This window comes from Trachurus trachurus, assembly GCF_905171665.1.
Source record: "Trachurus trachurus genome assembly, chromosome: 12".
NCBI lineage: Eukaryota > Metazoa > Chordata > Actinopteri > Carangiformes > Carangidae > Trachurus > Trachurus trachurus.
Window position 1 is genome coordinate 10177414 of NC_139908.1, and position 144179 is coordinate 10321592.

The following is a 144179-nucleotide window of genomic DNA, read 5'->3' on the forward strand; positions in this document are numbered from 1 at the left end:
CTGAAGGTTTGACAGCAACCTTGATGGTCGGCTGTAATGTGAACCCTCTTTAAGATCTATCCTGTTAGCAGCCTCTAACTGTTATTATGTTCAGGGGTAACAACATGTTTTATGGAGGAATAAGTCATCCTGTTTTATAGTAGCCTGGTGTGTGTGAGGTGTCCTTAGGGTGATGTAGCCTATATTCGCTCTCTTGTTACAATGAAAAAGTGGCTGTGACGACAAAATGATCTGATTGCAAGCAATTTTATTAATTGACTGGAGGTAAATCAATCAGTTGGGGGCAACAAATGAGAACATGTGAGTAATAATAAAGACTTAGGCTGATAATTAAAAAAAAAAATCTCATAGGTTGTTTATGAAACAGGTTATTATATGACTAAGTACATTTCGTTGTCGGGCGACATCTAGTGGCCATGACAGAAACAACGGTCAAAGTGTTTATCAGTGTTTGACTTGTCATAGCAATAAACACAATCTTCTGTTTAGTTTGTTGTTTTCCATTTAAACACAATGTTATTATTGCAACCATGACAACAAAGATCATCTAATGTTAAAAAGTCTCTGACTCTGAACCGCAGCAGCCAGCAACAGACTTTTACAAAATAAAAGCATGCGTTAATGCGTGATAAAATAAATGTCAGCATTGATAGTTTGATGAGTTAACGCAATAATAACACGTTAACTTGCCCAGCCCTAAAAAACAAAACAAAACAAAAAAAACTTTGTGTTTATTACCAACACAAAAGTTGTTGCACATTTTCATATTTTTGGGCACTAGGAGGAAGAAAAATATTTAACACACATGGCTTTTCACCAAGCTATACAGTTGTGATGTGTTAGCAAAGAGTAGCCTATTATTCAGGGAGAAGCTAGAAATGTTAGCATTCATTTGTAGTCATGTTCTTATATTATCCACCTGACAAAGTTTGAGTTTGTTCGTCGTTGCTAGCAGGTAACTAGTAGTAGAAACAGTGGAAAAACTCTGGCTAGCTAGTTCAGTTTGGGGTAAATAGTGTGCAATAGCTTTAACAGAGGGTTTGTGTTTTTCTTTGCAGCCAAATGTGGCCTAAGTTTGTTGATGGGTATCCAATGATGGATCGCCAGCAACTTGTTTCCCGTCTATGACTGGCTTTTATCTCTTTAACCTGGGGTTTTAGGGTCACATACCTCAGCTTCTGCTGTGTACTGGACAGCAGAGTAAATGATTTCAAATTCATGCCCTTTGCCACCTGCAAGAGTCTACAGTTCATTAAGGCATAGTTACATACATTTTGAGGAACCTGTTGCTTCACAAACATATTGGCAGGTCAGCGAGTGCACTGAGGTCGAGGTTTTCCAGGTTTAGTGTACAGACCTGCTTTGCATCCATCATGTATAATATGTCTACACCTGCAGGGATGGGCTACTGGGTGCTTTCTTTGAAGGCCATTATCAGGTGTGTGGGATCCTGTCTGAACGTTTACATTGCTTTGACTTTCCTTGAGTGTCAGAGGAGCAGCTTGGTCACTGACCTTGAGTTGTGTTCATTTCTAGAAAGCAGACACACAAACAAGTTGCTCAACTGAAACACGCGCAACTTTGATTTATCATTTGCCTGTTTGGATCTAAACACCACCTGTTTCTACTACGCAGAAAAACAACAACGACTTAAGGCTAATGATGAAAATACTGATGTTTAAATGACTGCATAATTTAGTATAGCCCACATATTTAGTGGTTAGCATGTTAAGATATTTGTACTATTCTGGTTCATCCTCAGGAGGACATGAAGTTCTCATGGTGGCACTAGATGGGGATTCAAATTATTGTGCAAAAGTTTGTGCCAGCTCTTATAGAGATAGAAATACTTTGTGTTCGGATTCATCCTCTGGGAATCATGAACCTCAGTCAGAACAAAAGCTTGATGGTCACTCATACACCCAATAATCGTAAAAGATTTTGGTTGATTGACCATCACCCCATGATCCACACAGCTGAAAACATCTAGGTCTACCTAAAACTAAACAGTGAAATAATAATCATTTTATTAATGCGACCACACGTACAGAGCCGTGCACGACGACCGGTTGGCATCGGAGTCTATATTAAAGCCAACCCACATCGTGGTCTCTACCAGCCATACATTTGTGGGCTCTCACCAAAACCCAATACTATACTTACCTCTTTGTCTAATAATCTCACACAATATGGAATAAATTCACCAAGACCTTAAATGGAAATATTTTATAAAGTCCAGCTTGGGGGTTAGATAACAACAGCCTTCCATGTAACTCAATGCTAAATATTCTTTCAGTTTGAGGTGAAAAATTTCTGAGGTTTGTTTTGTTTGAGTTTAACCTTGGTCTTAGTTGTAGTCATGGGCTTAATTTATTGTTTACACTATAGTTTCCTTCTGTGTGCTCAGTTTCTGAGAAATAATATTCATTCCCGATCGGTCCCGTCCGGTCGCTGTGGTATCGGAAATTTCATGGGCAGGCCTCGCTTTGGACCTCATGTTTGACAAGATGTGGAGGAATGAATGTTTTCTACAGTATCTATAATGTCAGCTTCATGGCATCCAGGCTGGCATCTCTCTGACTGAAAGTTGCACCTCTGTGCTGACTTGTCATTTTTAAGGTGTGTCGGCTCTCGGATGGATCTGCTTTAACTCGGATCCACAAACATCAGAGCAACACATGAGCGAAGCAGCGGCTGGCGAACAAAGACAGCTTTGTACTACTTGATCATCTCAGTCTGCTCTAACAACAGCACATGCTAATTTTGCCCCGGTGTAACACAAGAAGAGCTTTTTTTTTTTTTTTTTAGAGTATTGTCCATGCAGGAGGGAAAGAAAGAGGAGGAGTGGTGTAATGGGGAAGAGAAACTTGGCCTGTATGAAAAATAAATCTCATAAAGTAGCTGTGAAATATGATCAGTGACATAAGGACATGTGTCCAAGTAAAGCATTTACAGGAGGAGAGGGAACTGATTCAACTTATGGTAAAGCGTAGGTTCATATATTTAGTCTGTCTTAAAACAATACCCACATGCCCATGTGTACACGGAGAGACTTTCTGTCCATACTCTTCATGAAGAGATGTTTTCTTAACATGGTTCCAGTGCAGTGCAGCGGCGTAAAGCAGCCAAGTACATTTACTCACTTCATTTTTCATATTATGATTTTACATAAAACAACACATGATAATCTTATATAAAATACATTAGGACAGATGAAATGTTTATGGTAAGATCCCTCACAAAGAAATAGTGTCTAGTCGTGTCTCCCTTAACGATTATTCACCAAAAAAATACGACAAAATGAACATGTTTATAAATGATTGAACTTTATTTTTTGTCTTCCTTCAGACTTATGTGATGAGCCTCTGGAGGGTCAGACCCCCTGGTTTGGAACCGCTATATATCACTTTATATAAAGTAGTTAAAACCAGCTCCACCTACAGCGGTACATATGTTATGTAAATCATTATATCAACCACAAGAGATGATTTTCTGCAGAACCACCACTTGTTTTTTTACTTTAGATACCTCAAGCACATTTTCCCGATGATACTTTTACTGAAGTAGGATTTTATATTCAGGATTTTATATCCTAATGAGTTATGTTTGCATAAAGGTATTGGTACCTTTATATAAGTAAAGATCTGAGTTCCTTTTCTACCATTGTTTTAATGTAAAGCTAATCAGAGCAGCTTTAGTCCTCTGGCTGCTTCCATACAATGTGACGTCTTTTGATAGGTGGAAAAATACACTTGCAATTTATTCTCAAGTATCTCACTAGTATCTCAAGCAACGCACCCCAAACATGAGCATCTCTAAAGTGATATCTCGCATGCTGAAGGGTTACCTGGACTCATGCAGGACGAGAACATCATGAAAATGTGTTAGGCTATAGGCTTTAGCCACAAAAATGCCTACAAACAATATTATATGAGTTTAATTTCGCACTTGGTTTTGGATTTTTTAATCCGAAACTATATTTCACAATTATTGAACTACCATATCATTGCACACAAGCACAGTAAATTGACCTGACTGACTGATTTGGACATGACAAATGATTGGATTGACTCTGTTGGTGACAGTCTACAGATAAAGTCATATAATGTGTTATATGTTAATATTATGGTCTGAAGTCTTAAGATCCAATAACATCTGCACCTCCTGGATTGAATAAACCTTTATGTTTTTTGTTTTTTTTTAATCTTTATGTGAAGTGTGTCCAGTCTTTGTAGGTGTCAGCAAGTCTTGAGGTTTTTACTCAGCTTAGGTCTTAACGGACTGGTTGTACAGTCCTCATTGTTCCCTGACATTGCTCTATCTTTGGACATGAGAAACTCTTTAATTGTCCATGTGAATGTTGTTTGAAAACTGACCTGATTGTCTCCTTTAAACCAGAGCAGAGAGGAAAAAGCTGGTAGGCACAGCGAACACCTGCAGCCACAGAGACAAATGAACCCTGTGCTCCGTCCTTGGACGTCTGTGAATGACCAACCATCAACCATGAAAATCTGCCGGGCCTGTCCAAACCATCTTCTCTTTGATCTCACCGACTCATCAATATCCGTCCTATACGAGCGCAGGCGAACTCACCGAGCTCTCCTCCTTCCTCCCTCCACACACACACACACTCCGGTCCATCACACCCCGGGGAATCGGCCACTGAAGGGAGGACTCATGTCCACAGGTCAGAGGTCAGACATGTGCTCACACACACACACACACACACACACAGCTATCCAACATATGAGCTACAGCAACAAAGGGTCGTTTAAACCTGCAGAGTGAAAAGGAAGAGTTATAAGTTAAATGCAAATGTAGGAAACACACTCGAGGGTCGAGGCGGGGAGGAAATAATCCGTGTCACAAAAGAGGTGCTAGTTGAATTTCTACGAGATGGCAAAGGATTAGTCGGCTATTTTTATCCCTTACCCACAAGGGCAGAGGGAGATAGTGGTTGTAGAATAGCGTGATAATGCTATTACCATCCCATCTCATCCCTGGCCGTCACATGACCAGCAGCAAAGAGTGGTACGTTAAAGATCCTGCTGGAGCTGCCGGGGGTAAAAGTACATTTAGTACTATACCTGGGTGTACTTTTGTACTTAAATGCTCCTTCAGACCTCTATAGTGCTGGACTTTTAACTCTGTCATTCTCATATTTCGTGTTGTTTGATTTGTTTCTCTATACAGTGTGTTTCATATGACTTTGTTGTGTTTTTACTCATTTAATTTACTTTTTAATCCCTTTACCATCCTTTATTGTGCATGCATGGGTATGCTCTTATTGCTTTTATATGGCATCTACTCTAATTGGCCTTATTCATATTTACCTTATCCTCTGTCTTCTTGTTTGTTTATCGTCCTTTGCACGTCTTGACATTGTTCAAAGGTTCTTGCTTTTAAAGGTGCAATAAATCAACATTACTTTTATGTGTTGTAATGCCCTTTGTGCAGCTCAACTTGTGTTTAATAAATAACATTAGTTTTCACAGTGTCAGATCTTTTACATTAGGCCCTAAAAGCTCCTCTCCTGCACTGTGGAAGTGATGGAGGACGAAGTCCACCGTCCTCGCTCTGTGCTGAAATGCATTCTGCAGGTCAGCTGGAGCCAAAATCAAGTTCCAGCCCTTTGAGTCAGACAGATCAAGATGGTATTTTTTTGAGACTGCCGGCCGGCCGGGCCTCGTATTGGCCTCAGCTGACTTCCAGGATGTACTTTTAACGAGAACAAGGACTGTAAATTCTGTCCTCCATCACTGACTCTGGAGAAAGGAAGAGGTCAGGGCCGGCGTGGAGTCGACGAGAGGGTTAGTGCCACGACCGGCTCCTCATGTCAGACTCTCTCCCCCGTTATGCACACGGTGGCACATTTCAACCTGACCTGGACACAGGAGCACACAGAGCTCACGGAGTCGGATCACCTGTTTTAGATTTGCAGCAGCTCGGGCCGAGCTCGGCTCATAATGTAACATTAACTCTCCTTCCTGTTCCATATGAAAATTTAAGCATAATCCCAGAAGTGCAGTAAAAAACAGTGCACTGGCCAAACGCAGCTCCTGGTCACACACATGGCAGTGGCAGATCATTTACCCCCGAAACCACCACAGTGAGGTAAAGTCTTTGGTTTGAACAGTTCCTTTTTACAAGCTCTGACTGCTCCAGTGGCGACCTGAGGAGGACAGTGAGGCGGATACAGCTAAAAAAAAAAAAAAAAGAGAGAAAGTGGTTAGGCCATCTCTGGTTTTCATCTCAGCATTAAGGGAATAGTTTTGGGGGAAAAAACACTTATTTGCTTTTTTAAGTCTAAGAGAGGTCCAAAGTATGAAGATATTGTCAGACGGTGCCCGGGCCACAGGAGACACCGATACTAAACCGGTCTTTATTAAGGTTTAAACTCTGCGAAGAACGTGGCTCATTAAAGTCACAGTGCAGTCACTATTTCTTATTCATTTCAAGCTGGATGATGATTTAATCAGATGTTGGTTATTTTTGTGCTTCCGCAGCAAATGAGGAGTCATGTGCTTATTCAGCCTCTTCAGGAGAGTTACTGTAGGTAGGAAGACTGACACTGACACACGCTCTTATCTGTCTATTGAATATGAATCCACAACCAGCAGCTGGTTAGCTTAGCTTTAGCATTAAGACTGGAGAAAAGGGGAAACAACTAAAGGTAAAGAAATATATCGCACATTTACTAATGTTTTACAACTCACTTGATCTACTGTAGTAAAAATTGTGGGTATGAAATGGGATGTCCTCATATTTGAGTTGCACTAGGTTGTTCATTAATGCCCTTTTTCATAACGTTGTCCATTGACTGAGCTGACGAAGAGCCAAACACTCGAAACGTTGTCCTTGTCTTTTCATCATGTAATCCTCTAATAAATTACTTAACATTTTGGGAGAATACAGTGTGGCGAGTTTGCTCCTTTTTCATAATGTTGCCATCCTGTTGCTCTTTTATTTATTTTTTTTAATTTCTGTGTTTTGGCGCATCGCCTTAACATAGACATTGATGACAGAGAAATTCAGACAGTGGATGCAGGAGCACTTTATGTCTGACAGTGAAGCTAACGGAAATTTGTATTGCTCATCATGATATGATTTGAAAGTTATTGTTGATGAATTCTAGTCGATGATAATATAAAACAGACAACTTCAGTTTTAAGAGGGGCAGGCAAAGTTTTTCTTTTGCATAAATAACCAATGTTTTATATAAAAAGTTATTGCAGTCTTTGCTTTCTTTTAAGTCCATGTGCGCATGTCCATGTAAGTCATTCCTTTATAATTATTTAGAATAAATAATCAGATTGATGATTGAACAAGTGTAGCCTACCTAATAAAGTCAGTGAGTTAAAACAAAAAATACAACCGAGTCAGATGCTTCTGTCTTTTTAACAAATGTAATTTATTTTAAGTCTAACGCTCACATTTAAGCTCTAGACAACAGAAACGACTGCTATAAAAAAGTTAACAGCATTACATAGAATCGAATCACGACTTGAACCGTCACCATGACCACCGTCTTAATCCTGATGAGTAACTGAGCGCGCGCTGCGTGCAGCTGTTGCAGGGGAAGAAGCCTTTCCATCACAGATTACAGGGATGGTATGCGCTCAGGTCAGCTTCCTCAATCCAGATGTTGGAGCCAGGAGACTGTTCGACAAAAGCTGCGTTTTTTTTTTTTTTTTGTTGTTTCTTTTTTCTTTTTTTGAAGTGGTGGAAAAGCGGACAGGCGGGATGCTGTATGACCAGTTCTTCTTCTATCACGTGGCTTGGGCAGGACCTGACCTCCGACCCCGCGACCTCACCTCTTGGCCTTCTTCTCCTTCATGATCTTCTTGCTCTCCTCTCTCCTCCGTTTATTGACGGGGTTGCGCGGGTCGTAGATCTCAAACGTGTCCTCGTCCTGCATGTTGGCATCCTTGACTTTTCTGGTTTGCTCATCAAACTGCAGAACATGGCCCATCCTAAATCAGACGGAGAGAAGGGTGGAGAGAGTTCAAAGAACCGCGGCAGTCAGAGCATCCACTAAATCACATGCTGTGCACAACTTTTATCTAGAGAGGGGACTGCTCTCTTTCAGCCTCGAGTCTGATTACATTATTATTACCCTCTAAAACCGGGACAAACTGGGATTTGAAGAGACCACTTCTGTAATTCTGCAACTGACAAATATAGTAAAAATGACAAACTTCATCTCTATGGTTTCAAAAAAATGATGAGAATGATGAAGCTGAAGATGGAAACAAAACATTACAAATGAGAAGAACAGGCAGAAAACGACAGACAGTAAAATAACCCTAACCCGCAGAGATGAAAACACAACATTAAACATTGTAGGGGACTGGGTAAATGTTGTATACTGTGGGTACTGGGAATGTTATGGAGAGATTTAGAGCTGAAAGCTAAGACGGAGCCCAAAGACTGATGCATTTTAAGGAAGCAGTAATTATCAACACAAAATTCAAATTTATTCTAGATAATAAAATGAATTTCTCCTGTGTCTTGAGTTTGAGTTTTTCCACATGTAACAACATAAACTTTAATTAAGTTTTTTAACGATCTGCCATCAGTTCAAGCAGCGACCTCCTCTCTGCTTTGCAGGTGCCACTGTGTTTGTTTTGTTTAGCTTTCATGCTGTGATTTCAGAGACACTTGTAATACCTGCCTGCAAATTATTCATAATGCTAATGGAAAAGAAATTATTATGTTATGAGTGTTTGAATGCCACACAGTGGAACAACCTGTAAACACAACATCTGACATCACTTTGCAAAGATGTTATGACGCACGTGTTCGCAAAACAGCTGCTCATTTACACACCCAGCAGACGTGGAGAAACATCAGCATTCACTCATGTCGTGTTTCTGTTTAATAACCAACATAAATCCAATATCCCCTCTTCTTTTTGGTCTCAACCAGTGTGTAAAACTAAAAATAAATTAAATAAGCTAAAAGAGGCTAAAATACTACAGAACTGTATCTTTAAAGGGATAGTTAAACATTTTGGCGAATTGGCCCATTGCCATAATCTCTATAGTCTTAGCAGCCAGCCAGCACCTTTAATTGTCAGTGCAAGTTATTTGTAGAACGGCAGAGCAGAGCCGCGAGCTGCTCAGAGCTACGCTACGGAGGCTAATGGGATTTCTTGGTTTCCCTCATCAAACTCATCAAATACACAATCCAACAACTCTAAAACGCTCTGGTGGACAAGTTGTGACCTGCACATTCACCACGCTATGAGATAATAACGGATCGTTACAAGACAGAGTTGTTTTCGAGGTAAATGCAGAGACTGCTTGCCGAAAAACTGCCCCCGATGAAAACGCGCATCAGCGGTTTTGCATGGATTTACCTCTAAAACAACTCTGTCTCGTATCATTCTGTTATTATCTCATAGCGTGGTGAATGTGCAGGTCACAACTTGTCCACCAGAGCGTTTTGGAGTTGTTGGATTGTGTATTTGATGAGTTTGATGAGGGAAACCAAGAAATCCTATTAGCAGCAAAATAGCTTGCACTGATAAATAAAGGTAACAATTACGAACCTACTGCTATGACTATAGGGATTATGGCAATGGGCCAATTTGCCAAAATGTTGAACTGTCCCTTTAACTGTACAACACAGTCATATGATGCATAAAAATATCGATCACTGGAGCTTTAAATCACTCATGACAGGCTGCAAAGATGGAGGTTGGGAAAAGAAAAAAAAAACATACACAGCTTGTCCTTTTGGACTGAACCCTAAATATTTCCAAAATATTGTGTATTGCTGTCAGTGGGGAGCCAATATACGGGCCGTGTTAAGCCCGGGTCACACCGAGTGTTTTGAACTCAGGTTTTAAGCCCTGTTGGAATTTAAAGACACGACACGGGGGCGTCCAGACAAAATGGTCAAAACATGATTTTGAGTCTGGTTTGGGGGAATAAAACGTCTTTATTAATACTGGACCTCATACTGTAGCAAAAAAAGAGAGAATGATTTCTCTCACTATAAATGAGATATAGTATTATAGGAGAGACATTTTAGCAGTTAAAAAACTCTGAGTGAAAGCCTCAGTCCCCAGAGAACAGACGGTCATGTGTCTTTCATTTCCCCAGTCACTTTCTGTTCCCCCAAAGAGAGATTAAAGAATCAGGACATTCCTCACAGGAGATATCAGTGTCAGGCACTTCACAGATACAACACACTTTCTCCCACTGACAGGATTTCTTCAGCTGCTGCATCAACGGCTCTCTGATAATCGAAACAACAATCAATTGCAAGACTAAATCAATTGCAAGGAGGATCCTTTTTTTTTTTTAACAACTGGAGGCTTTTGTCTCATACGTCCAAGCGCTGCTGAGTGGAAAAATCAAGAATCTGAAATAAGTGAAAGATGTTGGATTCTGTTGTGGACAGGAAAAAAACGTTTTGGCCCTGATAGCAGCGTGGCGGCTCTGGGGATGGCAAAGTCCCTCAGTCTGTTTTTCTGTCTGTCCGTCCACCGCTTCCCTCCTCCAGGCTCAAATACCTTAACAACCGTGTGATGGAATACCATGATAATTTGTACAGACATTCATGTTCCCCCGAGGATGAATCACAATGAGTTTGTTGATCCCCTGTTGATTTTTTTTTTCTTTTTTCTCCAGTGCTACTTTGAGGTTGACATTTATGGTTTCAGAGTGAAATGCCTCAAAAACTATTGGATGGATCGTTGTGAAATTTGATACAGACATTCATGTCCCTGTCAGGATTGAGCTGTAACGGTCCTGACTCTTGACTGAGCTCCGTCATCAAGTCACGATGTCAGTTTGTCTGATACTTGTGTGAGTTTCCAAAACCGACAATCTGACAACAACAAAGGGTTAGGAGTTTAGGAGTTTCCTATTATTATAAACATTATATTTTACTCTAATATAATACCTGTGGTTATATGGTGATGCAAATTGACTGTTTTAATTACACTGTACTTGTAAAAGCTCAACTGGAGACCACAGTAGAGTTGCAACACATCAGTTTCATGCTTTGTACTGAAATTATGAAAAATGTAATCATCACTAAAGTAAATTAAAGTGAATTAAATTCTTGTTTGTTTCATTACACGACAACGGTTTGCTTTCTCCAACCGACTGCAACACTATGATGGTCTTCAAGAGAGGCCTCCACCTTTATCTTCACATAAACACATTTGAATCCTGTGGTTAAAAAACACATCACACTTGTTTTTTCCCCTCTATAACCTGGACCTTAGTCTTGTTTTAATACATTAAGTTAAAGGTGAGACTTTTTTTTTAATTTAACCCCCCTCCTGTTGTCCTTCTGGGTCAAATTGACCCAATCTGTTCCCTTCCTCCATCCTTCCTCCTTTCCTTCCCTTTTTCCTTTCCTTCTTTCCTTCCTTCCCTTTGTCCTAATTTCTTCTTCCTTCCTCTTTTGATACAATTGACCTGATCTGTTCCCTCCTTCCAACTTTATTTCCATCCTTTTCCCCTTCCTTCTTTCCTCCCTTCTTGCTTCTTCCTCCCTTGAACAAATGTTTCCTCCCTCCCTCCATCTTTCTTTCTTTCTTTCCTTTTTCCCTTTCTTCTTTCCACAATCCTTTTCCCCTCCCTTCCTTCTTTCCCTTCATCCTTACTTCTTCCTTCCTTTTTGACCCAATTGACCCAATCTGTTCCCTCCCTCTTTCTATCTCTCCTTCCTTTTCCCCTTCCTCTTTCCTCCCATCTCCCAACCAAAAACCACAGAAGAACCGAAGGAAAGTTCTCCAAAGACGCTGGAACAACCTTCTGCCAAGTAGGCTACCTGAAGTCCTGAGGACGAGTGGAGCTGATGACGTGAAGGCGAAGGATGGATACGGCAAATAGGAGTTTGATTCATAAATAATAAAAGAGACGTTTCGTTTAGTAGCTGAAACTTTTGCACACAGGACTGGACGTTAGTTCAGTTGGATCTCGAGTGAAAGTCTTTAAAACCTTCCCGTTATCACTGATCAGCAGCTCTTTCTTATCAGCTGGACAGAATAAATGCAACCGTGTGCTGCATTAGTGTGTGTGTGTGTGTGTGTGTGTGTGTGTGTGTGTGCGTGTGTGCGCAGACTGTAGCACCGGTGTGTTTCTAACTGGCTGCACTAAATACACAAACTTCACTTTCACTATTGTACATTTCAAAGTTAATATGTTGCGTTTGATGCATGCAGGAAGTGTCTACTCCTGAGTGGACTGTTAGTATGTGTGTGTGTGTGTGTGTGTGTGTGTGTGTGTGTGTGTGAGGTCGGCACTCTCTCCCGTGTTCATTTGAAATCGGCAGGAGTTGTGACAGCTCATCTAAAATGTCATGGCTAAGACTCTGGCGGACCCTGAGGACTCCTGCTGTGTGAGCGCGGGGCCGCCTCTATATAATTCGTCTAGCAGTCTCGGTGATGACAGTCGGCCGGCCGTCGTACAGCTCCGAGAGACGTGATGTGGAAAAACTCGGTCCTCCTTATCAAAACCACCACCACCGCCGCCGTCGCTGCTGCTGCTGCTGCTGCTGCTGCAGGGCGAGACGAGGCTGCAGGAGCTGAGCTGCTCCTCTGTTTATTAATTCATTTATTTGCACTGAAGCGGTGGTGGGGTGGAGATTAACCCTCCTGCTGTGCTGTCCTTCTGGGTCAAGGAAGGAAAGAAGGAAGTTAGGAAGGAAGAAAGTTAGGAAGGAAGGAAAGAAAGGAAAGAAAGCTTTCTTGGTGTTCTGTGTTCCTCTATTCTGAATGAGGAGATGTAAGTCTGTGTTTTCAATGTTGTCCCCCTGTTGTCCATGTGGCTACTGGGCGGCGGTGTGTGTGCGTTGCCTCTGTGCGTCCATGTGTTGTTCTATGTCTTGGGTTTCTCCTGTATTTTACTGTGATCTGTATTTTTCTGTAAACTGTATTTTATTGTGATTGTATTGTGAGTTTTATGTTGGGACTACAGATGGAAATTAGCCCTAGTGGCTAAATCTGGTACAACCATCTCTTCTATGTTCTGGATTAATGGTATTGTACATTGTCCCGTAATAATAAACTAAACTAAACTAAACCTTTTAGATTCTCTGCTCCGAGTACATGGAACAGTTTGCAGTCAGAGCTCAAACTCCAAAGTCTGGTCTCTCTGAATGTATTCAAGTCCATGATAAATTCCATCACATCCAGGCTTCAGGAGTGCAAATGTTTTAATTGAGTGCAAATGTTTGACTAATCTTGTAAATTATTTTAACTAATTTTAAAAATTCAATTTTGTTTTTTGTTTTGTTTGTTCGTTTGTTTTATGTTTTTAATTAATGTGACTGTTGAAACTATGTGCTGTCATTCTTGGCCAGGTCTCTCTTGCAAAAGAGATCTTGGATCTCAATGGGACAAACCTGGTTAAATAAAGGTTATAATAATAATAAAAGACAAAGGGATAGAAGGAAGGAAGGAAGGAAGGAAGGATGAAGGGAAAGAAGGAAGGACAAAGGTTAGAGTAAAGAAGGAAGGGAAAAGGGAAGGAAAGAAAGATGTAGGGAGGGAACAGACCAGGTCAACTGGATCAAAAGAGGAGGGAAGAAGACGTGAGGACGAAAGGAAGGAAGGAAGGAAGGAAGTTAGGAAGAAAGGGAGGAAGGAAGGAAGAACAAAGGGATAGAAGGAAGGAAGGACGAAGGGAAAGAAAGAAGGAAGGAAGGCAGGAAGGACAAAGGGAAAGAAGGAAGGACAAAGGTTGGAGGAAAGAAGGAAGGGAAAAAGGAAGGAAAGATAGATGGAGGGAGGGAGCAGATTGGGTCAAAAAAGAAGGAAGAAGTAAGGACAAAGGGAAGGAAGGAAGGAAGGAAAGAAGTAAGGGGAAAAGGATTGTGGAAAGAAGGAAGGGAGAAAGAAAGGAAGGAAAGAAGGAAGAGATGGAGGAAGTGAACAGATTGGGTCAGTTTGACCCAGAAGGACAACAGGAGGGTTAAGGAGTTCAGGAGGGGATGGATGGATGGATGGATGGATGGATGGATGGATGGATGGATGGATGGATGGATGGATGGATGGATGGATGGATGGATGGATGGATGGATGGATGGATGGATGGATGGATGGATGGATGGATGGATGGATGGATGGATGGATGGATGGAGCAGCAGCAGCAACAGCATCAACTCGGCAGTGTTGGCGGCAGCAGCAGCGGCGGCGGCGGGTCTTTGCGTTGAGAGTGTGAGGTTGTGTGTAGTGTGTTAGCAGAGACCGAGAAGAGGAGGAGGAGGAGGAGGAGGAGGAGGAGAAGAAGGGGGCTGCTGCTGCTGCTGAAGAGAGAGGGAGAGAGTCAGAATGTGTAGACACAGACACAGATGGAATAGTTTACCTCCTCTGGCCCAGACTTGACTTCTAATGTCTGACCTGTTGTAACCCACATTCTGTTCACAGCGCTCCTAGAGTGGCACAGACTTCCCACTGGTGTTTTTCTAGGACTGCTATGCTACTGCCCCTCCCTCACTCCCTCCCTCCCTCCCTCCTCGCCACCATACCTGGCGGGGGAGGAGAGGAGGGCACAGTGAGGTGTCTACGGCCTCCAAACACCAGCCAAGGAAGGCCTCTCTCTCTCTCTCTCTCTCTCTCAAATTCATTAGGGCGCCCCTCCCTCCCTCCCTCCACACACACACACAGACACACAGACTTACACTTCAAGGGGGCTTCTCGACTCGAGACTAATAGCAACTACAGATTTTGTTATTCTAAAATCTCGCGCACACACACACACACACACACACACACACACACACACACACACACACACACACACACACACACACACACACACACACACACACACACACAGACACTTTGCTCAAATTCAAACACATGGTATTCATTTCAAACCCTCACTCTGTGTAGTTAGACTTTGAGATCTTTGGTGAAAAACAGAATATGAGAGGAAAACACAGCGTCAGGGCTGATTTCCTGATGGCCAATCTGGTGGCTGCGGGTTGAAAATCCCAACTTGACACATGCGCACACACACACACACACACATTCACAATATGCGCACAACTTGAACTTTCACACACATCTATCGGAGCCCGAAGCGAGGTCTGTGGATCCGAGACAAAAAGGTCAACACAGCTTCATCCATCCCAGCGCAGAGGAGGAGAGGAGGAGAGGAGAGAGGCCGACCGACCGCTCACTGTCTCATTTGCGCTGCTCGTACTGTTCAAATAATAATAATAATAATAATAATAATAATAAAAAAAAGCTTCTTTCACAATCTCTTACAGTCCAGTGTGTCAATAGAATAACACAACGTAAACCAGCAGAGGCTAATGAAAAAGGCCTTTCTGTGCCAACTTGTCATGCTTGCAGTTCTCCGTCCATAAAACAATGCGTTTGCCAAAAGTGCTTCTTGAACTCTCCAGGAGCAGTCGGGGCTCTGGTGTGCTCACATGCTGCTACTAATATATGAATTATTTTATTAGCCATTTTATTCTAGTCTTTGCTGATCCAGTATTCTTTCTACTCTGAGGCAGAAGAATTTATACGTTGTAGGTTTATCATAAAATAAACATTTAAAAAAAAAAACTAAAAAAAAACAGGCTGCAGTTCAGGTCGTATAAGATCAAAGGAGCTGTGGTTGTGAGTTTTGTTAACGCTACATGGCAAGCGTTAGCATTAGGAGCTCTTTTATTTGCCAGTCCTGTGAAAAGTTTTAATTGTTGTAGCATTTATAAGACTAGATGTTATAATACGTCCTCTGAACTGTGCTACTTGTTGCTACAGTGACTCGGTATCGGAAAATGACGTGAAAGCCGACGCTAGCCAGTTAGCATGCTAGCTTCAGTTCAAGGAAAACAGGAAATAGAAATAAAAACAAAACAAATGAGAGCCTTTCCACCTATGGAAACAGGCCTTTTTTATAAGATAGTAAACTTGCAATATTTCCTCTGGATTGGTAGGTAAAGCTGCAAGCTGATGTAGCAGTAGCAAATCTTACAAATAGCACTTTTAGCAGCTACACTACTGTATGTCAGATAAAAAAGACAAAAACTGGACCCTACACTTCCCATAATGCAACTCCCCCACAGACCTAGTTTTTAACAGACACACAGCTGTTTATTAGCTACATCTTGCTAAAATAAGTGTAACAGTCGTCTCTGAAAGTGAAATAAGTGAAAGTTATCAGCATCAGTTTGTGTATAAACTGAACAAATATGATAATTTTGACATTTACTCGACTAATATATGCAGTTTTACACAGAACAAAGCACGACTCTGTTACTCTGTGACCGTTTCGACAACAGTTTCTGGAAGACAGCTTCAGAGAAAAAGTCAGAAAAAGTTATAAAATCTGACCGACGGCTTCACTTTAACATAATAAAAAGCCAGCGTGTTGTGTGTGTGTGCGTTGTGTGTGTGTGTGTGTGTGTGTGTTGTATTGCTTCAGCTACCAAACCCAACAAGCCACCGGTTAAGCAAAACATTGGCAAGCATTGACTGGACTGAAAGTATTTACAGTAGAAATGACTCTCATTGTGCTGCCATGTCCATTCAGAGTCAAGATTTCTAGAAACAGTTTTAACTACAGACTGACAGGGAGCGTTTTGGAGGCAGATACAGATGAATATGTGGGAGCTGAAAACATCTGATAACACATAATATATCATTATTAATGTATTTAACCAAAATAGACAGAAGATTTAATGCTTATTTCTTGTTTCTTATGATCTCTTATGAGTAATATCCTTGTTGTGGTGTGAATAACTGTATTGAAAATATTGTAATTGGTGTTTAAATTAGGTGAATGATCCTTTTCTCTTACTTATTGTCATGGTTGGACTCTTTATCATCAGACACACTTGACAATGACTCCACTGTGACAGATGAAGCCAACAAAATGTTTAAAAAAAAAAAGGGGCTAAAATCGACTGATTTAGCTGAAACGATATCGGGCTCACTGACCATCCTTTGTCGTCGTCCTCTGCCAGCTCCTCCACGTCGTCCTCCTCCTCTGGAGCCTCGGTGATGGCTGACGACAGCTTGGACTTGAAGCGATTGAGGAGGGCCATCGTCTATTTAGGCAGAAAAAAAAGAAAGAAAGAAAGAAAGAAAGAAAGAAAGAAAGAAAGAAAGAAGATCGGACGTCATTGGAACAAGCAGCGTATAATTAACTGTGACAGCATCTCCAATCAGCCTGTTGAAATGAGTTCAGTCAATAATGACCTCGGGTCGCGTCCTTACCTGTTCTTCTCTGCTCGAGCCTTTCTTCAGCTTCTTTTTCCTCATGTCCTCGTACTTCTTTCGTCCCTCCAGGTACTCGGTCACCGCCTCGTTGGTCGGCTTTTTATCATCCTCTGGAGAGACAAGAGAGACATCACTGCTGATCAATATTAACTCTTCATTTACTTCATATAAATACTAGAGAGCTCAGAGCTATGCTGTCAGGCCTGGTAGGTATATTGTCAAGGGTTTGTAAATGGTGTTTATTGACAATTAAAAGACAAAATTTGAGGATATTAACATTATAAGACAATCTGCCTGTGGTAATAAAAAGTTATGCATCCTTAAAGTGATTGTATTTTGAAATATTTCATTGTAAAAAGGTAAAACTATTCAGAAAAACTTTGTTCTTAAATACATTATTTCAGCATGATTACTGTTACTGTTATTTTTACTATTGATGACTTATTTTTGAATTCCAGAGGTGCCATATTTTATTAGATGTGCAGTTTTTGTTACCTACCGAATTAAAAGTAAGGCTTCTTTCCACAAGCACGCAGCCTTTCACAATACAAGTGACTTAGAAACAACAACATGAAAACATCTTGTGTGATGTAACGGGAGAAGAAATACCACCGTTTCATATCTTCTGTGACATTCGACAAATGGTTCCCCCCCCCAAAAAATGGGCCAAACATGATCAGAGGGAAAAGATAAAAGGAAGTGAAGCTTGTCAAGATGTGACAGTTGCTGCCGTACATGATCTGAGAACATGATAATAGGAAAGGTGAAAAGATGAGGCGGCACAGGGGCAGTCCTCTCATCTCGGATTGACATGCTCTGCGTGAATCCATACTTCTGCCAACCTTCACAAAGATGTAGTGGCCTGAAGCCCCAGCCTAGTAACCCGTCACTTTATCTTACTCAGAGATGACCTACATTACGGCGGCTGCTACCTTTTACCCAAACCTTATGTAACCGATCGCTCCCCAAGACCCCCTTTAATCCTGAGCGGAGACAGGACACACAAGCACATGTGAACCCGCTTTTGGAAAAACAGTGAAACTGCTCTTAATGAAATATCAGCAGGAGTTGGAGGTGAGATAATACAAACATATGTTCATGATTTTTCTTATTTTTTGGGAGAAATAAGCGGATATTATGGAAGAAGAACTGCAATAATTAGATAATCAATAGAAAAACTGATCAATTGAAGACTTAATCCAACTATTTTGTCTATTTTGAACAAAAACTGCAACTTTTCTTCACTTTACTTTGCAAAAACTGCAAAAACTACCCCTTTTCTGTTTCATATCAATTCATTTTTGCTGTATTGCCATTTCAAAATATACATTACCTCAAGGTCAACACCTTATTTTGTTGGTATGGAGGGAAACCGAACAGCTCCCATGAGGAACAAGAACTTGGCGATCTTATTTATATCTGAATAAAAACTTTCTGTTCAAGGTTTCTGCCTCTTAAAAGTACATTTTTTCTGTTTCCACTGTCGCCAAGTGCTTCCTCACAGAGGGAATTGTTTGGCCTCAGCAATCAATGTTATACAGAGTGTGTTGTAGACTTGCTCTATTGAGCTTTGACTCGACTTGGAAGTGTTTTATTATAATATTTGGACAAAATTTCACCTCTCAAATATATGTTCTTCATAATCTGCGATAGTAAACGCAATATATTTCAATTAATTGGGAAAACAATCAGCAGGAAGTGATAACTAGAGAATGCATTTCCTGAAGGAAATACGGGTGAATGCTGAAAGCTGGAAGCTGAATGAGTTGAATAAATTGTTGAAACTATGCTGAATTAAGTTAAGAAACTGCTGAAGAAATCTTGTAATCTTTCATCTTTAGTATGAAATGGTTTGAAATTACTTGAATTGTTGAAGATCAGTATGAAGAAATTGAAAGTCTGAAGTCTACTCAGATTTACTTAAAACTGACAGTTTGAAAATATTTTTGAACCATTACTAATGTAGATTAAACAATATCTGAATAGTAAAAGTAGAAGATGAAAGATGGAGGATGTATGAAATGGGTGCTAATTAGCCTACTTGAATTAGTGAAGAATAGTATGAATGAATTGAAAGGTTCAAGTGCACTCAGATTTATTTAAAACAGTTTGAAAACATTTTTTGAACCATATAGATGAAACAATATCTGAAGTGTAAAAGTAGAATAATATAGAAGTAGTTACAATCCGTTAAAGGGCAGAATAACTAAAAATAACTACAACATATCTGAAGGGTAAAAGTTAAACATGTTAATAAAAAGTTTGAGGAAAATGTAGAAATCCTGCATATTTATAGTTTAACAGTTCTTATTTATATCTGAATAAAAACTTTCTGTTCAAGGTTTCTGCCTCTTAAAAGTACATTTCTTCTGTTTCCACTGTCGCCAAGTGCTTCCTCACAGAGGGAATTGTTTGGCCTCAGCAATCAATGTTATACAGAGTGTGTTGTAGACTTGCTCTATTGAGCTTTGACTCGACTTGGAAGTGTTTTATTATAATATTTGGACACAATTTCACCTCTCAAATATATGTTCTTCATAATCTGCGATAGTAAACGCAATATTTTTCAATTAATTGGGAAAACAATCAGCAGGATTAAGTGATAATAAAGTTTTATGCGTGGGCCGAAGGCTGGAGTGAGGTCTAATGCAGCAGACTGGTGTTAGACATGAAGAGGTCTGACCTGTGTGTTATTAAACGCAGACAGACAGAGAGCAGTTTTACAGTCACAGGACAGAAACAGTGAGCACAGTCTGCTGGCTGCTGCAGCACCGCCGTCTTTCCACAACAAAATGTGATGTCACACTCGCCTGCTGCCCCCCCTCCCTCCCTTCCCCTCTTTGGGGGGTTGGAGGGTGAGGCGGGGTCAGCGTCACCTTAGCCAGCCACCTCCGACTGGACTCTCTGACACATTCAGGCCGCTCAAAATAAATGATGTAAGAGAGAAAACAACTGGAGTTCAACTGCTTGTTATTTAGCCAGAGCAGAGTGCGATGTTATGAGTTTCTGTTAATGTGTGTTTATTTACACAGCCCCTTTATCATTAGCTCACGCTGCGAACAGATAAAGTGCTGAACAAGATCGACTAATAAAGACTAAATTACAGAAGAAACATAACGACATAAAACACAAGGTGGGGGGGGGGGGGGGCGAGGAAAATAAATCCTAAGACACAGAAAAGCCTGTTGGAGAGACATAACAAACCTGAACTGACCCGCGGTCACGCAGCCAGCGGAGAAAAAACTAGACACTGGACAAAAATAAAACTTAAAATAAAACAGGATTAGACAGAAAAACATAATATTAAATAATTAAAACATTAAAAAACAGGTCATGTGTCACTATGTTACATAAACGTGAATTAATCTTTTATTATTGCAACAGTGCTGTGGTGTTGAATAAATTAACCTCACAATAATAAAAGCACAGACACTTAGATATTAAAAGATTAGTTTGACATTTTACTGTGTTTATTTTACATTCTTGCTGATTATTTGATGAAATGATAAGACACCAGTTACGCCTCACCTCGCCTTCAGACGGGCAACAGGGGGAACCGGTTACCCAGTCTGTCTACAAGTAAACAAAAACATCAACATCCTGTTTATTCATACTTTTATATAAAACCTTATTTAAACCTGCAGGAACCAGGAACATTTCGAGGAACTATGAGAATTTCAACCACAGGAACTAGGGTCTAATTTTAGATCTACCCCCTAAAGACAGTCCATGGTTGGAGGGTAATACTTTCCAAAGGTTCAGGAACTTAAGAGGATGTGGCCTTAAAGGGATAGTTCAACATTTTGGCAAATTGGCCCAATGGCGGAGCAGAGCCGCGAGCTGCTCGGAGCTATGACTTATGGGATTTCTTGGTTTCCTTCATCAAACTCATCAAATACACAATCCAACAACTCCCAAACGCTCTGGTGGACAAGTTGTGACCTGCACATTCACCACGCTATGAGATAATAACAGAACGTTACGAGACAGAGTTGTTTTAGAGGTAAATTCATGCAAAACAGCTGATGCATTTGCCTCTAAAACAACTCTGTCTCATAACGTCCCGTTATTATTTCATAGCGTGGTGAATGTGCAGGTCACAACTTGTCCACAATAACGTTTTGGAGTTGTTGGATTGTGTATTTGATGATTTTGATGAAGGAAACCAAGAAATCCCATGAGCCTCCGTAGCGTAGCTCTGAGCAGCTCGCGGCTCTGCTCCGCCGTTCTAAAAACAGCTTGCACCGACAATTAAAGGTAACGAACCTACTGCTATGACTATAGGGATTATGGCAATGGGCTAATTTACCAAAATGTTGAACTATGCCTTTAAAGTTAAACACACCTCAACCTAACAAGACTTTTGATTAAATCTTAAGAAAAGCTATTTCAACAGAGAAATTTAAATATTAAATGTTGAGTTATTTATGGTTCTTCCAGTGGGAGAGGAAATCTACTGTAATATTTGACAGAAGTCACAGTTTCTCGTCAAGAAAAAAAAAAAGTTGTTTTTTGTATCTTGGGGAAAAATACGGAAAGGAACGTAACTGAGCGATGGAGAGCTGCAGCTCCGCGGGGCGTTCAGGCCGCCTGTCATTTAACAAAACCAGGCAATTACTCTTGTTTCTTTCTCTGGGCTTTTCTTTTTTTCTTTTCTGTGAATACTCCAAATACTGAGAAGATTTCATAACACAGTCCTGGAAATCTAAAAAAAGGCGCCTCACTTTCCACATTCAGCGTCATCCCCTCTGCTGCTCGTAAGGGGCAAACCTTTTTCTTCTTTTTTTTTGATTTATGAGACCAACAAGTGATCTCCCTCCATCTCTTCTCCCTCCTCAGTCACCTCTCCTCTCCTGCTCGGCCTCCCTGCTGCAGCCTGTGACATGCTGCATGCTGACTGATGACGCCCCGAGGTCCTTACACGAGGAACACACATCAACTTCTCCAGCTGTTGTCGCTAACTACTATCTTTGGGGTTTGATGGCCCTTTCTAACTACATTCCTGCCCTCTCCTGTCACCTGGGCTCAGGAGAGCTACAAATCAAGCTGCTGATGTTGTAGCAACCGACGGCTGTTGTGGACGACAGAACGCCTCCTCCTCCTCCTCCTCCTCCTCTGTGCTCTGTTAAACAATCAACAAATTTTTCGATGGAGAAGCCGAGGCAGCACAGCGGGATCATCAATCATAAACACACCGAAAAAATGCTGTCAGTCAGTCAGAGCTTCAAGGTCAACGCCGACGACGATCCATCTTCAGTTACGCAGCAGAAAACGACTGTTTACATAAGAAAATATCTCAAGTGTCCGAGTGAAAATAATAAGTAAGTAACTCGCTCAAAATCTGTCAAACGCTGCATTGAATGGACAAAATAACACACTGGAGTTAAATCGCAGGTAATTGGCGTTTCGGGAAAAAAAAAGAAACCCACCATGCTGCAGCATTTCCTCTAAAAACCAACAACATGACTGACACCAGTGTAATCAAACATCCGCAGCACAGCACACAGGCATAACCTGTATAATATCTAAATGGGTTAAAGACTGTTTGCCACATAATTTAAGGGTGGGTATTGAATGGACAGTGGTTTCAGAATGGCCCCCCTCTTATTTTTGGCTCTGGTGCTCGGCGGCCATGCCAAGAAAGGAGAAAACCAGACTTTGCAGGAACATGCAGTAATTTATGTGATGAAAAGTGAAGTGATGACTGTTGAAAAAATAATTCAAGAAAAAAAAATTAATAAATGGTAAATTCAGAAGAGACGATTTGATTTTCAGTCCAAAATCAAGCTCAGAGTTATGCAGATATCAGAGGCTGCTGCTGCTGGAGGAGGATGAGGTTTCGGTTTTGTATTACAAGTGCAGAAATATCACATCAGTGTGGTTACAAATCCAAACTACAGCCTTTTGTCTTCTGTGTTTATTTTATCCATGTGCTGTGCTGGGTACAATATAGATGACAACTGTCAATTATTTCCTTGATTAATTGATGAGCAGTCCGATTTAAAAAAACATTTTCCGAAGTTTTGTTAGGTTCCAGTTTGCAACGACGTAAAAACTGAAACAAAATCCTCAACTTGAAGCTAAATTTGGGCTTTTTTGCTCTGCTCTCATTATCAGAATAGTTGCTGATGAATCATTTTCTTTTCAGTTACAGGTGTGTGCTACTGTAGGGTTAACGTTCAATATTATGGAAATATCATGACATTTCCTGCCAAAGTGATATTTTTCATGCTACTAAAAATAAAATTCTAATGAAAATATGTATAATAATCTCATATCGCTAAATGATGTATTGCATATCGTGATATTTGGCCTCATGGACCCTGTGACATCGCTAGTGGGTGTGGCTACAGGTGCAACAAAGTGTAAAAGGTCACACATTAGCTGCAGTTGTGCCTTATGTGCTTTAAAATAGCATCTTATACGCTGTGTGTAAACTTTATTTGGCCTTTTAAGCAACACACCGGCCCACCTGTGTGACGCTGCGTGGCCTTGGCGAAGCCTCTTCACCGTGCTTTGATCTGCACTGGACTCATTTGTCACACAACCTTGACAAATTATCCGCCGGTTGAAAAACTCAAAGTCTCCTGATTCTCTCTCTGTGCAAAGCATTTCAGGATCCACATATCACGGCAACAGCTGTTGACACAGAGTTGGTTCAGACTTGTGGCTGTGGCTCCAAACTGTTTTCCACACAAAATGTTCTATTAGAGGCTTTGGATTCCTCCTTTTTTTATTATTTAAATCTCTGTAGCTCTGGTTCAGTATCTCTTTTACTCAGTCTGACTTTGTGGTTGTAAAGTTTTAGGAGTTACCTTTCACAGAGGAGCAGAGTTTTGACTGTAATCAAAAAGGGTTGGAGAACAGTAACCTATCTATTTATTTTGGGTGTATTATTTCCAGAAATGTGCCTGTTGAGGTGTTAAAGTGAACTTTTATTTAAATTTGAAGAAAAATGTGTTTGAAGATTTAAGGTGCTGCTACACCGCTATTGTCCAGTGTATTCACTTATCTTATTTATATATGTTTGAATATTTTATGTGAAGGTTTTAAGATCTTGTATTGAATCTTTTAGAGCCGAAAAACTGGATGATTACTGACTTTGGCAACGGTTCGATATTCAATTAACTGATTTAGTAACTTTGAGGAAAAATGCCCAACAGAACATCCTCTGGTTCCAGATTTGCCATAAACCGAATATCTTTGGTCTGAAACTGTTCCATGAAACGAACCATTCAACAGTTCAGATATATCAACGAGGGGCTCTGGCAGCGTCCTCTGACATTTATGAAACCAAATCGGCGATATATTTGTCAAAAATTAACACAGCTGTTCGCTCTTTTATCTCGAACCAACGTCACGTCTGTTCCCACTGAACCCGCACTGACCAATTAAAGAGGCATGTGAGAGAAAGGAGACCGGGGTTTGACCTTCACAAGGGGGTCAGAGCCGAACCGGGGGGCGATGATTTAAGCTTCGGGGGGGGGGGGGACAACAGTGTCAATGCGATCCTTAATGTGTCTGTGCAGAGATAAAACGAGCCCTCGCCACAGTCTTCTTCTGTGGCTGAGCTGCGCCTGGAGATTTATAGCGACCGAGACGACATCCGTCTCCCCTGCGGAGGCCGTTGGCCCGTGACATCTGAGAATTACATCTAATGGAATTAACTTTTGCTTCCAACACGGACGTGTAATAATGAGGAACTCTTTGGAGAAACTCCTGCGTCTGGCCGAGCTGCATCAGAGGCACAAAACAAAAAAGTTTCCCTGGCAGAGTCTCAATACCTTGTAAGATAATGGAGGAGCTTAGGCCAGTTGCCACTTGGTTTAACAATGTGTGGCTGTTAGTACCTCAACAGTTGAGTTTATAACTGGGTCTGGTGTTTGTGGACGCAGCTTAACTCTATGCAGATATCACTAAGGGCAACACATTAAGTCCGAGACACCAACAGACTCTTGGTTAATCTTGGTATTAAAGAAAGCACAATGTCGCGATTGTGTTCCGTTTGCTCTTTCACCTAAACTCACCACTAAAATCTTGAATCAATCGTCAACAAGTCCTGAGTGGGCTCAGTGTCTGCGTTCAAAAAACATAAAACCATCAGTGTTTGTGGAGACAAAAACATTGTTTGAGCAACAAAATCCCATCATGGTCTCCAGTACATTTTGGCTGGTGGTAATCCCACAGTTAGGGTTGGTCCCTGCAGACACCCACCACCCCCCCCACTCACTCTTACCTCCCCTGCATACTATTGTGTTTTGTTGCACAACAATACATACACAACCTCAGGCTAACCTCTACGCCTAAGTGGGTTTTTGTAATTTTCAGAAATGTGTTTCAGCATCAGCAAAAATCCAAAGATTGACAGCGTCATGACAGACCGGAGTGTGGTGGAGACCCGAGGAGGTTTTTATTTTATTTTATTTTTATTTTTTTTCCTACAGGATCGCACTGGCCAAGCCTGAAAACTAACAAACACACAAAGGGTTTGATGTGCAACTATGGCGGCCACTCAACAATTTTTACCCATGCAATTTTCCCCAAGCTGTAACACAAAAATGCAGACCCTTGGGGGGGTTGGAGAGGGGGGGGATAGACGTCTGCAACTAATTGACAAAATCAGAGGGTTGCCTGTCTTAAGTGTCCATTAGCAGGGAATGTAGCGCAGACCACCTTCTTAGAGACTTAGTTCACACTTAGAGCTGTGTGGTGAAAAAAAATCCTCATTCACTAAGAAGAATCTAGCTGTGGTAAAAGACTTAGTACACAGTATATTATCTAAACACAGTATAATGGGTGATAAAAGCTGCTCAACATACCCTCCTTGACTTCATCCACTGCAGGTTTTGAACTTTCTTCTTTCCTCTGCTTTATTGCCTGTAGGTCCTTCTTCAGCTGCCGTGCCTCTTTCCGTAATTCATCACTGCGAATGGAGAAATCAGGTTTAAAGCGTTTAAACTCAACATCTATGACCGTTATAAAGAATTACACCTGTAACAGACGAGAGCGATGACAGAGAGCGAGTTTCCCGGATAAAAACGTCAATCGTATGTCAAATGTACGATAAATGGTTAAAACTGACTTCTGGCTCCGGTGGCTCCTGCTGTAAAATAAGTGCATACATCATTTGAAAACATTGCTTCGATACCCTGTGTGTTGCTGGTCTTTACAAACAAACATTAACTGTTCTCAAAATTTAATGTTCATGGCCAATTATGCGAGCGTATAAAACAGACATAAAATACTCTGCATGTGTCAGAAAGAAGAATGTACATTAAAAGCTTGTGTTACTCCAATAAATTTGATGGAGCCTTAATAAAATAATTGTTCCCCCCCTCCGGGCTCCTGGAAAGCACTAGACGAGGTGCTGAGACTGAACAGACTCAAGTCAGAAAAATGTTAATGTGTTTCTTGTTTGGGGATGAGTAATTGTCACTCCGGTGTCAGAAAAAAGAGAAATGACTCCGACAGAGGTAGTAATTTCAAACCTATTAAAATGCTGTCACTCAGTATTGGTAATGAGTATAATCACTTCAACACTGTTTTTTTTCACACTTTTGCACTCATATTCTTAAAAAGTCTTACACAACACATAAGTGTTGTGTAAGACTTGAGTTAGGAAGTGAGTTAAATGCATCTTGGATATAAATCCTTAATCCTTTATAGCACAAGTGTGGGATAAGGATATTGGTCAACAAGTTGGGAACAGGTATAAAATGTTGGCAGAAGCCATGAGTCAAGTCTCAAATCAAGACCAAAGTTCAAAGAGACAAGTCTCAGGTCAAGGCCCAAGTCAAGGCCCAAGTCAAGGACAAGAAGTCTAATCAAGACCAGTAAGTCCCAAAACAAGACCTAAGTGAATATCACAAGATCCAACCTTGAGTCCCAAACCAGTCATGGGCAGGCTTCATATCAAGTTCCCAGTCAAACACAACAAATAACAAATCAAGTTTTAGTTCTTAACACAACAAAGTCAAGAACAAGTAGTCCCAAATCACGACTAGTGAGCCCGATCTGTTAGTGAATACCAAGTGGTGAATACCAACAGAACTTTGAGTCCCAAATCAGTAAACGGTAGGTCAGAGAAGCACAACGAATGTCAAATCAAGTCTCAGGTCTTGACACAACAAAGTGAAGAACAATAAGTCTCCAATCAAGTCCCAAGTTAAGACCTAACTCAAGGCTAACAACTTCAGTCCCAAAAAACCTGTTCAGGCAAGTCTAATGTCAAGTTCTCTGTCTAGCTAAAGACCAGTGACCAAGTTAAAACCAACAAGACCAAAGTCAAGTCCCCAATACAATGAAGGGAAGTCCCAAGTCAAGACCGGCAACTCCCAAATTAAGTCCAAAGTCAAGACCTGAGTGAAGAGCAACAAGTCACAGGTCAAGCCTGAAACCTTTGGGTCCTTTGTGTCCTATACAAGAGACATTCTGACTTTAAATATCTCATGATTCATTATTTATTAAAGGCAGAACAGTTCCAGATCTTTTTGAGTCTTCAGACCAGATCGGATCATCGGATTCAATACTCAAGTCTCAAGTTCCTGTCAGGTGACTCAGGTCCACTCCTCCGCAGAGCAGAGCACAACATAACACTTTGGATGGAAGTCATGGGATATTATTACAGGTAATTGTGTGCAGTTAACTTCATAAACGTCCTGTGATACATGAGAAATACAACCGCCAAATGCTGTTAGTGGCAGAAGTAATGAAAAACTTTATGTTTCCTTCCCCCCCAAGTGGCACTACATTAAATGTTACGGGCACTTCTTATGTCCTGCACCCCTTATAAACCCTTTAACTGGATGACAGAGGAAAGCCAAGGCACATCTTTGCTTCCTTGATTCAAGGTAGTATCCCTTTTTGGCCAGTGGCCCGCAGCCCAGCTCATGCAAGGCTAAATGCTGGAAGTCTGAACGCAGGCCAGCCTTGCTGATTATTGTTCCCTTTCACATGATTGAGACCCGTGCCAGTTTGCAGGGCAGATACTGTATGTTATGTTAGAAAATGATAATATTTTTGTACTGCCTGACAGCTCTGTTTTTGTCCCATTCTCTTACGAAGCCACAAAGCACAGGTAAGCTGCACAGTCTGGGCCCCTGGCCTAGAAACATGTGAGGCATCTCCAGACCAAACAATGGCTGCCTTTGTTTCTTACATCTGCTTCTCTGGACTGACATTCATTTATATCCATTTCTTTCCTTTTATCTGGAACTTTCATTCTTGTGTTTGCAGCTTTCCAACAGTCACGTTATCTTTTGTTTAATTCTCCTGTGCAGTGGCAGTGGCGGCGGCGGCAGCAAAGCATCGAGGTATCAAACTGAGTGATATTTTAACTGTAAGTGCCTTTACAAATATTAACAGCTGCAGCTGACTTGATGTCATGTCTCTTCCTCGTTAGCTTCCCCGCTGCTCCTGAGGATACACATGAGGAATCAGTCAGACATGCAGTTGTTAGTCCTCTCCTTTCCTGAAGAAAAAATGTTGCAGCTGAATCCAGACTGAGTTGCCAAGAGCAAAACTGGCTGGCAGGGTCAGACTTGGCCTGTGTGAGGAAGTCTCCTGCTCAGCTCTGTCTAGAAGCAATGACAACAAACCTCTTTTCTGAGACACATTTTTACATACAGTATGTTAATGAGAGTCAGATGTGACAAACCAAAGGCGGGCAACCAAGTGTAACAACACGAAGGCTACAAAATGCCATTCACAATATCACACAAATAGATGAGGTAAACCTCCGATAACCCTGAGAGAACGAATAAATAAATTATAAAGCACTTTTCATGCGAAGGGCGCAGCGCAAACTGCTTCACAATTCAGCTGCAAAGCCAAAAACACTAAAAACAGAGCTTTAAAAACAACACATACACAGAGAGGAAGGGAGAAAATGAGCGTTACTATTTATAAAAACACATTAAGAACGTTTCCTTAGCGAGATTAAAACAGACAGCTGCTACTTAAATGCATTCGCTTTTGAGTTGTTGTTTAAAACTGTCCACTGAGTCAGCAAGTTTAATATTTAAAGCAGAGTTTTCCATATTTTTGGGGGCGTAAGTGGCTAAAAGCAGCATCCTCGAAGGTTTTTGTGGCGACCTTGGGAATAGTTAAAGGAGCAGCTGTGGAGGATCTTAGGGTTCGTGGAGGATCGCAGAGCGATAGGGAGTCTGTGATATAAGACGGGGACGAGGTCATTTAGTGCTTTAAGAACTGGAGAGCTTTGAAATCAAGTCCGAAGATATACAGGGAGTGAATGGAGGCTGCATAAACAGGAGTTATATGAGCTTTAATGATAAAGGCCTTGTAGATGCATTCTGGGTAGTTTGTAGTTTTGCAATGGTAGACAGGAAAACAGTGGACACTCACCTTTGCTGTATCTCGCAAATTAGACCAGACTGTTTTGGTCAAAGGATGAAAAAAATGGGGTGCACCCAATTCATCGTTATCTACCGACTTTCATTAAGAATACACGAATGGCAGATATAAAATCAATGCTTCTGATCATCACCAATCACCTTCGAAAGAGCCACTGTGTGTTGTGAAGAGTGGTCCAACGTTCAACATGGCGCCATACCATCAAGACAAAACCCTTCAGGTGTTTGAGACTGAAATAAAGTTCTCCCATCTGCCATTGATGCCAAAGATGAAGATGATCTCACTCGTGGTAAATCGGTCTTGGTATGGTCTCTTGTTAAACTGGGCTGTATAATTGTTGTCAGAATCTAAATTGGTGTCTGTTTAATGGTTTTAAAGCTTTACTCAGAAAAGGGTGAATTACAGCTGCAGTGGTTATTACTGAGACACGAGGGGTCGGAGTTGGTTATTCTGAGTTGCAGCCTTTAAATGATCCATTCCAGGGGATTGGTGGACACTCTTGAAAAGGTCAATGTGACCAGGGTCAGTCAGGGCAGCAGGCAGATGCTTTCATATACTTTTGCATTGTTCATCCTCAGTAGTTGGAGGCTCCCGCTGTGTTTTCCAGTGTGTGAGTCACCGACCACTTGTCTTGAGGCTCTTGCTTGAACACAGTCCAGCGTCGTTCCTCCAGGACTGAGAGAGGAGAGGGGTGGGTGACGGTACGACGTATGCATCTATTCTGCAGCGAGGGAGAGGAACGCTTTGGACTGAGTGATCATTTTCTACCTGCCTTGACACGCTGCCATTCACAAAACAAGATACGTCTCCGAGGCAACAGCCAAACAATCGGCTCCACAACCCCGCCGCTGCCAATGAACAGAGAGAGGCCAGAAAGGGCAGGAAAAGCCCCAACAACACCTGTTAAGACACACCTTGGGGCTCAGCAAATTCCTCTCAAGACCCTCGGATCACAACACTACAAATTATTTTCTTTCTCCACACTTGGACTTGGACTGGATGAATCACATTTTGTTCAAATAATCCCAGCGTGTATTCACATTTATTCAGGCAGTGGCTATTTTTAATAGAGTCTTATTCATGCTGGATTTTTTCAAGGCCAATGCCGAAAATATATATTTTTAATTTTCTCAATTGTAATAACAACATCTTAGCCCATTATACATTTTAAATCTGAGCACACAATATAAAGAAATATTCTATAAGGACCTATTGTTATGTGGATATTGATGATATGCACCAAGCAGCTGAGAAATAAACCACTTGGTGCTCTCTGGTGGTCAAACTCTGTAATGGTGACACTGTTTCTAAACAAACAAAAACCTTAAACATCTATATTTTTGTCATATTATGGGACAACATATACATAATGGTGTTCTGTGTAAAGCTAAACTCAACAAACCATAAGACAGACGACTGCTCCATTTTTTTTTATGACATTTACAAACGGGAGTCGACAACTCATGAGCTCCTCCAAAGTCCAAACTCAGCCTCTTTTCAACGTGGTGGTTTATACAGTGAAGACTTATAAATCAGAATCACAATTTTAATTCTTGCGCAGAAATGTGTCGTTGATAAATATTTACACAGAACTGCTGGGAGAAGACTTTTGCGTACAGAGACTGAACTGAACCGACTACACGGCATAATTATTTCCATCGTTTGTCATTCTGCACTGCATGGTTACTACAGGTGACATAACACATTTCTCCATGCAGGCACACTGTTGAGACAGAAGCAAAGGAATACCTACATTTATATGTATGAAGCACTCATTCTATGTATATTTCTGCATTATTTTACATTTTTGCTGCTTTTATTATTAAACAGACTACAGTCGTGTCATATTACAACAACTTCCCGTTTAGATAATTGATTTTCACACGCATTTTTCCTCTCAAAAACATTCCCTTCTGTCCACAATACTATCTAGAGGTAAGTAAAAAGGAAGTGATAGATGGTACAACTCTATCCAGGTGCAGTTAACGTGTATTATATGCAATATTATATGTATACAGTACAGGTGAAAAGCAACATCTGAAGGACTGGAGGACGGACAGAAGAGGAGGATTTGGAAGAGTTTGTGGAGTACACCCTCTGCCTGTGCCTCTCTATCTGCCTTCATCCACTCATTTATGCATCCATCCATGGCCTCTCCATCTGCCAGCAGGAGAGGAGGCTCTGCTGGTCATTTAAACAAATGTGCAGCCACTCAGCTGTTATCATTAGCTGCCAGATAAACAGACTGAAGTGAATCCCTTTTTTTTCTATGTGTGTGTGTGTGTGTGTGTGACTCCCTACCAGTCCCTGTGGTCCAGGTCTACCTTGAAGGGGGAGGGGGGCTGCCAGCTACTGTCACTCTTTCAGAAAATTAAAAAAGAAAAAGTGAAACCTGGAAAAGCTGTGGATGATTAACTTTTCATAAAGAAAGCATATGAAGTGATTGGCAGCAGACCAAGAGCTCTCTCATGAGTCAGAACCTTGCATTTAATACTCCAGTGTCTGGCAGGAGTCTGAGGCTGACACAGGAATTCGACAAAACCTTAAAAATAGTACAGTGATGACTGTATGGTTCATCAAAAATTCAGTCGTTTTCCAAAATGCACAAGCAGGCGTAGAGTTGCCTTTTTTGGATTTGTCTGTATTCTAATTTTCCAGCCTTCAAGTCACCTAAAGAAATGTAGTTACTGATAAAAACCAAACAGTTTGGACTTAGAGTAAACCCCACAGGAAGGTGGTGAAAATTCAAACGTGTGTTTATAAGTACGATTTAACACATCTCAGAGCTCGGGGTAAGTAAACTTCAAGGATGGTGATGGCAGCAGCAGCAGCAACAGCAGCAGCAGCTTCTCCCTGCTATGGTGGACTCAGACCAGTCTAACGACTGAGCAAGTGATGTGGATGAATGTGCTAGAATAACAAGATGGCTGGGTGAGCTCCCCTCAGGGGGCACTCCATGGCTTGGTCAAAAGCCAAGGAGAACTGTGAGCTGCAGTGGAGGAATCCAACCTCAACACAGGAATTTGCATGACTTTGCAGAGTGATCTAGACCAACACATTACCCACGCAGTGGACCAAGGTTCCTCTTTTAGAGCTCCTCATCTGCCTCCTTCTCGGAGACTAGATGCTGTGCTCTTCTGTTAATTAGTCATAATGAAAGACAGTAGGATATTAAGTTTCTCCTCTTCTTTATAGCGGTGACGTTCACTTGTACATTTGCCTTGTAAATATTTTCGCTTTGTTTGAGAGCAGAAGACGGAGCAAACATGCACATTGTCGAATGTTGACTTTGATCGCCGTCCAAGTGTTCTGCTGCTTTTTTATTCATTTTCAACCCTCACATCCTAGACATGCATTTCTGTCTGGAACTCTTTCCAGCGAGCGAAGTGCCCCATATGGGGCAGACATGCTACAGTGGGCCAGAGATGTGTAAACCTGGAGGTTCCAAAACATACACAATCCCGCTGCCAAGAACTGGATTATCTCAAGCAGTTTTCTACACAAAGGCAGCGCCAAATGCTTTTTTGATCTTCGCAACCTTTGCCTGAGAACGCGTTGGGTTGTGACCGATGACAAGAGACAGGTGCAGCCAATTAATACACGATGAAACGGCAGCGGTGGGGGGGAAACGGCCACTTGGTCGGGATAATTAGTGTCTGATGTCCCATTTAAGTTACACTGTCCACAAGGGCTGAAGGAAGAGGAAGAGGAGGAAGATGAAGACTGCGGCTGTAACGATTAGTCGATAAATCAATCCGCAACTACTTTGATCATCGATTTGAGTCCTTTTTACCTGAAGCTTCCTCACAGTGTCACCGGGAACCGGTCATCAAACACAACAGAGCACCTGAAGACGTCTTTTTAGTCTTCATGGGAACTATAATGAACATTTTTCACAAGTTCAACTGTAAATCAGATCAATTCATAATTATTGTTGTTAGTTGATTGATAAAACACACTCTGGTTGAGCAGAGCGCCCGAGGGGAGGATCTGATTAGTCAGAGCTCTGCTATCTAAAAGTTTACGACAGCTCCATAACACATCTAAATATAATACAGAGCAGCAACAACAGTATGACATTATTAAACCCGCCACGGTTATCACGTGGATGACGTGATAACCGTGGCGGCACGTCGTCGTCGTCTTCTTCTTCTTTTAAACAACTCCATTAAAATCTTTCCACTTGTATTATTAAAAGTCTGCTGCCATGTGCCGTATACACCGTTTATAAGTGTGCGATAACAAGTGATCTAAATAGCAGGAAGAGCAGCTCTGTCATTGTCTTCAGCCCTGCACTAACTGAAAAGCGATTACCAGAGACAGCAGAGGGAGCCAGGCTCTGCTGGCAGAAGCAGCTCACACTGTGTCCCACAGCCATATGGAAGCGTTTTGCTTCCCCAGTCATGCCCCGTCGGGTTTAACAAAAGTGGCGACTACCACATACACTGCTTTTGGGACTTCATTCAGTACTGTCTCTTATAAAGCAAACCCCCCCCCACACACACACACACACACACACACCCCACCACCCCTCCTCCCCCTCCCTCCCTCCCTCTCCCTAAAGGGGCCTACTTCAAACATAGCGAAAAAGGCAGATTTGATCAATAGCAACATAAAAGAAGTGTCAAACTGTGAGCATAAAAGCTTAAACCAGAATTACCAAACAACAGCAGACGTCGCAGCGAGGCCGAGACAAACTCAGTGTGAAGAGGATCTGTTCCGATCCAGTTGTGACTGATCTTTAAAGTCTGAAAAATTTGCTCGGTCCACTATTTTTGGCACCGCGGCCGGTGGACGTGAACAAGTCCAAGCATTTTGCAATCATGGAATATTGCAGTGGAATATCATCTGGCTGCTGGAGAGCAACATAAGATAGTTTTGACCTGATGTAAAAACTATTTTGGTTTCAAGGAGACTCCTAATTTCAAGGTTGTCTCAGCAGCCTTGACTTTGAGGAAGAAAGATACAGTCAGCACTGTAACTTTACTTCCCCCCCGCCCCCCCATCCGACTAGAGGCCTGAGTGCACTGCAGACACTGAAGCACTGTCCTTCACACACACATTACACACTGTACGTCTGCAGTGTGGGGAGGAATTAAAAAAGGGAGAGGACAAACAACAAAAGCTCCGCATTAGTGGAGTTAATCGCACAGAGCCGGGGGAAAGAGAAGAGAGAGAGAGAGTGGCTGCTTTTAACGGCCTTGCTTGTGCTTTTTTTTCCCAGGTGACTAGATACCAGTTGGTGTTCCTCCTTGTGCACAGAGCAGCTCAAAGCCCAAAGCAAAGCAACGGTGGGAGAGCAGAGCTCACCCTGCAACAATGCCCCCTTTGTCCCGGACTAACACTGTACCTACCAGCCTGCTCTTTGATTCGCTGCCAAGACAAACCACTGTGTTGGGTTACAGTTCTTGTAGCAAAACAATCTGCGCTTGTGTTTAATATACTACAGTCTGCCTGCATTGGGCTGGCTGTCAGTCAGGTCACACACACACACACACACACACTCACACACACTCACACAACTGACTCGGGGCCCGCTCCTTATCCCATTAGCACTAATGAGAGAAGGGTATGTTGATTATGTGTGTTGAGGGCTACCTGTTAAGAGGATATGGAGGAGAGATAACCGGCCAAACTCGGCAGCATCAAAGAGAGATGAAAGATAAATCGCTCGCTCCCTCGTTCTCCTCGGGGTCATTTTCGTTTTCGAGTGTCATCTCACACTCACACACACACACACACAGACACACACACACACACTCACACCGTCACCTTCCACTCTCACCTTCATTTCACTCACACTGCTGGCTCAGACAGAGGCGCTGTTTGCTTCTACTGCAGCACAGTAAGTAATTTGCGTCGAGTGCCAACATTCCTGTTTCAAATAGCAGGTCCACTGATGTTGGTCCAGTGAGCTACAACTGAGATATGTGTGCGTTTGTGTGTGTGTGTGTGTGTGTGTGAATGTATGTGTAGAAGCAGAGCTGAAGAGCAATAGATGCAGCAGCGATAGTGTGTGAGTTTACATCCACCTGTTTTTAACGCACATTTTTTAAAGTGCACATCAAAGAACTGCGGTGAAATCAAGTGCTCGGCTCAGGTGGAAAATAATGAGTACATTAAAGGGATAGTTCAACATTTTGGCAAATTGGCCCATTGGCATAATCCCTATACTTTTAGGAGTAGGTTCGTTACCTTTAATTGTCGGTGCAAGCTATTTTTAGAACGGCAGAGCAGAGCCGCGAGCTGCTCAGAGCTACGCTACGGAGGCTCATGGGATTTCATGGTTATCTCTTTTTTATCCAGCACCCATCCCAACCGGGCCTGCCTGATGTGCGTGACTCCTTCACAGTCTATTTCGTGGTTTTCCTCATCAAACTCATCAAATACACAATCCAACAACTCCAAAACGCTCTGGTGGACAAGTTGTGACCTGCACATTCACCACGCTATGAGATAATAACAGAACGATACAAGACAGAGTTGTTTTCTAGGTAAATTCATGTAAAACCGCTGATGCGCGTTCCCGTCGGGGGCAGTTTTTCAGCAAGCAGTCTCTGCATTTACCTCGAAAACAACTCTGTCTATAACGTTCTGTTCATTATCTCATAGCGTGGTGAATGTGCAGATCACAACTTGTCCACTAAAGTGTTTTGGAGTTGTTGGATTGTGTATTTGATGAGTTTGATGAGGGAAACCAAGAAATTCCATTAGCCTCCGTAGCGTAGCTCTGAGCAGCTCACGGCTCTGCTTTGCCGTTCTAAACCTATCTTGCACTGACAATTAAAGGTAACGAACCTACTGCTATGACTATAGGGATTATGGCAATGGGCCAATTTGCCAAAATGTTGAACTATCCCTTTAATAGAGGCAAAATGTGAAATAAGAGCAGCATTGAGGATCTTTTACAATCAAGCGGCAACAATAAAGTACAGAAAGCTGCACTTCTTCAAGTGGCCACTAGAACTCGACTTTATAACAGATTCAATACAACACGCAGGTCGGTATCACAAGAGGATGTGACAGAAAAGGTGAGCGATAGGTCGCCATAAACAGCCATGCACCCAAATCACGGCTCGACACAAGCTCCACCTGGTGGAGTCAGGTTACTGCCAAGATGGCGACAGCAGAGCAGCCCGCTCTGAGCTTCAACTGAAACCTATAGGTGATGTCACAGAGGCTACATCCATCTGTATTTACAGTCTATAATCATGATATACCCAAAGACGTCTGTGACCTACATATCTACTGACTGTGATGCTCCGTCATATTTATTTTTATTTCCACTTCCACGCCATTTCATTGACTCATATTTAGTGGATAGAAAACACAAAATGATTTAGACTTTGCACTACAGCTGGATGAAAACCCACATACAGACACGTGACTTCAATAGGCGGCAAAGACTGGAGCTACATTCAAGAGCATCACACTTGTGAAAACACACTCTAACAATTTCAATGTGACTATAATAAAAAAACAAAGTGCAATGGGAATTTTTATGGATAATTTGTTGTTGACAATCTACCTGCTCTCACATGATATGTTTATCACTATGTTTTGATATTTGAAAGATCAAATTGAACCGAGTAATTGAGTCATCAAGAAGAAGATAATCGGTAGATTCACCGACGAAGATTATAATTATTGGTTGCCCTTGCTACGGGAACTTATTTTCAGTGAAAGGATTAAAAGATCTGCAGGCTTAAATTAACTTTTCTCTATTCATCTTAAGTCACAGAAACGTCCCTTATATATTAGGTGAACATGTAATAATGAATGTATTAATCAATCCACAACCAATTTATGGAAATATATATTTCTATAGGTTTAAGAATTTGACTGAATCTGAAAATTGTACAGTTTAATTAAATAGCTCAGTGTGCCACCTTTGAGTGATGCGCATGTTTTAAATTAGACCTATTTTGAAAAAGGGGAAATACAGTTTGAGTTTGTTGGTGTTGACGGTCCAGTCACGACCTCATCAAAGAAACCCGCAGACAAAACACGGCTGTTGTGGACGGATTTGCTGCTGCTACAGAGGCAGTAATTAATACATGTTAATGATTGTTTTTAGTGAGTCTAGGCCTCCGGGGGCGTCTGAACATTATATGATCACTCATTTCATTCTCACCTCTGAGGCTTGTTGATGTCGCTCTGAAACGTCACCATTAAATCAGTGAGAAGCTGAAAATCAACTATACATTAAAAATCTTCTCTCATTTTCAGGCAAAAACATAAATATTCTCTGATGTCAGGTTCTCAAATGAGAGGATTTGCTGCTTTTCTTATTTCATGAGATATCAAACTGGATTTTTGGTCATTTTTTTTTAGATTTACTAGAGACTCAGTTTATCATAAAGATAAAAGTTTGCACAGCCTATTCTCACTTCAACAGGAGAGCAAATCTCCAGCAGTGTCTCTGTATCACACAGGATAACAGCGCCCCCACCTGGTTTTTAAGCCACATTACAACAAGTACAGCAACAACAAGGAGGTAGTGACCAACGTGATAACCAGGTTGACTATTTGCTAGACTAAATTATTATTCCTACCCGAAGCCTCAGAGAGACTCAGGCCGAGAGTTAGGACACCGTCGTACCTGCGGCTGCTCTTCTTCCCTCGCTCTTCGTCGCTGGGCTCTGCTGCTTTCTCTTTCAACTTCTTCAGCTTGTTACTGATGATCTCTCTCATCCTCTCTCTCTCCTCCGAGTCGTAGTCGTCATCCCCATCATCATCACCGTCTTCGACATCATCGTCGGCCTCGTCATCGCCTGGCTGGAGGAGCGCAGTGAAACTCACAGTCAGATAAAAGCGACAAGGGAACAAAAGAGATTTTTCATGGTGGTTATTGTCAGACTTACGTCAGCTGTGTCTGCAGACTTCTTCTTCTTCTTCCTTTTAAAGTAAAACAGACGTGGGTTAATGTTGAGAAGGACAAATTCAATTATTTTTAAAACATTAAATAGTTTTTTATGTATTACATACTTATTAACCGCTGGAACAGAGCTCAGCCTTGGGTCGTCTTTCAGGAGGTCGTGGCTGCTTTTGCTTTTTCCCTTGAACGTCTGAAGAAACAAAACACACATCAATGGTGAGCATTTTGTTTTTTCATGTTTTGTAATATTTTTCAAATTAATTGCATACTCCAATTTATGAAAAAACATATTTTATTTAAACAGAAAATAATCCAAGGTCTGTACACTTCACCAGCTCCCTATTCTGAAGGACTTAGGTGCAGCATATACAGCACAATTACTCATATTTATGTGATGTATTTTGGCAAACATGTTTGATTAACATGTATGATTTTGAATTTGTTGGTTTGTTTTTATGTTTGTTGAGTAATCCAGTACCTGGCTGACTTGAGCCGCCATCTCCTCTTCCTCCTCAGCTTCCTCCCCAAATGACAACAGACTGAAATTCCTACAAAAATAAATCAAAACATTGTTGTTATTGAAGCAACTAAATTTGGCCACACAGTAAAGTAAAATTAGGTTTAAAAACAGGAAATTATGTTCATCTTGAATTATTGAGAAGCTCAAAGAATTCAATTTGTTACTAGATTAATGGCCAATTAATTTCAACATCAACTCAGTTAAGAGGTATTTTAAAGTTCACCGTTGCTTGCTGTCAGAACATACCAGCTGATGCTTTAGCTGGTTGTTGATTATAATGTTTCTGACATTCACACATTTATATTTATATTAAAAAAAACAACGAAGTTCCAGCAGGTTCAGAATAAAGATTTTGTTCCAATCAGAAAGACAAATGAAATCTGAGTGCTCACTTTGTGGCTTTTGACTGAGATTTCTTCCCCTCCTCTTTGTCCTTGTCCTTCTTAGATTTCTTTGTCTCCCGAGGTATAATGTCATCAAAAGGAGAATGAAGCACCTGGAGAAGACAAAATTATAGTAATTTGTTTTTTTCAGGTCAGTGTTTAAATCACAGGCAATAAAAAAGAACAAGTTGTCAAGTGGAAAAATAAGAAGAGCAACAAGAAAATACCTCAGCGGTTCTGATTTTATGGGGATTCAGGGGCCTTTCATCATGATCACATTCAACTTCTGCTAATCTGAGCATGTTGTAAACTGTGTCTCCTGTGACCTGCATTAGGAGAATAAAAAAAGGTCAGTACAACAACAGTTTTAGAAAGCTATTGAAGCTGGGAACAGAGTTTAGTTTGATGATGATACAAATCTCTCCTTGTTCTTCAGATTTACCTTGGCGAATATGGTGTGTTTATTGTTGAGCTCGTCTGCACGTGCCAATGTGAAGAAAAACTGACTGCCATTGTCATGTGGCCCAGCGTTCGCCATGGCAACCAAACCTCTTCGATTGAAGCGCAATCTGGAGTGAAATTCATCCTGAAAGATTTCCACAAAAGAAAAAAGAAAAGACAAAAATAGGTACAGGTATTCATTCCCCTGTAAGAGAGCCGATTTTGCACCTCAGCCTCCTTCTCCTGGCTTTTGATTGATCATCAATATGTCCTGAGTGGTTGATATTTACGGCTCTGTGTGACATTTAAGTAGAGAAGCGGTCTGACCTTGAACGGCCGGCCGTAGATGGACTCTCCGCCTTCCCCTGTTCCTGTGGGATCTCCACCTTGAATAATGAACTCAGGCACCACCCTGTGGAACATTGTGCCATCATAGTAACCTGTAGGACAGAAATATCATTGGAAAGAAAATCACTGTCATGTCACAGGGATGTAAAAAAGAAAAAAGAAAAAAGATAGCCATTACACTAATACAAGATACATTTTTACACCACAATTTTCCTTTAATAACAGAATAATGGTGGTCAGAGAATTGTGCTGAGTTTTTAGGTTATAATGTTCTAATGTAATTTCAATGAAGAATATATTTGGTAATTTATTATTTTTTTTAATCATTTAAATTTTAGATGCACCACAAAATCAATAAATGACACTACTCCATATCTAACACAGCATCATTAACATTATCTCAACATGGTTGCAGAGATTACTTTGCACATTTTTTTCCAGATATATCTAAAGCATAAGAGCCGACTGAATGATTCACTTTTGTGTAGTTTTGCAGTGTCTTATAAAATACAGAAAGTACGCAAATGGATTTGTAGTGATTTCTTTTCTCACCTTCCATGCACAGCTGCACAAAGTTCCTGCAGGCTTTAGGAGCCTCCTTGGACCACAGCTCGATGTCAATATCGCCTGCTGAGGTCTTCAACAGGACCTGAGAGGAGATCATAGAGTGGGATATTTCAATAGGTTATCATAATCACACTTCTAGGTATTGATCTATCGCCCGGAAGATCATAAACTGCTCCACAACACTAACATTTATCTATAACAAATAATAGCGTTAGCTGTAAGTTACAATGTCATGCTGCTGCATTTCAATTGTTAACAGCAAGGAGCAAGAAGCTACTGTACGTTTTGGACTCTGAAATCAAAATATAACGTTATATGAAAGGCTTTTCATGAAAATGCGCATAAATGAAATATGTGAAAGTTAAAATTGCAGAAAGTCGCGCTCACCTTTCCATTTGTTGGAGGCTCTTGAATGTAAATGTTGCTCATTTTGACACCACGGCTGTGATTTTCGTTACACAGAGAAAATGTCGGCTTTTAAACTGACACTAAAAAACAAAAACTGGTGGATAATACGCGTTAAATTAGCTCGGTTTACAACTGACACATTTTCATAGTTTTCTGTCTACAGCCATATTGGCATGGAGAGGGAGGTTGTTGTTTATTTGTGATAACGCGGGGTGTTGCAAATAAAAACATTGTGTCCTTTTTCATTCTTTAAAATAGTCAACATTTAGAGCAGTCGCTTTGTTTTTTATCAAGTGTAACAAATTATTTGTTTACAATAGTATTGGTTTGAAAATCTGACACACAAATAAAAAGCCAAAAAATATCGCGAACTCCCCTAAAGTTGACTTTTGGTTTGATCCGAGTGCTCCATGGTAACCAACCCCCAGAAACAGAGAAATTATTTGTTCCGCCAAGTTAGCCACACTGTGATTTAAAAAGTATTTTAAAATCATTAAATGGTGAAAATAAATAAATAATGGTAAATAATTTGTATTGTTATGAATTATGGCTGGTTGTTAAGGAAGAAATCGGTAAACTGGTAAGCGATAATTCAGAAGTCGAGGACCCGGGCGGAAATGACGTAGCCGGGAAGGGACAGCGCTGCACTGCTGAAAACAGGCAGCAATGGCGGAGCGCGAAAACAATGTGGACTTAAAACGAAAAGCAGAAGAAAACCAGGATGGAGGTGGAGAAGAAGAGGAGGATGAATGGGTCGGACCTATGCCGAGCGAAGCCACAACGGTCAAGAAAAGAAAAGGTCTGTTTCTGGTCGCTAATTACGTCGCTACATCTCATTAATGTGCTGCTCCCGCTAAACGATGCTAAGTGATGCTAACCGCTAACTTCTGGATGTTTATGTTTTGTTTTTCCCTCAGTGTTGGAATATGAGCGTGTTTACCTGGACAACCTCCCTTCAGCTGCTATGTACGAAAGGAGCTACATGCACAGAGACGTTATCACACACCTGGTTTGCTCCAAGTAAGTGATTCTTCTCTAAAGTTGAACATTAGCTTGGTGCTAGAAGAGATATCAGGTATAGATAATCAGATTTCCTGAGTAAAATATAGTGTTATGACATATGAATCCAGTATTTTGTGTCATGGGGCACTGAAAAGCATTGTATCTGTTATTGTAGTTAGATATTATAAAAGTGAACACACATTGTCATCACTGAAGACATTCTACATGCAGATCCCTAAAGCAAAGATTCAAATCAGAAAAATAAAAGAAATACTAATCATAATATGAGGAACAATATCATAAATTTACCTCAAATGACTCTAAAATTTCCCTCCCTTTCCAGGACAGACTTTGTCCTCACAGCCAGCCAGGACGGCCATGTCAAGTTCTGGAAGAAGAAAGAGGATGAGGGCATTGAGTTTGTCAAACACTTCCGAAGTCATCTCGGTACGAACTGAATCAGTCACAATCTCTTTTTGACTATCAACACAGACTGTGTTTATACACTGTTTGTACTGTGTACTCATGTTTTATATTAAAACTGCTCTTATATTTTTTGCAGGTGTGATAGAATGCATTGCAGTCAGTGCTGAGGGAGCTCTTTTCTGCTCTGTGGGTGATGATCAGGCCATGAAAGTATTTGATGTCGTCAACTTTGACATGATCAACATGCTGAAGTTGGGGTGAGTCAAATTATGGAAGTATAAAGTATATTTTGGGTGTATTTTGTAAACATGAAGGGAGGAAAAAGATGCAACAATGTGACCTTTCTCTCTCTCCTGCCTGTGTAGCTTTCATCCAGGACAGTGCGAGTGGATCTATAATCCAGGGGACGCCATTTCTACGGTGGCCTGCTCGGAAAAATCCACAGGGAAGATCTTTGTTTATGACGGGAGAGGGGACAACGATCCCCTCCACGTCTTCGACAAAATGCACTCCTCGCCACTGTCCCAAATCCGCCTCAATCCCAGATATAGAGTCATCGTTTCAGCTGACAAAGCGGGAATGCTGGAATACTGGATGGGCCTCCCAAGTGAATTCAAGTTTCCCAGACACGTGGATTGGGAATACAAAACAGACACAGACTTGTATGAATTTGCAAAACACAAAACCTACCCAACCAGCCTGGCATTTTCCTCTGATGGGAAGAAAATGGCCACCATTGCTTCTGACAGGAAAGTCAGGATCTTCCGTTTCCTAACTGGAAAACTGATGAGAGTGTTTGATGAATCATTAACGGTGAGTTCTCACATACTTTCGTCTCGGATCGTTCCCAAAATGGCAAATTTCACATGCTAATCATGCCTACTTTGTGTTGTTAGATGTTCACTGAGCTGCAGCAGATGAGGCAGCAGCTTCCCGACATGGAGTTTGGGAGGCGAATGGCTGTGGAGAGAGAGTTGGAGAAGGTGGATGGCATCCGGCTGACAAATATCATCTTTGATGAGACCGGCCACTTTGTGCTCTACGGTACCATGCTGGGCATCAAGGTCATCAATGTGGAAACCAACAGGTACGAAGGTGGAGAGGGCTAGTTGGCAGATAATGTCCTGAATGATAGTCACTGATATTTCATATGTGGCATTTAATTTTTTTAAGTAGCACCACTATCGTTTTGGAATACATTCACTATAAATCACAAGTGTGAGAGTACATGAAATGGATGATCGAATCTGTGCTGTTGCTGTAAATAAAGATTAAAGAGGAACTATGCAGGATTTTTGGCTTAATTATGCTACATTTTTACCTTAATTAAACAGCTTTGGACGTAATTTTGATGGTTAAATAAATGAAATGACATGTAACTTTCCCAGCTCTTGTCTCTGCGCACCACAACACAAAGCGCCCCATAACCCGGAATTTCTTGTTTATGACGGGTTAAACTACACATTTGTACACTTCGTAACATCGTATATGATATATAACATTATGTACCGATCTATTGATTGATTTCTCACCAGCTTTGTTGTAAACAAATGCACATGGCCGAGAGGAGGGTTAGCAAAACAGCGGAAAAGCGACCAGACTTACATAGTTCCCCTTTAAATGACCACTTCAGAATTACAGGTCTCATTCACAGCAGCTTTTATTTATATAGTAAATTCTTCTGGATCTTGTTCCCCAGATGTGTGCGGATCCTCGGGAAGCTGGAGAACATTCGTGTGGTCCAGCTGAGTTTGTTCCAGGGGGTGGCAAAAGCGATGCAGGTGGCGGCCCCGACCGTGGAGATGAAGGCGTCTGACAACCCCGCCTTAGAGAACGTAGAGCCCGACCCCACCATATTCTGCACCGCGTTTAAGAAGAACCGCTTCTACATGGTGAGACCACATGACATTCAGCTTGAAGACGATAAAGCTGCAGTTTTTCTCCGGTAGTGTCTCCGTTAATGCATCTGTTCTCCTCACTCCAGTTCTCAAAGAGAGAACCAGAGGACACGAAGAGCGCAGACTCGGACAGAGACATCTTCAACGAGAAGCCTTCGAAGGAGGAGGTGATGGCAGCGACGCAGGCCGAGGGCCCCAAGAGAGTGTCCGACAGCGCCATCATCCACACCACCATGGGAGATATCCACATCAAACTCTTCCCTGTGGAGTGAGTTTCCAGCACGGACACGTTGGCTTTGTTCACGTTTGGCTACGTCCTGTTTCTGTTTCACAAGATAATAAACAGAACTTTTCTCTTTTGTGTTTAGATGCCCCAAAACTGTGGAGAACTTCTGCGTTCACAGCAGGAACGGCTACTACAACAGCCACATCTTCCACAGAGTGATCAAGGTAAGGTTTCTGATCTTTCCATCAGATACAGTGGGAAAACAAGTATTAAAAGCATCAACATTTTTCTAATAGAGCTATTGACATGACATTTTCACCTCACCAGATGTTGGCGACAACCCAAGTAATGCACACATACAAAGAAATCCTAACATTTGTGTAATGTGTAATAAAGTGAAATGACACAGTATTGAACAAATGAATAAAAGGAGGGGCAAAAAGGTTCGGAGAGCCAAGAAAGCAGCTGGAGTCTGTCAGTATTTAGAGAATAATCCTGTCCCCTATCAGTGCAAAGTAATATCAGCTAGTTTAGTCCAAATTGACCCCTTTTGAAAAGGTTTCTCATCACCAAGGTGTCACACAAGAGGCATCTTATGATGGGGAAAAGCAAAGACCTTCTCAAGACCTTCAGAAACTTATTTTGCAGAACATACTGATGGCATCTGTAAGAGATTTGTCTGAATGCACCGTTTTATCCGTTAGTGCCGTTATCTGGAACTAAGAAGAACATAATTTCAGCATAAATTGGCCACGACCAGGTGCTGACAGAGTCAAAAGAAAACTAAGAAGAGTTGTCCAAGAGCCAAGGATCACTGACGGAGCTTCACAGAGACCTGGAATCAGCAGATATAGTCGTAAAAGTTGCACTGAACCGCCATGCCCTCTATGCATGCTGCTCACCATGCAAGTCTATTGACGTGTTCAGTACTTAGTATTTTCCCCGCTGTATGTGATGCTGCTTTCTCCCGCTGAGTCTAAGTCTTTGTGTCTCTGTGGTGCGCAGGGCTTCATGATTCAGACTGGAGACCCCACGGGGACAGGCATGGGGGGAGAGAGCATCTGGGGAGGAGAGTTCGAGGACGAGTTCCACGCCACGCTGAGACACGACCGCCCGTACACGCTCAGTATGGCCAACGGCGGCCCCGGCACCAACGGCTCGCAGTTCTTCGTCACCGTTGTTCCCACTGTAAGTCGCCTCATCAGCATTTCACAACACTGAACTGAACTCCACTACAGCCACTCGTCAGAGATGCACTTCATTAAAGGGTTAGTTCGGGTCTTTTGATATGAATCTATATGGCATCCCCATCACCAGTTACGTGCTGTGACGGTGACTTTTCCCGGACTGCGTCCCGTGAGCGGAGTTCCGGTCTGGTTTCGGTGCTGACGAATGTAGTCCGGCTAGTTGGCTGGGGTCACGAAAATAAAGCGTTTTTCTTCTCAAAACAATATGCATTCAAAAGAGTGATACATTTGCATCACAAAACCGTTGTCCACGAAAAAGTCTGACCTCGCAATCGCTTGGCGCTATTTTCTCTCCCTCCGTATCACTGCGCGCTGCCGCCTGTAGACGGCTGTGCGCATTTCTATCAGCTGTTTCACTGAGTTTACTGCTCGGATAGTTCACATAAACATATCTGATTATGACACAAGTGATGAAGCCATCCCTTGTTTTAGCACAGAGCCAAAGGGAGAGCTTTATGAACCTGATGTGATGCTGAACTTCGTCAGATGGAGTTAAAACGAGCAGACAGAGAGAGGAGGGACAGGGAAGTGACAAGCTGAAGTTAGACCACAGCTGTAGCTGTGACAAGACAGGGTGACTGGGTGATGATGCAGCGCAGTCCGTGATGGAAGATCAGCCCGACAAATGTACACACACTATCAGACAATCAGGACGATTATTTTTTTCTTGCCGTTATAGCGAGCCTCCACACCAGCTACGTCCACTGTGCTCTGGCTCAGCTGACCGGTGTTCAGATAGTAGTTAGATCTTCACATGTTGAACTCTTTTAAACAAAGTGCAGCCAAACACCAGGCTAAAGAGAGAGAACTGAGGCTCCTCTGACCGCTGCAGGTGAGCCGCAGGTGAGCTGCACGTCAGCTGGCTGGAGCGCCGTTCTTCTTTTTTTTTCCAGCAGCACCGTCCGGTGCAGGTGATGCACGCTGTCTGTCTGTGTATGTTTGTCGGGCTGATCTTCCACCATGAACTGCGCTGCAACCATCACCCACCTCTTTTATATAGGTCTACCTAACACAGTCTATGGCTCTAACACCATCTGACGAAGTTCAGCATCACATCAGGTTCATAAAGCTCTCCCTTTGGCTCTGTGCTAAAACAAGGGATGGCTTCATCACTTGTGTCATAATCAGATATGTTTATGTGAACTATCCGAGCAGTAAACTCAGTGAAACAGCTGATAGAAATGCGCACAGCCGTCTACAGGCGGCAGCGCGCAGTGATACGGAGGGAGAGAAAATAGCGCTAAGCGATTGCGAGGTCAGACTTTTTCGTGGACAACGGTTTTGTGATGCAAATGTATCACTCTTTTGAACGCATATTGTTTTGAGAAGAAAAACGCTTTATTTTCGTGACCCCAGCCAACTAGCCGGACTACATTCGCCAGCACCGAAACCAGGCCGGAACTCCGCTCACGGGACGCAGTCCGGGAAAAGTCACTGTCACAGCACGTAACTGGTGATGGGGATGCCATATAGATTCATATCAAAAGACCCGAACTAACCCTTTAATGTGCTGCAGTTTTAGATATTATGTAAAAGTTAGAGAGATGATCAGACCAGTTCAGACATTTCCAAATCTGAAGATGCAGCAAGGTAATAATTGACTGGGATACAATTGACCCTTCGCCAACTCCTCCCACAAACGGCTATTGTCCAATCCTACGTTAGCAACCGTAACTATAGGCCTGGCAAGCTTTCCGCAGTGAGTCATTACGTTTGCTTTTGTGGACACATTTTGAGACTAGGACGAAAAACATTTGTTTGTAGAGAAGGATGTTGTTGCTGCTGCTGCTACTATGGCGGTGGCGGCGGCGGCAGCAGCAATATAAAGATGTTCAGATACGAGCGGACTTTTTTTTCGACTTGAGCAAGTGTAAATGTGGGGATAACCATATGTTCACCTCCGAAATGACAGCTGTACTTTTAGGGCTTTTACCTGGGCTTTTAGGCGAGGGATCCTCCAGGCAGGGACTGCTTTCACTGACTGATACAGCGGTGGGAGAAAAAAAACAGCAGCGAAAGCTGTATGTGGTTCACAATCGCCCAAAAACTTGCAGTTTGACAACGTTTCATGACCAGTGAGATGACCTAAGTCCTCGTTGGTTGATAGACGGTAAAATTACCGGTCCTTACTGCTGCTCTGTACATTGTCCAGTCGTGTCGTTGAACAGATGTTTTATCCTCCTGCGCGAGTCACGTCACTGAAAACTATGAATGATCTTTGTGACTTCTTCTCTCTATTATCTCAGAACAGTTTATCCAGAAATTTGCTGATATTTCCTTTGAAATCGATACCAAATACTGCCAGGAGCATGGCTGGGAGTGAAAGCTTGCCCGCCGTAGCAACAGTAACCAAGGGTGGCGGGGCTTACGCCAAGGGTCAATTGTCACTTGAAGGAAAAGTTCAACATTTTGAATTTTTGCCAACAGGGTTAGGGTTAACATAAACAGAAAAATTTATTCTCGCAGCCTTAATCCTGCATCCTGACATTAAATGTTCATCTGTTATTTCTGGTATTTGCCAATTCACATCAGAAAGTTATTATCTGAGTCGTTTAACATTTTAAAGTCATATATCGTCTCCTCCTGTAAAACAGTTTCAAACATTTGATGACTCATGTTGTCGTTGAGGGTGTTCCTTATTTTGTGGCAAATTAAACAGGGTATCCGCGCGGTCTTGAAAAGTATTAAATGGTGATAAATCAATTTTGGGAAAATTAAGACTTAAAAAGTATTAAAAAGTCTTTTCACGACTTTATAAAGTCTTAAATTTTGAAGGTATTTTTTCTAAATTAGCTGTCCAAGAGTTTGAGTCCTAAAAAACATTGTGAAAGTGTGTGAATTTATTCATTTTATGCAATGTGTTTGTTTTTTTGCCTTTGATTTATTATCCCAGCCTATTTTGAATTATGTTGTATCATAGTGGTCTACAGTCTTTATCACAAACTAGAACTGTTAAGTTGAAAGTGTCGCTGATGTAAATGGTTACAGCTTGAAGTGGCGGTGAGGTAATATTGAGAAGGTCTTGAAAAAGTCTTAAAAAGGTATTAAAATTAACTTCAAGATTCCTGTATATACCCTGTTAAAACAGTTTCTTGTATTTTTACATCCCTAGTTCAAACTATAAATCCTGAGCCTGTCTCTGCCCTGCTAGCGTAACTGCTACCTTCGGGCTCTTGGTTCAGATATATATGGTCTCACTCTAAGATGATTCATTGTTTTCATCGTCCTTCTCCATTTCATTCCCGCCTGACTCATCACTGAGCAGCGGTCGCTATGTTCAGGTGGTGGAGAGACGACGTCCTCCAAACTCTGATCCAGGGGTGGAAAGTAACAAGTTACATTTACTCAAGTTACTGTAATTAAGTAGCTTTTTTGTGTACTTGTACTTTTTTGAGTAATTTTTAAAATCAGTACTTTTACTTTTACTTGAGTACATATTGTTGGAAGAAATTTACTTAGTTACATTTTAAATAGCTTAAGTTACAAAGTAAAAAATATATAACTCTGTGTGGGTTGTCTAAAGTAGCTACGCGGCTGCCGCCTCTCTCTCTCTCTCTCTCTCCCTCCCTCTCTCTTTCTGTCCCTTCACAGACGCACACAGCAGCAGCAGGTACACACCTCTCCCCCCTCACCGCTACGTGAGTTAGTGCATAACAGGGCTCGTCGCTATTGTCGTCTTAATATTAGCCATTAGCCACAGTTAGCGGTTAAAAGCTGACGTTAATGATTAAAGACAACGTTATCAGGCATGTCCATCTATTCGGCATCGTTTATGGTGACCCTGCCAGACACACCGGGGCTGAAGGCCGGACCGGCGGTCCGTTGAGTTAAATGTAGGAGCCCAGTCAGATCCATGGCCATGCTCAAAGGAACAGACAAGCAGCCCACTGCTTCAGAGTAGGGGTTGCACGACTTCAGATTTTTTAAAGTCGACTCTAATGTTATGAAAGTCGAGTCGACGTCGACTAGTCGCTGATGACGTCATTCATATTTTTCCCATCATAACTAAAATCACAGGAGGAGGGAAATGCTTTGCAACAATCTGTATTCACTGACTGACAGCTCATGCACAGAAATGAGTCCACAGAACAGCAGCTTTATAAACAACAAGCTGTAAATCAGTTAGTTTTTTTTGTAACATACACTCCTATAGCCTACAAGTGCAAAAGATAATACTGTAGCTACTGTCCGTTAAACAATTAGGGAGGAAAACGACACACAGGCCTCGTCACCATCACAGTCCTGCTCACTCACAGTTTCACTCAGTTTTTTTTTTCTGGTTGGTTGTTGCTGTTGTTGGTTGTTGTTGTTGTGCGCGACGTAAAGCTGTCGATATGAGCGGAGGTTTTTTTTTTTTTTTTTAATTGCCGGCAGCCCGACACACTGGCCGCGGAAGCGGAGCGCCTCACAGGCGCTTGGCTGGTGTCAGGCAGCAGCTTCTCCTGCTCTCTCTCTCCGCGCCGGTCAAACATCGACCCGTCTGTAGGCTGCTCGGTTTTCCACACACACACAGGTCTGTCTCTAGCGCTGTATGGATGTGTGTCTTGTGTGCAGACGCAACTGACAAATATTTATAGACGGACAAGCAAACTAATCATCATTTATTTTATTTTGAAAATTGACCGGATTCTCTCGCCTTTTCTGTGCCCGACTTCCTGTCTGGTACTCGCTCGTTCTATCCAGCTTGACGGCGCTCGTTCTATCCAGCTTTCATTCAGCGCACTCAGCTGTTGTTTAAAGCCGCTACTCTTGTAGCCTACTGTTACATGATCAGCGACTAGTCGACGTCAAACTCAAAACGTCATTGTGGAGCAGTAAAGTCGACTAGTCGATTAGTCGACTAGTCGATTAGTCGACTAGTCTGTGCAACCCCTACTTCAGAGCAGTTACAGTAAAGAGGCAAGAGAGAGAGAACCTACAGTAAACCCCCCCCCCCCCTCCTCCCCCTCCTTGAGAGCAGACAGGAAAGACAGTAAAAAAAACAGGTGTGTGTGAGTGAAAGAGGGAGAGAGAGATTTTTCTTTTCTTTTTTTATCCGTATTGAAAATGGTATTGAGTATCGAATATTTTCCTTAATATCGATATTGAGTTGAAAATGTTAGTATCATGATCATGATCGTGACAACCTTAGTGCCAGTAACTGTAACTGTCCATCTGATTGGCTCTGGACAACTGCAGTGTCAGAAGGTCAGAATCAAGTTGGTGCCACAGGAGCTAAAAGATGGTGGAGACCAGTGTATCGATGGAGAAGGGACAAATTTGGAACACAGAGACATGCACGGAGAATGTTAGGCCAATCTCTGGCCATTATAGCCCCCCCCCCCCCCCCCCCCCCCCCAAAAAAAAAAAAAAGTAACTAAGTAACTTTTACTCTGAGTAAATTTTAAATGAACTACTTTTTACTTTTACTTGAGTAGATTTTTACACCAGTACTTTTACTTTTACTTGAGTAAAATTTCATCAAGGTAACTGTACTTTTACTTGAGTAGATTTTTTTGGTACTCTTTCCACCCCTGCTCTGATCAAGGCAGCAGATAAAGCTGCCAAACTCTTATTATTCTTATAAACCCTTTATTGTTTTATTGGTTTATTACGGATCCCCATTAGCTGAAGCCAAATCAGTCTGTTAGTCTTCCTGTGGTCCATATACAAAAACACACATACATAATTACATATCACCGTTCAAGTAGAAATATACAATCTAATAGCCAGAAATCAACACACCAAAGACAAAAGAAAGGAAAAGAAAAAAGAGAAAAACAAAAGGCCTGTCTCTTTGTCTACAGCTGTAACTGATACTGTGACAATATATTGCTTTAACAGAGGATGCGTTACTTCACTTCCTCTGTTTAATGTTTTCAGTTGCTTCATGTTGCTGCTGTTTTTCTCCTCTGCAGCCTTGGCTCGACAACAAGCACACTGTGTTTGGCCGGTGTACGAAGGGCATGGAGGTGGTCCAGAGGATCTCCAATGTCAAAGTGAACCCCAAGACGGACAAACCGTACGAAGACATCAGCATCATCAACATCACCATCAAGTGATTGTACGTCCTCGTGTCCTTGTATAGCGATGTATTTTTTTTTTACCACACCGAATTATTAAAAGCAAAACTTTTGCGTAAGAAGCATTTGTCTTATTTAAAAAAAAAAAAACCTTCTGCACAGCAACAGAAATCCAATGTCAAAGAAAGAAAACGCTGCCAATCCAGACAATTAAGGTCAATTAGTTTATTTTACAGCATCACAATATGAATAATTTACAAAAGCCATTTATCAAGTCCACCGGTAACAAAGGTTTCAAACGCACATTGTGCTTCTACGTTTCAAAAACAAATGAAAATGTTCTCACAAACTAAGTGGAAAGGCTTCTTTTTTTCTCACACGTGCATTTTTTTAATTTTTTTAATTTGTATTTTTATACATAGGTACAAGTCGTAAACATTACATAGCAATGAATAAAGATTAAATGAAACTCAAACGATGGTTCCTCGAGAGTAAGACAAGTGTCAGTGTTAGGTTTAATGTTTCACATTACGTTACTTGAAGGCTGTAGATTAAAGGTGTACCATCTCGTAAATAACTCCAGACAGATAAACAGGACTAGTGTGTGATGTGTTAAATAGGAATATTTCCACAAAGACTTTTTTTTTCAATTTTTTTTTACTTTCTCAGTGAGTTTTAACCAAGAAACAGCAGATTGTTCATTTTTACTTCCAAATGAAAGCTGGTAGTGAGGCAGCAGACGAGTGCAGTTCACAAATCCTGCGCGCAACACGCTCCACAAAAACGGAGGCAGAATCGGTGCAATAAAAACAGATTTTTTTTTCCTTTTCTTTTTGTTTTACCTCCTCCTCCCTCACACAGAAACGTCCTCGTTCCCGCTCATAAATAAATTCAGTAAACAGTTTGTTCTGTAACAGTAAACACTACATTCAAACCCCCCAAAAAACAAAACAAAAAAAAACTACTGGTGCGCCATTTCAAGACCAGCTGTGGCATTAAATAGGTTGATACACTCAAAAAAAACTTGAACACACACAAGTTAAAGAGCCCCATGAAACATCAGCTGCTATTGCTTACGTTAGATGACAAGGCCAAGTGAGACGATCTGAACATTTCACCGTCACTGGAAGTCCTCTGGGTCTTTGTTTTTGTTAATTACAACTAGTCAACGTCCCATCCCACCTGCATACACAGCTGGGATTAAAGGGATAGTTCAACATTTTGGCAAATTGGCCCATTGCCATAATCCCTATAGTTTTAGGAGTAGGTTCGTTACCTTTAATTGTCGGTGCAAGCTATTTTTAGAACGGTGGAGCAGAGCCGTGAGCTGCTCAGAGCTACGCTACGGAGGCTCATGGGATTTCTTGGTTTCACTCATCAAATACACAATCCAACAACTCCGAAACGCTCTGGTGGACAAGTTGTGACCTGCACATTCACCACGCTATGAGATAATAACGAAACGTTATGAGACAGAGTTGTTTTAGAGGCAAATTCATGCAAAACGGCTGATGCGCGTTCCCGTCTGGGGCAGTTTTTCAGCAAACAGTCTCTGCCTCTAAAACAACTCCGTCTTGTAACGTTCCGTTATCTCATAGCGTGATGAATGTGCAGGTCACAACTTGTCCACCAGAGCGTTTTGGAGTTGTTGGATTGTGTATTTGATGAGTTTGATGAGGGAAACCAAGAAATCCCATGAGCCTCCGTAGCGTAGCTCTGAGCAGCTCGCCACTCTGCTCCGCCGTTCTAAAAATAGCTTGCACCGACAATTAAAGGTAACGAACATACTCCTAACACTACAGGGATTATGGCAATGGGCCAATTTGCCAAAATGTTGAACTATCCCTTTAACTGAAAGAGCTCTGTGGTTATTCAGGATGAACTAAGTTAACGGTTTATAAATGATGCTATTGTTACGATACAGACTACTCTGCATATAGCTGATATTACTTTTAGTCACCTGTGCTGGGTAATAAAGAGACAGGAAACACAGATACAGTTCACTCTGCCAGGGCACAAGGAGCGTTGGTAACATCTGACGGGACCTACGTCGACTAAGTTATAGATACCAGAGAAACAGCGTCGTCTCAGTAAAGGTTAGGATGAAGAAACAACTAAAGTTAGACTGTGGAAGCTGCCTTGGAAAAATGAAGCAGGATGGGTGTTTGTTCGCAGTAGGACAGACGTTAGAGATAAGTTATTGTTTTCCATGTTCCCATTAAATGAGCCTAAGAGTATTTACATGTGTGTTTCCTCTGCACGAAGGAGGGAGAAGGACGAGGAGCGGAGGCTTAAAGCCGCTGTGTTGTCTTAAATTTTAATGCGTGGAAGTCAGAGGAGAACCGGTGAAGAGAGCTCAGAGGCTGAGGAGGGTGAGGGGGAGGGGGAGGGGGGTGGGGCAGTGGGGGAGGGATTAGAGGGGAGGGAGTTTTTTTTTTAGGCCACGTCCAGGACGCCAGCAGCCACCAGCTGTCTGGAGAGCCAGTCCAGCCCCTCGTGGAGGCCCATCCCGCTGCGGGCGTCGCAGCCCTGGATGTGCCAGCTCCGCCCGCAGCACAGCTTGTGCAGGCTCAGCAGCTCCGTCATCTCCTCCACAGAGACGGCGCCGGGGACGTCCTGTGGAAAAGAGACAACAAACATTTTTTTAAAAAGTGTCTCAGAAAAAAGGGAAAACGTCTAAACCAAGGATGTCAAACATGCAGGATGAATTTGCCAAGAGTGAAAATTACATAGAAGCCAGAAGAACAATAATATTGTTCAACTTACAAGTATTTTTCTCAAGAAATTTTAAGTTTGTTCATAACATGTTTTGTAAAAGGAGGGTTCATTTGCACTAAATCAAAGGGAATATTTAGAGTTCTTGTTATTTATAGGTTATTATATTATTATTTCTGGCCTACTTGAGATCAAATTGCGCTCCATGTGGCCCCTGAAATAAAATGAGTTTGACACCCCTGGTCTAAACTGTCCCATGATGCTTTGTGTTATGTTGTGAGGGTTTCTACACATTTGAAATTTCAAAATTTCCATACTTTTTACTTATCAGTAAAAAAAATCAATTAAATTGTGACATTGAGTACCGGTAATTAGATGTGTAGGCTATCATGTAAATAAATTATGCAATAAATCACTTGTTTTCATTATTCTGAATTTGTGTGCCATTATGTCACCACATGATTCCCAGGAGATTGTAGCTAGGTACAATAGCGCATACAAAATAATTAACCCAAACAACTTCAGATGGGACCAAACCTAGATAAGTATTAAAGCAGAAGTGAGTGGTCCGGTCGTTTTCGCTAATGCTGTGTTCCAGGCAGGCTTTTGAAATCGTAAATTACAGCTTCAAGTCACAACTTACGACTTTGTAGCGTTCCAGGCAACCCACTCGTGTTTTTCCGACCTGTTTTACCGGTGAAAGTCACTATAACGGCCACTCGTAACTTCCGACCGGTGAACTCGTACCAGATCGAACTGGTACCACTTCACGGTCGGAAAAATACGAGTTTCCTTGAACGCACCATAACAGTCCTCGTCCCTACGTCACCACATTCACGGCGTTCCTTGGCTGCACACACAGCCCTGCATGCCGTTCTCTCTCCTCATTGGATAAAAACTGTAGGATACGATAAATGTTTTCTCTTCGGCTCAGAGCAGAGCAGAGGGACTGAGAGACCCGTGTTTCAGTCCAAACACTCTATGTAAGTGATTGCTGTCGGAAGATATAACTATTTAAGACTTATATTAACACAAATATATCACTCACTTCTGCTTTAAGATAAATATATTTCCATACAGTAGTTTCCATTTTCCATACTTTTCTAGACCTGGAAATGTATAAAAAAGTAATTCCATATTTTTCCATACTTGCTTAGGAACCCTGTGTTGTGTTGTGTTCCTGTTTGTTGTGTTGTGTACCTGTTTGTTTGCAAAGATGAGCAGCAGGGCATCTCTCAGCTCCTTCTCCGTCAGTAGTTTGGCCAGCTCACTGTGAGCCTCCATGAGTCTGTCTCTGTGGCAGCTGTCGATCACAAACACCACCGCTACACACACACACACACACACACACACACACAATGGCCCTCATTTATCAAACTTGCGCAGGATCTGGTGTAGATTCTGGTGTAAATATCAGTGTATGCCAAGTGTCACGTGTGATTTACTAAAAGTGTGTACGCTGCTGATTTCGGCGTAGAACCGGCGTGGTGGTGATAAATCCGGCGGCTGAAAACGAGCGTAATTTAATTGTCACGCCCCGATATATTCCTGCTTTAGAGGCGTCGCCCTGCCCCTTTTACGACATGGAGACACGGAAGACGGCCAAGAAGAGGGACTTTACCGACATTACCGCGTTGAACAGGGAGAGGGCGGCAACATTAAATATCTGGACATTGATAGATTGATAGTTTTTGTGATTGATAAGCGACATCCCGGTGGATGGAGGCTGCAGGCGCACGTGTCACCGACCACGTCAGGACACCCAGCGATCTCATGAAATGCTGCTGCAGTTTACTAAACACAAGTGACTGAGGAGAAATCATAGGCATACTGCTGCGAACGCGACTTTATGACCATCAGCACCGCTGGCATGGTTCGGCTGATGGAGGGATGTGAAACACCGGCCCGATCTCCCGCTGACAGGGAAAAAAAAAAACACTCCGCCGTGCTGCACCTGGACAAGTAGCGGACCCCCCCCCCCCCCGCCGGCTCCGGTGTCCGGCAGAGAGAGACGCTGAGGAGCCGTCCGGTCATGCTCTGGTGCAGGAGATGTTGGAAGTTTGTGTGTGTGATCTACAGTAACAGGTCTGTCTGTCATTCACTGTTTCTGTTTACACAGCTGATTACATCTGTCACGTCGTGGTTTTTAACTCATCTCAGTTGCTCAAAATAAAAGTCGAGTTAAATTTTCAACACGGACTTGGTTGTAGCGTTTCTTTTTTTTTTTGCTACTTTTTATCTTTTTATCAATATAAACAACAACAACATGTGGGCCACATCGCTGCGTTATTAGACTATGGTTTAATAATCATTCTGACACAGCAGCACTCCTTCCTGCATGTTCTACGCTGGTTCCAAATGTGCGTACACCTGGTCAGAGCTTGCGTGAGATTTGTGCGTACCGTACGCTCATGCTCAGATTAACTCTTTCGCGACCACACTAATTCAGCACATCCGCTCAGGACCACATGTTTTTGGCTATTTGTTTACCTTTTATCTCACGTCGAACCAAACTCTGTACGTCACCTAGAAACAAACGGTCTTCACGTGATTGAAGAGTGACTTTACAACGTGCTCTACGAAAAAACGGCGAGTTTTTCCGCCGTTTCGTTTGTGAGGATGAAGTAGAAGAAGAGAGCTGGGTTTCTCCTAAAACGGAGCTCCCGCTCTAGTTTCAGAGAAAAACGCACTTTTGTGTCAAGTGGCAATCTGCTCATTTTACCGCTACTCTGCAGTGTGGCATGTCTCCCAAATCATTTCTACGGCTAAATAAATATATTTGTAGGCATATCTGGGGGGTGTGGCAGCGTGGAGAGCAGCGGTGCAGCGGTGCGGGTCTCTGGCCGCAGCGCAGCAGCTCCGGGACACTGCTGTGTGACTGGCCGGCGATGGGTGCTCTGGGGCGGGGGGCGGCCGGTCACAGCCCCCGCTGCAGAGCGCCCGCTCTGCTGCACAGCGCCGTGAAAACAGCCGTGATAACGGGCTTTCAGATCCGAGTCTCCAAACCAGAAACGTTTGTAACAGCACCGGAAAAACTCGCCACATTTGTCGTCGGTCGCTTTTGTCAAAAGAGGGTTTGGAAAGTCGCCAGATTCAGCGAGAAAGTCGCAACACTGTAGCCGACAGCCGCACAGCGCTGCACGCTGTCCCCAGAGCAGCATTCAAGGAGAACGATTACTCAAACAAAACCAAGATCACACAGTTTATAAAAAATATTATGTTTTGATTTTAGTTTAAAACAGTTTTACATATCAGAGGACTACCATATTCACACACAGGGTACCTCAGAGTGTATATTATCGTAATCTGTAAAAAAAACGGTTTTGACGAGTTTGCTCGTCAATGGTCGTGAACGTTCGGCAGGCTGTGACGAGTTTACTCGTCAATGGTCGCGAAAGAGTTAATAAATGCCGATCCTTGCGGTGAATTTGGTGTACACCCATTTTTTTGGTGTACGCAAGTTTCATAAATGAGGGCCATTAGGAGGAGTCCATCTTTATAACCTGACTTTGCTGATCTTCTTTCTCCTTCTCTAGCACCACCAACAGGTCAAAGCTTTCACTCATCTTATGAAACATCCCATAATCTACTGGACTCAGTGACTCATGACCTAATGTCATACTGCATCAACATATAACAAACTTTTAATGTTAATAAAACAAAATTTTTTTAAGCGTGATCTAAATTCATCACAAGTATTCAAGTTATCACAGCATTTAATTAAATTCTGAGGCAGAAAATAAGTGAATATAAGAATGTAGAGTCAACTACCTCTGCTTCTTTACACAGTGGCAGTGACGATGAGATGAGTGAGAGGCTTTAGTCACCAAAACCTCATTTATACCAAACCAGACCTTCCTGTTTGTCCAGACACTCAGCTCTAACCACGGCCGTTCATCCACATTTCTTTACTAACAAACAAGCGAATATTGCTCAACATAACGAGCCAGACAGGAGTTTTCTCATTTTTTAATTTGTTGTGTAACTCACATGCTGCAATATATTAATAAATAAATAAATAAATAAATAAATAAATAAATGGTTTCGCTTCACTGAGCTCAGATGTTCCGGCACGATGAGTGTTTTCTGTCTCGAGGCCAAATTTCTTCCTTTATTTCTTAATTTATTTCTTTATTTCTTCATTTATTTCTTTATTTCTTTAAAAACATGTTTGATTTCAAGAATCTAGACTAATCAGAAACACACATGGAAATGTGTCGAAACAGACAAACTGTTCAAATGACTCGACCACAGGGATCACACATTTAGAAAATATTAAAAAAACACAGTGTTTTATTAAAGTGTGTAAAGTGCAGTCGGTACCTTGAGTGTTCAGGTAGTAGTGTTTCCAGAGCGGCCTGAGCTTATGTTTTCCACCAACATCCCAGATGGTGAATTTTAAGTTCTTATATTCAACTGTCTCCACATTGAAACCTAGAAAAAAAAAATTAAAAGCACATTTATTTGACACAATAATGATTTATAAATAAAATATCTATAGATGTTTGACCTGATCTTCATTATGTTGTAAATGCACGTACCAATAGTGGGGATGGGCTGCATGAACTCGTCTTGTTTCAGCTTGAAGAGGATGGTGGTCTTCCCCGCTCCGTCGAGCCCCAGGGTCACGACACGGATCTCCATCTTTGGACCGATGTGAACCCGGTTGTCCTGACGACACAATATAAAACTCAAGCCCTTCAACATTAGACATGATTTCACTGGCAGATAGATCAATGCAAATGCCCCGAGTGTGTGTGTGTGTGTGTGTGTGTGTGTGTGTGTGTGTGTGTGTGCGTACCTTGGTGAAGGTGACGGGGATGCCGGCGTCCAGCTGGATGTGATCTGCCAGCTCAGTGAACTGATGCTGCTGCTTCTGTAGCGTCTCCAGCAAACAGCTGATCTCCTGCTTCGCCAGCACGACCCTGCAGTCGTCCTACAGCCGAGGAGACAGAGGACAACCGTCAGTGTGAGAGAGAGAAAAACTGGAGGCATAATCCTTGAGTGGGCAAAAAAAATGTGCCGTTGTTTTTCACTGACGTGTGTTTTTTTGACGCCTCCTACCTGCTGAAGTGTCTTCTCGCAGTGCAGGCAGGCGGTGGACACCTGAGACAGCAGGATGGTCATGTCCTCCTGCTGCTGCCTCAGCCAGATCAGCCTCTCCCTCACGTGGGCGTCCACCACGCTCAGCGCCATCTCCTCCTGCCGACACAGAGTCTCGTGGAGGTCTGCGAAATACGCCCGGACACAGGAGCGCGCGCTCTCCGCTGTGCCGGGGACCTGACGGAGAGACGGTGACAGAGAGATGTGGAGAGGACGTTAAAACATGTGGTGGAAAATTGCTATGATGGGTATTCTCCTTGTAATAAGTGGTAACATAGTCTTTGAAGTAGTTGTAGTAAGACCATGTAGCAATCCTGTTAACTCCATTAGTGGAGACATTTGTGTATTGGCCATAATAAACCTGGGGGCAGAAGAAGGACACTAGGATGACCCATGTACAACCTTGTTTACTAACTGATCTAGGTTGTAAATTCCTATAGGGAAACCAACAACTGGGGTAGCCATTTGTTGAGTAACACATCTGTTGGATTGTTTTATTGTCTGGGAAGGCTAGAAGTGCCTGTAGTAATGAAGTAACCAGAGTCATAAAGTGGGGTATAAGAAGGGACTGCAATCTCTGTTCTTGGGGCACTACTCTGAACTGCTACCTGCCATGTAGTTCTGTGTTCTGTTCCCTTCTCCCCTTCTCTGTGGAGAATGGAGAATAAACTTGGGTGCATGCTACCTCTCCTGTCTTGTTCTTTGACTCGCCACCGGCAGGACCAATATTTCCACGACAAACACACAATCATTCATGTTTTTAGGAAGAGGTTGCTGTGCTTGTGTCACATCTCACGTGTTCAGTGTGCGCCATGCCAACTCCGTCCTCCACTATTTGCTCTCCTCCCTCTATCTGCTGCACGATGCCGACCAGCTTCCTCGAGTACTCGGACACCTCGTCTGTGAAGCTGCGGATGCAGTGGGCCATGTCCAGAATGGACGCACGGATCTGATTCGCCTCAGTCTCTAGAACCGCGTGCTGAAAAGAGAGGTGATGGTCAGAGGAGAACAGGGCTGGTTGTGGTATAACTTATGTGAGAATATTTCAAACATATTTTAATATCCACACTTATTTTCTAAAATGAACTGAATTATGAGTGAGGTCAATGGGGTTGGTTTGCACTTGGCACAATGTAAAAATGAATGTCTGAAGCAACCAATATAAATTAAATTGAAGATTTAATTCTAAGAAGAAAGAGAAATAATCCAATTTAAAGGGATAGTTCAACATTTTGGCAAACTGGCCCATTGACATACTGTAATCCCTATAGTCATAGCATGCGTTCTAGAAACAGCTTGCACCGACAAATGAAGGTAACAAACCTACTCCTAAAACTAATAGGGATTATGGCAATGGGCCAATTTGCCAAAATGTTGAACTATCCCTTTAAGAGTATTGCGTGTATATGTAACAGTTAAAACAGGGGGTTTAAGGCCATGAACGAGATAAGATGTACACAGAACATCAATCAGCAGTAAATTATTTGAGCATCTGAAAATATTCACTGAACATTAAATGTATTCTCATTGCATTTTTATTTCTCCCCATCTCACTGTGTCTTGGATTTGGTGTGGGATGAGTGGGGGTTATTTACATTAAGCCTAATCAGAATCACTGGAAATACAAGTGCTAACCAACCACAACTCACCTTTGTGAGAATATGATATTGCCCAGTTAACATCACTCATCAAAGTCTTTCAAATTCAGTATCAAATTGTAGCCGACTCCTATTTCTATAAACTGGAAGTAACACATTTACAATATCTCTATTCAAAACAATTTTATAACACTTTTGGTGCTAAAACACTGATATTTTGCCCTCATTACTGTGTCTTTAACTTACCTTATGTCCCTGGTGCTTGCCGTACTCCTTGCACACGCAGCACATGAGCGGCCCAGTCTGACAGGCCTCCTCCAGGCAGACGAACTCGATGGCGTGGACCTGATGCTGCAGGCACAGCGTCTTCTCGTGGGGCTTCTCGGCCAGCGGCACGCGGCGGTGTTTGGCCAGCGTGCGGGTGGAGTGGGTGAGCTGGGAGCACTCGGCACACAGGTGGGTGGCACACACGGTGCAGTACATGGAGGCCGTGTGGCTCTCGTCCTCGTCGCAGCGGATTATGCACTGGTTGAAAAGAAAGAGTGACGGATGATGAAAGAGGGTCACAGAGCTGTCGGAGCCCGTTAGTGAAAGAGTGAAACAGCGGCGGCGGTTTTTCCCTTACTTCTCCCATGCCTTTCAGAGCGTCCTCCGCCATTCCCGACTGGTTGGTCGCTCCATTCTGGAGTCGCTCCAAGAGTTCGAGCAGAGCAAAGTTTTTCTTCAGACCCCAAACTCCAGAGTCGCCTAAACAGATGTAGGACAATTAAAGATTTCTATCCTCAATCCAAAGATGCTGAGGACAATGTAATGTAATAACACCACATGCAACTAGGGATGTCACGATTATAGATTTTCTAGGTACGATTATTGTCTGAAAGATAAACACGGTATTACGATTATCACTATTATTATGCATCAATACATTTCACAACACTATGAATGTGTAAAATCAAATATAGTCAAAATATAATTACATTACTAATCTCTTAATATAGGACCAGCTATTAATTCCCCGGGGAAAGTGTTTGAAATATTTAAGTCATTAATTGTCATCTATACCAAATGTTTAAGTTTATTTTAATCAGTTTTTTAAACAAATGACACACTAACATTTAGTGTTATGTTAGATAAATGGACCAGCATCTGTGCATCTTACTTTACTTTGGTGCACATCTGCCGATATGGTTCCGATATATTCTTTTTTGGAAAGTGACGGTATTTAGGAAACTTTACGATCAATTAATTGTGGCGTTTAATACCGCGATTAATTGTGAAAACAAGTAACCGTGACATCCCTACATGCAACGGTGTCAAAAATGAGCAGAAATTGGTCACATGATCAAACCATTGATTATAAGCCTCACTTTTATTTGGGTTACCTGACATTTTCCAGCTCAGTTCTCTTTTGACTCAGAGCAGAAATCATGCAGAGAGCTTCAGTGATGCATGAAAAGTTGGCTCTCACTGGCTTTGACTGTCAAATATTGTTTTCATCAAGCCTGTATGATCTCTTTCTTTTTTTAAGTACCAACTTTCCATTAGTGTTTACATTTTCTCTGCAGCTGAAACAAGAGAAACCTGCATAATCCTGAATGTGCGTCGAACTTTCTCTAGGAATTAGTCACACACACACAAAAAACTTGAACTAGACTTCTCTTTGCACAACACTATTAAAAACAATTGGTACATTCATGAATGAATGGCCTTAAAAAAAAAAAAGTTGACCTTTCAAGGCAGGAAGTGCATAGTTTTACAAGTTACTGTAGCAACAGAAATCCCCTCTTTCTCCTCCTCTCTCTCCTCACTCACCCAGCTCAGTGACCTGTCTGTCAAAGGGGCAGCGGACCGCTCGGCCGTGCAGGGGCAACCGGGTGAGGCAGTCATGGCACACTGTGTGACCGCACAGCAAGAGACGAGGGACCTTGTCCCCTTGGAGAGAGAAGACGTCCTCACACACTCCACACTCCAGCACCTGCAAAAAAATGGACACACATATACACACACAGCTAGGATCAACACCAGAAAATCTTATTGCAAATGCATCGAAAATTAATAGGTCCAGACTAACTTTGTTGTACTAGAAGCACAGTGGCCCCTAACTTAAAATTTCAGGAATGCAAGCAGAAAATTTAGGGGCGAACACTGTAAATTGACTTGCAATTAAAGCAAATATTCACATTTCCTTTTCACTCATGATCCTCACACATTGGCCTGTCACCTGTAATGACAGATACTAGATACTTTAAGTCGCCCCTTCCACATTTTACCAGTGTTAAAACAAAAAAACAGTAAATTTACTAGTTGCACACGCAAGTAGATAAAAAATGTACTAGTCTGGAGCCCTTGCAGTGGTACAGATTTCACTAATCTGACAAGTGAAGTAACCCAGAGAAAAATGATGAATCAAAAGTGTTAAGCTGGTTCACTGCGATCTTGGCGTTTACAAATCTAAGACCTTGACTCATCTTGTTTCAGGTGACTAACCCTCTTTGGCTTGTGCACCATCTTTGATGTATTTTTCTTTGATTAGCATGTCACAATTTTCAGAGAAGCAGGCTCAAACTTGCAGACACACACACCGAAGAGGAGCTGCAGTGAAGTGAACCACCACTGCTTGTGCAGAGAGACGCCAGCTAACTAACGATGGTAATCCTCTGGCACTGCTGCCTGCTAGCATGCTGCAGGCACTGAAACACTCGCCTTTGCCTCTTATTATTTTGTTGCACAAATGAGATTTATTGTGAAATGCGTGAGCAGTAGGGGGCTAATCTTCTTATGACACAGTTTCCATTTTTACATACGCAGCTCTGATCGAATATGGATGACAAGTTTGGCATCAAGGGCTAGCGACGCCAACGCAGCAGCATTCACCCAAAAAATCTGGAGCCACGAAGGCAGCAGCACCAGCCCTGCGTGCTCTGCTCACCACAACAAAAACACACACACAACAAGCACAACAGCCGCTGGGAACATCATCATCTAGCTGCGGATCGAAGTGACAACATTGCTCACCTTAACCGTGTTTCCATTAGCTCCCCTGCCGTGTCGGATGCAGGGCTCCATCGTCGCTACGGCGCCCTGCTTGTTTATTCCTGCTGCAGCAGCGGCGGCCATTCTTCGTCGACGGCGAAGACGAACGAGCAGGTGCGAGAGGAGAATCCCCACATGCACTTCCGGTTTGGCTCTTTAGACGCGGTTAGCATACTATACTATACAGTGCGGTGGTTTTTCGACTACCTTCGCTCGTAGGAATACAATGAAAGTCATTATAATGTCATGAATTTGTCGCGTGTTTCAGTAGGTTGCTATGATACTGATAGGGTGCCAGAAATGTCGATAAAAAAGCGACTATTTCAACTGCGTTCCTCTTTTTCTTAATGCGCATGCGCAGTCGAGTCATGCCAGGTGTTTCGCCCATAGACTGTAAAAGAGGTTTCGCCCCAGGAAGATTTGGCTGAGAGCTAAACACCCAAATTAACAAAATCAAGCGTCATTAACCACTGACTTATTTGTCAGAACCATTATTAAAAATAAATAAATAAATAAATAAATAAATAAATAAATCATGAAACATGAAACATGTAGAGGGGGTACCTGCCCCATGTTTTTTAAATACTGTACAACTTGTGTTTTCTTGTTTCTATTTCAGTATAGGGGACTGTCAATGGAAATAAGCCTTTTAGCTAGAATTGAGTACATTTACATTTTATGTTTAAAATGTTTATCAATGGACATTGTCCCTCTCCAAATAAAATAATAGTGTAGTAATTTAATATATTCTACAGCTAAAATGGCTTATAGCTTGTACAAAGGCCACACTAGGCTACTAAATTTATATATATCTTTTTATATTTACTTTTGTTTGTTTAATATTGTAGCTACAGGCCTACATCATGTAAGTCGAACATTTTTTTTTCAACTGACTACAATTCCCATAATGCGGCACGGCCTGCCCCCTGATAATGACGTATTCTTGGCGCGCCTCGCCTGACTCAAGCAGAAGGTTTGATTTCAGCTCATCGCTGCTATTTTAATGGTAGTTGTTTATTTTACTGTGTTATGTTTTAATTTCATTAACCAGCTTTTTGGTCGCTTAATCAACTCCGGTGTCTGTTGCTCGTATGTTTGCCTAACATTTGCAGAGAGGAGGAAATCATTTGTGTTTTCCCTCCTGAGCGGGCACCTCTCTGGTTTCAACAATCCAGCTTTGTTTATGTATATTTTATCGTTTCATTGCATCATATTTAATCTTATTTATTCCTACCGTTCACCTGCTCCTCTCAGGTATCTGTAACCGATGGCTCAACAACCACAACAGACGATCCCCTCCGCCCCAGACTCCCCTGCGCTGGTGGTCACCTCCAACGTGCAGAAATATGCAATAAAAAAGAAGAAAGTGCTCAGTGCTGAAGAAATGGAGCTGTTTGAACTGACCCAGGCTGCAGGCATCACTGTAGACCAGGAGGTCTTCAAGTAAGCAAACTGTCAGCCGTTAGAAACCAGACTGTATATGTCTACATGGAGGTATATAAATAGGAGGAAACACTATTTTCTGCCTCTCTCTCATGCACACACTCCTCCTCCCTTTTTGTCCTCACAGGATCATCGTGGACCTGCTGAAGATGAATGTGGCTCCTCAAGCCGTCTTCCAGACTCTGAAGGCGATGTGTGCAGGTCAGAGAGTGGCTGAAAGCGCCGGCGCTGAGTCTTCAACTGCCTCCCACACCGCCAGCGTCACCACCACCACAGCACCGGCAGAGCCCAGAGGTTAGTGTACTGTCTGGAGACAGAAAGACGTGAGTGACGAGGTTACAGAAAACACTCACATAGACTGAAGCTGGAGGAAGTTATACCCTGATCCATGATCGTATATCACAGTCCTGCAGGAATATCTCCCGGCCTGTGGACATGTTAGTCACAGATCTGCTCATAACAAGGGGCGATTGTTGAATATGCAAAGTTACACAATCATAGCTATTGATTAATGTGGAAAAAAACTAAAACAATCCCATACAGTATTTGCATACCAAACTAACATGAATATTATTGTTGTTATTCGCACCTGTGCTTTTGTCAAACGTTGTGTTTATGTGATATTGTGAAGGATTATTTCCTTGGAGAAGCAGAAAACAGTGTTTCCTCTTCTTTATAACTCCATATTCACATATACAGTCTTGTTTCTAATGGATGCCAGTTTGCTCACTTGAAAACCACAAAGTGTTGATAGAACGACTGTAAATGCACCACCACTGGCTCTATCGACACTAATACAACTGCATAAACTTATTTCATAGGAGCTCTATATCTATATATCTACATATTATAACTTATTTCACTTGCTAATATGTAAGAAATACAAACATAGCTCATGTCAACACTGTTTTATTGGTGTTGAATCATAGCTTGGAGTAACAATATGATAATAATAATGTGTGAATATTAATACAGTACCAAGTCAGAATAATGGGAAGTTTTCCTGTGTCTTTCCTTCTGCATGAGTGCGTGCAGCAAAAAGGTGACGGCTTTTTATAGCCATGACATTTCAGTGACGACGCAAAACGACGATGATTCACAAGGGTCTTAAATCTCAATTTACTGCTCGTTACAGAGCAAACTGCTGAGTGTCTGTTATATGGGGGGCGTTGGGTAGTAAATGAGTGAATGAGGGAGCCAAAATGTCTGAAGACCTTCCCCCATGGCAGACATTTTGACTTATCAGCATCCTCCAGTCTCCACACGTGTGTGACCTGTAACATTTTCACTAGGGAAGAACTTGACTTTTTGACCTTTACAGCTGCTAAAAGCTCAATTTACAGCTGGGAATATTTGTTTTTCTTTAACTCAACTTCTCAGTCTTCCTCTTCCTTCCTCTGCACTGTAGAGCTTCTTGTCCTGCACCCTGCATCACCTAAATCCCTCTCACTAACTAAACGCCCTCCTCAGTTCACACCATAGAGAACGTATGGAGGGTGAACTGAAGACGAAGGCCGTACAAAGTACAAAGTCCGCTCCGCCCGCTGATCTTCACTGTGTGTGTACTTCACGGCGTTTTCTGGGTTTTTTCTGTCTGTTGTCGCCCATGAATCCTCTTCTTTCTGTCGTTCTTTGTTTCCTGAAGAAGAGGACTCTTTGGTCTCTGGAAAGAGCCCTAAACCTGCTGCAGCTGCCCCCTCAGCATCTGGCCCCAGAGCCACAAGGGTCAACACTAAGATTGTGGTCTACGGCCCCCAAGACTCTAGCTCTCCTCACTCTCAAGGTCCCCTCCGCTGCACTCGGTCCCTCTCCTCCATCTGTCCTCTTGCTTGCCCCCTCCCCTCCTTTTTTATTTTTTATTAACACAAGTGTTATGTTTGTTTGCTTGCAATATGACACAGGACTGTGCCAAAACTACATGCTGTGCTTTCTCCATTTCATGACTACACTGAGTGTATGCATGTGTTTGTCTGTGTGTACATGCATGAGTGTGTGGAGTAGAAGAGTAGAACCCGTGTTTGATTTTTTTTATTTTTTTTTTGCCTAAAATGGTAACAATGATTAGTGGGTAGTGTTTAAAACCAGTAAGAAGAGAAAGCTTGATTTAATTTCATTTTATTTTTAATGAATTATTTAGAAACTCAAAAACGAATTTCTACTACATCGTCGATGTTGTGGTTTCACCTCCCTCGTGAAAAATGCTGCACTGAAACAAAGTAAAATGTAGAATTCAGTGCGTTATTCTGTATTTAGATGTGATTGAGAAAAATATTATTAAAAATGCCTGATTTTCAGTGAAACAAGGACTTTGAACACATTAAAGCAGAAGTGAGTGATATATTTGTGTTAATATAAGTCTTAAATAGTTATATCTTCCGACAGCAATCACTTACATAGAGTGTTTGGACTGAAACACGGGTCTCTCAGTCCCTCTGCTCTGCTCTGAGCCGAAGAGAAAACATTTATCGTATCCTACAGTTTTTATCCAATGAGGAGAGAGAACGGCATGCAGGGCTGTGTGTGCAGCCAAGGGACGCCGTGAATGTGGTGACGTAGCGACGAGGACTGTTATGGTGCGTTCAAGGAAACTCGTATTTTTCCGACCGTGAAGTGGTACCAGTTCGATCTGGTACGAGTTCACCGGTCGGAAGTTACGAGTGGCCGTTATAGTGACTTTCACCGGTAAAACAGGTCGGAAAAACACGAGTGGGTTGCCTGGAACGCTACAAAGTCGTAAGTTGTGACTTGAAGCTGTAATTTACGATTTCAAAAGCCTGCCTGGAACGCAGCATTAGCGAAAACGACCGGACCACTCACTTCTGCTTTAATAAATGTGATTATTTCCTCGTGGTGAAGGAACCTAACATGACTAACACACAGGATTCCTCAGCCCCTGAAATAAGATGATGAAAACCACAATAAAGTGCTTTAATTTGAGTAGAATTATGCTAATATAGAAAACATCCCAGTTAACTCACAGTGTTTTTTACTCTCAATAATTCAAAAGGCACTTTAAACTTGGCTACTAAATACATGTTGGGCTGGGCAGCTGTGGTGAGAGTTGCCTTTAGTTTAAGGGTGGGGTAGTCGGTCAGTGTAAGAGAAGACAAGACTCAAAGAATCAGAGATATCAGAGGACATTAGTGTGACTAATTTACAGCCGGGTACTTTCTATGAAATTAAGAACTCCTGGTTTAATCAATGCTGGGGTAAACAGCAGTTTTTTTTGATCAATAATCAGTATTTAGCTTTAAAGGGATAGTTCAACATTTTGGCAAATTGGCCCATTGCCATAATCCCTATAGTTTTAGGAGTAGGTTCGTTACCTTAAATTGTTGGTGCAAGCTATTTTTAGAACAGCGGAGCAGAGCCGCGAGCTGCTCAGAGCTACGCAACAGAGGCTAATGGGATTTCCCTCATCAAATACACAATCCAACAACTCCAAAACGCTGTGGTGGACAAGTTGTGACCTGCACATTCACCACGCTATGAGATAATAATGGAACGTTACGAGATGGAGTTTGAGGTAAATTCATGCAAAACTGCTGATGCGTGTTCCCGTCGGGGGCAGTATTTCGGCGAGCAGTCTCTGCATTTGCTCTGTAGCTCTGAGCAGCTTGCGGCTCTGCTCCGCCGTTCTAAAAATAGCTTGCACCGACAATTAAATGTAACGAGCCTACTCCTAAAACTATAGGGATTATGGCAATTGGGAATTGAACTATCCCTTTAATTTTGACCCAAAATATGAAATGATAAAACTCCCAGAGATTTCCACTCCCCCCTCGTAGCAGTGTACTGTAGTTCCTGGTGGTGTTAGTAGTAAATAGTAGTAGTTAGAACCGATCCAGCTGGACATTAGATAACATAGATGATAGAAGTGTCAGAGTATGCAGATGTTTAAAGCACTTTCTGGTCACTTTATGGTTCTTGCCAGAAGTCGAGCCATAGTCAAGCATGCAGTGTAAATACGAAGCTCTGTTGCAACCACAGTTAAAGAGAAGGTAAGAAATCTGGATCCATCTATCTCCTCTCATCCATGTCATGTGATATGCATTTTTCTTCATCATTCATTTTCATTTTACCTTGTCATCATTGCTTTTTAAATTTTTTGCTGTTGCCTTGTTGCCTGAAACATGTGGAGCTACCGTCATAACAGCTCATCATCTGTCTTTATCGCTGTGTTTTCTTACTCTTTTCGTTGACAGTGCGCAGTAAAGCTGGAGCGGGCCACAGCGAGAAGAGCAGGGAGTCGTCCAGCCAGCGGGTGCAGCGACAGTCCAGCGCCACCAGAGGGCAGAAGACCAAGAGCTCGGGCAGCAGCAGCTCCTCTTCACAGATCAACTCCACATAAAGACTCAGGCTTGATGTGAGCCCAGATGTAAATATGTATGTTTCCAATTTATCTGTAAGTTTCACTGTGTAGCCTGTTTAAAGGGTGGTTTCACCCAAATTACAAAACGTTGTCCAAATTAACCTGGATAACGAAAGCTGCCGGAGTAGATGGATACCACGGATATTACGAGGCTTTTGCTTATTTTTTTAAATTTGGGTAAACCCACCCTTTGAGCTTCTAACAATATCAGAAAGTCTCCTTGTTCTTGTTCTGGTTGATTTAGGGGATAAAGCCTTTCATCTCGTTGCCATGTAACACTGACTAAACTTATAGAAAAAGTTTGTTTTTTTTACGAAAACTGAAAATGTCTGTATTCAGTGTGCAACTTTTTATATTATGATTAATGTGTAATAAACCCAATTACAGTGTAAATATACCCCCTAAATCTGTCTTTTTATCTCGACTTCATTAGGGATGCACTGATCCTATACTTAATAATTATTTCCTCTCCTACAAATACAAATTCTGGTAACATTATAGATTCACAATTCGACTCTGAAATGAGCTCATTATAAGTTTTGGTATTGCAATAATTCAATATTAACATTAGCATCAGCTGTTTACTTACCGGTCTTACCGGGAACTTCAACCATGATTGAGTTTACAACACAAGAGAAGTTATAACACTTCCTCTGAGCAGAGCGACAGTGACTTGGTATCTGAAAATTAAAAGCAAGTAAGTAAAAACATACAAGTGAATAATTATTAGTAACATTAAGAAAAATACTCCATTACCCTTGACAATGTGAAGGGAGGGTGCTTATAGTGATGATCTGGACCGTGACTTTACCATTTTGCTTCACTTGCAGCTTTTATCATGTCAATCCAGGTGTCATTTTCAGATAAAAAGCTCTGTATATGCTCCGTCTGCCCAGTCGTTGAGTCCGCAGCTGGATTGTTGTTCGTTTCCTTCTGTAGGTTTAAGGTGTGCACCACAATTGGCCTCCTCACGAACTCCTACTACACCCTTGAGTTTAGCTCGGACTTGAGCTGTACACAAAGAAACTTACCCTATTCAGCAGATGAATATATAAACGGCCTTCTGGCATTCAATACTACACCAGCAGTGGAGACCATATGTCTCTTATACTTTACTTATTTGACCTTCGCTGTGCAGAGTTTTGTAGACTTAGACCATTTTCCCAGAGTAGGGGAGTAACAATAAGTGCAAAGTGCATTTTTTAGTTGGAAATCAATGGGATTATTTTAATCTAATGTAAATATTGGTGCATTTTCTGCTATTCTATGACTTGCTCTGAGAGTCTTAACTCAGCCGCAGCACAATAATGTTCAAGACTCTATAGCAGCAAAAGGCAAAGAGAAGATTGGCTTGGTTCCCTCTTTACTTTGCTGGTTGGCAACAGTTACCTGCACCGATCTCAATACAGCATTGGTGTGTCTTTTCCTCTTTGTCTGGCACTGAATGAGTACAGCTGTTAAGTCTTTCTCCTCTTGAATGGCTGATCATTTTCTCAAAACCGTCAGGAATGCTGGCTACTCTGATTGAGATGGAGTTGCAAGTCACTTTTTGAAGAATGCCCACTGCTATTGATCTTACTGAAACTGTCACGGTCTTATTGATTCCCTCCTCTTGTGCCATGATACTGAGAAGGAATAGATACGCACTCATCAGGCACTTTATTAAGAACCTACTAATACAGTGTTTGGCCTCCGCTCGCTCTCAAACGGTATTGGTAGTTCACTTAAGCACAGATTCCACAAGGTGTTGTAGAATCGTTGATAAGATGACTACATCACATTGACCTTGTTCTACCAAAACCTGAATGGTGTTCTACTGATTCAGATCTGTGGTGTTAATGAGACTAGTTTGAGACGGCTCCTGCTTTGTGATGTGGAGCATTCAAACCAAGATTGATTGGTATTAAGAGGTTATTATACCATCAACACCCAGGGCCGGCCCTGTACATCTGGGGGCCCTAAGCAGGATAAAATTGGGGGCCCTGCCTCACAGTGTATTTATGTACCATCAAATATTCATAAAACCAGCTACCGTATGCAACCCTTGCATATTTTATTGTACCTCTATCAACATGATGGCGAGCAGATATTTTATTACTAATTAGAGTCACTGAAACACTTAAAGCTGTCTAATTGCACTTGTCATTTTTTCTTCTACTTTGTTTTTGTCTGAATGTTAATGTTAATATTGTGAATGGCAATAGGTGGCTACAAACCTGCAGTATTAAATCACTATTTTTGATGTAGCAGACAGATAAAAGATTCTACAAAAGATTACAGTTTGAACAGATTTATTTTCGATCTGTACAGCTAAATTCTAGAACCCTTAAAACAAACTTCAGTTGAGAAGAAGATAGAGGATGTTGGTTGGTCAGCATCATCATCAGCAGTAACCATTGCTGTGGAGAAGATTAGTAGAATTTTTTTAGCCACTTGTGTACACACAATTTAATTTTCCAACAGAGATAAACATATTGTGGCAACAAACATGAAACATACCAACTGTATGACTGGAACCAGCCACAGGGGAATGAGGATGTGGCAACATGACATAGCCTAACAGCATATCTAATCAGCCATTAATAAATGGGTGATTGATCCTTTATCCCCTCACAGGAAAACAGCTGTTATCTTTTCACTGTAAACAGACCTTAATATCAGCCAGGACATGTTAACTGCAGCAGGCTGGTACATGTAGCAGCTAGCCAGCTAAGTGAGCTAACACAAGCACCGACATGTTTTTCGGCTAAACGTTCATCTGGTAAACATAACATTAATTTGCCTTACCTTGTCCTTGTTTTTTTTCATCCTCGACCTTCTTCTTTTTCCTATTTTCCGCACCTGACGGATATATCCTTTTGGACATCGTCGCTGTTCAAAAGCTAATCACCTCCTCGCAAATCGCGATCTCAGTGAGTGAGGGAGGGAGGGGGCCAGGGGGGAGAGGGGGGGAAGGGGTGGTGCGCGCTCGTTACCGGACAACGGCCACAGTCTGCGTTACGTTTACGTATGCGTGTCACGGTCATTGTTGCCAGTTGGGTCAAGAGTTACAGAGACGGTTAGACAAATGATTGAGCAAAGTTTGGGGGCCCCCTAGTGGCTGCGGGGCCCTAAGCAGCACCACCAGCAGCAGCAAACTGGATGATTGACACAAGACTTGTTGGGTACATGGATCCAAATTCAGCAGAAATCCAGGTCCATCAGACCACCAGGCAAGGGACTGGTTCTCAAACCTTTTTAGATCAAGGACCCCTAAACTGACACAAATTAGACCACAGAGACCCCCCATTGGACAAACAATTGAAACAAACCAGAAATACACACATATTTGTTCTTAGACTGAGTACCATTACTATTTTTAATCAATGTATGTTCAAATTGGGGCCAATGGTGTAAAAATTTGGGAAAATTTGGAGAAAGTTCTTAGCCTGACAAGCCAGACTATATCATTAAAATGTACAGTATAGTCTGGCAACGACCGGTAGACCTCGGCTCAATCCAGGGGGCGGAATGAAGCCTGTCTTTCAAACTGCCTCTGCACGCAATAGGGTAGCGCTACGACCAATCAGAGCAAAGATCAGGATGTCGTTGGTAGATAAAAGTTTTCCCATATCCCATCGGCAAAACACCAAATACATCCTTCTTCGAAATGAATGACTTCAGTGCAGTTTCTTGCTCAACTTTTAAAGAAAATGACAAGTTTAATTCTTTCAAAGTTGATGCCAACGCCGATTCAAACGATTCCTTTGCCAAAGCCATCTTGTCATGTATTTCACCGTCGCAAGTATGTCGTCATCACGTTCAGCCCGCCCAACGACTCTCTAAACAGATAGAGCGCTGTGATTGGTGAACACAAACGGTGTTTGAGACTCAAAAAGTTCCTATGGCTCGTTTCTAGACTGACGTGCGTCTATAGGCTAGAAAGTTCTGGAAAAAAATGTAATATTTCTGGAAAAAATAAAGTGGTAACATTTCAAGAAAAAGTTGAACCACTTCAAGGACCCCAGGGGGTCCCCGGACCCCACGTTGAGAACCACTGTTCTAGTCCACTGTTGGCGTTTCTCTGTTTTCTGCAGCCTCGGGTTGATGTTCTGGTTAGACAGGAAGTAGAACCTCATATGGTCTTCTACCCTTGTATCTCATCCACCTTCGGGTTGGGCACTGAAGCTTGTAACGAGTGGTTATCTATAGTTTGTCTGTCTTTATTATTTAGTTCTTGCTCCATTCTGAGTAAAAACCTCAATGAACAGCTTCGTTGTCCCACATCTTTTCCCTCATTAGCTGAACCACCTGAATCTGCAGGTTGCTGTCTGATGCATTGCTCTGCTGCCTCGTGATTGGCTGTTTGGACAGTTGCAGGTGCACAGGTGTTCCTATACTGAAGTGCTTTGTTGTGAGTGGATTTTCTTAACATTTTTTGGACTTGGTGTCCTCTGTCGTTCTGATTTGTTTTACGTACTTCCAACACATGGGGGCAGTAGAAGCACACTGCGATCAAGGTTGTCACCCAGAGTGCCTGGGTCTTTTTTCATCCTTTTTTTTTTTTTTTTTTTTAAATCAGAGGGGTATTGTGAATGAAAGTGAATCTTATAGGCGTGCATTTAGTTTTTTTCTTTTTTTTTTTACTGTGTATATGTGAGACAAAGCATCCATTCATCCGCAAAGTGATGGTATACCTCAGATACCTCAGAGGTGATGCAGAGAGAGAAAGAGAGGGGAGATGCTGAGTGAGTGTGTGTGTGTGTGTTAGTGTTAGTGTGTGTGTGTCTGTGAGGCAGGCTGCAGGGCTTTATGTAGCTGCAGGTCTTTTATGTGGCCGTTTGTCCTGTTTATATGTTCCTGCCTCTCCTCTCCTCTCCTGTGCGCTCTGCATTGATGGCAGCGTGCCTGTAATTGATGGCACCATATTGCTGTGGTGTAGCAGGTTTAATGGGGCTTGACAGAGCAAGGGAAAGCAGCATGCAACCCAGGGAGGGAACTTAACCCTTTGCACACACACACACACACATACATACACACCACCCTCCATCCGTGTCCCTTCCTTCCCCACCAGCCTGTTCCCCTGGTCTCTACAACTACACCCCTCCCTCCCTTTCTCCCTACCTCCCTCCCTCCCTGCTCCCCCCCTTGCACATCAGTGCATGCAACCTCAAATGAGAATCCAAATAGGCCCTCTGTGATTAGCTTGTTTACGATTCCTACTGTTATCAGTGGTCATGGTAATGGCATTTTGGTTCATGATCAAGGAAAAGCTCAGACACCCCTCTGACTCCACTTCCGAAAATAAATACTCGCCAGCTGTTGGTGCTCTCCACTGTTTCGCTCGGAGGAGGCTAAATGTGTTTGACAAAGGTAAACGGATGGGAATTTATTTCTTCAAACTTGCTGCCAGACTGCACTTCCTGGTGCCGCCTATAGGGGCCAGTGTGGATCCAGGATTTTTTTTTTCTAAACCACACATGGCCTTCCCTTACCTTGAATTTTCCATAGGCATCCTCCACTCCAGCTTTTTGCCTTTTTTTTTTTTTTTTTTTTTTTTTGGGATGTGTTTATTTTGTGATGGGGGAATTTCATAGCTAGACTCCTCCATTAAATAGGGAGCCTTATCCCTCACTCCGATGCAGCACCAGCCCGCACACATGTGAATTTGTGCGCGCGCATGCATGTGCTATAGTACTACTACTACACACTATATGCACCATTAATCAACAGAGACGATGAAAACGATGCTATTGTGCGCGAGGCAAGGCGAAGAGCACAGCACGTTGAAGAATGAGCCAGTCAGAGCTGTTGGCAAATCATTAATGTAAGGTGTTGGTCTCAACCAAGTTCTCACATTCCTCTCTGAGCAAGCTGTTCCCAGGTGACAAAAAACTGGGGAGAGACACTATTTTAAGAGCTGATATCACACCTCTCTTCTTTTTTTCTTTTTACCCCCATCACTTATATTCCCTCCTGAATCTCTTTCTCTGTGAGAGCTCTTGGTTGGGGCGTGTGTGTATGTGTGTGTGTGGAGAAATATCATCCTGTTTTCTTTCTCTTCTCTCCGTCTTCTCCTCTTTCTCTCGGGTATTATCCTTTCCTCTGAACTCTTGGTCCACATTTCTCTCTAAATTTATAGGCCACTTTCTTTCTCTCCCCCCCTCCATCCTATCCTCACCCCCTCATCCTCATCCTCCTCCCTTCTCCTCACTTGTTGTCTCTCTACATTCACTCCCTCCTCTAACCCCGTCACTCCCCATCATCACACCCTCCCTCCTTCCCTCCCCCTCTCCCCTGTATCCCTCTCTCCCTCTCTCCCTCCGCCGCCGCCACCGCCGTCGCCCTCCTTTGCCAGGGCTGGCTGCAGATTGGCTATTTCCTGCACGCGCCCAGTAGAGCCCTTATCAGAGGTAGAGTGCTGATTGTTGGTCTGTCTCTCAGGCTGACTGACAGTTCGGGCTGCGCTGCTGAAATGCCTGATTTGGTCAATGTTTGTCTGTGGGGCCTTATCTCCACACCTTATATTAACTGCCTTGACAGTATGTGTAGGCAGTCTCTCTCCATCTTGTTGCACCCCACCTCCTCCTCCTCTTCTCCTCTCCCCTCGCTGCCCCCTCCATCGCCACCTCCTCCTCCTCCCATCCTCTGTCTCTATCTCCATTCACTCTCTCTGCTGCTCCAACACTATAGCAGCTAAACATTTTCCTGCTGATCCTCCTCTTCCATCACTCGTCCTCCTCTCTCTTGGAAGCTGGATCAGCATCTCCAACGCCATAAATGTCACTTTATTTCATATTTGTTATTTCTTCTCCAAAACAAAATGCACTTTACACTTTTTTTTTTTTTTTTAAAGGGTGAGTTCACCCACGTTACAAACACATTGTCAGTGATATACTCGTGGAGATATTTTTAGCTTTATCTAAAGTTTTGACGTCAATGCAGCGGAAGTACATTGAATATCATTTTTGTTTGTCAAAGCATTGTCAAGAAGATTTTAAAAAATGTTTTACCAGGAGCAGGTGTTTTTACAGAAATAATGGCTTTAAATAATCCAAACAGCTCAGTGTAAACAGTTTTAATTGTAGGAGAGAGTCCTTGCATGTTTTTTCTTTTTTTCTTTTTTTAAAGCTGAGATCGAGGCTGAAGTCAGCATTTTACAAACCCTGAGGTCATGATTTGAAATTTGCCCCCTGCAAAGAAAAATATAAAAAGGTTTTAATTGCTTGAATTTTCTATTTAGTGTTGCTCCGATTAGTTTTGTGTTTTATATAGAGCAGGTCAGTCAGGGAAATGTATCTGGAAATCACCAAGTGCTCATAAATACAGCTGCTTTGTCTCTGTGGGGTTTTTTGTGTTAATCAGTGAAATGCAGGAAACTTCCAAGGAAATTATTAAGACTGTACAATTCTCTGAATGCACTGATGTGAGATGAGAAAAGATGAAACAATGATGATGCAGATGCAGCTGAAAGCTCAGGAGAAGACAGTAAGTGGACCTTGAGTCACACTTAAAGCCTTATACAGTTTTTATTTCATAAATAAAAGGCCTGTTTGAAAGAAATTAAATGAATAGCTACCAAAATACTAAATCCTGTCTATTTATTTATTTGCTTGGTTATTTTGTTGGCCTGTAAACCTTGATATTCCTGGAAAGACATGACCTCCATGTCACAGGTTTAACTGTGAGCAGATTCTTGTTTTTGTTTGTTGAGGAAGGTTGGATACCAAAACTATGTGTCTGTGCTGTTGCTTAAAAACTTCTTACTTTTTGTTACTTTTCGGTGAAGTAACGCATGTAAAATCTCAGCATCACAATGACGCAAACCAAAGAAAAGAAGACGTTTGCAGAATGACAATGAACTCAGCCGCAAACAATCGGACGCTAAGTAGTGTATAGTCTTTTAGCTACAACTTGAACAACTTGCTGATTTTTAAAAATATTTTTCTCATCATCAACAGATCCAAAGACCAAAAGCAGCAACGAATTGATCCTATATTGACGAGTATTGGCAGTGTATCCACAGCAGCTTGATGCATTATTCCTCTGAGCCGTGGAGCTCGATTGTTGTCAAAGCACACAAACACGTCACACTGATACACTCAGTGACATGTTCCTTCATTACCATGAACACACACACACACACACACACACACACACACACACACACACACACACACACACACACACACACACACACACACACACACACACACACACACACACACACACACACACAATCCTGCTGCAGAAAACACTCAAGCACCAAAATGTGGATTGATAGTCCTCGATAAATGCACTTTGACTATTTTCAGCAACTGTCTGAGGAGATTATTAACTTTTTCAATATATATATTATATATTTCAAGTGTATATACAGTAACTGTGTATACTTTTCATCAGTTTAATGTTGTGCTGCTGTTACAGCTGCAGAAATGAGAAGTATTGATAATTAGTTTGTTGACTATAAAGGAAATACAGACTATTTCCTGCCCTTTGATACTGAGTGCAATGTTGTGCAGGTGTGAAGTTATAGTTATATCAGTAGTTGCATCACTGCTGTAGAAACCTGTGTGTTGATGTGTGACAGTGTCTGCAGGGGAGTTTATTGCTGTTTGAGGAAAAGCATGAATCTGACTCAGCATGATTGTCCACAGTCACAGACACCAACTCTACTGTACAAAGAGTTAATCTGCACATACAAACGGTGAAGAAGCAGAAACCAAAAGCTCTTCCTGCTTTTTTTTTTTTTTTTTTGTTAAGTAGCTCTAATCGACAGAGACTGAGGAGGTAAACATGGCCTCTTAAGCGTTATTTATTAATTCACTTGGTTTGCAAGAGGCTGTTCATTCCGTCTGTTAATGGCAGCTGTGGGAACGAATAGAGTTCACACTCACTTGGACCCCTATTGTGTGGCAGGCTGTCAGGTTACACACACACACAGACACACACACACACCATACACATACATATAAATAGTCCTACACAAAAGGAGACACTCTGCACAGCTGCCTGCGAGTTGTGTCTTTTTAGATGAATTGTTTTCAGAAATCGGTGCAGTTGAGTTTTTCTGTGGAGAGGAGCCTCAGAGCTGCTGTGTCCTCTCCCTCTGAAAGGTGCAACAACACTGTGAGGCTGTTTAACTGAGTGACTCACATCAACTATCAGGTTGTCTTTCACACATGTGCACACACAAAAACACACAGGACCTCTGCTGCAGGTCTGACTGACCTCTGCACCTCGGCCGCTGCTAAAAGAGAAAATCATTAAAACATTAATTCTTTAATATTCAGAGATATATGTCAATGTTTTGATAGTTCTGCTTTCTTTTAGTTGAATGATCTGCAGATGAATGAAGTTTTGTTTGTGCTGAAAAATAAAAGCCTGCAGCAACAATTTAAACAGTTTTTTATTAGATTTAACAATGAAAAACAACATACCATATTAGCATTGATGCGTTAATTAATGAGTTGTTTATTGTTTAACACATTTACAAAGAAATAAAAAGCTAGTTTCAGCTTCTCAGATGTAAGAAGAATCTGTTGCTTCTCTCAGTGTTTGGTTGTTGTGAGTTGGTTATTTTTAGGTTTTTCAGTTGCTGATTGGAGAAATAATAAGGAGTTTGAAGCCGTCGCCAATGCAGCGCCAGAGTGCAACTAAGTGCGTTCACTCAAGTGTCTCTACTACTCATGTCTAATTTCTACATACTTGTACTGTAGTGAAGGTATTTCCATTTCATGCCACTGGGCCAGCTGAGGTGCTCATGCTCTAATCAGAAGGTCGGTGGTTCGATCCTCAGCTCGTCCAGTTCAAAGTGTCACTGGTGAAGATGCTGAACTTAGATATTATCTGATGTTCAATCGTAGTGTGAGTGAATATATGAATCTGACATGAGCACAGCTACTTTTATTTATTTATTTATTTATAGACGTAACCTTTTTTTTAAAAGGTTAATGCACTGTTGCAGTCGAATATTGTTATTGATATACTCTTCCCATGTAGCTGGACTCATAATAATCCTAATAATGAGCACAGCTACATGAGAACAGTCCATTTGCCTGAGTATAGACTTCAGCTGTGGAGTTATTGTCCTTTTTTTTTTGCTACTTGAGTTACAAGTTACATTACAAATTCAGATTTTACATTAAAATGATGCATAATCATTTTAACTACCCGTTACTTGACAAACTATGGCCAACTATCATAGAGATGCTACTTACACATTAGTACAGTTGGTGCACTTTACGATTTTAAATAACTATTTGCTCATAAATTTGTACGTTTCAACCTCTGTATCTCTTGCTGATGTTTTTTTTTATATATATCTATGTCCAGGATGTCACCCTCTGACTTTCTGAACTTCTAATGCCATTTACAATTTCAATTCAATTTCTTACTCAGTGAATTTAAAATGTAACCGTCACAAGCTTTATCTTCCACATGTTAGAAACAAAAACCCTAACACATGACGTATAATTTACAGAATATGTAAGAAACTCCAAATCTTACCTGTGTGACTTTTATTTCCTGTCACATGGTGCACCACTTCCTGTCTGTGTCCGCGGCCCTGACTCGTCACAGAGGAGAACGATGATGATGATGATGATGATGATGATGATGATGAAGTCCATTTGAAGTGTGTTGTTACTTCAGGCAGAAAAAGTGTGAGCGGCGCTAAAAGAAGTAACAATCACGGCGCTGTGGTTTATGAGCTGCTAATTGTCGTCAAAAAGAATAAACAGGGAAGGAAAAAAAGAGTTTAATCATTTCCCAATTAAGACACTTCCAAAGGTGTTTTGTGTGCATGTTGCATTGGTTTTAATTAAGGCTGAGACAGAGGTTACTAGTCTATCTTTGTCTCAGTCGTATTCTGCGATTTTTCTATTCTGTGTATTTCAACTGTGAAGATTTTAATTGCCTTTAATTATGCGTATTTAATTAATACACCTTCAGTTTGCAGTTTACGAACTTTTAAACCCATTGAGTTTGAATTGTTTTTTTTGTTTTTTTGTTTTTTTTGCAAATTGAAGAACAAACAGCAAATAAAAGCCATGTACATTTCCTTTTTTTATACACAAGTGTTTGTTTTAAATGTTTGTTGACTTAGAACAACTTCCTTGTTTTGTTTCTTTAATCTTATTTTTCCTATATTTTTTTTAAAGGCTGGGTCCACGATACTTCAACCTTGTATGTGCATCAGCTCATAAAATAGCCTGATCTTGCACTGGTGTGTGAATGCATGCATCAGCTCCTCGAGGTGTGTGTGCATGGCTGCAGATAAAGAAGCCAGTGGTCATGCAGGACAGTATCTCCCTCAGGTATCCATTATATGTCAGTGGTGTTATGTCATGTCACTGGCTCACTGACACAATACCAGCCTCGGTATTTTGCATGTGTAAAGACAAGATTATGTACATTTTTTTTTGTCACATGCATCTACCCTGGCTTGTCTGTGTGTGCGTGCGTGTGCGTGCGTGCATGCATGTGTGTGCAGGGTTATAGTGTATAGTGTCCTGTGCATGTGTTGGCCGTGCACCTCCTGCAGACTGCTGTCTGCTTGCCCATTGTGTTGGCTCCTCAAACACTGGCTCACTGGAAATATGCCAGCAGCTACCCCCATTGTACCCTCTGTGAAAAGACTGAAAGGAGCTCTCTCTCTCTCAGACACACACACACACACACGCACATTCACTTGTCTATCAAACCGCATGGCAAAAAGCCGTACAATTACCCTATAACATGATGAATATTTACATACATTCCCGATCCCGTTAAGGTTAATGCCGTTTTCATTCAGCCCTTTTTGTGCCTCAGTGATCTGAACACGTCCTCCACGGAGCACCTGAATTTGAAAGTTTGCAATTAATTTGAGACTTGACAGTTTATTAATGAAGGCGGTGGCATCCCGGTGTCTCTGCGTCTCTATAGGCTGCAGGACGAGGAGCGTCGCTGGCTGCCTGGCTGGCTGGCTGCAGCGTTGTGGTTTTTTGCATCAGGCCTGGAGCCTCTGGTACAAGTCGTCCTCTGATCTGATTCTTGCTACTATGTCTTTAAAAAAAAAAAAAAAAAATCCCAAACACTCAGAGTCATGTTCAGCCAAATGATACAGAGAGGGAAAAAAAAAAACTCACTTACCTCCTGTGTCATTCAGTGGTGCAGGTCTCCTCCAGGTGTGAGGATTTCTGCCTGTGCTCCAGTACAAATAAGGAGAAAGGAATTTCATTTGTGTCTCTCGAAAAAAAAATAATCTAAAAACTGTGTCTGTCCAGGTTTGGAGGCTAAAGAGCTTCATGGAAATAGTTGACAGTGAATCATGCGAATGAGATAAAACAAAATTTCCAGAATGAAAAGATGTTGAACTTTATAGAAAATGTTGTTTTTGACTTTTCCACAGTTGCACCTCCATCAGTCCTCCTTCATTGCATTGTATTGTAAACTCTACATGTTCATACATATATATATATATCTCTGCACAGATGAGGTAATGTTTGTATTTTGGGTGAACTAATCCTTCAAGTTGTGTGTGTGTGTGTGTGTGTGTGTGTGTGTGTGTGTGCATTTATAGTTGTGTGTTTGTGCTGAGAGCTCAGGCTGATGTGGCAGCCCAAAGTGTGAAAATGACCAAATCTCAGATGTGACTTCATCTCTTTGTCTCCTCCTCTCTGTTCTCTCTATCTTTATATTTCCCCCTCTCCTCCCGTCTCCTCTGACTTTCCTTCCTTCCTTCTTCTTTCTTTCTTTTTTTTTAAAACCTCCTTCCCTCCTCTCTCTTGCAGCCCGCCAGCTCCCTCTCCTCTCCTCTCCTCTCCTCTCCTCTCCTCTCCTCTCCCTCCCTCCCTCCTCACTCCATACACCTCCCTCCCCTCCCCTCCTCTCCCTCCCACTCCCTCTCTCCCTCTCGCTTTTCCCCTGGCAGGCTAGTGATTGACACTTACAAATTACCCGGCGGCAGTGGCATTGTGTGTGACCCCTCTCTCTCATCTCCAGCCCGCTGCCGTTTTGTCATCTAATTACTGTGAATCCCCGGCCTGCTCCCCACTGCTGCATTTTTAATATGCCTGCCTCCACCCCCCCCACCCCCCCCAACACCACCACCACCACCACCCCTCCCTCCTCACTATCTCACTCACACTCATACAATCCCCTCCCTCCCTCCGTCCATTCACCTGCAGCCTACTTTACCTGCTTTCTCTGTCCGATACTTGGAGTGCAACCATCGTCTCTATATCCTCCTGTGCAGCCTCCGAGTGTTTTCTCTCCACCGCCTCCATTATCACACCATCACCTCTCCGTGCTCTCCTCCTCCTCCTCCTCTCCTCCTCCTCCTCTCCGTGGAGTGTCACTCCATCCCACACGCCGACCAATCCCGTGTCAATCTCTCTCTGTTTGCGTTCCAGTTTTTCCAGCGGTGTCATTAAAGTGTTTGGTAAACACATTGTTTGGTTCACATGATCAATACGTGCTAATGAGTGCGCGGTGGCTTCTGAGCTGTTGTGGCACTTCTAAGTTTTTTTTCTTTTCTCTCTTTTTTTTTTTTACCTCCATAATTATGTAATGTTTTCATCTCTACACATTATCTAGCAAACTGTAGTTGATTATTTAGATGTGCAATGCAAAACATCTCCACTGTTCTTCGTTTCTGTCTTTGTAGAATACATACAACTATAGGAAGAAAAGAAAAACACGCTGCGTTTCGTTCTAATTAATTTCGGCACAGTGTACAGTTTCTAATTAGGCATGATTAATGTCTGTTTGCAAGTGTTTGCTTCTCACAAAAAGATATAATAAATTTGAATCTGTTGTGTGAAAGAGTGCAGAATATCAGAGCGAGCGTACGACATCATGTCATTGAGTTTTTTCGGTTTAAAAAAGGAGAAGTTGTTGAAAATTTCCATGTAGAATAATATAATATAAGTAAGTGAACTGAATATAATGTAAAGGCACTGATTAAGGTTTTTATTTTTAATGCAAACACATTGAGAACCTACACTGGAAGTTTAATAATTTCAGCATGACAAGGTGCAAATGTCCACACATGCGAAACACCCACAGTTTCCCATCATAGCTGGGCCTTGCATAGAGTTTCTACCTGTTTCTTTGTGTGTATATATGTGTGTGTGTATTTGTGCGCGTGCATGTGTGTGAGTGCTGTGTCCATGGCTCAGCTGCCCACAGCCAGACTGAGCTCCCCCGCCGATCCCCATCTTCCAGCTAGAAATCAGCAGAGCATGGCAGACTGCTGCTACAGCACCGCTCCAGAGGAAGGAGGGAAGTGAGAGAAAGAGAGAGAGAGCAGAGGGAGATAAAGATGAATAGAAAAAAAGAGGAGAGGGAGGGTTGAAGAGCAAGAATTCATTTCAGTGTTTTTTGTTTTTTTTTTGTCTTTGGTTGCATAGCTCTGCAGATCAGAAAGTTTTATTTAGAGTCCAGGCCGATATGACAGATGCCTCTCGGTGCAGCTGGAGTCGACGTGGAGGCAGCCAGGGCCGGGCGCCGGGCGGGGGCCGGGCGGGGGCCGACCTGCCCTTCCACCTTCTGATGTAGCTCCAGGGCGTGGTAGGATTTAGCATGGCCTCATTACCTTGTCATGAGTTTGGAGAAATATGGGCCTCCTGAGAGAGGTTCAGGGACGTGGACTGATGAAAAGAGAAAAGGAAGGGTGGCTGACAGCAGTGGCACGGAGAACGCAAAGTAGAGAGAAGGGAGGGGGAATAAAAATACAGGGGACGGAGGAGGTGGGATGGATGGATGAATGAAAGAAGGAGGGAGGGAGGGAGGAAAAAGAGTGGTAAGAGAAGGAGGGTAATTGAGAGAGAAAGGGAGGAGAGATGTTGGCAGAGCTGGAGAAATAGAGAGAAGGTGGGGAGGGATGGAGTATGGCGGGGAGTGGCGAAACTAATGGTCCTGCCTGGAGAGATAGTAGTCAATCAATCATCTTTAAACAAAAGCAGCAGGCCCAGGGGAATATTTAAGAAGTGCTTATTTAATTAAAAGTCCCTTTGCTCATATTTATGGGCCATCCTTCCTTCAAATATTAACCTTGCAGGTCCTGGGAGGCCTCGAGCCGGACGGCCCCGGCCTGGACGGGGCAGCAGAGGAAATACGGTGATCCCAGATATCCATCTCTTTACCCCGACATGTGTATCAATTACACGACACAGAGTGAGCAGATACATCTCAGAGGAAGTACTTAAACACTTAAATAAAGTAAAAAAAATAGAAATTATGGCAAAGTATAAATAAGTAAAATTTCAGCAATTAACTTATATGAATATTGATGCATTAACATTTAAGCAGAATCTGAATGTTGTTGCTTAAATGAGACTATTTGTGCAATCAAGTAGCTACATTTGCTCATATTTGAGGTACTTGTACTTTAATTGGTTATTTTATACTCTGTACTTTTACTCTGCTAAACACAGCGCGTTAACAAGACTATTACATTCATTTGACAGCTGCTGTAATTTTCAGAATAGAGTTATTATATGTAAAAATAAACTATATGATGAGCTTGTTAAATACAGGTGAATTACTATGATTTAGCTACACAATATTATATAGTGTAAGTTTATAAAAAGCTCCACGTCAATCTGCTGCAGTGACAAGCTGTTTGTCATTAATGTTGTAGCCTACTACTACTAATAATAATCCAATCATATGTTACCTGTGGTACAAGTCTTTTTTCTGTGTAATTAGTGTTTATACATTTGATACTCTACAGCTAATACTCGTTTGACTTTAGCACTTCTTCTACTGCTGCTTCAGATCTTAACAGTGCATTAATTAGTTATTATTGGGGCGCAAGCTTACAGTAATTTTTTTAATTAATGGTTGATCTATTAACTAATTCTTCAGTTTCCAAGATGTAAAAAAAAAAAAAAAATTGTGACATCCTGATTTTTTTTCCAACAGCCAGCCAGGCCCCGAAGATAAACCTATTTTTGTATGTATAAATATGCAAGAGCAGATGTTGCAGATGTTGTCTTCTGTGCAGTATGAGCGTAACGTTTCTGAGTGAAGGATGAAAACTGGATATAACCAAAGACAGTTTAGAAACAAGACGCTCCACGATGAGTCAGTTTCCTGTCTCTGTGGTCACGTAAGGTTTTGTGAATACCACCGTCCCTTTTATTAGGAGACCAGCAGCCGCAACAGGTCTTCAGTCTAGAGCTGCAACAATTAATCGATTAATCGCACAGTGATCGATTATTAAATTAATCGTCAACTATTTTGATAATCGAATAATTGGTTCGGCTAGTGTTTTTAACCCTGTGACGTCTCCTCCACCACGCCGACTTTAGGAGACAGGAAGTGAAGCTGTAACATTTCATATCGTTGGAGCATCTTGTAGTGAGTCATCCTGTCAGAGAAGTAGAGGATCTTTGATTCACACTTAAAGTTGATGCTCTGGTCCTGGTCCCGGTTCTGGTTCTGGTTCTGGTTCCAACTATGTTCACAGTCCTGGTTCTGGGTCTGATGATTCGGTCCTTGTCCCAGTTCAGGTCCTTATCCTGGTTCCAGTTCCAGTTCTGGTTTTCATTCTTGTCCTGGGTTCTGCTTCTGGTTCTGGTCCTTGTCCTGATCCCTCTCCAGTCCTGGGTCCAGTCTCATTTCCAGTTCTGGTGGTTGTAATAAGTCGTCTCGTCGTAGAGAGGATCTTTGCCGGGGCTGAGGCTCAGGTGCAGATTGTTTTGTCCAGGTTTCCATGACTCCTGATCTGTTTCTCTCTCTCCTCATCATTAAGAAAAAAAGTCAAAATTCTCTGATTTCAGCTTCTTAAAATGTGAATATTTCTGGTTTCTTTGTTCCTTTATGACAATAAACTGAATCTTTCTTTGGTTTGTGGAAAGAACAAGACATTTGAGGACGTCATCTTGTTGTTTGGGAAACACTGATTGACATTTTTCAACATTTTTTTACATTTTATTGGCCAAACAACTCATCGATTCATTGTTTGAATAATTGACAGATTAATCGATAATGAAAATAATAATTTGTCAGTTAGTTGTAGCCCTACTTGAGTCTATTGACTTAAATGGGAGAAGTGAACGTGAGCACAGATTATGGTAAACTCTTTCGCCCCATAGTCACCAAAGTAAATATTGGAGTCATTTTTTTACAAGCCACATCCCTACTGAACATTTTGACACAAAAATGTCAAATCTCAGAGGGACAAATCAACTTCGCAAAGGAATATGACTCTATGAAATATTTTGTGTTATGAAAAAATATAAATGGCTCACTTTCTTCTACCGACAACTTTTATCCATCCACACACATTGACAACACGAGGTGGGGGTACACTTAGGAGACAGGAAGTGCAGCTATACCATTTCATATCATTGGGGCAACTTGTAATGAGCTATCTTGTCATCGCAGAGTATCTTTGGTTATAACCCTCCATGGTCTCTCTCCCTGCTTAGCAGCTCCAACAATGTAAAGATAATTCAGCCAGTTGGTAAAAAAAAGAAAAGAAAGAAAGAGAGAAAGAAAGAAAGAAAGAGAGAAAGGTGTAAATGTACCTGAAGTCAATTTAAACATGTGGCACGTCGCCGTGTTTCTCCTGTGTTCTCACTTCCAGCTCGAATCGTGTTTCCTCTGTTCCTGATGTTGGGAGCTGACATCAAGCGAAGGGACGGGACTCTTCTTCTTCCACCACAACGTCGTCTTCGTCTCCTCCGACATCACAGTTCACACACACACATTTACACACATCTTCCAGACTGCGGGGACTATCAACACTTCACAGTGTTCTCAGTTTCTAATGAGAATGAGATCACAGGTAATGTTCACTTAAGACCTTCAAAAACACTCCACTTTACATTGCTGTTTTATGAACTGATGCTCACTTTGTGGAAGCACCTCACAATGTTAAAGCACCTCTGAGTGTTTGTTCATTATGTTTGGTGATAATTGCGCACAATTCCCGTATGGCCGTGGTTGCGTACTTGAATGTTTGGTGTTTTTTTTGTTTTTTTTCATTATTGCCTTGAACTTATTTACTGTATTCTTCAGTTTGAAACATTTCAACACCATCACACAGGAATGGGAGTAAAAGTATTGTATTTTTCCACTTGTAAAGTTCATAGAGAATGGGTTTTATTTAACTTAACTTGTATATCTATGTGAGAAAGCTCTAAAGACCCAGTGCACCTGACCAGCATGAAACATTGAACTTACATTTGTCAGGTGGCCAAAAACGTGACTGTTGATGTAGATGTTACATATTTACCGGAAAAGCATAAAGTTTTAGTTTGCAACCAGGTGCAAACAGCATTTAGTGGAATAAGAGTCTGATACTTCCTTCATATAGTTTCTTTATTTGTCTTGTTGAGACAAAAAAAAAAGGTCAGATTGCCAGAAAAAAATCCTCCAAATGTCACCATCAATGTTGTGTTAATTCATGCATTACAAAAAACAGTTCAAAGTTCAGTTCAGTAATGCAGCTTAAAATATCAAAGCGTTGCTACCTAAAGTGTAATAAAAGTATCTATAATAAAATAGCATGTATCCAAAGATAACCAGATTAACCAGAGTGCAGGAAAGGAAAAGAAAAAAAGGGAAAGCCAGCTGAAGACCTGCAGCTTTTAGGTCAAGTCAATTTTATTGATATTGCCTAATATTAGAAATCACAAATTTGCCTCAAGCGTCTTTACATAAAGGATAACACCCGGTTTAAATCCTTTAAAATGACGTTAAAGTCATTAAGCCTTTGTTTGTTAAATGGCGTAAACATCTAAGTGGCTGTGAGTTATTCTGGGGAAACTGCAGCTCATTGTAATAATAATAACACTGCTGCTGCTGCAAATAATGTCCTCAGTGAATTGTACAGAATCACAGTTAAAATCTCAATCAAGTGGGAGATAAAAATCCCAGTTTACTAAAGATTTAATGAGAAACTCATGATGAGTTTAGAAAATGTACACACAGTGTTATGATGCTTTGTATCTGCGATGATGAAAACTTGGAAACTTGTGGAAAAATATGTGTAAAACTCAAATACATGAACATCTTTCTCTTTCTCTTCTTCTGACTGCTTCATATAGGTGAAGTTATCTCACCGGATGAGACAACCGAAGCTCCATAAAGGTTAGTGGAAACACCTACACCTCAAAATCAATGATCAATCCCTCTGTAGCTAATGTATGTGTAATATTAGTAACACGTTTCCGATGAGGGAGCTTTGAAGCTGTAAGAAATGCACAGCGGGTCCTGTGTTTGCTTTGATTGACAGGCCCCTGGAGGGACCATGCTCTATAACATAAAACTGGACAAACATAATAAACACAAAAGGAACAATAACAGCCTCTTACTGTCGGCGGCCTCGGCTGCTAAACTGGACAAACATGCAGTATACAGTCACTTAAGTGTCCATTGAAATAAATACAAATGTTCCTTTTACAATAACCTAAAAAAACAGCCTTTTACTGCCTGTGGCCTCGGCTGCTGAAATAAAATGAACATTGGACATTTGGGGGGGGGGGGGGAGCCGTATTGGAGGCCACGTATTTATACCTCTCTGTTTATGCACAGGTGTATCTTATATGTTGTTTGTTTATAGCTCAGATGAAAAAAAAGTCTTCATCTTATTAAAACATAAAGACAACAGTCCATGCAATTATGAATTAATTAGTAGGCTATGTCAAGATACTTGTCAAGATACTTGATACAGAAAACAATGAACACTTGAATCTCTATTATCTACTGTAGTTGTGTGTGTGTGTTTTTTTTTTAAATATCTTCCTCCAAAGTAGCTATTCACCCGTTCATTTTTCCTCCATCTCCATGTTTCTCCTCTCACCTCCCACTCACCTGTCTACCCCGCCCACCCTCACACCTGTGTCCAGCTCCTTTAGCTCTTAGTTACTAATCCACCTTGAACTAAACATTTACTCACCTTTTCTCTTCTTTACTATTGTTTTTATCATTCTCAGTTTTGTTCTGTGTATATTTACTTTCTGTTTTTGTACCTGTTGCCTGAGTCTTGGCTTTAGTCATAACAGATATTTATTTATGATAAACAAAAACATTGATTTACCGACTTTTTTCATTCTCATAACAGTATTTTCCTACATATTCATTCCTCTATTTGCCAGTTAGAAAATGTTACTTTCATTTTCATTTATTTCACATATAAATGTAAAAAATATATGCCCCATTCTCCAGTGATAGGCTACACTGTGCTGTGGCTTCCTTAACAGGCCAAATGTGAATTAGTGTGGCAACAAAGAGGCAATTATTATGAAAATAAATGTTCCTCAGCATGAAAGGTAACGCATTTAATACAGTTACATATACTCTGTGTTTTGTTTTGTTTGTGTTTGCCTTGCATTATGTATGTGAAGAGGAGAAGAAGAAGAAGAGAGAGGGGGGACGTTCAAGTGGGTATAGCACTGGAAAAATATCTAAAGGATAAAGTGCAAAGAGAGAAATAGGAGAGAGGGATGGAGGAAAAGGAGTTGGGGTGGTGGTGGTGGTGGGGGTGTTTATGTGTGTTTGTGAGAGAGGGGACAGACAAACAGACCTGAGACAGACCGAGGAGGAGGAGAGCAAGAGAGAAAAAGAGAGGGAGAGAGAAAAGAGAGAGAGAGGTTATTGCTGGAAAGCGTGAAGACAATAATGCAAACTGACACTTTAGAAATGAGATGCCGGTTGCCTTGGCAACAGGCCCTGGGCTAGGGGCTACCGCGAAAGGGGTGAGGGATGGGCGAGGGTGAGCGAGCGCGGGTGAGAGGGGGCTGCAGAGAGGGGGCCGAGATAGTGAGTAAATTATGTTTGATTAGAAGCGCAATCATTTGAAAAGAGCAGAGAAAAGCCTGTGGTGACGCATCCAGAGGACAGGAATGTGTGTGTGTGTGTGTGTGTGTGTGTGTGTGTGCATGTGTGTGCAGGCAGCAGGGGAGAAGCTCTATAGGAAGCTGCTGCAAATGGACAGATGTGGCTCTCAAGTGTTTCCACCGGTGGTGTTTACCTTTTTTTTTTTTTTTTTTTTTTTAAGAAGCAGCAGAGCTCGTACCAGACAAGCACACAGGAAAAAAAACAAAACAACTAAAAACAAACACCGTGCTGCTCTGCTCTGCTCTCCCCCCGCCGTGTGCTCGCAGCGAGGCGTCCGCGTGCTGCCCACTGTGTCACGTCTCCATCGATAGCTATTAGCTCAGATCACACAGTAGATTGTTTATACACGTAGGAAGTGCACTGACAAAATCATGTGCACATGTGGTAGGATGATTATTATGAGTTATTATTCAGTTTGGTGACTCTGCCTTTAAGCCCCCTACTCAGAGTTTATTGAAGTAAAGGCCTATATACATTTCATACAGAGCTTTCAACACACTGTAATGTGGCATAAGGACATTGTAAATATGTATTTCTTAAAGAATTATAATGTTTGCATCACTTTTCTATTCTTATAGCTGTCAGTAAAGTCAATATTTGTCATCTATTAGTCTCTAAGTTGTTGACATAGACATAAATATACATATATAAGGCTTTATGTGCTTAAGTACAAGTGTTTATATTCTGTATAATGTATCATAATGGACAGTTAATGTATAAAGTCTTGCTCAAACTTTAGAGAAGGATAATGCTGTTTATATTATTTTGCACTTTTACAACTACAGTTTTGTGAAGACAGTGTCAGTAATGAAACAACTGGACGCTGTGGTTTTTTCAGCAATTGTCACTCAAACAGAAGTTTTGCTCGGGACAGATTTGATACAGTACGTCACATCACATCACATCACATTGTCAACAGTGGCACAGAGGAGTAAGATGTATCAGGCTTTGGATTAAAACAGAAAACTCTGTTCTTTTGGTCTTTTTTCCATTAACCTGCTAGATGAACAATTTGAAATTGCAAACTTAAAAACTAGTGCTGTAAAAAAACAAGGGAATTAAAACAAAGAGAAATGTCACAGAAATCAGACCATTTGCAAATTTCAGCCTTCAGGAAATCTGTTAATTCGGAATAATATTGCAAGATGAGGAAACCAGGCTTAATTCACATATAAGAAACATCCACGGTTGTGTTTTGTTGACACTAAATTGCTAGTGTTTTGTGCTATACTGATACTGTTGGACTTTTAATTTGATTTAATACAGCATCTCCTCTCTGGTCTGAGTTACACAGTGTACGTCCTGCACTCGGGTGCACAGCCTCCTTCCTGCACATCAGCAAACCACTAATGTTATTACTCCATCTTTATATATGTTCATTGTAAACATCCACACAATGCTGCGCATGTGATATGTGGCCCTGTGCGTGGGACATTTGTAATTTCGACAGTGTGTGCTACTTTTGAAGCAGCGCAGCGATGCTGTTGTCATCGTTTTTCAGCTTTATGCAACACAAGTCAAGTAAAATGAGCAGCGGGGTCGATTCAGCTCTCTAACCTTTCATGAAAGATGAATATTATGGCTCTTTACTGTCCCGTCACGTTAGCCGTTAGCCGTCTATGCAAAATAGGAATTTACAGCAGAGCATTTGTCTTGAATGTACCCTGCACTATTATTATAACACACATCAGTGGACACATGATTGCAAGAGCGATGCATACATAAAGCAGCAGTGAGAAATGTTGGAAACATCAGCCAAAGAGTGAAACTTGTTGCTAAATAGGAGATAGTCTGAGTGTGAAGTTTCGCTCTGAGTGCAGGTGATGGGAGATGTGAAGAGATCAGAAAACAGAGACTTCTAGCTGTTAGATTTTTACATGATCCATCTGAAATAAAATGTTGGAACAAAAGAAAAAGTTTAGCTGATTTAAAGGTGATAGCTACAAGTTTAATTCCTCCCGGCCAGTAAGTGTTGCACACACACTTGCCTGCTCTCTCTCCAACCTTCAGTTTTCCTGGTTGCCAGGTACGCCGATAGGGAGCGGCTAGTAGCTAAAGATAAGCTAATGCTAACCATATTTAAGCAGCAACTCTGGTGTTGACAGCGGACTGGAAACAAATCATTTCACACTAACTCACCTGCAGGCGAACCCGACAAACCTGCAGCATCACGCCTGCACCGGAAACGTTACAGTACCGGCTTGACCGTTAGTTAGCATTAGCATTAACACGATCTGGCACCCGCTGAGCTCCGCATCACGTGACATCAACATACTAATGCTGTTGGCGCAGAGATCATTTCACGCCGACGTTGCCAACGTAACCAGATGTAAAATATATTTTAGACCCGTCAAAATTTATAAAACAATTATTTATATAGGCTACTATAAAAAAAAATCTGTAAAATTAATACTTTTATTCTGCACCCATCAAGACATTCTGTGGATGTAGCCGGATGTAGCCAATTATTTTTGATAAATTTGATGAAAAAGTTGTAGCTATAACCTTTAAACCTGCATAACTTTTGTTTTTTAAATAGGGTCACAAGAGGAGGAGGATCAAATATATGAAGCCGTCTTGATCATTGTAGCCAAGTAGCCTATTTGACTTTACAGTAGAGATGGGAAATGCTGCACTATTTTTTTTCTTTTAACATGAATTATTTCATTCTCAACACCTTCATCAGGCTTGTTTCCAGCTGTAGCAGGCAGATGTTGTCAGAGAAACACCCACAGATCTCTACCTGTCCACCGTCAGGCAGCAGGTGCAGACACAGTTGGACAAACATATAAGTGAAACGTTTAGCAGCTAAAGAGTCGGATATTCCCCTCAGGAGCAGTTAGAGAGCGATCCAGAGCTAAAAGTGAGAGTGAACATCGGGGCTGATCCTCATCAGGTGGACTAATGAATGCTAACGCTGCTATGTTAGCTGCTACATTACAGATGCCTTAACGAGCCACTGGTTGCTCGCGAGTATCAACTTTTGGAGGTGATAAAATTGCAGAGCTGTGATTCACAGTTTGGGTTTTTCCAGGCCTGTTCTCATTATTTGAGCAACTGTCCCAGGAAAATAAATATATAGTCTTTCTTAGGACATTTCTATCTAGAATTTCATGGTTTCAAATGAAACTCAATGTGTTTTATTCTGCAGCTGTTCTGGTTTCTTCCTGGTTATATCAAATCCTGTGTTTATATATGAACATAATTATTAAAATGGCCAGTGGGCAAACCTTAACTTTAATTTAACTCATAGGAGATAAAGTTAATTGGTGACCCAGCAATTGTCAGAATGTGCATCCACATGTATGACCACCACTGTGCGGTTCAGAAAGAATTCACAGTGGTGTGGTGAAATTGGCGAAAAGATTTTAAAAAGAAAAGAAAAAAAAGGAGGACAAGGTGGCAACCCAAGTTAGAGCAGCTTTAATGAAGACGTTAAACAGTTCTCTGCTTCCCGAGTCCTGTGTCTCCCTGCAGCTATAAAGCCACGCTGCACTGTACCGCTGCCGAAATACCGTCTGACCTCTACAGCAACAGTCTGAGTTCAATTTTAACTCTACCTCCAGCTCCTCTCAGATCCTGCAGAGCTGCATGTAGGAAAACAAACAATTACCCAAGATGCTGCTGCTGCTGCTGCTGCTGCTGCAAACACTGATCGCAGTGTGTGCACATGTGAAATGTATCTCAACATGTGACGGGCACACTGCACACTGCACACACCGCACTGCACCGTCACACACCAGCAAGTAATTGATGTGTGTGAACATTTTTCGCAGGGGCCTGCACCGTAAGACGAGTAATTATGCACCAGTCCAGGAGGCCGCCATCATTACGCACCTGGTCCATTTAGAGCGGCGGCTGGTAGCGTGTTAGCATTGCGTTGTTTACACCACAATCAACAAATCTAACTACAGGGGGACAAAGGAAGGACAAAACAAAGCCGTTTAGATAAACACTGAGAGCCGTGTGACACTTTAAGTCTGTGCAACATGTTACAGAGTCTCTCTTTCACCTGTTTTTTTTTCTTGTAGCAAGGACGTGCAGTTCAGAGGCAATGACAAATTTTAGCCTGTGGTGGAGAGAGAGAGCGCGCGCGTATAACACCGTCAGATCTCCCTAACCTTTGATTTGCTGCATCGAAACCTTTTTAAAATCACATTCAAAGTGCAGTTAAAGGAGAGCGGCTGCCACTTCAATTAAAATGTGCAAAAATAAACGGCTACAGAAGTAAATCTGAGGCAAACTTAAGAAAAAAAAAACAACTGAAATTCCGATTTTTTTTTTTTTTTAAAGCACCGACATCACATTTTGCATACGTTTGAAAGTAAATATTATCCTAATCATGTGTACAAAGTTTGTAATGAATTGTGTGTTGCCTCTCCACCACCAGCACGCATGCCGCATAGTAGTACACATATGTACACACACACACACACACACACACACATGCACACACATGCACAGAGGCTGCAGAATTGAATGCGATAGGGAAGTGAAAAATGATTAACCCGGGGTCAGCTCTCAGCCTCAATCTCGGCAGCGCTCAAAGAACATCCTCGCCTGATTTACACTCGTCATGTTCCACAGCACACATTTGCATATATTTATTAAATTCACCACGCGTTGGAGAATAAAATATAACAGGGTGGAGGGAGAAAGAGGAGGTGGATGGGGGTGTGGGGGGTGTGGGAGCGTGAGGAAAAGGAGTGGAGGAGGGGGAACAAGGGAGGGGGTTATTTAAAGGAGGCGTGTTTCTGATAGATTTGCCTTTCATTCATATTCATTTGCTTTCTGTTTCCCTCTATCTCTGTGTTTTGTTCATTAGCATGGAGGTCAGCGCAGGCATCAGATGTGACTGCTCGACGCTTTAGGGAAAACATTGCTGTTGGTCAGCCCATTGAATTGACCTTGTTATCACGGTGACAGACTGTGTTATTTATCAGGTAGTTAGATAACGGCGGCGTGGAGGACGGTGATAGTCTACCACATGAAAATGAGGCTCGATACGGCATCTACAGTGACAAACACAGGCCCCGGGCTGTTTTCACATGTGCTCACTAAAAAAAAAAACACACACACACACACAAAAAAAAAACTGTTATCTGTAAGTGTGCCAAAAAGTGAAGCGAAATAGAGAGAGAGAATGAGCTGTCTTTGAGGTGAACTGAGAAATATTTTTCTGTTCACCTCAGCTCTAATGATATCTCTATTTTTCGTGTTTATTTTTAGCAGGGAGGTCTGAAGCTCAGCCAGCTGAAATATTTTCTAAACTATTGGATGGATTGTTATGAAACCCAGATATTCATGGGCACCAGTAGTAGTAGTATTAATACTAATGAGTTCTTTTTTTTATTTTTTTATCTGTGAGATATTTTGGTTGTAATTAAAAGGTGCCAACAACAACAACAACAACAACTTCTGGATGCAGAGCCAGACTTCTCTTGTAGCTCCGTCACTGTCTTTAAAGATAATCTGGTTTATGACCACGTAGCTGCAAAGCTAATTACTCTCCATTCAACCTCACTACTTTGTGTTTATTACTAATTGGCAAACGTCAGCATGTTAATACGCAGAACAAAGATGGTGAGCGCGCTGCACATTATAGAGATCATGACATCATATTCGAATTAATCTCTGTTCCACAAATGTCTGGAATCCCCCATTTCATCATTATTAATAAATAATGAAATGTATTTCTGAGGTTTACTTATCATACATGGTATAGGTGCCTTTAGATATTGAGATCTTTGTCATTTTAACAAAGTTTGGCAATGATTATTTTGTGAGCACAAAGGAAGAAAAAAAAAAAGGACATGTGGAAAAACTAAAGGCATGACTCGGTTTTGTCCATATCCGGAAACTTACAGGCTCTTCTGCTGCTGCTGCTGCTGCTGCTGTCTAAAATTTGTAGTGCTACTCCTCTTTGAACACCGTTACCACAGCCGTGACCTTCAGTCTGGGAAAACTAAGGGCTTATGGGAAATGCTGTTCCCTTGCAGACCTCTAAAAACAGATACTATAGGCTATTGAATACACAATATTAGATAAAAAAAATAAAAACATCTAAACTTATGTAGCAAGACACTGAACTGAAACCAGTAGTTACATGAACCCATGAACTTTGGCTTAACCTTGGTACACATTAGCGTTGTCATTGTCATTGTGAGTGTGTGAGCTGTAGTCTTTTCAGTTTTGTTTTTTGTTTGGCTGGATCTTAACCCTGTGAAAACAAACATCAATGACTGACTGAGTGATAAGGTTACGCCATTGGTCGGTTGGCTTAGTACTGGAGTTTCCCATTGGTCAAATTCATCTGGTGAAAAGAAGCAAAGTTTCCCAGCGACAAATAACTTTTAGGACAAACGGGTTTACCTAAACAGTCAGCGTTTCTATGTTGACCAAGTGGCAGCTAATTAGCAGCAAGTAATTAGCTAATTAACTAACTAGCTAATGAGACTCTTAAAGGGAGAGAGAGAATTGCTTTTGGTTATAAAAGAGTCTCATATTAATGTGGATTAATCTGCGTTACCCACACTTGTTAATGGCTCCATTTTCGATATATATATCGTTTTGTCTTTATAGTTATTTTGATATTATTATTTAGTGGTCAGCTCGCCCAGCATTTCCTAGTTTCGGTTTCCCAGATGCTGCCCGGCGGGTCATGGGAATAATCCTATCCAATCCATTTTATTTATAAAGCTCATTTAAATAAACACAAAGGTTTCCAAAGTGCTGTACAGTAAAATAAAAACCATAAAACATACTAAAAAGGCAAAAATACTAAAGATAAAAAACACAATAAAACATAGTAAATAAATAAAGAAACTCCACACCCCAGGTAAAATATCTGTGCACATAAAATCAACAACCTACGTAGCGTGAAAAGCCAAAGAAACGCAGCTGAATCGCCGTTTATGGTCGGAACTATGACGGTATCTGATCGTCTTCGAATGATCTTAGTCTTTAGGTTATACATGTGCAAATTTTATAAGACAATGTCGTCATTAAAATTTGACCACGAGAAAGTGACCGATTCCCACCGTGTAGCCTTAACGCGCTGCATTTCAGTGACTGTTTCAGACTCGTTGTGTTGCGTCTGATAGCAGGAACAGAGAAATGTGTAAATGAGATCATCTTTATTGAGAATTAAGCTATATTAAAATATTGTATGTGTGAAACAAACAGATAAAGGGCTCTTAAAGTTCTGACCTTGTCTTGTTGCGCCTTCATAAGTAGTTGGCTTTTCACTGAAATTAAAACACTCACAGATAATCGTGCTGATAAACAGTCTCATTAAATTTAGACCTCGGAGGTTGGTTTTTAAAACACTTGCAAACAAGATGTTTTTCATATTATGTAGAAATAAGTTGACTCATTTAATTAGTGAAACTCTTCCGCCCACTCCCCCCACACACAAACCGTGGTGTGGTGATTAGCATCAACTTAAAAAAAAAAAAAAAAAAAAAAAAAATGCAATTTAATTTTCAGCCGTCCGTTGTTCAAGAGGCTTCGACACAAAACGTGCTGATTAATCACTGTGAGTTTATGTTAAAAAGTAGAAACTGGCCAAGTGTGAAAACATCCCTAAACCTCCCCCATCCTGCAACACCCCCCCCCCCCCCCCCCCCCCCCTCCTCCCTTTCTCTCTCCCACATGCTCTCGATCCCATTTTATCCCCCCTCACACCAACTGATGTGAGCAGTCGTGGCAGGTGAGATCAATAGGGCTGAAACCTGTCCAGAGCTTTAATCCATCAGTGGTGAGCTGGGAGAAGAGACAGGGCAAGGAAGCCATCACTCACACACACACACCCCACCTCCCCCTGCCTCAGCCTGCTAAATGGGCATCTGGAGAATATTGTCAATCAGCAAAAGTTCCCTTTATCCACTCAGATGTGTCTGAGAGCGACAGTTTATGATGCTTTTCTGACAATTTCTATTCAAACTGTGTCTATTTAATGAAATGGATCCCTGTGACGGTAGCTACGTGCCGTATCTGCAGAAACCAAAACATGTTAATATATTAATTAGTTTGCTATGATATGTCACTCAGTTTGTTGTTATCCATAATAATGTGCAATGTAATTTAAAATCTGAAAATCTAAGCAGGTTTTTCCTTTGTCAATCATATGTGTTTGTCTTTTTGTCTTCCCAGAATATGTGCTAAACATTTGCTTAAAGATGTTAATAGCTCAGTAGTATAATAGCATCAATCATCTTGATCATTATTATGCATATTACAATACAAAGTGCATTTCTTTCTATTGTATTTGCAGCGCCAGAAAAGCAGGAGCCAAGACTTGTTGGATCCCCTCAGGTTTAAATGGAGCAGGATCAGATGTTCAGTTGTGCTGCTTCAGGTCAAGGTAAGAGATGTAGGAATGCATTATGTCTATGACAGATCCCCACAAGTGCAATAAGACAATAGGTTTGTGTTTGTGTGATGTGTGTGTATCTATTTATGCATATCTATGTATATAAGTGTGTATACATATACGTATATCTAAATGGAACAAACACTGGAACAGACAAATGACAAAAAACAAAAACAAAACATCAGCTAAACATTTTCTTCAAGATGTTTCATACTGTATTATCTATATGCACCACATTTAAAAAAAAAAAAAGAATCTTTCCTCTTTTCCTTGAAAAACATTATATTTTATGTCTGCTTTTCAGTATCATATGCATACCGCAGCACTTTTATACTTTATTTTTATGGCTGCTATACTTAGGTTAGGTCTGTCAGCTTTGTGGGGACAAAAACAGTTTAAAATGGCCGTTTTTGTTTTAGTGTTGGAGCAAGAATCAGGTCTAGGTCAGGGTCAGGTATTCAGTTTTGATGCTGCAGGTCAAGGTAAGAGGTTTAAGAATGCATTATGTCCATGACAGGCCTCCTAAAATATAATAAGACCAGGGATTTTGTGTGTTCATGTGATGTATGTGTATCTGTGTGTGTGTTGGTCTGTATATATGATATATAGGTGTATAACTGAACAAACACACCACGCTGGAAAAGACAAACGTTTCACATATGCTTTCTGTTTTATCTATAATGCACCACATTATTTTAAATCTCTTTTACTCTTTTACTTGGAAATCATTTTGTTATCTCCGCCTTTTCAGTATCATATGCATATTGCAGTATAGGGGCCACGCTACTGTAGGTTAGGTCTGTCAGCTTTGTGGGGATTAAACAGCTGGACCCTCAGGTTAAGATTGTCTGTGTGAAGGTTAAGACTTGGTTTTAGTGCGAGAGCTAGAATCAGGTTTAGGTCAGGGTCAGGTGTTCAGCTGTGATGCCTCAAGTCAAGGTAAGAGGTTTAGGAATACATTACGTCTATGACATAAGTCCTCATAAATGTAGTAAAACAAGGGATTTTTGTGATCTGTATGTACTTATATTATATATGTGTATCTGTATATATATATATATATATATAATATATGTTTACATATATGCGTGTGAACAGAGCAAACAGACCACACTGAAACAGACAAATAGCAAAAACAAAACATTGGATAAACTCCACAGCTCCGGTGGGCCGGCTGCCAGACAGCCTGCCTCCCTGGAAGGCCCCTGTCTGATACGTAGTAAAACAATTGGCAAGAGGGATGTGAATCTCTCTCTCTCTTTCTCTCTCTCTCTCTTCCTCTCTCGTACACACACTCACACACTCACACAGAGACACACTCGCGCAGTGAGAGGCAGCGATGGCAGAGGACCAGCAAGCCTCTGCCAGTGGGCGTAGTGGGACTATACTGGGCATGCTGGGACCAGCCTCAGGAGTTAAGACTCGCTGAACTACAGCTGCAACCAACCCAGGCGTCGCCAGCGCCGGAGAGTGGCCACGGGACACACTGCTACAGATACACAGGAAGACATACGCTCTCCACCATCACACACACACACACAAAGGCGTCTGCCTGGTCCCGTGCCATGTGTCTCAGCTGTGCCAGCACTGCCGCCACCCCCCCCCCCCCCCCCCTCCCTCTCCTCCTCCTCCTCCCCCCTTCAGGCCTGGACCTCCCGCATATGCCACCCTCCCCCTTCTCCCTCCTCCTCCTCCTCCTCCTCTGCTCCTCCCTGCCGGTAGCCTTTGTGGGCTAATTAGCGGTGAAATTGGTGAATTGCAGGCTCGGGCACACAAACACACCCACACATACACCCACACACACACACACACACACACACACACACACACACACACACACACACTGACATACACTCACACATGCACACACATACAGTCGGTGAATTGCAGGCTCAGGCGCAGCAGTGCAGACACTTCAGCATAGCCAAGCGCCACTTCAGCCCTGAAAAGCCTCTGAAATGGGGCACACAACACAAAGACAGGAGTGGAGAGGAGAAGGAGAAGAAGAAGAAGGAGGAAATAGGGGGAAGAGAAGGAGAGAGAGAAAGAGAAGTGTAAGTGGAGACAGAAGAATATATTGGCTTCGGCTTCCCTCCTTGCACTCGAACACACCGCCACTGTATATATACTTTAAAAAAAGAGAAAAACTTCTCTATCTCTTTCCCCCTGTCTGTCGTATCATCAGTCTGCAGGCTCAGTGTGTGTGTGTGTGTGTGTGTGTGTGTGTGTGTTGGAGAGGTTACCTGACACTCACCTGTGTGTCATCATCAAGGAGTCAGTGAGTGTCTCTCTTTTCTTTTGATGGAGTGAGAGTGAAAGAGAGCTCACCAGTCTCTAATGATTTCTGTGATGGACGACACTCATTCCATCATCCCTCCATCCCACCCACACCCCATAAATTACCTCTCATATTAACAGGCTGTATTAAAACCATGCAACGTGTTAGAGCTCTCATTTAAAATTAATAAGTGGTAATTATGGAGGGAGGGAATCTGATGTGGAAATAGGGACGGCAAAAAAAAAAGAAAAGAAAGTAAGAGTCCATTGCTGGAGTTGTAATAAAAAAGACAGAAATTAAAAGATTAGGAATCACAGTATCACTTCTCATTCTGCTTTTAAACATAGAAAACAGTGAAGTAAACAATAGTTTGATCCCACAGATGTGTTTGATTGAATGTGTGATGAGACAACGTGGCTCAGAGTGAGTAGACGACAAACAAATTTTTAACGACAAAAGACTCCACATCCTTTTCCCCACACAGTCCTTCCTGCCTTTTTGTTATTATTATTTTTTACACCCATCAGCCTTAAATACTCAGACAAGGCTCGGAGGATTAACTTTGCCCAATTTCTGTTGGTAATAGCAACAATGTACAGTACCTACTGAGAAGTCCAGCAGTGGAAAGTCATGCCGGCTTGTAAAACAAATCTCGAGGTCAGACTATTACCATATATTAGGAAGGGAAAACGAAGAGTGAGCAGTAAAATGACCTGTTGTAAAGAGACTTCAATAGATGGTTGTTTTGTTTACATGATGTTCAACAGCCTTGACCTTAAAGGAATAGTTCAACATTTTGGCAAATTGGCCCATTGCCATAATCCCTATAGTCATAGCAGTAGGTTTGTTACCTTTAATTGTCGGTGCAAGCTATTTTTAGAACGGCGGAGCAGAGCCATGAGCTGCTCAGAGCTACGCTACGGAGGGCGGAGGCTAATGCGATTTCTTGGTTTTCCTCATCAAACTCATCAAATACACAATCCAATAACTCCAAAACGCTCTGGTGGACAAGTTGTGACATTCACATTCACCACACTATGAGATAATAACGAAACGTTACGAGACAGAGTTGTTTCCGAGGGAAATTCATGCAAAACCGCTGATGCGCGTTCCCGTCGGGGGCAGTTTTTCGGCAAGCAGTCTCTGCATTTACCTCTAAAACAACTCTGTCTTGTAACGTTACGTTATTATCTCGTAGCGTGGTGAATGTGCAGGTCACAACTTGTCCATGAGAGCGTTTTGGAGTTGTTGGAGTGTGTATTTGATGAGTTTGATGAGGGAAACCAAGAAATCCCATTCTAAAAATAGCTTGCACCGACAATTAAAGGTAACAAACCTACTCCTAAACCTATAGGGATTATGGCAATGGGCCCATTTGCCAAAATGTTGTACTATCCCTTTAAAGGGACAGTTTAGGTTAACACGCCCAAATCTAAATATGTTTCCAGAAAGGCCCGAATAATGAGATGGATCCGAATATTTTTCATATCTGGATATTATAGTCCTCTCTATATTAAAAATAAATCAAGGAAACCCCATTTTTTTTGCAGCACATCCTCATCTGAGACACATTACAGTAGCTACACATCATTGAACTTAATGTGTTGATACTGGAGACCTTGATACTGTGGAGTTTGTCTTGGTGTCTTAGCGTAGTCCAACCTCCATCCGACAGCGTGTCTCATCTATCACTGTCCCACACTGATGGAGCAGGCATTAATTAATAGTTAATTAATAGCAGTGAAAGGGCTGGTGTCTGAGGAAACCTACACATTGGAATAAAGCTCAGAAGTCGTAACCTATTTTTTAAAAATAATAAATGAGAAGGTAGAAAATAGATTATAGGTTATGCTTTGAAAACCTCTGCTTTGCCAAAATTTACATAACTTCCTTTATTTGAATAATTTGATTTCATCCTTTCTCATCTAGAAACAATAAATGATGCAAAAAAAAAAAGCAAAATATCAACGTCTAGTAGACATCAAGCCCACTTAGCATTTAAATCTGAATACAGATACTGAGACAGGCAATCTCTGCACATCCCGACATTATGGTGTGTTATTTATCGGTAGTCAGTGTAGTTTAGTGAAGCAGCACAGGAGTAGTGAGCTACTCTGGACTGGATGGAGGGGGGGGGGGTCATCTGTTCCAGCCACTTTAAAAACAGCTAATATCAGTCTAAGTGTGCACTTTATTTTGAATATGTTCACAAGCACATCTCTGGTTCGGTGAATCAGCTGTTTGAGTCAGACTGAGCTGAGCGTAGTGATACAGTGTGAGTCGTTCGCTGGTTAAGACAATGTAGTGCCAGAGAGAGAGAGAAAAAAAAAGAAGAAGAGGGATGTTTGATGGAAGATAAAGTGGTGGAAATATTCAAAATAAAGTGAACACTTAACCTGATATGAGCATTTTTCTGTTGGTACTTCTGTGGACAAGTGGCGAAAATGTGTTTTTGCGAATGACCCCCCCGTCCACAGCAGCACCACCACATCATCGTTTAACTTCTGTGGAGCTGCTTTGTGCAAATATACTCTGTATGAATCTAATACGTTGATATGTTGAAATGAAATCCGGCAGCGTCAGGCTTCTTCGCAAGTCGACTTTGACAGTTTGGATTAATGCGGTTGTGCGATGTTATGATCTGTATGGTTAGTTACCAGCTTGAGTTTGACTTTTAATTAGAAACATAATAATGAGTTATGACCAGTTCAGCATCAGTGTTCTTATATATACTGTATTAAAAAAAAAGAAAACTGCTCTTTGTTATTCAGACGGTTTTGTGTTTTGACAGCCCTTTAAGTCATCGGGGCCGTCACCTCTGAATAAAAGCAGCAGAGCAGTGAAGTCTGAACTGTCCTCCTCATCCGTCTTTGGCCCCTACCGGCCCCCGGGGACACATTAGTCTCTTAATGCTTTGTCATCACCACAGGTTAATGGACCTCACTGCAGTCTGTTAAAAACAACCCTGATCAATACTTAGTGTGTGCAGGAAGGGATAAGATCCAAAAATAGTGACTTGACTTTTTTCTTTTTCTTTTTTTTTTTCTTTTACAGTCATGACTCGTCAATATTAGTGACTACTGGGTAGAAATAATTACCACAGGTGAAGGCTGACGGCAACGTGCTGCCTTCATCTGATCGAGCCCCACTCTGCACTGGACGACAGACACTATAGCGTGATGAACTATTATCATACTCTCAATCCATAAGTTGTTACTTTCAGATTCAGATTCAGAGCTTTTATCGTGCCACAGGAGGGGACATTTGTTTTACAGTGCAGCGGTAGTAAAAAACACAACTCGGACAATAAAAACAATAAAAGTAAGATGCATAAAAGGAGGATATAGGAACGTAAAACCACCAAATGAACAAGTGCAACACGTGACAGTGCATCACACACCTGGTCACCTCAAAGCTGCAGGGGAGAGAGGCCGGTGGAACAAACACAAGCAGTAAATAAATATAAATATAAATATCAGATCAATATTTTAGAAATTAAAACCAAGCAGGATAAAAATAACAAGAACAAAAGGACGGAGAGAAGTCGAGGTTGTAAATATTGTTATCAAATGTTTTGACATTATTGTTCGGGGTCTGTGTGACTGTTCATCACTGGCAGGAGATATAAAGCAGACAGTTGTGTGTATGTGTGTGTGTGTGTGTGTGTGTGTGTGATGGTTGTACACGAAGCATATGGGTCCTAGTTAGCACTTGTGCAAAGTCAAACTCATCAAGCACAGTGAGGTTAGAGGGGGACAATCAACACAGTCCAAACAGTCAGTAAACAAGCTAACACTTGTACGAGCAAAGACACATGGAGGAAGACCACTCCTGCACGTACACACACACACACACACACACACACACATACAGGAACACACAGAGACACACACACACACACATATTCACACACACATCTCCATCCAGCCCTTCCTTACATCATTATTTCTTTCCTTTCTCTCCATCTCCATCTCCAGCAGAGAGAGTCCCTGGTCTGGTTCGGAGCGTCTGGCACCTTTTGCCCAAATCGGGCTCCGAGCCGGAGGGGGAGGCAGTGGGGGGGGGGGTGGAGGAGAGGGGGTGGTGGGTGGTATGGGGTGAGGGGGGGGCTGGGGGGGTTACATGAACTTAATAAAGGAAGGAAAGGAAGGAGCGAGTGAGGAGGCAGGAAGACAAGGTGTTAACACCCTTTTCAACACCAGAGCGCCCTCGCACAAACCATGCAGAGGGAACCGTCTAATTGTAAGGTGTGTGTGTGTGTGTGTTCTTGTGCATGCATGTATGTGTATATGTGTGTGCATGTGTGTGTGTGCATCAAGGCTTTCTCTGTAGCTGTGAATATTTCTTTCACTTCAATGCAAAGCAGTTTTAATGCGAGCGTTTCTTCATGCAGATTTCTTTATTAAACTGCATCTTTCTTTTTAGAGTCAGATTTTTCTTTAACATCTCCCCACTCTCCTCCCATGTTGTGATTCCCCCCTTCCCCTCCTCCCATCATATTGCTAAAATAAGTTTCCTCTGACATTTTCTTCTTTCATTGTCTACCCTCCACCACCCCTCCTCCTCCTCCTCCTCCTCCACCTCCACTCCTCCTTCATCTTCTCTTTGTCTTTGTTTCATTCCCGTCTTTTGTGTCTGCTGGTATGCTGCTCTTTCACCTCTATCCAATATACTCAGACAATCTCTTTATTTCTCATTAGTGCGTTTTGACAGTTAATGAGTGGACTCGCGTGTGTGTGTGTGTGTGTGTGTGTGTGTGTGTGTGTGTTGTGGTGTGAGCTGAGACTACAGAGCGAGGGAGAAAGTGAAGGAGGGAGGAGGAGAGACAGATAGAGGTAGAGAGAGAGAAAAGAAAGAGATAGGGGACGGGGGGTGAAATTCATGTTGATAAATCATGTGGTCAGTAGCACAGGCCTATGTTTATCTCCTGCTGTCAGTGGAGTATGGGGCCAGAGATACCGCGCTCACACATTCAAACACACGTTCAAAAAAAAAAAAAAAACATACACACACATCAACAAGGACGACAGAGAGAGAGAGAGAGAGAGAGAGAGGACTGCTGCTGCTGCTGCTACCTGAGATTTCTTGCTTCTCCTCTTTTCTGCATCCCCCATCCTTCGCTCCCCTCCCCTTTTCTTCTTCCATCAGGAGGGATGTGGAGGCCGGAGATAGAGCAAACCTCCCCTTCTCTCTCTCTCTTTCCTCTTTTTTCTTTTTTTGCTTTGTCCAACACACACACACACACACACACACACACACCCTCCCCACCCCACACCTCCCTCCCTGAATCCCATCATTCAGCTGTTTGTGCTGATTACTGGTTGACTAATAGACTTTAAACCTTTCTTTCTCCCCTTTTGCGTTCAAGAACATTTATAATCAAATATAATTCCCTTTATGCACCAACAAGCAAAATTTGCATTTTTTTTTTCTTCTTATAAGTTTCGCTCCATGTCAATTTTCTGTTGTGCTTTGCATTTTTGTGCATATCTCGCTCTCTCTTTACTCATATTGGGAAACAATGCAGCTGTGCATGTTTTTTTTTATGATTCTTTATAAGCTTGTAATTTGAAATTGGATGAAAACATGATAATAGCTGCTGGCTATCACAGGTGTAGAGGATTTAGTTTCTATGATGATTCTGGTATAGCAAACAAAGGTCACCTTGTTACTACACAGAGTTACGTGGTAAAAATTAATGTCTATAATGATGGAGATGAGACGTTTCCAAATATTTAGGTGCACAGATACTGTAGCACATTATCCTTAGTATTATTATATAATACACTCATGACACTGAAATGAATGACAATTAGACGTCTCTGCGCTTCTTTTTCTTGATGCTTTAATCTAAAATATAAAGATCAAGGTGGGAAAATTACATCTTTTAATGAATAATAGAGTCAGGTAACTGTAACTGTGATTGTGAGTCTTTCTGCAGACGATATAGATGAAGTTTTTTTAAAATCCTTTTACACAGTTGGCCTTTATTTGTGCAACACCACTGAAACAAGTGTTAGAAAAGCACCTGAATAATGTGACGCTTCCTAAAAATGGACTGTGGTCTCTCTCTGTGCAGCGCTGTGGAAAGGTAAATCAAACCACGTGCGAAAACTTCACATCACAAAGTGCGTGACCTATAATTAAAACGGTAGCTTTAAAAGCACAAGCGCGTGAAATGTGCTCGACGCTGCCATAGCAACCCGTGCAATGTTAAAATATCCATAATAATATCATATTGTCGCCTCATATTAACTTTAGCTGGTGCAGGATACTGTACATCGTTTTTGTTGTTTTTAATCTGTTAAAAAATAGGATGACGGAACTGTTTGTTTCTGTTGAGATACGTTTGTTAAGAGTAAAACCAGGAAGTGCTGGAATGAATCTGCCCTTATCAATGTATAGATATACAGAATACTTATCAATAATGGATAAATTGATCAACAAAGTAGAGAGAGAAGTTTAGTGATCTATCTTTAGTTAATCTATGATTAACACAGTGGAGCGTTTAACCCCTAAAAAGACTGATGAGTGTTGGTGACGTTTAGTTGGTCAGGATAAAGAACAGTCGTTTTGATCGATCTAGTATCATAATAGGCTACTGGACTTGTATTGATAAGGTCAGATACAAACTCTACAAATAACTGGTTTAAGTCTAATTGATCTAATAATGTCAACTATACAAGGACAAAATATGTTCAAGGGATAGTTCAACATTTTGGCAAATTGGCCCATTGCCATAATCTCTATAGTCATAGCAGTAGGTTCGTTACCTTTATTTGTAGGTGCAAGCTATTTTTAGAACGGCGGAGCAGAGCCGCAAGCTGCTCAGAGCTACCAGAGCGTTTTGGAGTTGTTGGATTGTGTATTTAATGAGTTTGATGAGGGAAACCAAGAAATCCCATGGTAAGGAACCTACTGCTATGACTATAGGGATTATGGCAATGGGCCAATTTGCCAAAATGTTGAACTATCCCTTTAAATTTAGCCTCTCCTGCTTGTTGTGGTGCCTCCTAGTGGTCAAAAAATAATCTCTGCTCACTCATCTCTCAGAGTTCCCTGTTAAATAAACTATTAATATAATGATTCACATATGTGTGTCTCCACCTAAATCAACTTTAACAATACGATGTTATTTAAATATTAATAAATTCAGTGTCACATCCAGTGTTAGGCAGAGGTAGATGTTAGTGATCGTGTTCAAATGGGAAACTTTTCTGCATTAAGACTCAGTTTTCATGCTTTAAATACATTATACATAATGATATGTTTCATATGCATCGCTGGACTTTGACTTGTATTTTCATTCAAATCCCTGGAATAAAGGAGGGCAGGTTATCGCCACACATGCCTGTAAGAGTTCGACTGTACTCACTGATGTGTTTCACCATTTGCTCATTGTTCATGTACCAGCTACTGCGCATTATGTAGAAAGTGTGCATTTACATATGTGTGTGTGATGACACATGTCTGCAAGTGTGCGCTCTCACACACTCGTGTTTGACAGTTGGGAGTGTCGCGGCGACACTGTGGCCTCTCTGTGAAAAGACATGAGCCACAGTGTGTGTGTATGTGTGTGTGTGTGTGTGTGTGTGTGTGTGTGTGTGTTCTGCAACAGGCCGGTGGGAAGAGAGACAGATTGCGTTTTAACAGCCATCGCTGTCATCTCCAACAGCTGTCCTCTTCCCATTCTCTATTCAGAGTGGCTGTGTTTGCATTGTCTCCCCCATGACCTCCCTTCAAAGACCTACCGAAGAGAGAGAGAGGGAGGGAGGGAGGGAGGAGGCAAGACAGAGAGGAGAGAGAGAGAGAGAAAATAATAAAAAAAAAAAGGAAAAACTGAGGTCGACCATTGGACAGTGGAGAATAAAACAGAGAAATGTGCAAATGGAGGCATGAAAATGAAATAGAAGATGAAAAAGGAAAAAAAAAAGAAAAAGGCGATGTGAGGCAGTGGAGTGAATGGAGAGAAGCCGATGCCACGACAAAGGGAACATTAGATGCCCCGGTGCTGTCTCCCATCTCTTCTGCCATCCCTCTCAATTTCTTCTTTCCCTCCCCTCTGCTCTAAATGTACTGTGTGCTCCCGTTCCTCTCCCTCCCTTCTTATTACAACTCCACAGCCGCCGCCACCTCTCCACCTCCCCACCAACCCTTTACCCCCTTCCTCCCCATCTTGTATCTCCCCTCCCGCTCTTCCTCTACCTCTCCATCACCCCCCCTCCCCTCTCCCTTCTCCCTTCTCCCCTCTTCCTCTCTGCTGCTGCTGCTGCTGCTGCCGCTGCCCTGTCTCTCTCCCATGTTGTCTCTTATCAGGTAGAGGAGAGATAAGGCCGCTATCTCGCCGTGCCAGGGCTTTGACATGACGCTTTAATGCATAATAAGTTCACTCATCTTTTAATCAATGCGACCAAATGATGAATTTCTGAAGGGTTAACAGTCAGTCATTGGCAGGTTTTGAGCTAAAAACATACAGATAAGGTCTGCCTCCCAAATCAGATGAGAGAGGGTGTGTGTTGGATTTCTTACGCAGACAAGTATGCAAATCAGATGTTCGTATATGTACAATCTGCTGTCAAGGCTCACAGGCAATTGTCTCTGTCTCAGCACTTTCTCAACACATCATCCAATACATTTTTTTTTCCATTAGCCGCTTCGCCTCAAATATCTCATGAAGTCCCTGTTGCGGTATTTGTTGACAGATTCCCTCTCTGTTTAATCTCTCGTTTAAGACAAACATATTCATTTTGCTTCCTTGGTTTCGTGTTTTAAAAATCGCTGATCTCAAGAAAGGACGTGTAAACACAAAAGATGTATCTGCTGGCTGCTCACTTACAGCTTTATTTGTTTTATTCTTGTCAAAAATCCCCCCAAAATATGTTTGTATTACTTAAAAAAAAAAAAGAAAAGAAGAAAGTAGAAGCATCTGTTATTAAATGGGATTCTTGGTGAACCGTGGCTCCGTTAGCACCTCACAACAAACCTGGATTTAATCGTCTTTTTGTGAATTGGTCGCCCCAGAGGTGTGATAATAAAAAACCCACAAAAAAGGAAATACTAGTCAGTTGTGTAAAAGATTAAACTGAGGATACAACTCTAAGAAACTGGTTTAAACTGTACATCCCTGCTTTTTCCATTTGTGTTTTTACCCCTGAAACATAAGTTTTCTCAAGGAAACATCATTTTTAGTGTTGTGTGGTTATTTCACTGGTGCGTGTGTGGGTGGGCACTAAGAATAGTTTGGAGCATCACTATAGTTAACTTGGCTGCTGCTCAATCCGAGTGAACGCAGCCATGTGTACGTTTCTGCGTGACTTTATACGGGTATATTTTATTTCTGTGTCGAATCGACTCAAAGTGTCAGGACGACCTTGTTCCGCAAGTTAAAACTGATGATTTTAAGATTAGGTGTTGCATGAAACTGATTTTGTGAGTTTATGTTGAGCTTTTAACATGTGCAGCGTCATTAAAAGTAAAAAAAAAAATACAATGTTGAAATGCATTGATTATGCAACAGTGCAACAAGCGAACGAATCAAAGTCAAATCAGATTGGTTCACAGTCTTTATCAATAACAGGAGAAGATCTGAGCCAAGTGGGTTCGCTGAGTGGCTGTCGCATCATTATGGTTTATATTTACTCACACAAACAGTTGTAGAAATTGAATTTCAGTCTGGATCTTAAGGTCTTAGACTAGATCTGGGTAATTCAGGTGGATTTGAACTGATCCCAGACCAGGCAGCTTTCCCAGAGAGAAGCCCCTCTCCTCCCAAACCACCCAATCCGCCTTTCACTCTCCTCCTCCTCCTTTTCCTCCTGCACTTTTTTTTAAGCATATATCCCCCACTCTCTCCCTCCCTCATCCTCCCTCGTCCACTCTGCAGTCACCCATTCAACCTCCCTGAACCTCCTCCTCCTCTTCCTCCTCTTGATGGTTAGTTCATGGGTCACCGTGGTGACAGGGCCTGAGTTGGGAGATAAGAAGAGTCCAGAATGGCATTACTACACCCGACACTCTGAGAGGTGACACTGGGGGCGGCGGCTGGATGGAGAGATGGGATGAAATAAGGAGGGGGGGGTGGTTGTGGCGGCGGGGTAGCGGCTGAGCAGCAGCAGAGGTGGGGGCTAATCTGCCATCGTTTGAAGTAATAATACATTAGTGATAATCATCACTACATGCGGAGAGGGAGGAAGGAAGGACACACACATGCACGTAGTATATGGAGGCTGCAGCACAAAGACAGAGACAAACAGACAGCAGCAACAAACAGAAATACAGAAAGAGGCTGATTCTTATTCTCTCACCGTCTCTCACTGTAAATCACAGCTCTCTGTACTTCCACACAGCCGCCGCCGCCGCCGCCGCCGCCCCTCCCTCCAATCCTGTGTGGATATCAGGCTGGTGCAGAAGGGCTCAGCCCAGCTGATAGCAGGTCCTCTGGGGGTTGGGGGTGGAGTACTGAGGGGTGAGACATGGGTGGGTGGAGGTGGCGGCAGTGGGAGTGTGTGTGTGTGTATATATATATATGTGTGTGTGTGTGTGTGTGGAGGGGTTTGGGAGCAGCAGCAGCTCAGGGACTAGGTGGCTTACTCTGCTCCCTCAGATATGGAGGTCAGGGGTTAGGCGGGGCAGGACGGCCGGCGTGCTTGCTGCAGAGGAATACGACTTCTGTGTGTATTATTTTGTGTGTGTGTGTGTTGTGTCTTTCTGCCTGTGCGACTCTTTTGTGTCCTTGTATATACGCACAGACACACAATATCCACCAATAGTAGCCTAGTAGGCTATAGGGATAATTGAACTTCATCTCACTGTATGCATGTTATACAGACTGGAGCACAAAATGTGTATTAATCCACGACTAAAGATAGTTCCCCGGACAATTGTAGCTACCATCCTCTCCTGTTTTAAAAAAATGATTCAGCCTATTTTTTCAGCCTATCAAACTAGCCTATAGCCTATGAGCTTTTTTACTCATTTATGTTTTGAGTAGGAACCAATGAGCTTGGGGCCACAGACGTGGAGTTCAGGGACGCTGTTGTTGATTTTTGTCCTTTTGCGGGGAATTTCTTGAATAAGAGAAATAAAACCTCATCCTTTTTATGAGTTCACTGTTTTTTTTGTGGGTTTTTTTTTTTGCCTCTGCTCATTTGACGTTTGCTCTTTTATTTTTTTCTCCACTTTCCTCTCTACATTGTCATCTAACTTCTCCTTTCCACTCTTATTCTCTCGTGACTCACAGTCTTTTCTCTTATATAGCTACCTTCACTATGCTCCTTCTTGTGCTTCTATAGTTTTCCTATCCTGTCCTCCTTCTCTCTCCCTCTCAGGGACGGGACTAGGTGGCTTTCTCTGCTCCCTCAGATATGGAGGTCAGGGGTTAGGTGGGGCAGGACGGCCCGGCGTGCTTGCTGCAGAGGAATACGACTTCTGTGTGTATTATTTTGTGTCTTTCTGCCTGTGCGACTCTTTTGTGTCCTCGTATATACGCATGCAGACACACAATAATAAAAATGAGAACTTCTGGAAAATCTTCATACGTGCGTCCTGATTGACACTCTGCAGGACGCGCACGGTTTTACGGCTTCGGCGCGGCGCCACAGCGGTTCGGCTCAGCAGACGAGTGTGTGTGCGCAGGTGTAACATCTCATAAAGAGAAATTGTCCTCTTTTCTTCTTTTTCCCAGAATGATTGTAGAAATATAATCAATTCGGGGGGACACTTCATCTTGTAGCAAAATGGCAATTTGACCCCTGCGGAGAGCGGGTCTGATGTGAGAGTGAGTGGTGTATTGTCACAGCTGCAGAAATGCTACCGAACCACATGCCAGCATTAAAAAGAAAGAAAGCAATTTCCTTTGTTTGGTGTCCACTCGCTTTTTCCTCTTGCTGGGATTTGATGACACTGGGCTGAAGTTTGCCAAAAATTAATGAAGATTTGTCCTGTGATTCTTCTTCTGGGTTGTGAAGACGCCTCTGAACAAAGATTACTCCCTAATACCTAATTTGTTGTTATAATTGCCGCTGTTTCCCTTTTTAAACAACTGCTCTCAAATTAAACAACAAAACATATTAGCTCACAGCTGCCCTCCAAAACAACACTTAGACATTTTCCGATCTGTTGCCCCAGTTGGCAGGACAACATCTTAGTCGGTGTCTTCAGGCAAACAAACAAATATAATTATGAAGATGTGATGTTACTGTTGATAAGTTTCAGCGCATTTTAGCCATAAGAAAACTTGGTTAAAGGTATAAAAGTCGTAGTTTGGGTTAAAATACACTCAGAAAGTGATGAGATCGTGCTCAAAATACATCGTTATTGACTGGTCAGTGGAAACTAGAGATAAACTCCCACTCAAGCCTCTGTTTCTGCAAAATCTTTGACTGTGCGTACTGTAGTTATGGCCCATTTCGTCGCTAGCCGACATCTAGTGGTTGGAGCAATTATGAAAGTAGCCAAAGTAAAAGGGTATTGACAACGTTTAAAGAGCGACAAAGTCTGTGTGAGAAAAATTCATTTAAAAAAGTACCTCGGCCTAAAGTCTCGGGGAGATTACGCAAATCAGATCGATGATGGTGATAATTTTGCATAGACCGTTTCATTGCCAGTCGTCAATTCCTATTTCCGCTGGATATCATGTTCCTTATAATGTTGAGCGAGGCCTGCGGTCGGTCCGGTCCTGTACCTGCAACTGCGTTTAAAACAGATCAGGTAAAATTCCCGCTTATTACATGTCTTACGAGTGAAAAAAATGAATTTCAGATGTAGGCCAATGTTGATCAAAATTCAACTTTTAGCGATTTATAAATTGCATCACTTAGCGAATCTGCAAGTCCGGTCACTTCTCTGCTGTTTTGCTAACCCTCCTCCCGGTTGTGTGGGTTTGTTTTCAGTTAAGCCTTTGATAATCAATCAGTGGATCGATGGATTAACATATAGCCTACATGTTACGATGTGTGTATTTGTGTATAAAATCAGAATGTAATTCATTAATATGTAATCAAAATGTTTGAATCCCGCGTCGGGCAAACCTTTCCTGCATGTCATTCCCCCTCTCTCTGCCTCCCCCTTTCCTGTCTATCTATACTGTGTGCTATCAAATAAAGGCAAAAACGCCAACAAAAAAAAATGCAGCATTCAATAGAGCTGTGTCATAATAAAAAAAGTTCATCCACTCTTTTTGTGAGACTTGTTGTCACAGATAGACGGTCTGTTGTTAAGTGCTGTGACCGCTGTGTGACCCATTAGTTCCTTAAAAGGTTCCTAATTCCTGGGTAAATTAGGCTTATTGTAACCATGACAACAAAAACCATATTGTCGAGTCGAGGGGCCGTGAACTTTTCCTGAACCTAATAGTCGTTTTTGTGTCTAAAAATTCTAGCACATCACAATGTTGTACCATTTGCGTGTTGTTTACTAGTACTTGAATGAAGGACCTGTGGTTGTCCAGGTTGGAGGACTTTGAATGAAGGTTGTCATGGAAACGATGATGCATTCTTGTTGCCGTGATCACCAACTTTGTCCCAGGACAAGATGGCCGACATGGAACCAATCTACATACCAACATTGAATGTTTACATTCTGACTTTACAATCTACGCATTAATACTACAGTAGGCTATGATTAAAGTTGTGGGGATATTTTAGGTATTGTAGATAAACTAGTTATGATTTAAATGGTAAACAATTGACTTGGGGTTAGTAGTATTTGAACTATTATAGGTAATTGGACTGACTACACCCATAGGCTATAGGGATAAGTGAACTTCATCTGGCATCACTTTATGCATGTTATAGTTACCAAATCGAGCACAAAATATATTAATAGTTCCCCGGACAAATGTAGCTACCATCCTCTCCTGTTTTTAAAAAATCATTCAGCCTATTTTTTGGAAAAAATCATAGGCTATATTTCATGTGCTCTTTCACTCATTTATGTTTTGAGTAGGAACCAATGAGCTTGGGGCCACAGACGTGGAGTTCAGGGACGCTGTTGTTGATTTTTGTCCTTTTGGGGGGAATTTCTTGAATAAGAGAAATAAAACCTCATCCTTTTTATGATTTCAGTTTTTTTGTTTCAGGTTGTTTTTTTTTTTGCCTCTGCTCATTCCACGTTTGCGCTTTTATTTTTTTTTCTCCACTTTCCTCTCTACATTGTCATCTAACTTCTCCTTTCCACTCTTATTCTCTCATGACTCACAGTCTTTCTCTTATATAGCTACCTTCACTATGCTCCTTCTTGTGCTTCTATAGTTTTTCTAACCTGTCCCCCTTCTCTCTCTCTCTCTCTCTCTTTCTCTCTCTGTGTCTGTGACTCTCTCTCCCTCTCTCTCTGTCTCTCGCCATTTCAGCTCCTGCATTCTTATCTCTATGTTGCCGTCCTCAGTAATTATTATTATGTGCTGCAGAGATAATTCGAAAGCTGTGAGGAGAGAGAGGAGGAAAAAAAAGGGGATGAAAGAAACACTGGCTGTGGCTTCCTGGGCTGTGCTTCTCTTATCTGACCTTGGGCAGAGCCACTTATTGTTAGGCAAATCTCATGTGCAGAAAAATGGAGTGAACGGCTGTGAGAGCGAGTGAGGTGGTGGGGGCTCGGGGAGGAGGAGGAGGGGGCGGGGGTGGGGAGGGGAGTGAGGAGGAGATGGATGGAGGTGGAAGGAGAGACGTCAGAAAGCAGCGGGTAGAGAGAGTGTTTTATGGCGCGATAGGGAAAGAAGCGAACGGCAGAAGAGTGTGGGGATAGAGGTGTAAAAATGCACAGAGAGGTAGAAACAGGCAGACGTATAGACAAGGATGGGGAGGTGGAGCTGGAGGTGGGGGCAACGAACAGAGGATGTGTGTGTGTGTGTTTGAGACAGAACGTGATGACGAAGAGCAGGAAAGAAAAGTGGAAAATGAGGAAAAGGAAAAAAAAACAGGTGAAATACAAATCATTTTTATGGAAAGAGAGTGAGAGAAGAGGAGTTTAATGTGGGTAAGGAGGGGGGTGGTAGATGGTGAGGTGGGGTGGGGATCCAGTTTTCATTGCCAAGTGAAGTAGACACTTTTGGCTTGTTCAAATAAATCCCTCGGCTGAAGAGGAGTCATATAAAATCAATTCACTTTTTGTTTGGGAAGAGAGCATGCTCAAATTTGTCTATGCTAAATTGTACTTCTTGTTGTACGTGAGCTTTGATTTGTGCCTTTCTACTCACTGTTGACTACTACGCCGCACGGCCTGTAGCTGCCTATTATCTCTCAGTAGCCTCTCCTTAGTGAATAAATATTATATTGGTGTGACATATGTGGCTGACAGTTTGTATACATAAGAGCATTTTCATGCTTTTCATGAAGCGAGCTCGTTGAACCCTTTTGGATTTCTTCGCGTCTGCACAGGTAACGGTTAACTTCTTTTTTCTTTTTCTTTTTTTTTGAAGTTAACACGTCTGGCTTGAAGCTGCACAGTGGAGCACGTACGCTGGGCGAGGAGGGGAACCATAAATTCCCATCAGTGGCATCCGGGGCCCATGAGGGGCTGATGTGTGGCCTTTTCCGCCGCTGCAGCTCAGCTTTCTTTAATTACAACCCATTCTGCAGGAACAACAGGCTGTCCTTCCACCAGATTTAAAACGACCTGCTTCAAGTAATTAATCGGCCGGCGTGTCCTTCACAAGGTGCAAAGGTGTAGCCTGAGTATGTGCTTGCACGTGCAGGTGGGTGTGAAAGTGTCATTTTCTGTTCAAAATCACCAGCGTAAGGATAAATCATCACAGGAAAAGATGAGATGCACATCATTTGGTTGATCGGTCGATCTGAGGGACAAATTAATAGAGTTTTGCAGTGTAGGTGAGAAGGAAGTAACAATATCCTATACCAAAATAAAAGTCCTGCTTTCAAATTTATATAAATAACAAGAAATACCTGTGTATCAATATGTAAATATCAAATCAGTTTAGTATTAAAGATCAACTATGCAGGTTTTTTTGTTTAGCTTAAAGGGACAACGAGGAGTTTCTATTTGGTTATAAAAAAGTCTCACGTTAATGTGGATGAATCTACGCTACCCACACTTGTTAATGGGCCCATTTTCGATAAATATATCGTTTTGTCTCTATCGTTATTTTGTTATTATTAGTGGTGGCGGAAATGCTGGTCGAGCCGACCAGCGTTTCCTTACTTTCGGTTTCGTGGCGAGTCATGAGAATTATGCCGCCGAATCGCCGTTTATGGTCGGAACTACAACAGTATCTGATCGTCTTCGAACCTCTGACTTTAATTCTTGATGAATGAAAACATGAGTCCGTCTTGCGCCGGTCAAAGAAATGTACGGTGCGCGCGGAGGCTCATAAATGTAGTGTGAAAACGCTTTGCTTTTCCAAAACTCCTCGTTGTCCCTTTAAGCTACATTTTCACCAGTTTCGGAGTAATTATGATTTTTAAATAAATAACTTGTAACTTGAAGCTCTCTGCCTTCCACGTAGCATCTCTTGGCTGAAAACCAACCTTGCAAGATCAGAGCCTCCGACCCGGTGCCAGCTCTCGTCTCGGCAGCACCACGACACAAACGCGCCTCTAGCACGTAATCTCTTGTTTATGACGGATAAAACTACACAAATATATACACATCGTCACGCATATATGATAAATAACGTTATCTACAGCTCTATTGATTGCTTTCTTGACGACTACATTGAAAACACATGCACATGGCCGGGAGGAGGGTTAGCAAAACAGAGGAGAGGTAACCAGACTTGCATGGTTCCCCTTCAAGTCTGATGATTGATCGATTAGACAATCTCAAAACTCAACTAGTTTCAGGAATTTTTCATGCAAACTACCAAATGTTTTCTTCTTCCAGCTTCTTATACATGAAGATTAGCTGCTTTTTGTCATCATGCATGAAGTATGTTTTAGTTTGGACAAGATCAATGTTTTTTTTTTTTTTACACTTTTATAGATTCATAGACACTCAAGGAGTTAACTATTTTTTATTTGATACCAAAAATGCAACAGCGTGTGAATAAACTGCCAAAACAGATTTTAAGATTTAAGATTCCACAATTAGAACTGAGCAATAATCAATCAATAAGTCAGTTATCAACAGTTTAGCAATCATTTTTTAAGAAATGAGACTTAATACTTCAGAAGCCAGAATCAATGTATGAAAAGTAAAAAAAAAGGTTTAATCAGTTTCAAAAGTGACACAGAGGAAGAGCTGAAACATCACAGCACTAATTTGTAAAATCACGTCAAAGGTGTCGAACCTGAATTAGGTTTTTTTTTTTTATAGTAAACACACAAAAATCATTCATCAAGTGCGAATGCTGCAGATTTAAAAGCATTTGAAAAGCATGCAGAAGAAAGTGTTAGAGGTCAAACAAGAGAAAAAGCCAAGATGGACAGAGCTGTTACACCATATTCATCATCATCATCATTCACTTTTTAGTTCACACAAAAAACAGCAAACGCACAAAAATGATAATAGCAATTGATGGATAAAAAAAATAGGGCAAACTTCAGAAGCTGGAGAATAGTTGGCTCAAATCACAGTTTGGACAAAATACAAGTTCTCAAGTCTCATTTCATCAGACCAAACGTTAATTCAATAGGCAAGTTACACAACCAATCGCCTTTGAAAAACTAACTTTGATGAATAAGGATATATTATGTCCTATTTTTGATAAGATATGGAGAAGTTTTCTATCATTTCCAGAAGGGGAGAGAAAGTCATTGATTGGCTTGGCCTTGATTGTATAATGTCATTTATGATACCTACTTTGAGCTTTGAATTGGAAATGATGCGCCTTGTCATAACAATATACTGGATAAAGCCTTGTTGTTTATCTACTACTTACACCTTTCTTACCTTATTCTGTTTTTAATGTCATTCCTGACATACGTGGAGAGCTTGTTGAAAAAAGAGGCTAAATTTAATTTTAAAAAGTAGCTTTTTAGAGTCTTAAAGAGTCTTTAAGTTTAATTTGACTTGCAACTGCTGCTTTAAATCCTTTTTTAAACAGAGATAATAACATTTTAAAAGCATTATCAAGCTCATCTCACACCTCTGGACCTGTTAAAGTTATATAAGTTGATATGACCAGTATGCCCTATTAAAAACAAGACTTTTTTTTTTACACTGTTTTATACCTGATACGTAACTTCACAGGTGCAGCAGCCACATTATATAATGACTCTGCTCAGCAACTACACCTCCTAACAACTGCTTCTCCCTATTGTTCATCTATGAAGTATATGTTGTCTACACATTTGTCAGGAACATACGTTGTATTTGAAGTTGTTCATAGTTCAGGGGAAGTTCATACAACCTGCGCTTCATTATCCTTGGTTAACAATTGAGCCGTGCTAGCCTGTGAAACACACATTATAGAGCCAGAGAAGAACATTTCTCCCACACTCTCATTACTCTTGTTCTCTTACCTGTCTTCTCCCATCTGTCTGGTAGACGGTGTTTACCACCACCGTCCGCCATCACAAAGCAAACCTTCACTGTCACTTCTTTTTTTTTGCAAACTCTTTGAATCCTGTCGGTCGGTCGCTAGTTCGGTCACAAACGTGCTGCAATTTCTTTAAGTTTGCATCATTTCTCCCACCACGTCTCCCACCTCCCTCCTCTTCCTCCTTCCCACCACTTCCTGAGGTTTTAAGTGCTCATGCTGTGGAAGCCCATTACTGCTGGCAGGTGAGTAACCTGCAGAAAAATGGGCTGCCACCAGTCAAAATAAAGAGAGGAGCCTTGGATGCTCTCCACTGGGCAGCTGTTCACTACAAATGTCATTGTGCACGGCAAGGAAAGACGGTTTTTTTTTTTGCAAACGGTGCTGGGATCCAAACTCATTTACATAATGTATAGGTGTCTCTCTCTGTGTGTAGGGTTGCATAATTATGGCTGGAAGGGTAGCCGTGATTATTTTGCTGAATCTTGAGATCATGACCGTGATGATTAAAAACCCCCATCTGATGAAAATCAAGTGTTTAACCTTGTTAACATGCCCATGTGGTGTTTTTTTTTTTAAATGAGACATGAGCAAATGAAGCAGTTTAAACTATGACTGCATATTTTCTCTTTGAACTGCAGTGAATTCTTATAAAAAAAAAACCTCAGAGAGTCACATGGCATTGTTGAAAACAATTGCACAGGGTGAGGAGGGAGGAGGATAAATATGAACTCTGAAACTGTAGGGGCAGCTCCGTAGAGGAAAACAGTGAAAAAGCGACCGACTTGCATAGTTCCCCAAGTCTTAAAGGGATAGTTCAACATTTTGGCAAATTGGCCATAATCCCTATAGTTTTAGCAGTAGGTTCGTTACCTTTAATTGTCGGTGCAAGCTATTTTTAGAATGGTGGAGCAGAGCCGTGAGCTGCTCAGAGTTACACTACAGAGGCTAATGGGATTTCTTGGTTTCCCTCATCAAATACGCAATCCAACAACTCCAAAACGCTCTGGTGGACAAGTTGTGACCTGTACATTCACCACGCTATGAGATAATAATGGAACGTTACGAGACAGAGTTGTTTTAGAGGTAAATGCAGAGACTGCTTGTTGAAAAACTGCCCCCAACAAGAACGTGCACACCTCGAAAACAACTCCGCCATTCTAAAAATAGCTTGCACTGACAATTAAAGGTAACTAACCTACTCCCAAAACTATAGGGATTATGGCAATGGGCCAATTTTCCAAAATGTTGAACTGTGTATGTCTTTTCAACATTGACCACATTCTTTTGTGCATCCTTTATGTAATGCTTCTTCCAGAAGGCGTCGCTCTGAACTGGTCTTGCAGGGACCCCTGCTTCTCCTTTGCTTATACCGTTCTGTCCGGTGGAGCTGTAGCAGCTCTCTGTCCCTTGAGAGGAAACATTTTGTATATATTTTCACATCAATTTGCATGATCTTTCCTCCAAAACGTCTTTTCTTCATATTTTTTTGCTGGTCTGGCTTGAGCTGTGGCCTACTACACCGCTCATAGTACATGTACGTATCCTGCAGTTTCCAGTGGTGCCGCCACGTTTGGTTCGTATGCGTGAGCCTCCGAAATGTGTCCAGGGATACGCAAGAACGCAAATTACAGAAAATATCACCCACGGTTGTTGTTATGTGTGTCTGGTATAGGGCATAAAAAAAGAGAGCAGTGTTTGCATTGGCAGGGCTGCTAACACTGTGTCAGCTATTGACTGTTAACAAGCTGACAAACAACATAAATTATAATCCTCATCCTCATTTCTAAATGAGGTTAGAGTTAGAGAGAGTAAATGTGCTCCCAGCCCCCTTTTATAACCATTTGTTCATTAGCAAAGAGTTAAAAAACCACAAATTGTAATTTTCTTTACAATTTGAAATGAACAAAACCGAATTAATTCATTAATTAATCATTTAATGGGTGATGTGACGTTATGTTGGTGGTAGTTTGTTGGCATTAAGACAGAGCAGGTGAGCTGTTTACCCCTGTCCCCAGTTGTTGTGCTAACCATCTACTGGCATTTAACAGACACATATCAAAGTGGTAACCTGACGCACCAGATGGTTTGTTACACTGAACCATCTGTGACGGCTTCGATGGAAACTGTTCAGAAAAGGGCAGGCGAATTAAGGAGGAAAGAAAATATAAATACTTGGCAGGTGATTGGATGAACCATCTGTCTGTCATATGATGTCGCAGGAAGAGGAAACACAACAACAAAACAAGAAGCTGCGGTCTGTGGTGCTTTGATAGCTAGTTAGTATGTTGGTAAATTATTCTTGTCTTATTTTTGAGGAAGTTTTACGTTATCTTACGAAACAGAAACAGTCACTTCTCTGGAGTGGTCAGCTGGCTACTTCAGAAGGTCCTCGTCCAAATGACTACGGTGCGAATATCTCTGCAGGACGGATCACTGCTCCAGAGAAATCCAGCTGTCTTGAAAAGGTTGTGAAAGTGGTAATGATCTTCTCATCCAATGTCTGAGCATAACTAGCCGGACTCAGCCGTTTTCTTTATTTTTATATTAATTCCCATGATCTCCTGCAGGCTGCAGCCTAAAGGAGATGGCAGAGCACGGAGGGGGGGGGGCTGTTCGCAGCACGACCGGAGCAAACACCTGTGATTGGTCACCTACTGACTAAATGTGACCTCGGTTCTTAATAAAACCTGCATCAGGCCTATTTAACACATGGCCAAGAAGCAACCAGCCCCTGGTCCCACAAGGAACTGGTTAGGGTTAGGGGTTAACCCAAGAAAAACACATTTTATGAGCCTTGAGAAATTCCTACAGTAGTACATAACATGAATACTGTTTTGTTCTTAATTCACTTTGAGGTTTGCCTAAGTTTAGGTATGACCAAATTGTTTATTTTGAATCATCAGGGAAGCAAGTTATTGCTAATACTGGGCACTATTTGAGGCATGCCTCGGTGAAGATATTACCAAAGTCTTTGCTACTAACTCAGTTTATGTTCAATAAACTTTTTTCATTGTTTTTAAAGCCCCTGTACAGACTTTTCATTTAGTGTTGATTTTGGCGGCCCCTGTGGACGAAAGCGGTGGTGTTTTGCCGGAATGAAGACTGCATTTCCCGCTGTCGTGAAGACGTTTGTCTGGCCGCGTGTGTACATTTGTTTTGGAAACGTCGGAAAGAAGACGGGACTTGCTTTGAAAACTTTTTTTTTTTTAGGAGCTATCTGCAGCGTGCATATGGATGAGGTAATGTATCTATTTGTATCGTTTTGTCAGTGGTCCGACCCGGCCATGCCTTCCAGAGGTATAGAATTAGACTACTTAGAAATAGAGTATCTATACACTGATGGGCTCATTTGCTGTTGTAGGTAACAGAGACACATCAGCAGAAACCAGATACTTTTGCATATCCAGTTAAAAGCTTTGTACCGGGGCTTTAATGCACTTTTTGATGCACCTGTGTCAAATGTGACCAAATTTTAAAGGGAAACAGTTCAATCAGACAACTCTGGAATGAGAAGAAATAATTTATTGAGCGTAAGCATAGCAAGCTGAAGCACAGCATGGGAAGCATATTTTAGAGCATGGCTGCAGCAGGTTTGTCGTCAGGCTCTGTCTCATATTCGTTCCCTGAATGATCTGCCTTGCCAGACATTACAGGGAATGAAGCGGACCCCCCACAGGGAATCCAGAGACAGAGCCCACAAGTGGACGCTGGGGAGGTGGTGGGTTTGCAAAACCTCATGGGCAGCAAGGCAGCAGCAGTTTTACTATTATTAGGTTTAAAATTCTCGCCAATTAGGGCGCGGAAACATTGAGTGACAGGTCCGGAGCGGTCCGGAGACAGCTGCTTCGAGGCCAGTGGGCGGGTTCTCGGCCGGTAAATCCAACATGGCGCTGTTCAGGCCGCCATATTTGAGTCACAAAAACGACTCCCCAAAACCAATGGGTGACGTCACGGACGCTACATCCATATTTTTTACAGTCTATGGCCTGAACTAGCTTCACAGGCTTCGCATCATTGAATAAACATTAGTACTTGTTTTTCGATACATTCATTTGCATAGTTTAAAATTTGTCATTATGGGGCATCGTATAGCTCAGTTGGTAGAGCAGGTGCCCCCATATAGCTACAAAGGCTATAGTCCTCACTGCAATGGCCTTTTGCTGCATGTCATTCCCCCTCTCAATGTTTTTCCCCATTTCCTGTCTCTCTCTAACCATCCTGTCCATTAAATACATAAAATCCCCAAAAAACAGCCAGGTGAAGTTATTGGTTTGAAAATCTGTCCCAAATGAATTTGTAATTGAATCTTCCTGCTGTGCGTACTTATCATCACCGCCATCTTCTCCATCGCCATCATCATCATCGTCACAATCGACAGCAACCAAACCTCCCTTGACCTCTCGCCCCATGATCGCCATCATCTGTCCTCTTCAGAAGAGCCTTGGGGACCCCTGTGTCCTCTGTCCTCCTCCGCTCCATGCACCCCCTCCTCCCCCAAATCACATCCTCACACCCCCACCCTTCCTCATCCTCCTCTCCCTGCAGTCCACCCCTGCTGGCTGCTCAATTCAGCCTCTTTAACCGAGGAACAAACAAACAAAACACCCCGGGGTAATGAGGCCACCTCTGGGAATAGATGCGGTGAAAAGAGCCTTGCGTATTGATGTTGGATTGACCATTATTGAAGGACAGGGGAAAGAAAAGGAGGGGAAAATGGAGATATGGAGAGAGGAGCTCTGATCTGATGGAGTGGATTGAGCTGTCTGCTGCTGCTGCAAGAAAAAAAAAAAAAAAGGTGACAAGACAAAAACCGTGATCAGTGACTCAGGCAATGAGATAACCAACCACCTTTTAGGCTATTGTGGTCAGAGTGGTGGTGGTGGTGTGGATTTAACTGGGGTTTTCCCACACTATGAACAGGACGGTGTGAGGGGATGAAGGGGTGACGTGACCACAGTGACCCACGGGTGCAAAGCTGCAGCTGCAAACATTAAAGTACTCGAACGCAATCGCGGATGTGATAAAAGAAGAATTCATTCTGGCGAAACATAAATAAAACGAGTTGCAGCTTTAATTCTTCTTCTTGTTTAATTAAAGGACATTTTCAGTGACCGGTTTTGTCTCAGGTGTATAAAGTAATTTTTAACTCTCGCTCTTAATGAGAAAGACAGGCGCCCTTTTTGAGCAGCAGGCTACAATGAGGTCAAATCCAACTGCACCAACTCTGTGAAGATGAGCTGAAGAGACTCTAAATATAATCACAGAAGTAATGAGCACTGAAAAAAATATATGTATATATTCATTTATTTTTATATATATATAATCATTTAATCAAACAGAACCGATCATGTAATTGTTTATTTGAAAAGAGAGTAGCTCAAGTATTGGATTCCCTTGTCGCAAAGCTAATTAACCCCCCTCCTACGACAGCTGTCTATTTTTTTTTTTCTTTAATTCTTTACGAACACTTCAGATTCGACCCTCTTGGATTAGAGAAGCCTTGGTGTTCTTTTTTTAGTGTGGAGCCTCAAACATCAAGGAGGATACTGTTCTCTTGCTGTTGTTTTAATTTTCATTTTTACAGTGGAAAGATGTGGACGCCGGTACAGAGATCCTTAGACTAAACAAGGCTGCAATTCTTCCGCCTCAACCCTAAACAGGTGGAGCATTTAACCTGCAAATGAATTTGTATGTTTGATTAATTAAAAAAGGGAGGAGATAACCTGCAAACAACCATGCAAATTCACACAAACGGGAACAGGCAGACACAAACACTAAGATTACCACAATGTTTTTGGGTCCGCAATCTGAATCTCAATCTGCATCATGACTCCACTCAACTTTTATTGTGTAAATCCTGTCATGTTTGAAATCCTTTTTCCGTCTTCATGATTTTTGTTTGCTCATTGTTCTTCATTGATCTTTTACTCAGGAAACTGATACACAGTTATTTATAAGGTGTTTGTCTTTGTCTTTCATTTGCATTTGTCGCAGTTACAAAACCAACAGAGCAGAGCAGCAGCTTGGCAGTGACTGCTGGTTAATGTAAAGTCTTCTGCCTCGTCCATCACTACTATGTTGTATAGTTTTAAAACGCAGCTCTCACTGCTGCTGAGCTTTCATGCACAGAAAAGGAAAACACCATTGATCCTGCTCTGATTTCACAACACAGGTGGAGTGTTGTTGGCTGGACGGGCCAAAATGGAGACGATGGCGAAGACAATGGCATAGAGAAGATGAAGATGTGACAGTCGCTGCTCCCTGTTCGGGCCTCATGAGGTAAAAATCAACACCGATAATGAAATAAAAGTGTTACTGACCTTGTTGTTGTCTTTGCTGCAGCTGTTGTTCAGTTAAATTTAGCGTTTTAACTCTGAAGCACTTTGCTGTTTCTCATTCAGAGCTATTTTTTGTTGTTGCAACTAATCAACTGCAGAGTAAACAGTCTGCTTCCTGTTTACACCAGCCTGTCCCATCTCAGTCTATACGTGATTGCTTAGGTATGTTTGCGTTACAGGTGTTCGTATGAATAGGCTACGATTTGTTTGGGCTGAGTAAAAAAAATCTGTGACAGTCATTTGGATGCAAAAAGTTTTCTGTAGTCAGTAATCAGATGTTCTACTTGTCCTTCAAACAGCGAGATGAGCAGCGGTTTGGGATGAAAGAGGCAATCACCGCTTCACAGGAACGACAGAGAAACTACAACCGTGACTTTAGCAACTGTTTTTTTTTTTTTACCTGGGAAAGGAAAACGGAAACAGAAAAAGCGGCAACTAAAATGTAGGTAAGTGGTTCTTCTCATGCTGTTTCACCTGTCCCAACATTAGCATATGTTTTATGTGTTAGCCAGAGCTCATGTTAGATAACACTGAGAGCTTCAGCACAATGTTTGCCATGCTAGTAAACTGTGTGGCTAACTGCTTTGTTTTAGCTACTTTCTACTGAAACTGGTTGTTTACAGCGTGTTTTCATGTCCGTCCTCCATTTCATACATTGCCGAGTCGACGCTACAGCTTTGTTGACACCAGGACGGTCTAATCAGATGTCATATCAACCCACTCCCCTGTTAGCTTTATGTTCACTCCACCTTCCAATCAGGCGATCCACATGAGGCCCTGAACGCAACATCCTGAAATGAAACTCACCTAAAAAAACAAACAAGATTTCAACATCTTTTATTAACTCTGCAGCCAACGGCGCTGATAATTGTCACCGCCGCCAATCGTTTCTGGAAGGAAAAAAAATCTCATGATGAGTTTTTCTGTGCGTGCGTTGTATTATCTCAGCTCATCAGTAGCTAATCCCACAAGTGCATGAAGTACGCACACGTTTTTGCCTGCAAACAAAATGTTCAATTGTTTAGTTTATTAAACTGCAACATTTCTGGGAACATAAGTTCAGAGGAACGAGCCGATCAGGGCCACACGACTCTCTACCTGCTTTATACTGATATCATGCTCCCTAAAGGCGGCGTTAATTAGACCGAGGCTGATGGTTTGTTGTTGTTGTATCACGACGACGACGTCTTCTCTCATTTTTTCCTCGCCTCTTTAGGAATATGTTGTTTAACGCAAGAGAAAGCCGCCAATATGCATCCGTGAATTTAAAAAAAAGATTGCTATTATGGTTTTATTTGCTTTTATATATTTAAAAAAAAAAAGAAAATGCATATGATTTCTATTGGTCAGCTCTGACTTGTGAACCTCGGAGGCGTCGAGGACATTGTCATACGGTATGCGCAGAGTATTTGAAGGCCAGGGCCAGAGTGAAGGGCAGCTGCCAATGCTGGAACCTGTGTGACAGTTGTAAATGACTGGCCCGATCGGCTCCTTGTAGTAATTATCTAAATGGGCTCATTCAAAACCTCTTCATTGTGGAATCAGTTAATTAATTAGCTGTTTCACTGACAGGATAATGGTGAGAGCATGCTAAATAGATTAGTCTGGAACTTGATTTATCGTCGCAAGGCACCCCCCACCCAACTCTGTTTATCGCCACCTCTCACCCTCCTCCTCCTCCTTCTCCCTCGCTCTCTCCCTGTGTTTTCCTCTTGTCTTTATAGCATCTATAACAGCCACCCACATACTTGCTGAAAACCCCCCACCCCCCAACCCCTCCACAACACACAAACACACACACACACACACACACACACACACACACACAACTCAATACAAAGCTGCCGAGCTGATAAGGCCGAGAAATTTGGAACCAACAATGTTGCGTTCGAGAGCTAAAAAAAAAAAAAAAAAAAAACGTGATATCTGGCAGAGCAGGTGTTGGGTTCATCCAATATAATGGAATGAGCAAAACAACGGAGGAAAAAACAGGTAAGATCGCGCGTGTCTCCACGAGTTTTTGGTGAATTTACACATCACGATCACAAATGTTTATCTTGCTAATAGAAGGAGCGATGTAGAGCGAATGTTTAACTTCTACCTGTCTGATTGCATTTTCATCTTATCTGCTTTGTTTACGAACTGAGCTCCTCATGCACGGCGTATATGTCACAACACAGGCCTGTTTCCTCCAAGTACAGCCTGGATGTATTAATGTATTAAGGAATATCAAATGGATTACAGTTGTTATCAGCCTTGTCATGCAGTTAATATGTTAAATGACGTTTATAAATTTACTTGTTTCATGTTTCTTTCGAAAGAAAACCAGACAAATAAACAGCAATGGAGTGATGCTCCTGTTTCTGTCGCTCTCTGCACACGTCTGCTATGTTCGAATGTTGTCTTTTTTGTTATTTAAGAGCGGCAGAAAGATACACATCACAATATCCAGTCAGGATTTTCACAATAAAATCGGAGCGGAAACAGGAAGCAGGTTTTGGATTGTGATTCAACATGTTGTATAAGGACCCGAGATCAGATGATAAGGTTGAACACACACCTTTACATCTTTATCACATCAGATCATCTTGTACATATACTGTACCTGAGCCAAGACACCATTCAATTAGCACAAACTCATTGACACGCATTAATCGTCACCCCCGGGGTTTTTTATTAAATTAAATCTGTATCTGTTCATCCATATCTCTCGAAGCAGTGTAGCTGTAGGCCCGCTGAACGCCTTATTCATGCTGTTTAATGTGGTTTATGTTTATCTTTTGTTTTATTTTTTCCTCTTTTTGAAATCCACTTACAGTGCATGTGTATTTCTATATCCCCTTGTTTTTCTTTTATATCTCATCTTAAAGCTTTTACTTACACTTTACATAAAGGGATTTAAATGTTGTTTTTTGTTCAAAGTCACTATACAAGTTAAGTTGTCATACAGTAGGTTACAAACTGGGCTGGGATATGATTTGGATGCAAACACAGTGAAATAAAAACAACTTTTTCAGCCCTAATCTTTAAGTTTAGTTGAGGTATTTCCTTTTTTTTCCAGTATTTTCAGCAATACAATCCCTCTTTCTCTTCCCTTCCTGTAAAACTTTATAGTGTTTTTGATGACTCATCTATCTTTAACTCTACATTTTTCCAATCCAACCCCGCTCATCATGTAAAAGCGCCACCTGACGACATGATGGTATTTATCTATGTATTTCTATGGTGGAAAGTAGCTTGAAGCCCCCTTTATAATACAGTTTTATTTCCCTGAAGCAATTAGGCACTCAATTGCTTGACCACAGCTGCTGGCGTATGGCCTATACATCATTTCACCAAGACTGTGTTGCTTGGATACGGCTTAAGGTCCAAGTTTAATTCTCTCAAGTGTAGACGATTAGGCAGCGCTGCAGTAGGAAATAAACACGGACTCATTAAAATGTTTACAATTAAAAAAACAAAAACACTCCACAACTTCCTTTGTGTTGTGTGTTGGTTCATTTTTCCTCCAGAAAAAATCACATGCAGCTCCAGCGTTACGCACAATACACACACATAGTATATACTGTAGCCTATATTCTTGGCATTCAGCTCAAGTGGATCAAGCTCAGTGACGAATCTTCCGCTTAATAAAAATCATTTTCAACTTAAAGTGCTCATCCCTCTTTGTTTTAGCCTTTACACTAATGTTACAGTGGGCTGATTTTCAATGGACAAATGCAGCACCAGCATCAATGAGAGAAAATGTATGACCTGAAGATATTTATGTTTAAAAAACTCAAATAAGAATCGCATACTTTGTTTATTGAAGAGAGTTAAAAAAAAACACACAAAAAAACAGGCTTATTTATAATGTGAGGTTAAAAAAAATTGTATAGTCGAAAGCACTTTTTCCTTTGAATGACATGTTGGGTCAACTCTTGGCCAACTCTCTTGAAAAAAAAAAAAAAACCTTTTAATTTGTCCTGCTAATGTTTTCATGTGCTGGTCGTGATAAGCACATAGAAGTAAAAAAAAGAAAAGAAAAGAAAAAAAGAAAACACACCCACACATCAGATTAGCACAAAGTCACATGAAGCAAATGGAAAAAAATCAGATGACAAAACGTTCTTCAATCATAGAGGGGGGGGGAGAAAAGACAGACGTGGGTTGTCGGGGTGGGGTAGGGGTGGTGAGGAGGAGGAGGAGGAGGAGGAGGAGGAGGATAGGATTATTGAGACACAGAAAGAGTGAGTAAAGAAAAAAGAAGAAGAAGGTGTTATTGAGAGCACTGGAATCACTTGATTAATCAAGAAAGAGAGGCAGAGCTCTCTCCTGCCGATGTCCAATCAAAGCTGGAGCAGCTCTGGGCGCTGCACGGCGGGCCAAATCCTCTTGTTGCTCCACCAGGAGCATGAAAGCCAGGAGGGGAGTCTCCTTTTGTCCGCACAAAGGCAACCCTAACGCGCTTTCACTGCGACAAGGAATGGGAGGGCTGTTTTGGAGGTTTTGGAAAAGAAGGTAGGGGGGGGGACTGAAAAACAGCCAACAAGAGGTGCGAATAAGATGCCCATTCATCTCCCGAGCTTTACACTAATTCCCCCGACCGTCTCCTTTTCTTTCCTTCGTCTGCTCCGCCACAAAACAACAAACAGCGAGAGGGAGTGAAAACACAAGGATCTAGGGGGCTTAGAGCAAGACGTGTAATCCCTGCCACTTCTGACCCTCCATCGGTGTGTAAGTCCCTGACCTCCCCCATTGAGGGGCTTGGATGTGTGACTAAAGGACGGGTGACCCCTCCGCCGCACACATTTGCACTCATACGCGCCACCCTATTGCCCCCACGACGCAGCCCCCTTTTGCTCACACACCCCACACACACTCCAGGCCTTTTCAAAGAGCTGAGCTAAGGAATTCAGGCTTTTGGAAACACCTCTGCAGCGCTGAAAGGAGCGAGTCTGTGAGGAGTCTATAAGTAGGGCCAGGCCTGATCGTGTTTCTTTTCTCCACCATTTAATTCGTCTTTAGAGGCCATCTCGTTAACACGATCTTCCCTCGCTTTTTTCTTACCTCCGTCCCCCCCCCCCTACTCCTTCCCCTCCGCCCCTCTCCATCTTGCCCAACTTCAAAGGTCTCTGCCAGCCGAGGAAAGAAAGTCACCTCTTTCTTCCCATTCAGCCTCTCTCTCTCTCTCTCTTCTCTCTCTCTCGCCGTCTCTTCTCGCTCCTCTTTTCTCGCCGTGGCTTTCTTTCTTTCTTTCTCTCCTCTTCTCTCCTCCTCTCCTCGCTTCTTCCCCTAAAGCGGCCGCCGAGAAATCATCTCACTTTCTGCCGATGCTTTGCATTTGAAAAAAGGAGTAATTAGCCAGAGGCCACGGGGAGGGGAGGGGAGGGGAGAGCGGCGAAAGAGAGAGAGAGAGAGAGAGGAGGAGGAGGCGACGGAGGAGGCGTTGAAGGGAAAAGAGAAGACGGTGCCCCCCCCTCCTCACCCTCTTTCATAGCTTCCCCACCTCCATCAAACCCAGAGGCCAGGTCGTCTACCTACACATCCTGTACCTACACTTCCTCTGCGTGACTCTGCTGCACCTGAAGGAGACCCGATGAGACCGAGGTGTCCCTGAACGCACCACAGATTACAGACATCAATACTCGCATGGGGCCCCCCGAGTGATTCAGTTTTTGCAGCGGCCCTGGCTGCAGGTGCAATGTTTCTATTTCTGTTTATAAATAAAGAAAAGCAGCAAAGATACATACTTTTTAAAAATATATATTCACAAAAAAAAGAGAGAGACAGAACAGAACAGAAAAGAAAAAGTTACCTGCCAGGATTATAACGCACTATTCTGTCCGAACATTGTCAAAAACCAAAATCCTATCACGGTTATCTCAGTTCAGCGTATTTCATTTCAGGACCCGGTGCCGTCCCCTCTGTGTTTGCTTCAGTTCATTCACTGTGTGACAGTCTATTTTAATAATCTACATGCGTATAGCCATAAGGCAGAGATAGGCTCAGCCCAAGCATATCTAAAGGTGCAGTGTAATCCTGTAATATGCAGAGTAGTGAGGAAAATTCATTCTCCCCTCACGCCCATCGGGGTCTTAAGCCCCCTGATGCAGCTGATAGGGATCCGGTGTTATCTCCACAACACAGAGCAATTTAACACACTCACCCCACCGCTCCCGCACGCACACAGGCAGGCAGGCAGCACGCACACACCCACGCATGTTAAAAAAAAAAAAAAAACAGAACTCAACCCCATGACCACCTTCACCACACACACACACACACACACACATTTGCACACAGCTGCTTCACGTCAAAACGAATATTCAAATGCAGAATCACTGACTCTTGTTTCTAAATCACAGTAAACCTGCAGCACCACACACACACATATACACACACACAAACGAGTTGCTTCCTTTGACCCTCTCCTCCTCATTTACTCTTTTTTAGCTTCGATTCACCAAAAGTATATAAAGTAAAGCGCCACAATAACCAACACACACAGGCTTCACAGGATCTTCCTGCAGAGATAATGTTTTTCTATTATGTCTCACGTGGAAATTGGAAAAATAGCAACAAAAAAAGAGGGTTAAAGTTGGTTAAATAATCAAAAGTCTCTGGAGGGGGAGAGGATTTTGTTTTTGAGTGATTGAGAAGAGGAGAGGAAACAAGTGGAAAGGGACTAGGGAGAGAGGAGGCAAAATGTGATGATATAAGAGGAAGAGGAGAGGAAACAGGAGCGGAGGCTCTGGAGAGCAGGAGGGCTTATCCAGAGGAGAAGATCAGGGGACCTGGATGTTGGTTTAGTCTGGCTCTCTCTGTTTGTATTGTCTGGTTTGGTTGCTGTTGTTTACTCAAGCCTTATATCTCTTTTTGTTTTATCTGGTAAAAAAGAAAAGAATAAAAAAGTTTGCTTGCTGTTCTGAAATCACTTTGCTTGCCTTCGCTCCATCTTGGACGTCCAAACTCACAATCTGACTCACAGGTTTATGTTTATTTATTTCTGCTGCTCGTGCCTGAATCAATATTCTTTGTGGTGGCTGCTGGTGCTGGTGGTGGTGGTGGTTTTTGTTTTTCTGGGAGCTGACATAACTTGGCACGTGAGCGAGGATGAGTGTTGTTGATCCTTGGTATGGGCGCATATGGGCCGCGGTGTTAATTCTTAGCACTGTAGATCCTGCGGTGTTGATTGTGTCCCGTGTTGACTCTGGAGAAGCGCTTTGCTTGTTGATTCGGTTGTGTACATCTGCTGTCAGGGCCCCCAGTGGTGGCCTAGCTAAACGGGAAGAGCCTGTCTGGCAGGGGCAGGGTTGTTTGTCTGCTTCCAAACATATTGATCTCCTGCAGAAGGGAAAACATTAGCGATAGCGGCTGCACAGGCTGGGGCTGGAGGTGGGTAAATAGCTTTGTCAGGTCCGGTGAGCCTTCTCTTGCCTTGTAGGAAATGAATAGCAGGTGTATTTGCTGAGTGTTTGCAGGAGGGAATCTCCTGCCAGGCTGACGAGGCGGGCGGAACGATGGGGTGTCACAGCAGACCCCCGCCCCTTTTCTGCTTCATTAATGTGTGTGTGCAAGTGTGTTTTTTGAGAGGAAGGTGGGGCTTTGTCTGTCTGTGCCTCCTGCAAATAGATCCGGTGATTTTTTTTTCTTTTCTTCTACCTGTTACAAAGTTCATTTCTGATCATTAATCACATGTGTTTTCTTGCTTTTGCCAACAACAAATTCAGTTTCTCCATCTGATTTCTCCACAACGAAAGATAGAAAATCCCCCAAACTTAATTAATTATCCATGCACATGATGTCCATTTAAACACAAACACATGCAACAGACAGGCGGAGCAGGAGAAGGAGTCCAGGATATGAATATTTAACAGTAGCCTCTTGCAGCGCAGGGCCTGCTAGTCATTGTCAAATAGGACTTAATCTTTTCAATTTCTGGGTGCAAATATTCACACTGGCCACTGTTTGTTGCTCAGATTAATGAGGCTCTCTGCCCATAATCCTCTGCTGCTAATTCAAGTGGCCGCCGGTGCGGTTAGCCAGGGGAGGACGGGATGCTGAGAGCACATACACAGCCGAGATTATTTCCCCCCCCCCCCCATCTTTTCCCTTCCCTTTCCTTTCCTTTCTCTCTCTCTCTCTCTCTCCATGCCTTCTGCCTCCTCCTCTCCTCTCCTGCCCACAGCCGTCACCACTTTACTATGCTGCTGAGTCCAGTTGTCATTCACACAACGGATCCTCCTCATCTGTACACATCTGTCCCGTGGATAAGCTTATATATAAAAAGAAAAAAAGATGATGCATTATTTATCCTAATGTATATCTGAAAGGGAAATTTAAAGAGGAATGCTGTGAGAATAAGTGGGAAAATACAACAAACGCCATCTGATAATTTGATTAGGATTATAAAATAATTTCTATCGTGTTTGTTTACATCTTGTAAGTAGCAATTATGTAATCATCATTTTGTCCGTGTAACCACTGGTAATCCAGCTGGCTCTTAGCCCAGTCAGCCTTAAAGGAATACATAATAAACCTGACTCTAAATGATATTGACAAATACTATAGTTTCTCATTTTCATTGAGAAGCAACAACAGTTTGAGTGGGAGGGGAAACATCCTCTGAATAAATGATGAAAGATACTTTTTTTGACACACGTGATATATGTAATTTCAGTTTGTCTCAGAAAGTAAACTTTACCTTGATTATATTACATTTAGTGTTACTGTTTTTCTGTCTGTCTACTTATATTGAAACAGAGACGATAAATCAATGATTGTATTGAAATATTTTTTATTTAAAGGCGGTCATGTTGTGTCAGTTTGTGTTAAACGACGCTATTTACCTCGAGCATGACTTCTCTGTTGTTTCTCCTCATCGTGACTGGACTCAGCTACAGACTCATTTATTTATTTTGTGGTAGGCTACATCAAACTAAATTACAAATATATCAGTGTATCACAGTGTCTATTTTTAGCCATGCTAACACGCAGCTCACCCCTTAGGACCTGATGGAACCAGTGGATGGTTTCGCATTGAGCACATTTTCATGTTCACCCAAGGATAAATGGTATAATATAATAATGTTTTGTCCAATGTGTTGTATGTGAGTGTGACGCTAAAGCGATAGATTCTTACGGGAGCCATTTATTAGAAATAAAAATAAAAACATGCAAATTGTGAACTACTTTTGATCATGTTACTAAAAAAATCTATATTATTTTGGCCTTTATGAACCTACATTTGACGTATTTTATGTTTGTTTTCCCTATTTTTTGTGATGCAAGCTACTTCTCTTCTGTTAGCCAACCGAGCAGTTAGCTTGTTGTAGCAGCCCTGAAGAAAGTTTAGCTAACGACGCAAAATTGGTTTGTGTTGGTGGCGATCAGGGCTGGGTCTCTGGTGTCGTGGTGAACTATAACGCACAGGGACACCAACTCCCAACATGTAGAGTGAGTTAACAATGAACCCTCTTGTAGACACAAAAAACTCTTATCACTGTTTTTGTGTTGTACTGCGTTACCGCTCTTTAGCTGTTTGGCTAAATATAATAGCAGTAAACGCTCCATGTTGATGACTATGGTCTTACTGCAGTTTAGTTTGGGTTTGCCTGGTTTTATAGTTGATGCAAATTTGATATGTTGGTATTTCACTATGCTATTTTGCATTACGATACAAAACCAGGGCTGCACGACCTGCAGAAAACATTATACGGTTTCATTGGTGATGTGATTTGTGTTGGGTCTTGTACCTAACAAACGTGTCCCTTTACGTCTTAACAGTAAGATTTGTTGGCCATTGCATCTCTGTAGCAACACAATGTAATACTTACTGTACAATAGTGCTGACAATGGACAACAATGTGGTGATCATTTTAGCTTTACCAAATAAAAATGGCGGCTCCTGTGATTTGGATATTGCACGATTTTGATTACGTACGTGCAGCCCTCGATAAATTAGACATAAAAATATTCTTCTGTTGCCCAATTGTGAACAATTACATTCATATTTACAGCTTTTTCAGAAGGTGTTATCCATGTTTTTCTCCGTTTTATACCCGAGGCCAACGATGATTTATTTTAATACGATTTTTCACAGACGTCGGCGACTTTGCTGCCGTGAGAAATGTGACACAATGACACTGTCCTTCATTGTGTTTCGTACCGTAAATGTCTGTCAGTTGCTGATCCTGCTACAGGCAGTCCCGATGACCCTCCTGATCCTTCCTCGCAGTGGCTGAGATGAGGTGAAAGGTCGACGCCACACGCACACACACACAATCTTCCTCACTCACTCCCTCACTCCCACTACCTCGGAGGTGTGAGACATTCTCAGTCGTCTGCTGCTCTGCTCTCCACCCCTTTCATTTTCTCTGGCTTCTCTTCCCAGGAAACGCCATCCTCCTCTCCTCTCCTCTCTTTTGGTTACTAACCAGAGCTCTTTAACTAAAAGCACCTTCAATCCATTGCTTGGTCCATTAGTGCCGCCAGATGGGGGAGGTTGGGTCCTGGCGGCTGTGTGTGACCCTACTCTGATTAATAGAGTAGGTGAGGGCAAAGGTGCAATGCACACCCCCATTCATTACCTCATTAGGATGGCCCACACTGAAAGGTGATCTCCCTCATTATATCTCAATGACAAGGGCTGAACTCAACACAGTGTGAGCCATCCAGTCAGGCTTTTTTACTCCAACACAACTACCCAGATCCCATCCACCTGTCTTTTTTTTTTGTGTGAAGGTAACACCACTTTACCCAGCGGTTGACTGCAGCAGGGAAATTCAACCTGATCTACAGTCATCCACAATGACTTGTGACTCACCTGGAGCTCCAATTATCCATTCACAGCAGCATCAAGTGTGTGCGCGTGTGTGAATTTGTTGCATGCGATTCCGTCCTCGCAGGGTGAAAGGTGACTCTGGATGTTTGAATTAGTCCTTTTTATTCTAGGTAATTTGTATATATATATGTATTTGTGAGTTGAGATTCCTGCCATGTTTGTTTTTTTGTCCCCTTGATGATAACGTCGCTCTCTGCGCGTCCTTTCTAATCAGAAGACGTTGAGGAATTCAGATTCCTGTTGAGCAGCAGCGTCTGTACACAAAAGTAATTCCGTCTTTCAAAATAAGTTATTAATACAAGATGAATTTGAAAGGGTAAAAGCTGGGAATGTGGGAGGAGAAAAAATGACAAGTATTTTTGTTTCTGCCTAAAAAACAAACAAACATGAAAATATAAAGAAATTACTTGAAGAAAATATATTAACAGGAGAGCAGATTTATTTATAGACAGGTGTATGGATTTTAAGCAGAAACAACTCTGGCTTTCCATGTCCTTTCTTTTCTTCTTTCTGGTTTGACATAACGTGGATGGAAATATTCAGGATTTTTCTTATTGACGACAAATCCTACAGAAATACCAAACACAGGTATGATCCGACCCTGCCTCCTATACAGTAACGTTTCTATACGATGAAGGAAGGAAAACGTAAACACTGGTTAGAGAATAAATGAGTGAAGCGCATTTATGAACAGCTGCAGGACAGAGGTTGTTCAAAGTGCACGGCCGACTGTAACACCAGGGTTTAGGCAACAAGAGCGCCGTGTGGGTAAGGTCACAGAGCGATGGTGGTTTTTTCATTAAATGTAAATTAACACTTTGTATATGAAGTCAGTTTTTCTGTGACTGTGTTAAACCGGATCATGATCTTTCTCTGACCTTAAAGAAAGTACAGTGGGAAAAAAAGGAATATAACCACAAGAAAGTTTAACAATAAAGTCACTGCAGGTGTGTTTCATGTGAAAAGATTGAATATTTTTGGTTGGAGACATTCATTCATACGACGGAGTATTAGGGCCACATTGAGGAAAAAAAACAAAACACAGACTTCGAGAATAAAGTCGTACATTTCCTACGAGAAAAAAGTCATAACATTACAAGAATAAGTCGTACATTTTTCTCGTAAGTTTACGACTTTATTCTCGAAGTTTGTGATTTTTTAATTTGTCAATGTGGCCCTAATACTCCGTCGTACATTCATTATCAGCAAATACAAATTAAACTGAAATTTAATCCAATTTACTACAAAACATTTGAGTTGTTGCAGGTTAGTTGTACGTAAATGTACCGGTGCTTATTCCTGTGAACCACTGAGCTCTGAAATGTCCAAAAAAATATCAAAAACTCACATTTTGCGCATAATTATTGTGAAAACCTGCTGCTGTCCTGTTCACTAAGTGTATATTAAAACACAATCTCAAAGTTTGCAACAAAACTACAGTGGCAAAATTACCATGCCAATTTTTAGGAATCAGATTTTTACATCTATAGCGCATTTTTTGTGCAGGAACAAAGATGGACGACAAGAAAGGATGTAGCCGGTCCAATGTGCAACAACTATTTTTATAACTAATCTAATGAACACGCCCACTTTCCATCCAGGTTGGTCAGCTCAGCTGTGTGGAGGAGGGACGGAGGGACAGGATCTCTCCTCTCATTCTTCACACAACTACCCCTTTAACTTTTCATGCGAACAACCGACCGACCGTGAACGCCCTCCCAGGAGAGCCTGTCCGCAAGTGTGCGCTGTGATCCGCGCTCGCAAGATTCATCACCATCGAGACTACAAAGAGTTGCAGAAGAAGGCAGCTAGACGGCCCAGGCTCCCTCCCTTCCTCCCCTCGCTCCCTCCCATGAGTGTGACCATCCGGAAAAATTATGAACACTTAGATGTGGTTGGACGACACAATTAATTCTTACTCAGCCCCCCAATGCATTGTTGGTTTTGTTCCTATCGGTGGCGTTTGCTGACAGTGAGAAAAAGCGTAAAATAACACCAGTGTTATCGTCTTTAACATTTACTGAGCAGTGGCCGCTGAGGGGATAATGGTAAATGTTAAAGTCTGGTGTTACAGTAGCACGACGAGCCATAAAATCATCGCACTGAGTCCGAGTGATGTAAAGTTACACGGCAACTGCTGCAGTTTCCTAACCATCAGACATCACAGTCCGCCGAGCAAGACTGTACCGGCGAATTCCCTGTGTGATTAGAAATAAATAACAGTGAGTTTTTCTACTTGTGAATTCAAGTTTCCATTTGGAAGAGGAACAATGTGTTGTTTGCTCTTTATAGCATTGTTTTAACGTCATATAGTCAGATTTCTTGAATCATTAAAGCAGCAGCAGGACGAGGTAGATGCTGTCTGAAATGAGGTGTGTTTGATATGTGTGTTTGTGCATGCGTACAATACATGCATATGGGTGCGTACATGCTTGGATGTATAAGCGAGGCCTTGAATATTTATATATTTGCGAGCTGAGGGTTGGCTGCCTCCGGTGGGATAGAGGTGTTGTGGGTTGTGTGGTGGTGCTGCTGAGCAGGAGGAGACGGAGCAGGGGGAAGATAGAGGGGAAAGAGAGAGTCCCTGAGGCGTGTCCGGGCTCTGATGGCTCCCCTGACAACCTCCTCTGTAATGGTCTCCCTCTCTCTCTCTGAGTGCTGTGAAATTGCAGGCCGGCGCTCTACAGCTGAGGACTCAGAGGAGACAAACGGCCTTTTAATTCAGAGCGCGGAGAGGTGACGGAGAGGGAGGCCCTAAGGGAGGGCTACCAATCAGACATCCATCATACTAACCTCTCCCTTGGGACTGGCCCTGCCAAAGAGGGGGCCCTGGAGGTGGTCTTGTGAGCGTATACGTGTGTGTGTGTGTGTGTGTGTGTGTGTGTGTGTGTGTGTGTGTGTGTGTGTGTGTGTGTGTGTGTGTGTGTGTGTGTGTGTGTGTGTGTGTGTGTGTGTGTGTGTGTGTGTATGTGTGTGTGCGTCTTTGGGGTTGGGGTGACACCGCATGCATGGAATGGCGGCTGCAGAGGGGAGGGAGGGAGGGAGGAGAGGGGAGGAACCGGGCTGCTCAGGTGTCCAGGCTGTCACGGTGCAGAGCTGAACGAAGGGAGCGGAGCAGAGAGGAGGGGGGGTGAATTGGGGTGTGGGGGTGTAGTTTGTTCCCTTCATGCTTCACATTTATCCATGCAGTATATATTCCCATACATCTCTTCTTCTTTTCCCTTCCTTGCGTCACTCCAGCTCACTATGCACAGCAAAAAAAAAGACAAAAAAATGAATCTGAAATTCAATCATTGCAAATATTAACATTAACATTAACCTCCTCTGTGTGCATAATATTCTCCTGGTGGAGCAGGAAACTGAAGGTGGACGGACGCCGAAGGGTTCAGGGTCGGTGGATGTATCTTGTAGTATTTAAATGGTTTCTTGTTGCTCCCTGTGCATTACCAACTAGAAAAGAAAAAGACTGAAAGAGATTGAGCAGCTGCACAGATGTTTTCATGAAGGCCTCTTAGAGAAAGAAAAGGGGACCCGCGCTTAAACCACTTCAAATGTTGGTCCTTGAGAATTATGTGTTGCACTGGTCTGTGTATGGATGCAAAAACAAACAGCTGTGGCGCTCAGACAAAGCTCACGTCCTCCTCCTCCTCTTCCTCCTCTTGCTCCAACATTAATAGATAAATAAATAAATAAATAAATAAATAGCTGTATTAGTCATTTATAAAAAACAAAACAAAATGATTATTGATAACCATGCCTGAATCCTCGTCTGTACTTTTTTTTTTTTACTCTCCTTTGTCTGTTTATCTTTATTCCACGAGGTGAATGACAACAATCCTTGGTTCAGCTCCAGTCTGTGCATGAAGGCTTTTTCTGAAAATGTGCCTTTGTGCAAAGCCCCCCCCCCCCCCCAAAAAAAGAGACAAAAATTCACCAGTAGATGTGTTGAAACTTCAAATAAAATCCTGGGGTTTGTGGGTAATTGAGTTTTAATTATGGATTCTATGAGATTCAATGGATTTCTAATGTTTTTATTGAGACATTTTGATGAAACGACTCTTTGGGAAAATCTGTGTTTAGCCACAATCCATCGAATACATCAAATATAAGTTCTTTAATAAGATATCATGGTTTTCTCTGATCAGTCTGAACATGTATTATTATAATATATGATCAGGTCCTGTTGGTTGAATCTAAATAGACTCAACTGGACCTGATGTAACCCACTTTTAAGTTTGCACGAGTCTGGTTTTCCAGTCTCTGCAGTATGACATAAATCTTCAAGACCTGAAAAAAAAGAGAAGAAAACACTGTGTGAGGCATCAAAGGGAAAAGATATAAAGTCCTTGAAGTACACGGACTAAAAAAAATACATATATGTGTGTGTGCTTTGTGTGTGTGTGTGTGTGTGTAAAAGCGAAAATTGATTCTGTTTCAATAGGAGGATGAAATGCCGTGTCATGTTATTGTGATCACTGGTTTAAGGTCGCAGTTTAAGCCAGTTTCTAATCAATGGCAGGTGTCACAGACGTCCACTAAATATGTACATGGTGTCTTCAGAATAAAGAAGAGGCCCATATGTGATCATGCAGAGTGTGTGTGTGTCTGTGTGTGTGTGTGTGTGTGTGGTGCTCCCATTGAATAGGAGGATAGAGCCTGTTGCTGCTGCTGCTGCTGCTGTCCTTGGTGCTCCCGCCCTCTGGTACCACGGACAGCTCCCTCTCCTGCTTCTCCACAGGTGAGTGTCAATGTCTCTCTCTCTCTCTCTCTCTCTTTGGGCGGCTGCTAAAGCAAACACAGCTTTTTATTCTTTCTTTTTTTTTGGCACAATGTGATGATGGGAGCCACATACAATTGAGGTGATTGTACGTATTTGCCTCATATGCGCTTTTTCCCACCGTGGGCTTTTGCTTTTTTTTTTCTTTCTTTTTTTGTCTGAATCCCTCCTCCTTCTCCCACCACTTCTCTCTCTCTCTCTCTCTATCTCTCTCTTTCTCTCTGCTACTCTCTCTTTTTTTGTCTCTCTCTCTCATTTTACAGGCTAAAGAGCTGCTCTGTGTTGGGAGCTTGGATAATTGGGGGGAAACTCATTCAGCCTTGTCTTTGTACAAAGGCCTGTAATACCCAGGTTAAAGCCTCTGCTACCTGGAGCATAAATGCAACACTTGGCATCTGGGGCAAAGTTTTTTTCTATTTATTTTTTTTATTTTTTTGATAGGATAAACACTAATAACAGCAACAGCTCAGAGGTGGAGGTGGAGGTGGTGTATATGCGTGTTTGTGTGTGTGAGTGTGTGGGAACCATCAGGAAAACAGCTTTGCATGTAGGAACAGACAGTATATGTCAAGAAAAGAAAGAAAGAAGGACAGAAAGTTGTTAAAAGTTGGCTCCGGTCCACCTCTGCTACTACTACAACCACAACTAAAGGTGCTCCTGAGCAAAACAACAAGGACCCTCTGGGATTCAGCTTCACTTTTCTGTCTCTGTGGCTCTTTGAGGCTGAGGACGCAAACTGTTGCCAAGTGTGAGTGTGAATGTGTGGATGTGTAAGAGGAAAAACAAAAACAAAATGTGAGGCAAAATAGTGAATTTCCTCTTGTTATAGATAGATAGATAGATAGATAGATAGATAGATAGATAGATAGATAGATAGATAGATAGATAGATAGATAGGCTACTTATGCTTAAACAAAGTCTCAGCCGTGTCCCACTAACTTAACATGAATTAGCTCGTTTCGTGTTTGCTTAAGTGCAACTAACAAAACAAGGCTGTTGGTAAATATTGAAATTCCCTTCGATTGGCGGCCACTCTGTTAAAGCACCGGGTGACCAGGCTCTCCCTATTGATGAGCTGCAGCTAATCCATCGCATTTCCCTGTAAATGGCTTTCTGCATGAGAAAAGGCCCGCGCCCCCCCTCCTTAACCCCCCCTTCTCCTCTTCTCCTCCACCACCACCAGCACCAACACAGTGTGAGGGGTTTTGCCACCATAGGCCGTAATAATAATCAGGTTGTGTTGTTCGGATGTGTTCTCCCACTCCCACCGCATCCAATCAGGTTCCGTCGTGCAGGTATTTCCTCACCTTTTGTCGCTTTCTGTCTTGTGGACTTTCAGGTTTTTTGGAGGGGGGTGAGAGGGGGGGCTGCGTTGCACGGGGAGGTCGCGCACTCTCACCTGCAGCTGATACCTTTTCCCCCCAACTCCTGTAAAGTCGGCGCCGCCCCCCTTCCCTTCTGTCCCTCTCTCTCTCCCTCCCTCTCTCTCTCTCGTGAAAACCTTCCACATCCACTGGCCTTTAAGAAGCGCCACAGCTTCCGCGGCCCTGGTATTTGTGCACGGCGTGTGTGATTCAGCCCATACAGCTATGAACGTGTAACCATAACAACTGCGCTCTGATTGGCTCCGCTGCACGGGAATTAACAAGGAGCGTCATCCAATCTGGGCGCAGGTTGCGCGCAGCGCTGGCAAAACCTCGTGATAACCCAGGCACAGAGATGCGAAAGTGGCGACGCGAGGTGAGCCCGAAGGAAATGACTGGACCCAAAACAAAGCACGAGCGAAGGGATAAAGTGTCACAAATAATCACGACTGAATGATGATGTTTTAACTGTGCGCTCGTGAGAAATCATGCCCGGTTTGTCCATTACGCAGTCCATCAGCTGGCGCGGCTGAAAGCCCTGCTCCTCTCCCTCTCTGGATTGTGGATTGTGTGACAAGTGCCAGGGACATCAGCATCCAGACAGGACCGGGACTACAACAACAGCCGCTCCCGGGGACTGTCACTCCGCCCGCGCGCCCACCCGCCCGTCCGCCTTTCAAACCGGGAGGTCCCTCCAGTTTTCGTCTGACAGCGCAACCTCCCGGAGCCAAGACGTTGTTCCGCGTAGACCCGGGTTGCCTCAGTCCGAGCAGCGCAGTCCGTGTGGGAAG

The 144179-nt window shown here is 42.0% G+C and overlaps 4 protein-coding genes across 7 annotated transcripts; 2 read left to right on the forward strand and 2 right to left on the reverse strand.

Annotated features, from left to right (window-relative positions):
* Window positions 1–7272: 7272 nt before the first annotated feature.
* On the reverse strand, window positions 7273–41284 carry cwc27 (CWC27 spliceosome associated cyclophilin). Its single transcript, XM_083983307.1, has 14 exons — window positions 41097–41284; window positions 40695–40791; window positions 40122–40234; window positions 39796–39939; window positions 39581–39679; window positions 39363–39466; window positions 38929–38998; window positions 38561–38640; window positions 38437–38470; window positions 38175–38350; window positions 26020–26123; window positions 17198–17310; window positions 16919–17028; window positions 7273–7973 (listed from the first exon to the last, which is right to left on the reverse strand). Exons 1-14 carry the CDS (start codon window positions 41136–41138, stop codon window positions 7811–7813), a joined length of 1449 nt encoding a protein of 482 aa, XP_083839433.1. The 5' UTR covers window positions 41139–41284; the 3' UTR covers window positions 7273–7810.
* A 471-nt stretch (window positions 41285–41755) lies between these two features.
* On the forward strand, window positions 41756–52019 carry ppwd1 (peptidylprolyl isomerase domain and WD repeat containing 1). Its single transcript, XM_083983871.1, has 11 exons — window positions 41756–41916; window positions 42035–42137; window positions 42463–42566; window positions 42682–42802; window positions 42911–43358; window positions 43442–43632; window positions 44245–44437; window positions 44530–44711; window positions 44812–44893; window positions 45675–45857; window positions 51814–52019. Exons 1-11 carry the CDS (start codon window positions 41784–41786, stop codon window positions 51955–51957), a joined length of 1884 nt encoding a protein of 627 aa, XP_083839997.1. The 5' UTR covers window positions 41756–41783; the 3' UTR covers window positions 51958–52019.
* Window positions 52020–53663: 1644 nt separating this feature from the next.
* Window positions 53664–64474, reverse strand: trim23 (tripartite motif containing 23). Of its 2 annotated transcripts, none has more exons than XM_083983873.1 (11): window positions 64350–64474; window positions 63147–63309; window positions 61960–62081; window positions 61581–61859; window positions 60533–60715; window positions 59698–59913; window positions 59435–59569; window positions 59175–59304; window positions 58957–59067; window positions 55834–55958; window positions 53664–54534 (listed from the first exon to the last, which is right to left on the reverse strand). In XM_083983873.1, the coding sequence occupies exons 1-11, from the start codon at window positions 64449–64451 to the stop codon at window positions 54355–54357; spliced, it is 1746 nt and encodes a 581-aa protein (XP_083839999.1). In that variant the 5' UTR covers window positions 64452–64474; the 3' UTR covers window positions 53664–54354. The 2 variants fall into 2 exon arrangements, with proteins under 2 accessions (XP_083839999.1, XP_083839998.1); XM_083983872.1 differs by having other exon boundaries at window positions 59175–59331.
* Window positions 64360–70556, forward strand: mzt2b (mitotic spindle organizing protein 2B). 3 transcript variants are annotated; one of them, XM_083983875.1, is made up of 5 exons: window positions 64360–64481; window positions 65622–65810; window positions 65938–66104; window positions 67456–67593; window positions 70016–70556. In XM_083983875.1, exons 2-5 carry the CDS (start codon window positions 65635–65637, stop codon window positions 70159–70161), a joined length of 627 nt encoding a protein of 208 aa, XP_083840001.1. In that variant the 5' UTR covers window positions 64360–64481; window positions 65622–65634; the 3' UTR covers window positions 70162–70556. The 3 variants fall into 3 exon arrangements, with proteins under 3 accessions (XP_083840001.1, XP_083840000.1, XP_083840002.1); XM_083983874.1 differs by lacking the exon at window positions 64360–64481 and adding an exon at window positions 65314–65373; XM_083983876.1 differs by lacking the exons at window positions 64360–64481; window positions 67456–67593 and adding an exon at window positions 65314–65373.
* Window positions 70557–144179: the final 73623 nt, after the last annotated feature.

What these genes read in the sequence shown, in the direction of transcription:
- ppwd1 (XM_083983871.1), top strand. Translation starts at nt 41,784, where the DNA reads ATGGCGGAGCGCGAAAACAATGTGGACTTAAAACGAAAAGCAGAAGAA. An exon ending in AGAAGAACCGCTTCTACATG is followed by an intron (nt 44,438 to 44,529) that starts GTGAGACCACAT and finishes TCCTCACTCCAG; the next exon opens with TTCTCAAAGAGAGAACCAGA. An exon ending in TCTTCCACAGAGTGATCAAG is followed by an intron (nt 44,894 to 45,674) that starts GTAAGGTTTCTG and finishes TGTGGTGCGCAG; the next exon opens with GGCTTCATGATTCAGACTGG.
- mzt2b (XM_083983875.1), top strand. Translation starts at nt 65,635, where the DNA reads ATGGCTCAACAACCACAACAGACGATCCCCTCCGCCCCAGACTCCCCT. An exon ending in GTAGACCAGGAGGTCTTCAA is followed by an intron (nt 65,811 to 65,937) that starts GTAAGCAAACTG and finishes TTGTCCTCACAG; the next exon opens with GATCATCGTGGACCTGCTGA. An exon ending in TAGCTCTCCTCACTCTCAAG is followed by an intron (nt 67,594 to 70,015) that starts GTCCCCTCCGCT and finishes TTTCGTTGACAG; the next exon opens with TGCGCAGTAAAGCTGGAGCG.
- cwc27 (XM_083983307.1), bottom strand. Translation starts at nt 41,138, where the DNA reads ATGAGCAACATTTACATTCAAGAGCCTCCAACAAATGGAAAG. An exon ending in AGCCTCCAACAAATGGAAAG is followed by an intron (nt 40,792 to 41,096) that starts GTGAGCGCGACT and finishes ATCTCCTCTCAG; the next exon opens with GTCCTGTTGAAGACCTCAGC. An exon ending in TCTGTTCCAGCGGTTAATAA is followed by an intron (nt 38,471 to 38,560) that starts GTATGTAATACA and finishes TTACTTTAAAAG; the next exon opens with GAAGAAGAAGAAGAAGTCTG.
- trim23 (XM_083983872.1), bottom strand. Translation starts at nt 64,451, where the DNA reads ATGGCCGCCGCTGCTGCAGCAGGAATAAACAAGCAGGGCGCCGTAGCG. An exon ending in CAGACAGGTCACTGAGCTGG is followed by an intron (nt 62,082 to 63,146) that starts GTGAGTGAGGAG and finishes ACATCTGTTTAG; the next exon opens with GCGACTCTGGAGTTTGGGGT. An exon ending in GCGAGAAGACACTTCAGCAG is followed by an intron (nt 59,570 to 59,697) that starts GTAGGAGGCGTC and finishes CCTCGGCTGTAG; the next exon opens with GACGACTGCAGGGTCGTGCT.